The sequence below is a fragment of the Symsagittifera roscoffensis genome, chromosome 7, assembly GCF_963678635.1.
Source record: "Symsagittifera roscoffensis chromosome 7, txSymRosc1.1, whole genome shotgun sequence".
Classification (NCBI taxonomy): Eukaryota; Metazoa; Xenacoelomorpha; order Acoela; family Convolutidae; genus Symsagittifera; species Symsagittifera roscoffensis.
This window is the reverse complement of record NC_087068.1, coordinates 22,489,162-22,599,882: the sequence shown is the minus strand read 5'-3', so window position 1 is coordinate 22,599,882 and position 110,721 is coordinate 22,489,162. Positions and strand designations below refer to the sequence as shown.

At 37.1% G+C, this 110,721-nt stretch overlaps 6 protein-coding genes across 9 annotated transcripts in view; 3 read left to right on the top strand and 3 right to left on the bottom strand.

The window, feature by feature from the left end:
- The first annotated feature begins 1,900 nt into the window (after positions 1–1,900).
- On the top strand, positions 1,901–7,572 carry LOC134851740 (uncharacterized). The gene is made up of 5 exons (XM_063867957.1): positions 1,901–2,062; positions 2,561–2,778; positions 3,120–3,167; positions 6,465–6,638; positions 7,170–7,572. The coding sequence occupies exons 2-5, from the start codon at positions 2,581–2,583 to the stop codon at positions 7,356–7,358; spliced, it is 609 nt and encodes a 202-aa protein (XP_063724027.1). The 5' UTR covers positions 1,901–2,062; positions 2,561–2,580; the 3' UTR covers positions 7,359–7,572.
- Positions 7,573–30,499: 22,927 nt separating this feature from the next.
- LOC134851953 (phenoloxidase-activating factor 3-like) lies at positions 30,500–38,283 on the top strand. The gene is made up of 3 exons (XM_063868228.1): positions 30,500–30,694; positions 33,945–34,325; positions 38,239–38,283. The coding sequence occupies exons 1-3, from the start codon at positions 30,500–30,502 to the stop codon at positions 38,281–38,283; spliced, it is 621 nt and encodes a 206-aa protein (XP_063724298.1).
- A 358-nt stretch (positions 38,284–38,641) lies between these two features.
- On the bottom strand, positions 38,642–52,374 carry LOC134851952 (ankyrin and armadillo repeat-containing protein-like). The gene is made up of 11 exons (XM_063868227.1): positions 52,276–52,374; positions 51,664–51,829; positions 49,143–49,307; positions 48,293–48,744; positions 47,734–47,975; positions 43,452–43,708; positions 43,006–43,179; positions 42,040–42,206; positions 41,797–41,879; positions 39,084–39,343; positions 38,642–38,809 (listed from the first exon to the last, which is right to left on the bottom strand). The coding sequence occupies exons 1-11, from the start codon at positions 52,293–52,295 to the stop codon at positions 38,642–38,644; spliced, it is 2,154 nt and encodes a 717-aa protein (XP_063724297.1). The 5' UTR covers positions 52,296–52,374.
- Positions 52,375–57,090: 4,716 nt separating this feature from the next.
- On the bottom strand, positions 57,091–61,586 carry LOC134851461 (procathepsin L-like). The gene is made up of 6 exons (XM_063867562.1): positions 61,288–61,586; positions 60,477–60,668; positions 59,895–60,056; positions 59,245–59,377; positions 58,735–59,042; positions 57,091–57,581 (listed from the first exon to the last, which is right to left on the bottom strand). Exons 2-6 carry the CDS (start codon positions 60,666–60,668, stop codon positions 57,357–57,359), a joined length of 1,020 nt encoding a protein of 339 aa, XP_063723632.1. The 5' UTR covers positions 61,288–61,586; the 3' UTR covers positions 57,091–57,356.
- Positions 61,587–66,799: 5,213 nt separating this feature from the next.
- Positions 66,800–82,066, top strand: LOC134851951 (uncharacterized). Its single transcript, XM_063868226.1, has 8 exons — positions 66,800–66,987; positions 72,536–72,821; positions 74,636–74,835; positions 75,767–75,931; positions 76,258–76,265; positions 80,172–80,388; positions 80,975–81,203; positions 81,791–82,066. Exons 1-8 carry the CDS (start codon positions 66,890–66,892, stop codon positions 82,064–82,066), a joined length of 1,479 nt encoding a protein of 492 aa, XP_063724296.1. The 5' UTR covers positions 66,800–66,889.
- A 6,987-nt stretch (positions 82,067–89,053) lies between these two features.
- The window catches only part of LOC134850999 (zinc finger protein ZFP2-like), a 30,479-nt gene continuing 8,811 nt past the window's right edge, over positions 89,054–110,721 (bottom strand). Inside the window, exons 1-6 of one of the 4 annotated variants that reach the window (XM_063866867.1) lie at positions 101,814–102,139; positions 100,732–100,977; positions 94,672–95,133; positions 93,973–94,174; positions 93,279–93,449; positions 89,054–89,311 (exon numbers count right to left, since the gene is read on the bottom strand). In XM_063866867.1, the coding sequence (XP_063722937.1) occupies positions 89,154–89,311; positions 93,279–93,449; positions 93,973–94,174; positions 94,672–95,133; positions 100,732–100,977; positions 101,814–102,116 (1,542 nt within the window). In that variant the 5' untranslated portion in view covers positions 102,117–102,139 and the 3' untranslated portion in view covers positions 89,054–89,153. Of the gene's footprint in view, positions 89,312–93,278; positions 93,450–93,972; positions 94,175–94,671; positions 95,134–100,731; positions 100,978–101,215; positions 101,324–101,813; positions 102,140–110,721 lie in introns of those variants that run through there. The other 3 variants (XM_063866869.1, XM_063866870.1, XM_063866868.1) reach the window with 3 other exon arrangements.

Genomic DNA, 110,721 nt, shown 5'->3' with positions numbered 1-110,721 from the left:
CTTGAAATAATTCAAAATTTCATAATTTGAATAGCTTGCTCAAGATAAACATAGGTTTTTCAAGCACCGATTCGGTCTATGAGTTAAGTTGACGCGTATCAAAGCTTAGGCCAAATAGCTAGCATGCCGAAAATTCTTTTTTCTTTGCTAATCACTTTGATCTGCCAAATAACTTGAAATAGTTAAAAAATTTCATCGCGTGATTGGCTTCAGTAGAAAAACTTGAAATAGTTCCTATCCGGTTAAGTTTATGAACTAATATCAAAAAACCAAAGTTTCTTTGGTTTTTAGTGGCGTAAAAAAAATTCATATTTTCGCTATCCGATTCGCTGTAGTTGGTTTCAAAGGTGTATAAGTTGAATAGCTTGCTTGAAAAAAAAAACATTAGCTTTTCTTGAACCAATTCGTTCTAAAATGTTTCAAATCATAATATTAATAGCATTCATTCAAGAAAAACCTTAAAATAGTTCCAAATTTCAAAGCTCTAATAGTTTGATTAAAAAAACTTGAATCTTTTGCAAACCAGTTCTCTGTGTGAAGTAATATGAATTATTTCAAAGTTCGCCAACTGATTCGCTCTATCGAGCAATGTGAAATTTATTCGCTCTCTGAAACAACTTTAAATAATTTAATGTTTCATCGCTTGAAATGCTTTCATAGAAAAACCGTAAGTTTCGCCTTCCAATTCGCTTAACGAAACATTTTGAATTATTTCAAAGTTTCAGCTTGAATAGCTTGCTGAGAAAAACTTCAATTTTTTGGGAACCGATTCGTTCTACGAAACCTAAAGTTTTTCAAACCAATTTACGATATGCTCAGCTTCAACTTTTTCAAAGTTTCATCGCTTAGATAGCTTGATCAAAACAATTTTTTGCGAGCCAATAGGAGGCGGGCTTGCTAGCAATTAGTTAATACCCTCCCTGATTGAGAGTTTCATCAGATTGAAACAAGATCTATTTAAACGAATTAATTTATACTTTTTTCGAGAGGCCAAAAAATAGATCAACGGCAGAATTTCAAACTAATGTACAAGGTGAAAACTAAATGCACACGTAAGAAAAATTTGCAAACCCTGCTAGCACAATGAAATGCTTAGCTTCGATTGGTTAAAGAAGACTTATAAGATGTTTTACGGAGAAGTTAGACTACGTCTAGATTTGCCTTCTAAAAGTTGGTTCTCTAAATTTGTTTCATAAAGTATCTTAACGCTTTCACGCTCACCACATTGACTTGAAGAGCGTTGAAAACACACACGCTATACCACACTTGTATAATTGGAGTTCATTCGTTTTTTTAATATTTCAGATTAACTTTTTTCAGATCAAATTAACATCCCCCCCCCCAAATAGACCAAGTTAAGATCCTCCACCCCAGCGCTCAATATAAATTAAATTTGCTAAGCGCTGCATGTAAAATGCTCTATTCTGATTGGCTGAAAAATTCCAACTTAGAACCAAGTTAGCATCCTCCCCCCCAACGGCTTGGGGGGATGTTAGCTTGGTCCCTTTTTTCTAGTGCTCTACGCTTCTAGATGGGAGTAAATTGAAACCCCTCGTTGAGAATTTCGTCAGAATGGATTGAGTTTTTATAAAACAAAACTAAGTCGATACCAGCGGATTTAAAGAGGCCTAAAAATGGATCAAAAGCAAAACTCCGAGCTAAAATGTGCAATTTGCGAACCCTGGAAAAAATTTCAACATAATATAATAACGCTAAGCTTTGATTGGTTAAGTAGGAAATATAAGAGTTTTCAAGAGAATGTAAAACAAGATCTTCAAACAGCTTTTCGGATGATAAATCAAAGGCTAGCAAACGGAGTGGGATCTGAACCAGAGATCCGCCCTTTAGAGATACTCTCTATACTTTCGGTTCAAAAAGCATCCTTATAATTTCACCAGTTTGACTTGAAGAGCATTTAAAACACACGCTGTACCGCACTTGTTCGTCAAAAAGTCGACAACACTTAGAGTTTATTCATTTTTGTAATCATAACTCTTAAATACTACTTGTCAAAAAAAAAAATTAAGAATAGCGAAGAGACAAAGCAGGATCCATCAAAAGGGTAAATTATTATCATTTACATATTTTGGGGAAAAAACAAAAGTTAAGTGCCACAAAACATGAGATTAAGAATTAAAAAACTAATTTGAATTCAAACAACTGGTAAAAAACAATTCGTCGGACTTTTTGCGCAGCTCTTGATGAATAAAATGGTTCTCCTTAATGTTTGAAAAGATGTTTCGATGTTCTTACGAGAAAAACTAATTTTAATATCTGTTTTTTTTTGTCCACCTGTTTTTTTTGTCCGCATGGTTCCATTGCAACCACATTTAGCTCATTAAACTCTTTTCAAATACTTCAGATTTTAAACTAACTTTATCTTTTCACAACTCTGGTTTTTTGCTTTCAAGCCTTCCAATGCATAATTTCTCGATAATCAAGATCTTTTTTTACTCTAATAATTTTCCGGGTTAATTGTTTTTTGTATTTCAACAATTTTTTAAGAGTTTTAGGGCCTACGATATTATCCTACTGTAGCAAAATTTCCATACCATTTCAGTTAATTGAGAGAGCAAAATCATGTCGAAAAGTGTGAAGCCAATGCTTCTAGGAGTATTATTCGTCTGCCTCTTTTCAAATGCACTTCAATACGACTGCCCCCTTGCCTTTGAGACAGTAGAAGGGGGAGCAAAAGATACATGCTACCAGTTGCTAGATGTGGGCAGAATGGAGTACCCCAGTGCCAGCATGTATTGCCTCATGTCTATTACTACAGGGCAGTGATGTACATATTAAAATATAAGAATTTTAAATAAAAATTGTCAACAAAAGTACAAAAATAACTTCACTCCTATTCAAATAGTTTGTTGAAAATTCGAATTATCATTACATTTTTCATATTTTAAATATTTTCAAAAATTTGCAACCATTCTTAAAAAAAACTCACCAAAGTTTTAAAAAACTCATAACATGAGCGCTCGCGAACGAAACTAAGAATCCAGAAAAAATTATGTCCAATCCTGACACTTTTAATGGTTTTAAATTGTTGTATTTAAGTTAAAAATTTTCATTTGAACTTTTGTAAATTGATTAATTAAATGGATATAACTCTTACAGGGGATGCAGTCGCACAGATTGTCACTCCAAAGACACTTGGAGAGCTTGAGGTAAACAACAATACTTCCTTCATAGTTACTCAAAGCGTATTTGTAAGATTAAGAACATTTATCCACGGGGGAAAGGACCAACACAAGAGCTGTACAGCTCATCACGGCGAATCGCTGTTGTGCCCCTGTTTAAGAACTACATGCAATTTTTTTGGTTATTTTTCTGGGCTGGGTAATTTTGCTTCACCCTCAAGCAACGAGCACGGATCATGGTGGGCCTCGAAGATCCGATCTTTCGATTGAGAGGCGGAGACGTAACCACTCCACCACCGCTCCCCTTAGTTCGCATGCACTAGAGAAAGGCTACGAAAAAAGACCTTTAAGACCAGAAAAAAAATCAAGAATGCGCACAGAAAAAAGCGAACTTAAATGTTCTTTAAGCAAGCAGAATAACAGATAATGCAGACCAAATTAACATCCGCCCCAAGCAGTTTTTTAAAGGGAAATTAACTTGGTTCTAAGTTGAAGTTTCAACCAATCAGAATCGAGCCTTTTTGCATGCAACGCATATCACATTTAATCCAATTTAATTGCTTGTGGGAAGTTTTTAACTCATAATCTGACCGAGTACAATTTTTGCTAAGTCGAAACAAAAATCTATTGACGTTTCACCGCTAAAAACGAAGCGTAGATCTTACATTCATTGACTAAGGTTGATGTGGATTTTACATGCAAACTAAGGTTGTTAAAAAATCTGAAAGAGCAAATTTTTGGCAAAGTCGAAACAATAACGTAAAATCAGTTCATTGCTCAACCCAAACTTAGATTTTACATTCATTGACTAAAGTTGTGGTGGATTTTACTTGCAGACTAAGGTTTTTAAATTAATCTGATAGAGCAAAGTTTTTGCAAAGTCGAAACAATAACCTATAAACTGTTCACGCTAAAAACCGAAGCGTAGATTTTACATTCATTGACTAAGGTTGATGTGGATTTTACACGCAGGCTAAGGTTTTTAAATTAATCTGATAGAGCAAAGTTTTTGCAAAGTCGAAACAATAACCTATAAACTGTTCACGCTAAAACGGAAATTTTACATTCATTGACTAAGGTTGCTGTGGATTAATTATGCAGACTAAGGTTGTTAAATTAATCAGATAGAGCAAAGTTTTTACAAAGTCGAAACAATAACGTAAAATCATCTCACTGCTCGACCGTTTCACCGCTAGATTTTACGTAGATTTTACATTCATTGACTAAGTTTGTGGTGGATTTGACATGCAGACTAAGGTTTTTAAATTACTCTGATAGAGCAAAGTTTTTTGCAAAGTTGAATTAATAATGTAAAATCAGTTCACTGCTAGATTTTACATGCTTTTACTACACTCAATAGTCAAACCAAATTAATGCAATTTGACATTTGTTATACAAAGTGTTGCTTTGCACATTAGATTGTTACCACTATTAATTTCTCTTAGGTTATGTGGCCTAGAGGTTAATGCCTAGAGATCAAGCTAACGTGAGGAGGGAGTTCAAATACCAGCAGCAGAAATTGTCTAGATTTTGCTAATTTTTGATCAGTAATCAGTAATTAGATTAGAAATAGAAAAATAGAACTTAGATTAGAAATAAACAAAAACTTTAAGAAAAATTATGGCCAAAAATTTAGATTTGAAATTCGGTAGTTGCTTCCAGAAGTAAACAAACTATTTGGTCCGGGTTGGAATCAATTATTCTTGCCAAAATGATTTTATAAGTAAATTTCAGCAATCTCTATTTACGTGATTCGTGCCAAAATATAATCTGTTTTTTTTCTACTTTGCATACTTTGATTAATTAGTTCATACTGTTGAAACCCACGTCAATATGCTCCATACATACATACATACATACATACATACATACATACATACATACATACATACATACATACGTACGTACGTACAAACATACATACATACATACATACATACATACATACATACATACATACATACATACATACATACATACATACATACATACATACATACATACATACATACATACATACATACATACATACATACATACATACATACATACATACATACATACATACATACATACATACATACATACATACATACATACATACATACATACATACATACATACATACATACATACATACATACATACATACATACATACATACATACATACATACATACATACATACATACATACATACATACATACATACATACATACATACATACATACATACATACATACATACATACATACATACATACATACATACATACATACATACATACATACATACATACATACATACATACATACATACATACATACATACATACATACATACATACATACATACATACATACATACATACATACATACATACATACATACATACATACATACATACATACATACATACATACATACATACATACATACATACATACATACATACATACATACATACATACATACATACATACATACATACATACATACATACATACATACATACATACATACATACATACATACATACATACATACATACATACATACATACATACATACATACATACATACATACATACATACATACATACATACATACATACATACATACATACATACATACATACATACATACATACATACATACATACATACATACATACATACATACATACATACATACATACATACATACATACATACATACATACATACATACATACATACATACATACATACATACATACATACATACATACATACATACATACATACATACATACATACATACATACATACATACATACATACATACATACATACATACATACATACATACATACATACATACATACATACATACATACATACATACATACATACATACATACATACATACATACATACATACATACATACATACATACATACATACATACATACATACATACATACATACATACATGTGTGTATGTATGTATGAATGAAAAGATTGCTGTGTGTTCATCATAAAACTGTTACAACTCGAAAATAGCTATTATTGTTCTGTCTTTCAAAGAAAGTGAGGAATATATATATATACTTGGGGTGGGTTTTTTTATTCAGTAGTAGGAAAATGTAGGGAGGGTATCGGACCTAAAATCTACAGGTTACAGGAGGGTTTTCATGCTAAAACAAGCGCAAAAATTGTTTAAAAAGAACGCTACGGCCTACGATCAATATTCTCCACAAGACACTGCAAATCTAAGCCAGAGTGGTCCAATTCATCTGGAAATCAGCTAAACGAATAATACACTGTTTGTTTTTAACAGGCGCTGGTGAAATTTGCTGTGTCCAAGGGCATTTCAACTACAGGCCAGCCCGGCTTCTGGGTCAACTACCGAAGGGATGAGCCAGCTCCATTGGAGGAAGACGGAACCTTGTCTGCCAACAATTCACTCATCCGAAAAGACCGATCGCAGTTCGTTGACCGAACCGAACGCCAGGTTAACTTATTCAGAAAATGTAAACGGGTGAAGAGGGTCTCGTTTTTTTACTCACTCCCGAACACGGATTGCAAAAAGTCGACCGCCATTGGGTAAAAATATACTGACTTCGCACAGCAGAAAAGTCATAGATGTCATACGCGGCACCATATATGGTTCCATAGAAACCCTACGTTTCATAGAAGACACCATGTTTTGAGGTCATTCAAAAGGGATCCGATTCAAAAAATGTGCAATCATAAGTCGGACCAACTATGAAAAATTTGTTTATTTTAACAATTTTGTACGCCGATCATCGTTTGTCTTCTATGGAATATATGGTGTGACTTTTGGTTTCATATTATGGCCAACCCTGGATTCGACAACACAATGTTTTTAAAAAATTAGAAAAAACCATTCTGTGTCTAATTTGGTACCGTGACATCTTAATAGAAAACTAGAGAAATTACCGAAACTTAGGGAAACTGCCAAGAACCAAAGTTAAATAATTAGTCATCGAATTCTTAGAATTGAACGCTTAATCCACTCCAGGTGATGCCAGATGAGTTGTGGCGATCTGCATCGCAGCCAGGAGATCGGACTGATGAGCTTGACGAGCAGTGCGTAGCCCAGGGCTACCCTGGAGACCCAAATCATCTAGGACTGGACGACTTCGCTTGTGTAGGATCTGAACTGCACAATGCTCTTTGCGAAGCGAAGGTAGGACCAGCACAGGCATAAGGAAGAACTACGGATGTATTGATTGTCTCATGTATAAGAACAACGGATGTATTGATGGTCACATTGATGACTCATCTGTTGTCGGCGTCAACGCATCGTAACATGGAATTTGGGCGTTTTGGAATTCATGCTGTTTTGGGCTTTATCCATTTCTCGAGATGACTTACAAATTTCATTTATATGGCATTGCATCTATTTTAAATCCTATATAAAATTCACAGAAATCTATAATAGTTGTTTTGAAGACAAGTTAAACAGTTACACTTGAAAATGGGCACAGATTGAGTGATCGTTAGGTTCTCTACAAAAATCCGAAGCTGAACTACCCAAAATGAGCGAAAATGACTTAAGTAATTTTTAAAACGGCGTGAAAGGATAACTGCAAAAAGCCAGAAAACAAACTTCAAAACAAAACAAAACTGCCCGCATCGGCAAAAGTTGAATGCTTCGACTGCCCTTTCAAATGTTCCGGCTGCCTTGCCCATCAAAAAATTTTTGATTTAAAATATTAAAAATTGATCGAAAAAATTGAAAAGAATTGAATATTTCTTCGATTTTGTCGCAAATCGGATCGATTAAAACTCAAAGAGTGACTCGTCTTAACCACTAAGCAATGGGCTCTAGGCTTAAGCTTAGTTCACGTTGACCTTGATCTGGGCGGATAAAAATAGAAATTGCTGTTTTTTCTTTTCATTTTTCTAACACCCACTTTTAACTTTCATTTTAAAAAATGGTTTTTCTGGAGGGTACTTAGATAATTTTGAGCGTATAATGAACAATTTTTAGGCATGTTTGTTTTAATTGTAACGAAGGATCTCAGAAATAGGAAAACACCATAAAAACGGAATCACTTTCGCCCAAACGGGCGGCTGAGGTTGGATAAAAAATAAGACTAATTGTATAAACTGATGCTCGCAAGCTCGTTTGCATAAAGAAAGTAACATAAAATCACTGAAGAAGCTAAGCAGCTGCATACATTTATTTCTACTTAGCATTTTTAAGACAGAGATAGTTTATCTTGAAAACAGACGCTTAAACACAGACCTTCACGTCTAGTAGCGTCTTCCCAATCTATTGTCTGTCAATTAGTGTTCCGACTTTCGATACGAAAATAATGGAATATTTGGGCTCGGGGTGGGTTTTTTTTTCTTCAGACAAATTTCGACTTTTTAACTAGCCATTTTTGACGGAATTTTTTAAAATCATTCGAAAGGTATTGTTGTCCTGAGCTCAAATTTGAAAAGATATTTCACCTGTCATCATTTTTCGTAAAGTTACGGGGGTTTAAAGATTCCATTTTGGCCAATTTGTGACAATTAACGCGCGATATATTTCGCGCTATTAACGCGTAAGCGGAGAGTTAATCCGTCGTAGAAATCTTTCCAAATTGGTTGAAAATAGCCTATTTGTCATAATTGGTTTGTAACAAGGAGCAAATTAGATGCTTTTGTTTCTTTTGTACTGTATATGGCGTGTGGGGGGATGGTTTCATAAAAAATTTAGAATATTTTTTTTTTCATTTTTTTAAATTTCATTTAATTTTTTAATTTTATTACTGCTCCATAAACCTTAAAAGGCACTCGGAACATCCAGGGCTTCGCCTTGATACGAGCAGTTTTGTTTTGCTTGTTTTTGTTTCATAGAAGATTCTATTAGAGTAAACATTGAAAAATGTTTATTATATTATTATTATAACCTTGCCGAAAAGTTCTATGACCCAAAAGACTACCCTAATGAAAGTTCTCGTGGATCAACCTTACAACTCCCCCCATATTCGATTTACGGAGGATAAAATACTGATTTTTCATATCTCAACTTAGCAAACTAAATTGATCTAAGCTGTCAGAAAATTAATTTAAAAGCATCTATGAATATTTTGGTTAATTAACAGTATAAAATAGTTATTCCTTTTGAAAAGTTTTCTCAAGTTGTCTATTCTGCGCTTTTGTTTGAAATGAAAATTTTTTACGAAATCAATTTTCAAAATTATTACGTGCCGGGGTTGGAGTTACAGAGGCTATCAGTACTGTTCAAGCAAAACAACAGTTGTAAAACAAAGTTCAGTCCTATATCAGTGTAAAATCAGTGTTTTACTCTGAGTTTCACCTGACCAAGAGATTGAACAGGAAAAAAAAATTGTCAGTATTGTTCTAAAACTATTGAACTCCTGTTACAGCACTGTTTTAATTTGTTTTTATTCTGAAACATGACTGGAAACTTTTTTTACGGCATTTCGATTTGATTTCAAAGTTTTGTTACGAGTCGTTACAAAAAGAAAAAATTCATTAAAATAGCCTAAAGTATAATTATTGTGCTAGAAACAACCTAAAAACGCAGTTTTTTTCTGCAAATATATAAGTTGGTTTGCGTTATAAGTTAAGAGGTTTGATCAGCTAAATTTGCCTGGAAACACGGCAGTTTTCGGTAAAAATATGAAAGAAAAAAAAACGTTTTTTTTTTAAATTAATGCCTCCCCACACACCTAAAAATCAGTTGAAAACAACCTAAAAACACAGTTTTTTGTGAAAAAATATAAATGTGTTAGCGTTGGCTATTGAAAGGATTGAGCAACTAAATTGCCTGGAAATACGGCAATTTTCGCTAAAATATATTTTTTTGAAAACTTTAATCTTATTTTATTTTTGAAAGCTTCAATCATAAAAATTTTGAAAAGTTTGCTTTATTTTTCATACCAAAAACTGATGATTGCTAGTTATTTTCATTGTTGCATAGGATCTTTGCTTAAATTATCTAATCTATTTGCCCAAAATTGCTTCAAGATTGTGAATCATTACAAATTTTTGAAACTTTTCATTCTGATTTTTTTTCTTCGATGATTATTAGTTACGCGCTATTTCATTGATTGTTTATAATTTTATTGTGCAATTTTATTTTATAGTTTCTTTTGAGTTTGTTCTAATCATAACTAGTCTAACTTTTTTTGTTTTACAATAGAGTTTTCAATGGGAGAGTTCCTTGGAATTTTTCAATTTTTTTTTCAGAAAATCTTAGATTAACCTTCAATAGGAGAACCAAAAAGTTTTTGAAATCAGCCCAACCAATTAATTTTATTGAGCTTACGCTTGTGCCTAGGCGCGTAATTTTGTATTTTGAGATTTTTTTTCATACAAAAAATATTGCTGTTCTGATTTTTTTCTGAATCGATTTCTGATCATAGAAATAACAGAAAAACATCTCTGACTTTTTTTCTTGTCATAGAAATAACAGAGCAAATTTTATGATTTCATTATGATCAGAGAAGAATCGGAACAAAGCCTCTGATTTTATTCTGATCAGAGGATTATCAAAACATAACTTCTGATTTTATTCTGATCAGAAAGATAGCAGAACAAAAACAGTACAATGAGGGGGGTGGGGATTCTATGGCAGGTTTCTTAGTGAGAGGAGGGGGGGGGGGGTTGGTCAAAAAATTCGAGATAACAGCTTGACAAGTTTACGAAGGTTAAAATTTTTCGTATTTTTATAATTTCTTTTTAAATTTTTTCATATATATATATATATTTTGCGTTCTAATATTAGCTACGGAAACGATTGTACAAAAAATTTTGAGTTAAATTCACTGACTGTTTTTGCCTAGGGAAGAATTAAAAGTTGCGATTGAAAAGAAAAAATTACTCTCGTCGCTAAATGGCATTCAATGTTCTTTGACCTTGAATTTTGACTCTGAAACATATAACATGATTAAGTTGTATAATGTAACGGGAGCAGCTATGTAATGGGAGCAGCTATAATGTAACGGGTTGTGCAGTTCCGTTTCTTTCAACACAAAACACCCCAACCAGTCCCATCATTACCCTCATTTTTCCTGTGTTGGCAACAAAATCGGTATCTGTGTTGGCAACAAAATCGGTATACTCAGTGTAAGTCACGTGGAATTGTTCGTTATTCTCAGAATGATATAAATTAGTTTTTTTGAAGAAAACAATTAAGTGATTTTCATTGTGAAGTTTTTATTCGTCGGCTGCAAAACTGGTGACAGGAATAGATCCATTTCTCAGTTTATCCATCACTTCCTCCTCTGTTGCATCTAAAAAGAAGCAAGTTTCAGTAGAAGCTGACAAAAAAAACTTTGCTCCAGTTTAGAATCAATCTTTCGCATCAACTTCTCCCCTCCCCCACTCATGTCACTTACCGTCCGCCCTTCTCCCAATAATGACTAGGGAATTTCTTCAACTAGCCAATCGACGTTTGCACCCACCTAGATTGATGTTTGCGATACTCTTCATATACTTATTAGCCGCAATCACTATCCGGTTCCTGCCTCGACACGAACTGCGTTTCTGCTTCCCTGCCTTCGCCCCTCCTTCTCCTCCGGAGGCCACTATGTCCATATTATGACCCGGGAGTCCTATACTCAAGTAGTGATTCCACTCTTCCAGGAAGTGGCTGCCCAAATGCACGTGTTGTTCATTGTGTAACTTCATAAGTGATTGCAAAGTGTGGGGGTCTTTACGGCAACTGAAAACGAGATACAAGCGCTTGCAGGTTTCAAACAATTGCTTAGAAACTTTAACCCAGTTTCACCGATTCTCATGCTAGTTTTCTTTTTCCAGAGTAGTTTATTTATTCCATAAGATTTGTTCCAGGGTGATTAATTATTTATTTCTCTTGTTGGATTGAGGAATTTTTTTGTTCCGACTTTCGTAACGAAAGTAACGGAATATTTGTACTCGGGGTGGGTTTTTTTTCTTCAGATAAGTTTCGACTTTTTAACTAGCCATTTTTAACGGAATTTTCTTAATATCATTCAAAAGTTATTGCTGTCCTGAGCTTAAATTTGGAAAGATATTTCACCTTTGATCATTTTTCGTAAATTTATTGGGGTTTAAACATTGCCATTTTGGCCAACTTGGGACAATTCCCGCACCGAGCACCCATCTATCATTATCGATTATATTGACATAACATGGTCAGTATCTAAAAATTTACAAAATAATTGAGTATAATCCATTAAAAATGGATTATAATCCTAAAATTTTTTAGGTCAATATAATCCATTATCATCGATTAAAATCCATTAAAAATGGATTATAATCTTTATATTTTTTATGCCAATTTAATCCATTATAATCGATTGAGAGGTTATTTGTGAAATTTACAACTTTTTTCAAATTTATCTCATTTACTGTTTAGTGCAGTTGCTACGTAATACGTTTCATAAAATGTTACATTTCACATTAAAATTTATCCATTTTTTATATATTGGTTTGAACGGTGTCCTCCCCCCCCCCCCCCGTTTACTTTACCCCCTCCCTCCACAGTTTACTTTACCGCCTTTTTGACAGACTATTTGACATAATAGATTTGTCGAGGAGCAAAATCTATCCTTTTGTACTTTATATGGCGTGTGAGGTGATGATTTTACAAAAAAATCTCAAACATAAGAAAAAAAAATTTCATTTCATTTTAATATATTTAATTTTTTAAGGTGATTACTGCTCCATAAACCCTAAAAGGCAGTCGGAACATTCAGGGCTTCGCCCTGATACGAGCAGTCTTTTTTTGAATCTTTTCTTTATTGAGTTTTTTGTCGAGATCGCTACGCTTTGAGGTTCTTTTACTTCCCTTCTCAATGCATAAATAATATATTCATGTAATGTCGAAGAAGAAAAAACAGAAAAAATGGTTTGTATTTTTTGAACCAAGTAAAATAATCACATGTTGAGTATGTGCCTTTCGGCTGTGTAGTTGAGAGTGAGGTTGGCCAGAGGCACCGTTGCCATGTAGCTGACGTGGGAGTCAGGGGAGTGGACTAGATTGACCAGAAGTTGCACAGTACCAACTGACACTAGACCATCCACCACTCCAGGATGACCTGGAAAAAAATATATATAAGTCCGGAGAACCTAAGCAAAGTCCCATTCGAGTGCCCGGCAAAAAACTTGACCCAGAAAATTCACAAATTTTACAGTTGTGCTTCAATTTATAAAAACCGACATTGATTTCTGCGTTTGTAAATTTCAACTCAGGCAGGTGGTGGTTCTGTGAATAACAAAAGTTTTAAAATGTTACCAGCTGCTTTGATGTAGTCGGAGCAATTCTTTTCGTGTAAGTAAACCTTTCTGTTTATAAGTGACCGCCAAACATATTTCGAAAAAAATTTCATTTCAAACTGACCTGGATATGTTTTATGAAAAAATTTGAGTGTGGTTGTTCTCAGTACAGAAGCTAAGCAGTTGATGTCCCTGTACAGTAAATCGCTTGATGTATAAAGATCTTCAAAAACTGTTGAAATTAAATTTGAAATTTTGGATTAACTGACTCCCTTTTTTCTTGTGTTAAAGAAAACATTCAATTCCAACAGTCTCTCCGGCAATTTAAGTGACTCACAATACTTTTTTGTGAAGATTGATCGTTGGGATAACATACTCTCGACAGCAAACTTAACGATAAAACCGGAAAAAGAAGGAGTTGTTCCAAATCCGTTTTTACTTTTTCAATGTTTCCAAAACTGGATTCTTTTGAAGATTTTAATAAAATTGAATGTGTAGATGAAAAACTAAAAAGGTGAAGTTTGAAATACAATAAATAAGTGATATAGTTGGTTTGAGAATAATCTAACGGAGAGCTCCTAGGCGCAAGAATTTTAGACCCGCAGTAATTAAACTAGCATATTTTTAACTTGAAACAAATTAAATTGAGAATTAATGCATTAATCTTATTAGGTAGCATCGGATCAATGCAATTTTCCGAAAATTGATCAATCAGATTGGTGCATGAAGTTTGTTTGGTTTTGATAAAATATCGGACAGATTTATATTTGAAATAATTTTTAAAACTTGTGTTTGCTGAAACCTCTTCTTCGAAACATGAAGAAGAAACCGATTTTCCGATTAGAAATCTCAAAACGAGATCAGTAAAGTCCATGTCGTTTCCATTAACCTAGAAAAAAATCTATCTACGCATCTTATTAGGTGACTATGATATGTCTTATTTCCGTGATTACGCAAAAATGAAGAAATTAGTGCCTTGAGATAGATACATACTTCAAATTCGGCCCCTTACAGATAATTTTTTTAATGTTTGACGGCCCATACGACGCTTACTAACTCAAGCCCATTCGTTGAATATTTGTCTTTGTGAGGGTTTTAAAAACCTACACGGGAATGAAACGGATCTCTTATCATTCCCATTGAGTTGTTCGAGCAAAGCGCCTAGGCTGTTAATGGGGCATCAATTTGAACCTTTTCAGCTGAACGTCAAACTAGGTTATGTTAACAAACTCTGATTTCAATCATTTTACCTGTTAAAAATTGATTCTTTGTTTAACAAAGAGCTTAAAGGGCTTCCGAGGTACACAAAATTAGGCACAAGTATCATAGATTGGTTTGTTTTGGCCCGCAATGCTTAAATTACATTGCTTGCTCGTAAATTCTTTCAAATTCAATGGATTCTACGCAGTTTTCGAATATAAATTAGCAAACTGAACGTCTCCGAATGGTTAATGGGAACATTGAGATGCTACTTGTCTACTAGTTCGTGAAAGTTCAGCATCTGGTGTTTATTTCAAAAAAAAACTTTTCGCAATTGTATTTAAAATTTTCTCTGTTTCGTTTTTGAGTAATCCAACCTACATTGTGGAGTTATCCTGAAAAGAAGAAAGGGTTTCTGTGAAACTTCGGCTCCGATGTGAGGAAGAATGTCGTTTCCTAAGATTTTGCGTTCTTGGCGTCTGTGAGGAAATGCAGTTTTGTCGATTCAACATCTTTTGAATTTGATTGGGATTGTCACTCTTCCAACTTTTTTATCGTTTCGTCTGTAAATCCACAGTTGAGATCTTTTGTTGGCTGGTGAACTGGATCAATTTTCAAATACGGGTTCTCGCGTGTAATTTCTTTTGAGTTCCATGGTTCTTCATATTAATTGTTTAAGTAACTCGCATCCATTCTTCTTCTCCGCTGGAAGTGTCACATTTCGTAGACATCTCTGCTAACTCGTCTCAAAGCTGCTCTAGGTTTTTTTTGCATCCCGTTGTCGTTTGTTAAAGAGTTTGGGGCGTTCAAGTATAACATTGCGTTATGTGATGAATGCTTGGCTTAAGTTTTTGCAGAATTCTGCGCAGCTGATTTGCAATGTTCTGAATCTTCAAAAAAGTTAACGTTTTTTGCTTCAATTCCTAGTACCAAGTAAAAGTTAGAGCGAATATTTTTGACTGTTTTTTTTATATGCTAGCAATTGAAAGTTTTCTTCTCCACTTTGATTCTAATGATTTCATTTTTGTCCAAATGTCTTTTTTTTTCAAGGTTCCTGGGTAGCCGTCTGGATTTTGCGTGGTAGCATTACGCAATTACCCACACATTTTGTTCTCAGAAGTATTTTTGTACAAGCAATGGTTACATGATGAGTTTTTATCAAAAATGGCATGTGTTCAGGTAAAAAAAATCCATTTTAACTTTGAAATGAACATGAGTGACATGACCCTAGTAGAAACTATTAGGATAGATAAACACTAAGTAGGCAAATACACTACATCCACGTATAATTATTGGAAAAAGAAATTGTGTGTAAATTTGACTTCTCAGTTATCTCCCAAATCATAATGCATTTGAAATATATCATTTTGGAATTGTATTTTTTGTTCCAAATTTTGATGAAAGTGAATGAAAATTTGTGCTCGGAAGTGGTATTTTTCTTCAGACATATTTTGACTTCTTATCTAGCCTTTTTGACGCAGTTTTTTATATCAAGGCAAAAACTTTTTGCTTAGCATTAATGGGCAGTCGGAAAGTTTTGCCCTGATACACGAGCTGCCTTGTTATATATACTGTTTACATCGCCCAAATTGCTTGATTTATCTTGTTTTACAATTTAAAATCCGAAACCTGGAACACTTATTATTACTTAAAACATAAAATTTATGTTTTTCTAAGTCTTAGTAACTTCAAATATTGGAAGAAAAATTTTAAGAAAATTTTTTTAGAGAGAAACCAAATTGTGTTTGATATGCAGAGGGGCTTGTTTCTCAGTGGCAACGCTTGAATAAACAATTTCAGATATCTAGACACTGTTTTTAAAAAGAACCTGTTTACTTTTAGCAAATCGTCAATCAAAATGTCCATCTAAAAATCTATATGGAGAATTAAATGAAAATCGACCGTTCCTCTCGCCTAAGAATGCTTGCAGTTTCAATTTTGTTTACGTCATGCAATTGTCAGAAAACTGACATGTGTGGTAATCAATACAAATTTCAGGTATTAAAATGAGGAATATATATGCTAAGGGTGTCTTTTATGAAATAACCGATTTCTGAAATAAAGTTGTATTGTGGGGATTGATCCAAGAATTTTTTTGATTTTCAGGAGAGTTCGCACATTATCATATAAAAACTTCGAAAAACTAATATGAGAAAGAAATCGAGAAAAGCTGATTTCATTTTTAAAACAAAAAAATCATCTTTGAAGAAAGAATTGTTAAAGTCGTAAGCTTGGAAATTCAAAAAGGTTGTTAATAAGTTTTAATTGTAGGCAAACTGTTAGGCATCAAATCGAAATCTTACTGCGCTCTTTTATTTCAGATCCCATCGGACATTAGAGATCGCAAGGTCAAGACAGCAGGTCCCCAGACAGAAAGAAGAATTGATAGCACTTTCATAAACTCAAACTGGTGTCTATCTAGAAGAATTGATAGCACTTACATAAACTCAAAACTCGTCCCTATCTCATTCGGGCAACCACAAATAAATTTTAGCGTAGACAAAATTTATCAACTTTATGTTACTGTTTTGTATTGTATAAATGTACTAGTTAAGTTTTTAGTTTTCGTTGAGTTTTCTCACCCGCCAAACCTCTCTTAAGGTTTACTTTTCTCCTTTTCTTCTTCTTGTCGATTCCCTCATTTATGTTCTATGCGGTGGATTATAACCCCCCCCCCCCCCATTTTGCCAACTCCGCGTCTCTGCCGTGTTGATTTCCGCGTCGCCGTTTCGTACTGATTTTTATTGCGTTTTCCACCGACGGATCGTGGTGAGTTCACACTAACCGACGGTACATCCTGTCCTTCGTTCGCCGCACCTATGGTTGGTTCCCTTCGTCGGATTTCCCACTCACTATCGTAGTCGTCGTCGTCGTTCTCGCTCTCGTCCGCCGAGTATTCCACTATTCGCTGTTTTGTTGATTTTCTTGCATTTTCCATTGCGGTTCGGTCCTTCTCCGCTTTTCGCTTATACTTATTTGAATCGCTTGGGGCCGGTGTACTAGTTACGTTTCTACTCGGTCCAGGGGTGCACTCCTCGCTTCTATTCCTAATTAGGCTTTCTTCAGCCGCCGATCTAAAAGACACGCCACTCCGCCTTAGTAACGACCCTTTTTCCATTTGCACCGTATGTTTAGTCATTTTTTCAATTTTTAATGGCAAACGTTTATACCTCCTTGAGTCTTTTGGATCCGTCTTCCCGGTCCTCTGATACACCGTCGTTGAACTTGTTTTATGCTTTTTCAGCCATGTTGGGGTCTTGGGTGGGCCTAGTTCCTTGGGGTCCACAACTTCCGGAGCCTTGGGATCCGTTACCACGTCATCGTCCAAAATGATTGGAGCTTTCCTATTTTGAGGGGCGTACATTAAGTCACTTTTCTTCTCCCAATCTAGGGTAAGTTCAACTTCTGGGAGGTTTCCCGCCTTGTCTAAACAAGATAACTTTTGATTAACGACATTGTTCCAATTTAGGTTTTTCAATGACGGCTTTTTCGTTAAATTTCGCAGTGCCGTATTTGCTTCTCGACCATGGTATGCTTCGAACGGCGTTAGTTTAGTTTTAGAGTGTGGCACGAAACGTAATGCACTAAGCGCACGGGATATCATCTCCCCAAACTTGTAGTTTTTATTTTCCTGGAGATAAGTCAACACGTAATTTTTTATCGACCCAATAGTCCGTTCAACCATCCCTGTTGCGCGATGGTCCCTAACCGGAGATTTTATAAGTTCGATACCTTCGTAGTTACAGAAATTTTGAATTTCGTTAGAGAAAAACCCCGTGGCTTGATCCATGTGCAATTTCCTTGGGTGTCCATGAGTATTTATGTACTTCCTTAAGAACTTCAATACACTTTTTGATTTCTTGCTTGAACAAACATACGCCGACGGCCAATGCGAGAAAGTATCTACTGCTACAAGTACATATTTTTTTCGACCCCTAACATAGTTTACTGGACCCCAGAAGTCTAATTGGACCAAATCATTTGGTTCCTTAGGATCATACCTTTCCCCCATGTCATTTTTCGGAATGTCCGGCTTAAGGTTTTTACCTGCTTCTAAGCAACTTTTGCAGTATTTGGCTGTGGCCGCGATATTTCGGTGCATAAGGGGAATCCACACGTTCTTTGCGGCCGCGAACATCTTATCCCGCCCATGATGGTTATAATGGAGACGATTCAGAATTGCTGATGATAGGTCCTTCGGTATTGCTAACCGGCCGTCCATCCACAGGCAATTCTCCCGTACTGCGAAATCGTTGTAATGCTGGGCGTAATATTGTCCTAATCTTGTAATAATCTCCTTTGCTCGTGGGTTCCTGTCTCTGATGTTGTCTCGGATGGTCTTCATAATTGTGTCTTTTTCAATATTTGCTTCAATTATTTTTAAATTCAAAACTTCCGGGTGTTCAATTTTCTTCACTATTTTACTAACCGACGGCACTATGGAATAGATCCATTTTTCATTTTGCACAAGTGGGTACGATAAACCGGGGAACTGATGTGGAAAAGATATAATTGTATTTAGTGTTTTAGAATTAGTTTGTTTGGTATCAAATTTTTCAGGTGGTATCATTTCAATATCGGAATCCGAACTAACGCTAGGAGGTTGATTTAGGCGGTTTAGTACAACAATTAGATTAACATTTCCCAAATTAGTTGATGTGTTGACTATTGCCGAAGTTGGAGGATCATTCTTTTCTGGCGAATTACTCATGTTTGTATATTTTGGGTTACTCAAGTTATTTCTCTCGGATTTGCTACTGTATTTTTTCAAAGTAACTGGCTTTTCACTATAATCTTTACTACTGTAAATTTTCAAAGTAAGTGGCTTTTCACTGTAATCTTGTAAGACGGATGGTTCGCAACTGTAAATTTTCGACACAGAAGGCTTGCACTTGTATTTAGTTGAAATGGAAGGGTTTCGAGAGTATTGAATCAGTTTTTTATGTTTGCAACTGTAATTTAAGCAATAAGAACAAAGTCTGAATCTCGTTCTTCGGTATTTGCATATTTCCGCCGGTATGCAAATATCTCGACGCTGATTGGTTAACCGTCGGTTGCATGAAAACACGCCCTCTACTGAGCGTTTGTGCTCACGGTGAATATTTGCTTAATCGTCTTTTCTTTCTTTCTCATTGGATGAAACTGCTTTCGTTGTGTCGAAACATGACTGTACGCCCCCTACCGTCGGTTTTCGCTGATTGTTGTTCACTTCTTGACCCCTAGGCTTCATTTTCTCCTTGGGCCTCAACGCCGCGTTTATCATTCTTATCTTTGCTACTGTAAAATTTTCATCGTAATGACTTGTCTCGGGTGCCTCTGCGGACGGATACCGAGACAAATAGTCAGCCATCCCCATTTTTGACCCTTGTCGATGTTCAACTTTAAAATCGTATGGCACCAGTCGATCATACCATCGAGTTAAGCGACTGAAAAATGTTTCATTTCCTTTTGGTGACGAATTCAACAATGTAAGTAGCGCTTTATGATCAGATATCACTGTGAAATACCGATCATATATATAATTCTAAAAATTTTCCGTGGCCCACACTACCGCGAGTAATTCTAATTCGTTTGTGGAGAATTTTTTTTCAGCCGGATTAAGATAACGGGATTCAAACGAAATCGAATGCCACCCGGATGCGCCATACTGTTCTAAGACGGCCCCTAGGCCATCGTGACTAGCGTCACAAATGATTCTAGTTTCACGGTGAATGTCGAAATGTCGTATTTCGACAAAATTTTCCACAAGCGATTTTAATTGTTGGAACGCATTTTCGCAAACGGGTGTCCAGACAAAATCGTTATTTTGGCTCAGTAGTGGCCTTAACGGTGCGCTTAACTCGGCGAGTTTGGGTAAAAATTTGTGTAAGCTGTGTAGCGAACCCATCAATGATTTCAACTGCTTTCGAGATTTTGGGGTTTTCAAGTCTTCTATTGCTTGTGTTTTTCTTACTAAGGGCGTTATACCACTTTCCCCAATTCGAAATCCAAGCCATTCGCACTCCGTTTTCGCAAATTCGCATTTTCGCAATTTTAACGCGACATTGGAGACGTCCAGCTTTTTCAATATCTTTTCACTAACGCAATGTGTTCGATTTTAGTTCCTTTTGAAGCAATTAAGATACCATCAATAAACGCGTTAGCCTGGAGGAACTCCTTAAGTAAATCATCTATTACCTTCTGGAATTCCGCCGGCATTGACGTAAGTCCGTAAAATCCGTTTTTAAAACGATAAGTCCCCGTGGATTTTCCGCCGACTAGTGAGAAATTGCATTGCTCGCTTGTTTTTTGTTCTAGTGCGACTTGTCCGTACGCATATGTGAAATCCAATGTTGTAATGTATACATCCCCCGATTTTTTCTCCGCGATAATCTGACTTACTCCGTCCATTAATTCGTCAATATTCGGCATTTGGTACTTATTTTTGTGTACCTGTTTATTCAATTCTCTTGATTCTAGTGCTAATTTTATGCTTCCGTCCTTTTTTACTGTAATGACGATAGGAGAGACGAAATACTTATCTGAGCACTCTTGTAATTTTATGATATGTCCTTCATTTATCAGCCGATGAATTTTTTTATCCACCTTTTCTTGTAGACTGATTGGCACCCTACGCCCTTTTTGTTGTATGGGCTTCAAATTTTCAAAAAATTCAGCTCTTACTTTCGCATTCCGGATCTTCCTTATCCTAGTAAATAAATTTGGGTACAACTTACAGAAGTATGTTTGCAATTCGTCGTATTCCTCCTCCTCCTGACTGATCCCTTCCCCTGTGATTCCCATCATTTTCTTCCTTTGAACTAGCTCGAGACCTAGGGTGCCCATCAGGTCGCGCCCAAAGATTGATTGATGATTTCAAGATATTACTGACACCTGTGCTGGTGCTGCCCAGCCATTTAATGACATCATCACTGTTACCTTTCCTAGTATGTTTATTCGGTTGTTGTTGTAATCCAGAAATTCCTCTTTTGACGGTTGTAGTTGAATATTTGCTTTTCCTAAGCTTGTTTTTAGGTCGTTTGTGCTAAAGATAGTCACTGGAGATCCACTATCTATCCACAACCACATCTTCTTCCCTGACACCTCCACTTGAACGCGGGCCCCAGGGATCTTTAATTCAGTCTCATTTTTCTTCCTTTTTATCGACATTACCATGTAGTCATCCGATCCCGACGTCATGGATTCGTTTTCCCCGCACCCCTGCTGATTCACCCACGATACTGGGTCTTCATTCAATTCATTTACGTTCTGCGTACTTTGATGATGCTCATTTTCCTCCCTGACCAATCCAACTCGTCCTCGTCCTCTCCATTGGTTAGTACCCCTTCTAATTCCTCGGCATGTTCGTTCAAAATGTCCCAGTTTTCGGCATGAGTTACATGTTGCTCCTTTTGCAGGTCAGCTCGCGATGTTATCCAGGGTAAAATTTGGCGCGTCGCGATTGTAACACCTTCGGTTATTTCCGCTTCCCCCACTACTACTTGATCCTTGGGTATATCCGCCACGTCCCGCACGTCCTCGGCCTCGAAAAAATCCTTGTCCCCTTCTTATATTATTTACTGGTTCCTGTTTTATTGAAATTGCCAGAGCTGATGAAGCTGGTTTTCCCGTATATGACTTGTACGCGCGCTCACCACGTTCATATGATAAGGCGATCCGGTAAACTTCCTCCGGTAACTTAGTTGATCGTGATAAATCTCGTTGGCAATCCGATTCCCGCATATTCATAATGAAAATATCACGAACGTTTTCGGCCGCGTTTGCAAAGTCACATCTTCCTGCTAGGGCGCTTAGCTCCGCATGAAATTTTTTGAAGGTTTCGTTCTCACGTTGTTTTCGTCCGTAGAATAGTCCCCGCTCATGAGTTACATTCCTCTCACGTTGGAAAACATTTTGCATCTCATCCAGGACCCGTGGGTACCGTTCCATTTAATGTTAACCGTCGGTTTCCGTGCTTTGAATATGCGTTGCGCCTCATCTCCGATACAAAGATACAAGTTAGACTTTAACTTCTTTTCCGAATCGAGACGGTTTTTTCCATTGACTTCTTCGGCCAACGCCGTGATAGCCGCCGCATTTAGAGTACTCTCAAAATAGAAATCATCGGGATCAAAATCGTATTTTGCTATCATCCCCTATTGAAATTTAATTATCCACTCCTCCCAATATACTGGAGGTTCCAGCGTTCGTGTTTCCCAAAATGCTATTATATTTAATGGATTTTTCCCCCCTCCTTTTTTCTCTGCTGGCTGCGCCATGTTAAAGTCGTAAGCTTGGAAATTCAAAAAGGTTGTTGATAAGTTTTAATTGTAGGCAAACTGTTAGGCATCAAATCGAAATCTTATTGCACTTTTTATTTCAGATCCCATCGGACATTAGAGATCGCAAGGTCAAGACAGCAGGTCCCCAGACAGAAAGAAGAATTGATAGCACTTACAAAAACTCAAATTGGTTTCTATCTAGAAGAATTGATAGCACTTACATAAACTCAAAACTGGTCCCTATCTCAGAATCATCAGTAAATTTTTTTTAAATTTGCAGTCCAAAATTGAGTTTTCTTCTGATGATTTTTAGTTAATTCATGGTCGCAGTGCTTTAAGTTCTACCTCATAAAATTTGATTCATCGATGCTTTCAAATTATTCATTCGAACTAAAAATTATTGATAAATTCCAAAAAAATCTTAATCAAACATTGAAATTACGCTGGTGATTTTAAGTCAATTCATGGTCACAATGCACCATTTTATAGCTCATGAAATTAAAATCATCAAGTTTAAAATCTTTAACACTTGTTTTGAACGCGCTCACAACCCTCCGAATTATAAAAAAAAACCTAGAAATTTTAGTAAAATCTTTGCAATCTCTGCTTTTTGTCTTCAAGGTTCTTGGAATTTTGTAACGATCTTTACCAATCTTCAAGATCAAGGGTGGATCTAAGATTTTCGCGAGGGTGGGGTGGTTTTTCAAAATATTTTCGAAATTTTGTTGATATTTTTTTCACGTTGAAGAAATAGATTTCCCGAGCTCTCACAAAGCACTATAAAGACCCTATTTTGAATAAATTTTCTGCGCCGCAGGCAAATTTTTGGAAAAAAAAACAGGCCAAAAAGGCGTTTTTAGGCACTTTTGGAAAATTTTTACCAAAAAATTGCATTTTTGGCGCGCGCTCCCCCCTTAAATTTAGTTTATATTGGCGCCAATGGTTCTTTTAGAAAAATTGTAGGGTCCGTCAGCCAAAAATGGATATCTCAAATTGTTCAAAGGGGGGACCCTTTGGGTCGGCAGTGGGTCGAATCCCCGAGGGGGCGGGGAAGCGTACGCTCCCGGCCCCTTCCTAAATCCTGCCAAATTCAAGATTCTCAAAAATTCCAGGTTTTCACAAATCTGCCAGGTTTTCAAAAATTTTCTTCAAGATTTTTCAAAAATTCTTCAAGATTTGTCAAATTTTGCACAGATTGCTGGGCCTGAACCCCCAACCTGCGAATTTTAACAGGAATTGTTAGCGCGGCTAACTATGGGTCTGTTTTTATAACGTAGTCATTTCATATAGAACTTTTGGGGTCAGTTAATAGCAAAAATGTTACTTAAAACTAAGAAAAACCTTTACCCTTAGGAGCTAAAACATGAACTCAATTAACTCTTGTTTCGGTTTTTGCTTAAATTTGTTTTTTTTGACGCAGTTGATGAAACTTCGTTCTATTCAGCCTCATCTTATTGCAATAAGTTATAATATATTGAGTTGTTCACAAAAATGTTCAATTGGAAGATAGTTGTTCAAATGCCCATATACCGCAGTTGATAAATAATCGTGAAAGCTTATGAATGAAAAAAAATTGTTCGAATTATGGGGAAAAAATTACCAATTATTCAGCAAACTCTGAATTCAAATGTTATTTTGAGTTTTTCCCGACCGTCCTTATTGTCATAGGATTGATTTGGTGCCGAGACTCGGGAATAGTCGTGCAAAAAAGCAAATTTGATTCTGAAATCATGTTTATCTGATTTTCATAAAAACCTTTTCATCAAAGTGCACGTGTGTTACCTATTTCTTAAAAAAATCCGATTCTTTATGTTTGACGAAAGCACAAAAAACGGTGTAATTCATATTTGAGCTGATCATTTTTGCTGTTAAAACTGGAGGTACATGATTCGATTCAGTCTTCTCAATGAGTACCTCAGTGTCCATAATGAGATTCAATTCGTCTGCTTCTCTTCTGTCTAAAAGTGTGGCAACCCTGGAACTCGTTTGGGCTCTGGAGTACTCACAGGACTTTTCTTCTATGTCAACACACATCTTCAGTGAGAAGTAATTTTCGGGAAAACAGTGTGTGAATTCAGACAAAGCCCTCAACAACTAGACGCTGACTGACATCGGAGATTAAAATTTCCGAGAAAAGAAAAACAGTCAAAAAAACTGCAAGAACGTTAAATTTTTGTCCCATTTTATTGCTGTAAACTTTTGTACAAAGAATTTTCAGTACAAACCGAACCAAAACCTACCCTAATTCTTGAATGCTTGTTAACATAACCAGAACAAAAAATTAAAAAAAACCTAGAATAAAGTGCTAAACGGTTTCCATAACTAAATTTTAAGGGAAGTACAAGAAGTTTTGAAGACCTCAGAAAAATTTCGACCCAAACTTCAATTTTTGTGCCTAGAACGTAGTAAAACACCAAAGTCTTGGATATTTATGTTCCAAAACGTCAAACATTAATGCCTCCGCCCCGACTTTCTTTTTATTGAGTGAGTTGTTTAAGCCGATTTCTTACCTCAGATTTTACTCCTAGGGGTTGTCTGAAACTTATAACAGTCACTCAACTCGACCTTACTAGTACCGATTTTTTGAATCGGTTCGATAACAAATCGTCGCATATCGACCCCAAAAACGTTCTCCCAACGTCACTGCCTGTTCTTCACCGTAGTTGTTTTTGTTGTTTTGGATTGAGTTCTTACCTCGGGTTGTTCTCCGTAATCTTTGGGAGTGCAGTATCGTGCACACATAGGCATAGTCGTACAGTTCACCCAAAGACCTTGTCATAAATTTTTGTTTTCTAAGAGTCTATAATTTACCGTAAAATAACTTAATGTAGCGTTCTCCACAAACATAATGGTTTTAAACTGAGGAGCAATTTCTCTTTCTTATGCAATACAAGCTCAACCTTGAAAGCTGAGAGAGACATTCCAAAGAAATTGTTTAGCCATAAAAGGACTTTCTTTAAATTATTTTGCAAAACAAATCAAATGAAAACAGTGCAATATATTTTACTCAATAACCCACAGTTAGCTTCCCGGAATGACATTGTTTTGTCGCATGGCCTAACTAACATTTCATTAAGTGAGCATATAATCAATAACTTTCAATGCTTGTGCGCTTTGCAATTAAAACGAATATTGAACAATTATAGAAACCGAAAAACTGCAACCGTTTATTGTCACCGAGAGGGCACATACAATAATCTCCTTGTTTTACAGGAGTCTGCCCCTTTATTTATTTCAATTCTAAACTATATTGTTTCTTGAACAAAATCCAAAAGAAAAAATCATTCAAAACTAATATAAAGCCTTGCAACAAGTTTCTCGTCTCCAATTGAAAACTTAAATCATTATTTTACGACATAGCCCAAACTTGAAAACCATTGTTGAAAAATTAAACGAAAAAAGAAATATGCTGAAAATCAACGAAAAGCTTTCAAAAGGAAGCAAACTAAACTGACCGCCCAGAGGGTCCCCATAATACAAGTTGTCCGTTTTAATTCAAAGTCTTTGTATAAGGTTTAAACCTGTTTAATTTTTCGTTTACCTTGTCAATTGAATTTACTTTAATTTATTTGAAATTAAATTTATTGAGTTGCTAGCATATTTATTCTGATAACGTTAGGTTAGTAGGCCAGATAAAGTTGCTCATAACAATTCTTCCGTTAAGCCAGAATTTTTGGCGAGTTGGTTACACTGTGCTAATTTCTTACCTCAGGTTTCGCTCTCAGGGGTTGTCTGACGCTCAGTGTAGTCACTTGTTGTACAATGGCGGCCGACCCGCCTTCGCTTACCGCGAACGTTGCCCCGCCAGCAATGGCGTTCGATCTTGCCGATAAGATCAACCGTCTCACGCTAGCTAGAAACAAGCTTCAAAAAGAGTTAGATATAAACTATGAATGCACACTTGAGTCCATTGAAAGAAAAGACCGCACTGTTAAAATCAAAAAATGGCTTCAAAGTTGTAAAAAATGCTCGGAAAAAGCCGTCTCCGAAAATGAAGAAATACTCTTCTTAACCTCACGAGAATCCTTGGAACATTGGTTATAGCTTTTAACACACAAAAACGATGAAATCCATCCTAAAACCCGACACTAACTTCACACCAAACAGACCCTTATCCACTTTGAAAGTGTTCTATCAGAAAGCTCTGCATTCAAATCACTCATAAGCTTTTAAGTATTTGTCTGAGTCAGTGACTTCTAGCCAAAGAAGTCGAGAGTTGAAACTTGCAAAAGTTAGGTTAAGAAATAGAGCGAAACAACAAAGCTAAACTTCGCTTGAAACAGCAGAAAAAACTATTAGAACTAGAAGAATTGGCCGAACAAAATCGAGGCCGAAATAAATCGGCCGAAGCTACCTTCACGGAAATTGCGATTCTTGAAGACATGAAAGAGAAGTCAAGTTCGACAAACTTGCGCGAGGAAAGTCTTGCCGGAAGTAAAAGGACAGAAAACTGGGTGAACAAAACAACCGAAGCAATTCAGTCTGCACATAAAACCGAAGTTATGTAAATAGGATGAAGATACACTAAAATCAAAAACCCTTTTCAACCTTAATCTGAAAATAAATATAATATAAAATAACACTCAATACAATCCGAATCTTCCGCAAACGTCCAATAAATCTACTGTGCTACCCGTTGGTTTCATTCAAACCGCGCAAGCTAGCCAGAGTCAAACTCTGGTTCAACCGTTCTCTAAACTCAAAATTAGAAACGTGCCAAACTCGACTTTCGATTATACGAATTCGAACTTTCCATTAACCACTGGTGGAACCGTCTTCTACCAGCCGGAGTCTGAGTATCAATATACGGATCCCCAAGATGATGGGTTCATTTTTTGTACTTTTAATGACACCAATCGCGTTGATCGAAACAAACCACCCTACACGCCAATAAACGAAAAAAAAATCTCTAACTATGGAAGACCTCGCTGAGATTTTTACCATGAATCTAAAAGATCCGCTACCAGAATGGAAATTGTCTCAATACAACGGTGATCGTATACATAGACATTAATGGTTCGGCCAGTTTGCAAGCGCTGTCGACTCCGCCCGTTTGAGTGATGACGTCAAGTTGACATTCTTGAAATTTCTTGTGACTGGGAAAGCCAAAAACGCCATCGTTGAGTTTGCGTATTTCGGCGTTATGTAAAAAGATGCCTTGAAGACTCTTATGCGAAAAACTTCCCAGCCACAAACGGTACTTAAGGCTCATCTCGACAAACTGAATTGTTTCCCACCATTGAAGATGCATAATTCCGACAGCCTTATAAGTTTTGCTCCTACCATCTCAAATCTTGTTGGTGTGTTTAAATCACTCTCCTATACCCAGGATTTGGATGGTGTTGCTTTGTTGAACAAACTTTAGGTAAACCACCACCCAATATGAAGGAATCATGGGCTCTTTACATAGTGAAAAGGAGTCTTTACCAACAATTTTTGCTCCATTTCACTGACTGGCTTGCAGAAAAAGCAGAGGCGCATGAGTGAATGCGCGTTAACCCTCCCAAGAATCGAAGTCAGGAAAATCATGCCAATGCTGGCCCTTCTAAAACAGTAATAAAAAATTTGTCATCATATTTGAAACTTTCCGACAAAAAGCCCAATCAATAGTATTCACCCTGCCTTGTTTGCGACGGCAAACATGACATTTGGTCCTGTAGCGTCTACAAATAGAAAACTCTTACTCAAAGAGCAAAGTTTGCTGCAGAGCAGAAGTGTCTTTTTCCTGTCTGCAATCTGACCATACTTTTCGAAAATGCCCAAAATCTACAATGTGCAACAAGCCTGACTGCAACAGCCCTCACAATGCGCTCCTTCACTGAGTCGAAAGAATATACCCCGCAAAAGACTCAACAAAGTCACCAGTTGAAGCAAAAATCTCTTCGCATTCCGCTAGTCTGAAAGTGGAAACAGTTGAAGGTACTTGCGCCACTTCCGTTTGCCGTGTTAAAGGTCTGCTTCAAATCGTTGAATTGAAATTCTTTAGCAACATATTTAGATCTAATACTCTAATTGTTGTTTGTTTCAGCTTGCAGTCACTCACGGATTTCCGCTCAACTTGCTGAAAATCTTAAATTTACCGGTAAAAATTTGAACTCACAGTCAGTGGAAAAAAATCAAAACAAGTTTCAACGACCGAACAAGTAAAAATAGTAATTCTCTTATAGAGCAAGTCAAAAAAATGGTATGAACTTGAGTCCTACGGTACTTATAAATCAGCCGATCCGCGTTCAGTATCAGACAAGCAAGCTCTAAAAACGCTTGAATAGACTATTTCGCATGGCGGAACTCGATACTCCGTTGGTATGCGTTGGATCAATAAGGATGTCAAGTTGCCAAACAACTACTACTCCTTGTTTGCCCAGCTCAAGTGTTTGGAAAAGCGGCTCAAAAAAGATCCTGACCTGAAAAAACTTTACGGTAAAACTATTCAGAACGGTTTGAAAGTGTGGTAAATCGTTCCTATTGAAGACAATGAGTTGAACACGCGCACCGAAAGCGAGTGGTATTTACCCCACCATCTAGTGGTTAACCCGAATAAACTTGGATAGGTGAGGCGAGTTTTAAACGGCGCTTCGAAATTTCATGATGTATCCTTGAACCAGTCACTTTTGGTAGTGCCTGATTTGTTGCAGAACTTGTTGAGAGTGCTACTCCGGTTCAAACAACATAAGTTTGCAGTATCAGCAGACATTGAAGGAATATTCCTTCACATAGGGGTCATTTCAGCTGAACAGCCGTCGTTGCGTTTTTTGTGGCGGGAAGACCTCACAAGTGAGGTAAACGTTTTTCAATACACTCGTCACATCTTCGGTGCTCGTGACTCCCCCACTTGTGCAAATTTTGCGCTCCGACAAACCGCGAGAGATAATTACGCCAAATTTTCAGCTGCTTTTTCTGCTGTCCTAGATAAATTTTATATGGATGATTTCTTAGGTTCTATCGCTGACTCGAATGAGGCGCTAAACCTGAGCAAAGAATTGTTGAGGTTAGGAGGTTTTAAGTTAACTAAGTTTGTCAAAAATACCCAGATTTAGCCAAAAAATTAAATCCAGAGAACAGCAAGATTAACTCTGTGAAAGAAATCAACCTAAACGACACCGCAACGCACGTATTAGGTCTAAAATGGGATAATGATAATGATACTTTAAACGTTAGTCGTGGCGTGAACAAAGATATAACAAAACCGATTACTCAGCGCACCAACTTAAGTTACGTCTCCTTGGTTTTCAACCTAAACGGTTTGGTCGCACCGTACACAGCTCGTGTCCGGCTTTTACTGAAGGATATTTGGCGTATTTCGGACCAGCAGTGGGATGAACCATAATCAGGTGAACTTCAATAAAAGTTCATAGTTTGGCATACTGGTTTACCAATACTTGGCCGACTAAAGATTTCTCGCTGGTTCTTCGACATCCCGGTTGACCAAATAGTGCTGCATATATTTGGTGACAGTTTTCAGGTTGTACTTTGCTCGGTTGCTTTCCTGCGCGGTCGCTCCGTCGTCAAAAATGAAACCAAAATTGCTTTTGTTTTCGGATAAGCTAGAGTAGTACCGATGAAAACTTTTTCAATCCTTGAGCTTGAATCGCAAGCAGCGTTCTTGGCGAGCCGTCTGAGACTTGAAATCAAGAAATCTTTGAGAAGAAAAATCGTGAAGTCATACATGTGGACAGATAGCACGACTGCACTGCAGTGTTTGAACTCTACCAGCAAGTTGCCTGTCTTTGTGGCTAATCGGGTTTCCGAAATTCTCGAATCCACCACAATTGATGAGTGGTTCCATGTGTCCAGTGGCGACAATCCAGAAGATACCGGCACTCGTGGAATAACTGCTGAGGCTCTGAAAAAAAGCGTTTGGGTGAAAGGTCCATTTTTTCTGAAAACCAAAGACTGGCCTTTTAAACCTACGTCAGACGTTCTCACCAGCATTCAGCTCAAAGGACCTTAACATGATATGAATGAAGTTATTAAAAAAGCTGCAATTTTTACTTGCACATCAAAAACCACCGATCCAGTTTTTGTCTGGAAAAATTTTAGTTCTTTTCCGAAATTCTAAAAAATTGCCGCGTTCATGCTGAGGTTATCACCTCATCATCATCAAAATCGCAACTTCCGTTTGATTACCGAACCATTCGAATTTGAATAAGCTAAGCAAAATCTATTGGTTCTGGCTCAGTCAGAGTCGTTTCCTGTCGAAGTCAACGCACTTCACAAAAAACAGTCCCTTAAGAAGTGTAGCCGAATCGCTCCTTTTTCGCCATTCATCGGTCCCGGTGGTCTAGTCCGTTCCACTGGCCGTATTCGCTATCTCGTTGATGTTGAATTTAACGTTAAGCATCCCATCATTTGAGGTAGCCGACATCTACTCGTGATGATGCTTTTAACTTTCATTTACCAAAAGAATCATCACCAAAGTGTTGTTTTCCTGCGTGCTGTTATACAAATAGAGTACGTTGTATTGGGGCTCCGTACTGCCCTCCGTTCGATAGAACACCATTGCGTGTTATGCCGAAAACGAAAAGCTAAGGTAATTACGCCAATGATGGCTGACCTTCCGCTCGAGCGACTGGATTACCGACAACCGCCATTCGCGAACTGCGGAGTAGATTACTTCCGCCCGTTCCATGAAACGATTCGACGAAGCTCAGAGAAACTAGAGGTTGTTCCGTCAATGGATACAAGTTCCTGTGTAATGGAAATAGAACGCTTCATTGCTCGGCGGGGAACGCCTTCCGTCATCTGGTCGGACAATGTTATATTATGTAATCATTTCTTAAAGATTTTTTTGGGTCAGTTCTTAGCAAAAATGTTACATAAAACTAAGAAAAACATTTAACCTTAGGAACTAAAACTTGAACTAAATTAACTCTTGTTTCAGTTTTTGCTTAAATTTGTTTATTGGCCGTAGTTGATGAAGTTCCTTTCTGTTCAGCCTCAACTTATTGCATTAAGTTATGATATATTGAGTTGCTCACAAAAATGTTCAGTTGGAAGATAGTTGTTCAAATGCCCATATACCGCAGTTGATAAATAATCGTTAAAACTTATGAATGAAAAAGAATGGTTCGAATTGTGAGGAAAAAAGTTACCAATTATTCTGTAAACTTTGAATTCAAATGTTATTTTGAGTTTTTCCCGACCATCCTTATTGTCATAGGAATAAAAATATTTTTGTTATTTTTATCCGATAATTACAAAAAATGGCATGCGGACTAATAATGTGGTCTTCTTACTTAAACCTTGTGAAGTCCCTCGTTCGCCATTATATTCATCCTGATATGAGCTGGGGGGAGGCGGGATGAGCCGATATGTTTACTTGTTCGAATTGACATATGATTTAGTGTGATCTTGATGGCTACTTTCCTTCTCTCACTTCCAAATTTTTATAGTTGTAATAGTAACGAAATTGCTCAAAACGGCTAATTGCATTATGAGAACTAATTATAACGTGTAAGCTCTTTTTCTTTCACCCCCCCCCCCCCTCCCATGCCCCGTAATGCGACAACTCGCAATAAAAGACAACTTGCAATAAAAGACCACTCGAATTAAAAGGACAACTCGCAATGTACTCACCACCGCAGTCGGGCCAACCTGTTGCGAGCTTGCCTACAGAGGGTAGAACTTTAAACGAAATTTAGAGCCGGTTATCGCCGCGAAGCGGCGACCTTAAACCTTAAACCGATAATATAAAGTTTCCAATAGCTTCAAAAACTTGCGAGTTGTCGCTTTCCTTAAATTTTGCGAGTTGTCGTTTGTTGTGAGTTGTCTTTTCTTGCGAGTTGTCGCGGTATCCCATTGCCCACAGGCCAATTTTTGCAAGTAATTTTTGTTCACATTGTCCGAGTGGTATTTTTAAACGGGCTCTTTATCAATTTTATGGTGTAACGAGGGTTTTTACAAGGTGAAACATGAAGACAAAATATGTTTCCCATGGCCTAATTAGTTCGAATGCCAGTTTGCGTAACATTCGGATATCGCGAACAAATTTTCAAGGCTCTTTTTCCTCCCCCCCCCCCCCCCCAACTGCAAATTTTTATATTTGAAGTTACTGTTCACTTTGTCCGATTGTCGTGAATGTTAACATGCAGACTAATTAGGCCATAAAAACATATTTGGTCTTCATAATTAACCTTAAAAAAAACTACTCGTTAGGCCAATAAATTCATGTTTGAATGAGGTGGGGGGGGGGGGGGGGGGAAGGAAAAGAGCCAATTTAAGTAGTAAAATTTTGCAGTTGAGGGGAAGGAAAAAGAGCTTTTAATTGGACTTCTTAGGTCATGATAAACATATTTGGGCGGCTCTTTTTCCTTTTCCCCCCCACCTGCAAATTTTTATATTTGAAGTTTGTGTCCACTTTGTCCGATTGTCATGAAAATTGACATGCAGACTAATTAGGCCATGACAAACATATTTGATCTTCATAATTAACCTTGTAAAACCACTCGTTAGACCATAAAATTCATGTTTGAGTGAGGTGGGGGGAAAAGGAAAAAGAGCCATTTGGGCTTCTTAACTAGCCGAGTAAAGTCCCTCAATACACCTAAAATTGTTGCTTATATGGGGTAAGGGGGAGCTCTGACGTTGACTTATTACAATGTGAACTAATTAGACTATTTCAATCAAATTGTTGAGTATAACTATTTTTTACCGCTAAAAATGCTTGCTAATTTTGCCACTTTTTTTGTTTGAATTACTAGATTTCACTTCAATTTTATAAGTAAAGTTTTTCTCTGGTTTAAAAAGACAAAATGCTGAAGAAAACATTCAGCTCGATTTGTTTTGTAGTTATATTAATTCATTACTTTCTACCCAGTTTTGCGCAAGAGAAAAGCAGTTTCATGCAAAACCAACGATCTGTCATAAATGGCTACGATGCACCCCCTAGACTTTTCTATGTTCAGCTGAAAATGAGGATGATAATAAACGGCCAAAATAGAACTTCGATGTGTGGTGGAACATTGATTGATCCTAGATGGGTCTTAACCGCGTCTCATTGCCTCATTGATCCTGAAATTTTTGCCGTGTGGGTTCAAATTGGTGACTTCGCCGACTACAAGTCCACAAAAGTTAGTCTTTTGGGCCAAATTTTTCTTCATGAGGGGTTTCAGGATACTGAATACGAAGAAAATGGAACAATCATCAATGACGTTGCGCTCCTGAAACTAGAAAGGAGAGCTCCACGAAATTCGGAAGTTTTACCCCTTTGTACCAAGGACTACACTCAAAGTAGAAGTCCCCTCAAATTGGCAGGTATGGGAAGGATATACCAAGGTTCTAGAACTGCAAAGCCAAACCCAAGAGACTTGGAGCTGCAAGAGGTTGAACTCACTGAGACTACTGACTGCCCAAAACTATGGGAGAGTCATGCGCCTGTTGCCGAAATGGAAGTCTGTATGTTGGGCAATAACAAATCGGGCTGTTACGGCGACAGTGGGGGACCACTTTTCCCTGTGGATAAGGACGACAAAGCTATGTGTCTGTACGGCACAGTTAGTTATGGAAGCAAATTTTGTACAGGAGGAGTAAGTATTTTCATGAGGGTGCCATACTTCCTAGAATGGATAGAAAATACTATTCGGTTGAATAGTCTTTAAATAGTTCAATTATCATTAATGAAACAAGGAAACTAAAGCAAAAAAAAAAGATTTTTATCATTCATAATTTTCCTTATCTGCATATTTTTACAAGTAATTTTTTGTTCGCATTGTCCGATTGTTACAAAGCTGGCATGCCAACTGATTAGGCTATGAGAAACATGTTTAGTCTTCATACGCCACCTGGGAAACCCTCCGTTACACCATAAAATGTATGCTTGTGGGGTGGGGAAAAAGAAAATGAGCCCGCCCATAACCCCCATCGACCTCCCCCGCCCCCACTCAGAAGCCGCTACTGTGTGTGGTGTGAGCGTGGATGAGCGTCCATAAGAAACAGATAATCTGAAAACTTCCCTTATTGCCACCCAGGCGCGGATCTAGGAATTTCTCGAGGGGGGGGGGGCGGATTTTCAAAAAAAAAATTTGGAAATTTTGTCGACCTTTTTTTTAGGTCGACCAAATTGATTTTCTGAACTCTCCCAAACTCCTAAATTGATAAAATGTTGTGCGCCGCAGGCAAATTTTTGAAAAAAGGCAGAAAAAGCGTTTTTGGGCACTTTTTGGAAAAATTCGACCAAAAAACTGAGTTTTTTGGCGCGCGCTAAAACCTCAAAATTAGTAAAAATTGGCGCCCAAGGCGCCTTTAGAAAAATTTTAAGGTCAATCAGCCAAAAATGGACATCTCTAAAAAGTACAAAGGGGTACATTTTGGGCCGGCAGGGGGTCAAATCCCTGAGGAGGAGCGTCCACCCAACCCCCCCCCCCCCCTAGATCCGCTACTGTTGCCACCCGTAAAATTGCAAACTATATTGTACAACCAAAAATCATAAATTTTTCATAATGCTAAAAACTGAAGACATGTAAACTGCCGAATCATACAAGAGCATTTTTCCAGTTTTTTGTAGTTTTTTTCTGAAGCACAATTTAGGGGAGTTCAGAGTTACCCATTCATGTCTAATTTACCGTATGAACATTTTAAAAACATTAAGATCTACAAAAATGGTGGAGAAACGGAAAAAAACAACATGTCTAATAGTTTGATTGAATTTTGTTAAGCGAAGTTTTTATTTTGGAGAATTTTTTGTTTTGGTGTTTTTTAAAGTTTAAGTATCAGAATTTCAAAAATCATCAGTTCATTAATTTTTTGTCTGAAGTGTTAGTTGTTAACTTGTCTTAAATACTTTGCCAAATTTTTGAAGAATCTTAATTTCGGCTTTTCTAAGGTACCTAAGCGTCCAAATAATTTGAAGAGCCATCAGAAACTTGAAAATTTCTGATAACTCATCCAGTCCAACAGGCAACAGTTATATTTGCTTTTTTAAAATCTCTAGAAGCTCTTCGAGATTTTTTAAAAAATTTTCAAAATAAATATATTGAAGATTTTTCAGGGGACTCAAGAAATTATTTTGGGAAATATTCAGGCAAAAAAGTTATTTACCTGCCTGCATCTAACTTGTTTGGTTCTTTTTATGGTCTAAAGTTTTCGCTTTGATCTACTCATTTTGGTTTATACTTGAGACTTTGGTTTCCAGCTCAGCCAGTTCAAATGGTTTAATGCGATTAGAAAAAGAATCAAGAAAACAATGATTATTTTTGATTACGTTGACAGGTGACAAAAATACAAAATCGATGGACCTGTCAGTTCAATTTTTTAGATGGACCTGCCAGTTCAATTACAGAAGCTAAATTGTTTCTTGTGAAACATTATTATAGAAGAGGTAGTTCGAATCTGTCTGGAATCTGTTTTCACAGAAATCTATAACTTATTAGAGTTGAAGTTTTTTTGATGAAACTAGAAAAAGATTTTGATGAAAACTTTAGCTCAAAACTCTTTTTTGCCTAAATCAACTTTAAAATCCCGTAAATTTCTTGTACCTCAAATTGCTCAATATGTTCCTTGTCAATTTTCAAAATTGCCAAATTGTTGTTCCGACCCTTGAAAATGGGGAGGATCTTTGTATTCGGGTGTGTTTTAATTCTTTTTTTTCTTCTGTTTTCCACGCAAAATCAGGTATCACAAGTAACCATTCGACTGATTTGAGTGATATCATATTGAAGCTTTTTCATTGTGATTCGAACCGCATTTTTTCTAGATTCGAGAAAAACCGGTTTCAAATTTTTGGTTTTTTCGTCTAAATTTGAGCGAGAAAAGCCAGCGAAAACGCTTACTTATACTTATTTTAGGCCCTTTACAATAGCTTCATTACGCTTAATTTTATTTTTATTTGAGTAAAATTAGTAATGAGATTTACTGCATTTTTGTTTTTTTTTTATTTTTCTCTTCTTTTTTCTTCAAAATTTGTTGTACTATTTGCTTACATTACTATGATTGTCGAATATGCATAAATTATAATTATACATCAGGTCCATTTATTGCCCGACACATAAAAAAATACACTTATTGAAAAAAAGTATTTTGTAGTTTTTTAAAGACTATGGCCGGAACATTCTATGGTACTTCCACAGCAACCTGCTATCCTTGTTTTTTTTGCTTATATTTTGTGTTTAAAATCATTAAATCTATAAAAAATGGTGCCATTTTTAATCAGATCCGTTTTTTTGGCACAATAATTTCTTTTTGGTTCTCAAACTGGTTTCTAAGTTTTCTTAGATGAAAAAATTAAGCAGTTTTTGAGCGAAAAAGACCGCTTTAAGAAAGATCGCTTGAACAAAATTATAACTCCAGTTAAAATTCGGTTAGAGTGATCAAGTTTGACCTCAAAATCAAAATAAAAAACTGAAAGTTAGAATAAAGCTTAAAATTTTCTTAGCCTAAAAGCAATAGAGTCATTCGATTTTTTGTATAACCCTGTCGGTAATTTCCTTGCAGTATTGCGCAACTCTAAAAAATTTTCTCTTCATCAATCCTATCGAGATTATTTCGAGTTTTTAGAAGAGCATTATAATCTGAAAATTTTAGACACAGTTTCTTTTATTCAAACAAATGAAGCCCCCTAGCAAAAATCAACTTGTTGTTTTGTTCAGTCTTTGATTTTGAATTGATTGGTTTTTACCTGCCTGAAGATATTTCGGAATAACCGCTTCAGTTTTTGATTCAGAAACTCTTTTTTCATATTCTTTGTAGATGCGTTGGCCAAAATGTTATACTGTTGTGAAGGTTGCACGATGTTTTGTAGGTTTTTACAAAGTGCTTTGTCTAAAAAACTTAGCCTTAAAATTTCCGAAAAGCTATCTGATGTTCTTACCGAGAAAATTAACTTGTTCATCGAAGTTCAACTGTTTATCTGTGTGATATCTAAGATATGGAAAAAAGTTCTTTCGCTCAACTGGCTGATCATTTAAGTTGACAATGTGGGCGGTTATTTTTGATTAAAAATACTGTTTTTGTTTTATCTGAGTTCAAATGTTAAGTTTTTTTTTCAATCTGCTGTTTCTTTTAAAGCAGCCTGGTGTTCAGAAGGCATGTTTTTTATCTGTGTATTCTTTTTAAGATATTTTCGCCTGCGTATTGTTTAGACGTTGTGTTTTCCTGGTTTGAGTGATATCATTATTGAAAACTAAGAAAAGTCGTGGACCAAGAGTTAGTCCTTGAGAAACACCGAAGCGAAATTCTGATACTTTTGAATTCCCAAGTTTAGCGTCTTTATACTGCTTCAAACGACTCAAGTAAGACCTTATTAACTGACTAACTGTACCTATTGATCCATAGAACTTGATTTTTTAGACAGGAGTAAGTGATCTTCTGCATCAAATTCTTTTTTTTTCAAATCTGTGAGTGAGCATTGCGTCAGTTTCATTTGATCGTAAGTGTGTCTTATATTTTCGAATATTGAAACGGTTGCATCAGCTGTTCCTCGACATGATCCGAACCGAACTGATTCTTGTTGCGTAAGTCAGTTTTTTCGAAGTTTGATATCATGCCGTTATATTTAAGTCATTCACGAGCTTACGAATCATTGGCAGTAAGTTTATAGTTAAAAAAATGAAAGATTAGTCTAATTATCAATTTGAAATCAGTTTAGCCAGACTGGAATCAGATGGTAATCAGTTTAGCTAATTTAAGACAATCAAAAAAATGGCATGACCAATACGAAATTAAACTTTTTTGTATAATGAGATTAAGAAGAAAAAAATTCTTAAAAAATTGAATGTGTCAAAATTTTGAGCTCTTTTAAATTAAAAGCACCAAGAAGAATCAAGGTAAAGAGTGTTTCGATCTTACCTATTTGAAAAAAAAACAGACCGAGAATTTAAATCGCCCACTTGCCTTTTTTAGTGAGTGCTGCTATCATTTCGCAAGTGTGCACCTGTATCTCAGGGTCAAGCTGGGTCCTCAGACTTCTCACTAGCTGTCGAATACCCTTGGCCGCACCCTGGGCTGCCGACACGTCACAAAACAACTTTGATATTATCACCACCTGGGTAAAACACCGGGCGGATTACTAAGTGCGTTAAATTGCGTTGAAAGTTCCATACAAATTCAAAACCCAAAAAAGGCAAACAATCTGATCTATTAAAATTTTTTGGTTATTTTTTGCGACGTTTTTAAATTTTTGTAACTCTGAAATAGGCAGTCAAAATACTATTAAAAAAATCAAAAAGATTTGAAAGTTGTTTACAAAACATTGCCTAGTAAAAGATGAGACTGCTTCCTTATAACTTATTTCAGATAAGTTTTTGCGGTCATCTAACCTGGAAAGCTACTATAATTGAAGTTCGAGTGATCTTTTCGGTTATGAATGGCGCGAAGTCAGCAAAAGATAATTTCGGATCCTGTTCGGTAATCTGGTTCCATTTATGGAAGTAGAGTGCAGCTATAGCTTCTCCGACTCTGGGTAGGACTGAACTTGGATATTCGTTTGTTTCGTTTTTCTCTGACGTTAGTTTTGATCTTATTGATTCAATTATTTCAAGCCGCGATGTGTTTGTATATGTTTCCAAGTCGGGCACCCCTAAGAATACAACATACCACGCTCATAAGTTGTTTTTCTTTCCAAAAAAATCTAAAAGCTTGAAAAGGTCAGCGAATTTAAGTTTTTAAAGAAAACTGACAGAGTTAGATTAACATTTTTGCCAACGTTTACCATCAAATCAGAGCCTCGCATGTTTTGAAAACGTTTTTAGTTAAAATAAATCTGATAACTCGGGTCGAGGAGCTCGATTTAGGACTCAACTTTTTTGACCAAAAATCAGTATATCTTGACTTTCTCGACCATTTTTTAAAGTTTCGAGTTTCTCGACCAAAATTCGATATGTTTCGATTTTCTCAACCGGCATTTTTTAAAAATTGAAAGTTTGTTTGTTCGACGACGCATAGATACATTTCGACTTTCTCGACCAAAAATTGATATTTTTTGACTTTCTCGACCGACAATTTTTGAAAATTTGTTTTTTTTCGACCCCGCATAAGTGTTTCAAAACTTCCTCGACCAAATCGGGTATGTTTTGTCTGTCTCAACTTTCTCGACAAACAAAAAACGTTCTAAATTTTTATTTGATGGATGTTGCATTTCAAACGACGTGACTAGCTATGCTATGTGTAATGATTATCTGATCTCTAGATCCAAGATTGACGAACAAATATTTAAATAAATCAAAGATTGTTTTTAAAAATCCATTAAAGCTAACGCATTGTTCGTTTTACTTTGCTTGGCATTGATATGACTGTTTTAAAATGCTTGATAATGAAACGTATTAAAAATTTATAAGCTTTAAATCTCATGAAATCATGGATCCACGAATTTTATGGGTCAGTAGCATAAAAAAATTAGTTCTGTCTTAGATTAAGCAACAAAACAAACAAAATCTTTACTCTGATGAAACAGTTTTTAAGTTCATTTAAATATATTTTGCAAAAACAACTGGGGGAAACAAACGCGTAAAAACTGTTCAACCAAGCAGAGTTCTGTTTTCAAAAACTCAGGAAAAAAGAAGGCGAATTTAGTCAATTTTTAAAGTAAAAGGGCGTTGATTGATTGAGATTTTTCGCGCATTTGGTCTTTTGCCCATAAGAACACGTACCGAATTTTTTTTTATTTCTGACTCCAAATAATTTATATCTTAACTTTTAATTGCTTTTGTTTTTTGAGACCATGTGCAGGCCTTCTAGTGGCAGTCCTATATACTCCTTTATATGATCAGCAAATATGCTGTTCTAGCTAACTGCACTTCAAAAGAACATATATATTGAGTTGTTTTCCTAATTGAAACTATTTTACAGTTTTACAGTTCTTGGTGAAATTTTATTTGTGTTTGACTTTGTTTGGACCGATTTGACTTTATATTTTGACTTTGAGCTCACATGTGCTGAAATGTTGTGTTCGACTTTATGTTTCGACCTTGAGTTTGACTTTACGTTTCGCTTTTGTGTTCGCTTTTATGTTTCGACCAATTCGACTTTATGTTTTGAATATGTGTTTGACTTTGTTTCGACTTTGTTTTATTCTTTGTTTCGACTATGTGTTCGATTTTATATTTCGACGAATAGAAATAATGTTTCAAATAGGGCCTTCTGGACTTTTTTGTGTTTCTCAAAAGGTTTCTAAGTTTTGCTTATAATTCTTTAATGCAGTCAGTTTGTGGAATTGGTACTACAAATTTCACAAAATTTCTGAAAAACCATTTGAAATTTTTGCTCCAAGGTGAATCATATTGTATATCTTTTAAATATTTGTTTCAACAACATGACGAATGATATTTTAATGATGACTGAATGTTTCATTTGAAGGTTTTCTAGCTTTCAGTTTTTGTGGTGACGATTTTGTCGTTGTCCCAAAACTTCAGCTAATAACTTTTGGGACCAGGTGAAGGCATTTCTAGGTTCGTTTTTTGACTGTTCGCTATGTTTTGACTGTGCTCGACCTATGTTTTGACTGTGCTCGACCTACGTTTCGACTGTGCTCAACTATGTTTTGAATTTCTCGACCAAAATCGGGTATGTTTTGACTGTGCTCGGATTATGTTTCGACCGTGCTCGACCTATGTTTCGACTTTTTCGGCCGAAGTTGGGCATGTTTCGAGTTTCTTGACCAATGTTTCATTTTTATCGAGCAATGTTTCATTTTTCTTGACTAAAATTGGGCATGCCTCGACTTTCTCGGCCTATGTTTCGACTTTCTCGACCAAAATCGGGTATGTTTCGACTTTGTGCTTGACTTAAAATTGCTTCTCGGCCGCGGGTTTTTCAGTCGCAAAACTGCAAGCGCTCGACTTTCAAAGTCGAAACATAAGTCGAGCACCTCGACCCGGGAAATGATTAAATTCGGTCTTAAAGAAAGTTTCCTCTCCAGCGAACTATAGCCTGCATAAGCAACATTGTTACAGACAAGACTGGGATGGGGGGACTATAGGGGAAAGAGCAGAAATTGGACGTTCTTTTGAGCGACAATAACCATCAACTACTCACCAATTGACACGTAAGCTAGAGTAATTGCCGCTTCAATTGCAACTTCTTGGTCTGAGTGCTCGTTAACAATTGTCATCAAATTTCTAAAAAGCACAAAACTTTGAAATTTTCCAGATTTTCAATTCGTATCGAATTGTATAAACTGGGAGCCAAAACGTTTTTAATGAGTCTAACTTCCATCCATTTGTACCAAAACCTAATAAACGAGCGGACAAATGGATGAGAAAAACCCAAAGCACTTACCGTAACCCGTCTGAAGATCGAATCAGTTCCACATTCCGCTTCACAGGCACCAGTCCAGGTCTGATTGAGATCCTGCGCAGGAGTCGGAGGCTACCAATGGCGATGGAGGAGTTCTTGTTGTTGCAGATGGACACTAGCAGCACTATCCCGTTGCCAATCTCCTCTGGCTATGATTGAAAAAGTAAAAAGTAAAAAGCTACTTTCAAGGTTTTCAAGGACGATAATTTTTTCGATATAAGGACGATAAGGAAAAAAAGGAAGACGATTTATTTCTCAAGAGTTATAAGTAATAATAAAGATATTTAATAAAGTTGTTTAACACAGGTATACACACTAATTCATAACTCTCAGAGAACAGCCTACGAACCCATTTGGTTTTCAGATGGCTGCCCTGTAGCCCGAACATTCTCAAAAACAAAATTTAAGGTAAAAACTACAACAAATAGAAAAGAAAAAAAACTGATAAAAATCTAGAATAAGAGAAAAAAGAGAAAAAGATCTTCTTAAAAATATTGATTTGCAGATTTCAAAATTATCAGAATTAACATTCGAAGACAAACAAATACCCCTGACAATACAGGTTAGACGCATTAGACCTTGATAACTCTTACATTCCCTTGGAACACTCCTATGATTGATTACATTATAATATGATTAAATTTAGCTCAGAAAGTCAACAGAAAAATCAATTTGGCCCCGAAAATTTGATTGTCGTAGAATCCTGCAACCAGTTTATTTAAATTTCACAATCACAGTTCCTCGTATGTTCTTCATAGCCTTCGGTGTGAAAAGATTTTACTTGATTAAGAAGTTACTTCCTGGTCTTCGTGAAAAACTATTTGAAAAATCCCACCCATTTTCTTGAAAATATCACAGAAAAAAAGGCAGTTTGAACTATATGCCTCAAATTAATATGCCATTTTAGAAGATCTCTTTTCTCTCTGAATTTTGTTTTTCAAAAGCGACCTTAGCATTAGGTCCGCTGGCCAGTATCTCGAGTGCCTCGAGGGCTATGATGGAGAGAGGGGGTGTCTGGGGAAGGTAGTCCAACAGCAGCGCCACTCCTATCACATCCGCCATCAGCCTCCTTCTGTACAGGTCCCCCCGCACTAGACTCCACATTGTGTTCACACACGTCGCCTAAATAATTGGAATGCGATCAAACAAAATCACATTAAAAACAAGGTGACCTTTAAAACTATTTTTAAACGTATTTAGGATATCTAATTTGTTTTAATAGGTCTTTTAGTTCCCGAAAATTCAGTTGATCTATTCATTGCATTTCATTTTTTGAACCTAAAACAGTTTCTATGATTTTCAAAGACCGAAATGCCATTTTGGGTACTGCCTTCTTTACCATTTAGTAAAGTAGCTGGAACTTTTTCACACTCGTGCTACTTTGTTTTTTTTACCTGGGCCGGTATATTTTGTCTGTTCTTCTTCAAAATATCCCCCAGAATCGTCAGAGCTCCCAACTCTAGCGCCTTATCTTGACAAGCTCTATTATTTTCCACGATTATCCGCAATGTTTCAGTGCAGGACTCCTGAACTTGGAAGCTCTTTGATCTTCCAATTATAGTAATAAGAGCCTCTGTTATGCCGAGTCTGGTGACGTAATTCTGGTTCTGCTCGCGACCATCGCAACTTTGCAGCACTAGTTTGTTCAATACTAAAACGGAATGATCGGAATTTGGATATATTTTTGAAAATGATATATAATTCATATAGCGAATAAAATTGAAGCTGAAATATTTTCCACACTTCATGAGATTTTGTACAATGAATAAAGCTCGTTTTCATCTTCTCCGCACATATCGCCGATATCAATTTTAGTGGCACAATTCGCCCCTTTTTTGCGCCAGTTTTTACACATTTCGTTTGTCTTTAGTGGCCCTTATTTTAGTCGTTTCGCAAACGAAAGTGTGTCGCTTAGCAAAGTGAAGTTAAATAAAAGTCTTCGGCTAGTCTGGCTATGGATGTGTGCAGTCGGTGCTTCCCGCCGATAAGCGCTTGGCGTTCTCATAAACAGCTCGAGTTCGTATCTCGGAACTGTCAATCACGCAGCATGTATAGACAATTGCATTAAGTTTTTTTTTTTTTGGGGGGGGGGGGGGGGGGATTTTGTTAGTGGCTCAATATGTTAATACCGTGTATGCTGTACAATTTTACCTCCACAATTTTCAGAAATAGCACGTCTTTTTCAATATGTTTTATGCAGCCTTACATCAACGGCGTCTATTGAGCGTACATTTATTCAGTTTTTAAACATAATCAGGAAAATTTGTGAACATGAGGTCGGCGTTTTTCCAACAAACCTTCCATCGAGCTGGCGCTTAGTTCACTTTTACCGAGCCACCGCGACTGTTTGACGTTTCTGCATTTGGCGTCTATAAAACCGATGCAACAAAATTATCACCCAGTTTGCCGTGGGGTTTTCCCATTGTGATTTGCTTTTCAAAATAATGAAAAAATTAATTGAAAGTTTTGCCTGAAAACAACATACTGGGAGAAATCCGACATACTGGAAAAAGTTGGAAAGAAACGGAAAATAAATATATTTTTGATTTTTTTTATTTTTTACGTCAAATTGCGCTTATAGCTCATCACATAAATTTTGACCTCCTCAGACGCCAGATGATCAAGTTCAAATCTGATTGGAAACAATTTTTCTTCTTCATTTTTTGGGTACAACAGTTTAGCTGTCAAAAATTAAAATTTTGTGAGCCTTATTTGAATCAGTGGTCCTAGTTATATCTGTTTCATGTTCCCAGCTTTAAGAATTAGTTTCCAATATTTTTTCACTGGGAGTTTTTTGAATTGTTTTGAAATGTGGAAAGTATGCTCCTATTTCAACAAAAACATAATTTGCATTAAAAAGAGTCAAATTTTGTGTAATTGTTCCGACCATTTAAAAAATGCGGAGGAATTTTGAATTCGGTTGAGATTCAGTTTTTTCTTTTTTTTTCCACGCTTCTTTTCCACGCAAAATTAGGTACCACAAATAATCATCGGATTGGGTCAAATTGTATATCATTTTAAAGCTTTTCAGTCGTGATTCGAACGACAGTCGTGATTCTAATTTTTTTAAAGTTTAACGTCAAACTGCCCTTATGGCTCATCATATAGATTTTGACCTCAGACGCCATTAAAAAAACTACATTGAAAAAACTAATTTTTCTCAGTGTTAAGTAAGACCGGCTTAAAACTTTTTTCTTTTTGGTTCAATTTCGAACTAATAAAGTCAGCTTGCATGCTTACAATAGCTTACTTAAGCTTAATTTAAGCAGTAAAAACTTGGTTTTAATCAAGTAGCAATAGTTTTTGGAGTTTTTTAGCTCCTTTGGGAATCAAATTTTTTCAAATTCAAAAAGTTTTTACAAAAATCGAGAATTAAAAAAACATTAATACAAATTGACGCATGGTACGCAAATATATATTTTTTAACATTGTAGTTTTTAGTTTTTTTTTCTTCACAAACTATTTTATTTTCCAATTGCCTTTTTGTCTATGGCTGTCGACAATTCCCTTTTTTTGTTTTTGTTCAAATCGATTTTCTACAACAAACAGAAAAAACGACACTAAATTGATAGAAAAATTGTGTATTTTTCAAGACTATGGTCGGAACATTCTGTGCTATTTTCACGGTAACCGCTTATCCTTTGAAAAATCAACAAAAATTAATATATTTTTGTTTGTCAGAGTTTGAAATGGCATATTTTTATACTGACATGATGAAAATACATGTGGAGTTCGAGCTTTCATACCCAAGCGAGCACTACAATTTTTAAAAATATATACAGTTTTGTACCATGCGTCAATTGTAAGGTTTTTTTTATCTACAGCATTTTCAAGGAAAACCCCTACTTAGTTAGAAAAGCATGAGTTATCAGTTTCATCATCAGTTTATGATAAAAAACTGTAACAGTTTAAGTTTTCAAAAAATTCTTTTCTTGTTTAAGGTTTCGAAAAATTGTTTTCTTAAAATTTAAAACTTGTTAATGTTCGTTAGACTAATTAAATTGAGTCAGAAAAGACTGTTTTAGTTATTCAGTTTTCCTTATCTCATCTAAGAGCGATCATTCTGATTATCACTAGCGATCATTCTGATCATTACACACCCTCAGCTTAGTAACAAAAACATACTCCTCCTAATTTTTGTGGTTCTACAATATTTTGATTAGTTTTTGTAAAATGAAAACAAATCAAAATGAAATATTTTGATTTGTTTTGAAAATTGGAAATCAAAACAAATCAAAATAAATTTAACTTGTCATATCATAGGACCAGTGCAGAACATTGTTTTTCTGTTGAAGATTATCAGAAAGTATAAAAAAAATCTAGGTTTTTTTGTTCCGACTTTAGAAGAAAACGAAATATGGTTTTTTTCAGTCAGTTTACGGCAATCAAAATCATAGTTTTTAACAAAAATGATTTTTGCCCCATTGAAGATATCTACTCCTTGAAATCAAAATCAAAAAGATATTTTATCTCCGATCATTTTTGCAAAGTTTTGGGAGTTTGAAAATCGCCAAATTGGCCATGATCTGGACTACTTTATGTGCACTTTGTAGATGTTATCAATAATCCTGAAAAAGTAACGCGAATTATTTATGCGTGGTGAATTATCCTGCACAAGAAAACTGTTTCAACTTAGATAAAGGCTAGCTTATCAGTCGTATTATTTTCGTAACGCTCAAGTTTTCATACTTGATCGTTGATATTGTCCAAAATTTTTAGTTTTTAAATATTTTTTCCTAGCAAATATTTGATTTGGGTTAAAGGGCAGTGGGAACCTTCAGGGCTTCACCCTTATTTACGAGCAGTTTTGTTTGCTTTTAAGAGATTTAATGTTTTTGGAATCTGAATTGGTGATGAACATTTCTTAAGGTTCTCATAGTTGTTTAATGTTCAATTCAGATTACAATACTTTGAAGATTTACAAGACATTTTTGTATGATTCGTCAAAGATTGAAACCTTCGCTTAGACGATGAAAGAGTTTTGTGGAAGATCATTTTTTAATTCATTAGATGTGAATTGTTTGCAAAAGTTTTGAATTCTATTGAAACCCCGGAAGAGCTAGCAAGTTTTTTAATTGTTAGTAAACCAAAAAAGTTTCTTCTTTTCTTACTTTTGATGTTTATTTTTTTTGTTTTTAATGATATTTGCGAGATTAAGACTTGCAATCGGCATTGATTTGTAGTACACTTAGTATCGGATACTCTTTTATATTACTGTTTTACAACTTCAAATCTTAATTCAATTGTTAATTATTTTTAGTAGCGAAAAAAAAACAGTTCCACTACTTCAATTTGGCCAATGATGATATTCTGATGCGCAAAGAGTAATTAAAAAGCGCACGCCAACCAATGGTTTGTGAAAAAGTTTCGTATTTGAATTACGTGTAATCCTAACAAAAAATGTGTATATAAAGGTCTGGATCGAGACCTGTATACCGAAAACACTGTAAAAATTGAAATTAAAGTTGTAACGTTGATCAACTTTCCAAGATTTTTGTTTTAATTTTGCTTCGGCCAAAAGGGCTGTTTTGTTGTTCTACTGAATCGAAGGTTCTGTTTCTATCAAAAGTTTAGGCAAAGATTACAATACTTATACTTTTATCTTCATTACAACAATAAACTGATGCCACCGTGACTCATTATCACCATTTCTAAAATTATAAAGTTTCAGCTTACCCATCAGAAGGTCTTTGCCTTTAGTCCTTGAGTACATCTTCACTAGGTGTTCGTTATACTTCGACTGCAAAATCTCATCACCCACTCTCGAAATCGATTTGATCATGGCGCTCACACAGCCGAAAAGGTTGCACAAGGTCACTTCGGAATCCATTTTAACACACAGTTGCAGCACAAAAATATGCGCCTGATTTTGAACGAACTTTTCGGGTTTCTCTTTGCAAAGATGCAGTAACAATGAGCTAAAAATATATATATAGGATCTCAATAAACTAATAAAATATAAATTTTTGAAGAGAAAATATATATATATATATATATATATATATATATATATATATATATATATATATATATATTTTCATTACGAGGCCAAACTGTGCTTTTTGGGAAATGTAAGCGAATTCCGAACCAAGGACGCTCCCTTTGTTCTTTCATTTTCATTGATCGTTCCCACAAAATTTTAACATGTTTAAAGATTTGTCTCTGGAATCCAGGAACATGCAGACACAAAATTGTGCGCCTATCCGGTGCACAATTTGGCCGGTAATGTTTTTACCTGAGAGGAATCAAAATCTTTTGGTCCAAGCTATCGGCTAAATAGGATTTGGCCAGACGAATCAAAATTGTAATAGTATCTGCACCCAATAAGATAGCAGTAAATCCGTCAAACTCTATAATATTGAATATCAAATCAAATGCCAGCCTCTTCAGCTCATACGGTGCTTCTGATTGGACTGTTTTTAAAAATATTTTAACCAATCCGCAGTCGATGAATTCTTGTGCGTACGGTGAAATAGGAAAGGCTTCAGTTTTTTCTGTCAGTTTAGCTGCGAATTTAGCAGCTCGCATTACTAGGTTGTCGTCTGGGCTTTGCAGGAATTTGCAAAGCTTCGAGATGGTTTGCAGGTCGTCGTTGTAGTTGTTTTTGAAGAAATTGAACAGAACTTTGTTATGTCTGCCTATGACGACGTCAATCACGTCTAGACATACATCAGTCATGTACTCCACCTGAAAAACTTTTATTGCATTAAGCATATGTTGGCAAATCAGCATCTGACATTCAATATCTGGTCACAAAATAGTTAAACAGGAGGCTCTAACCCTTAGGAGGTTCGTTGAGACCCTAATCGTTCAAGAAGGGGTTATGTTGCAAGATCTTGCAAGAATCTCGCAACACTCTTTGCACCCCTTTTAAAAGACGATGCACCTTTTAAAGATCTTGCGAGCTTGAGACACAGCTTAAAACAGGTGCATTCATCAGAAAAAAAGTTGGAGCTCAATTTGAATCTGTTTAAAGCTATGGAAATAATATCTATACTGGAGACTGCCAAACAAAAACCGGCTTGGAAAAGACCCAATTATTTTTGCACTGTATCCGATGATGATGTGTTGTTTCCATATCTGACCTTGGCGCCTTCTCGAATGAGAAAGTGAGTGGCATCTAGTGACCCCCCGTAGACTGCACACATGAGGGGAGAGTATCCAGGGTAGAGGGGGTGTGTCTTCACTATAGGCATTTCCACCAGTTCATCCACCACGTCCATAAATCGCCGCATCTTCTTCACGTCACCCTGCAAATAGTGAGATAAACCTAATAATTTTTCGGCTTAGTGGACAATCGATGTCGGAAGCTTGATTAAATAAACCTAGCGGCGTATAGTGCCACATGGTTGTTGGGTGTGTCAGTTTCATAAAAGATAACAAGGCACCATTTCAGTGGATTTTAACGACTCAACAGATTCTTCGAAAGTATTTTGGCCAGATATTTGCCGCTAATTTAAAAAATAAAGCCTAATTTAGCGCAAATGCTCAAAAATAAGTAGCAAAGGTCAAGGAAAGCAGTTGAATAAGCAGCTTTCAATTTTCCAGGTCATGATGAGTTTTTCTCGCAACTCTTAGCAGACAGTGCGCTCTTAGGAACTTTTCCTAAGTTCAATTGTTGAGGCCTAAAAGTAGCTCCAAATATTTTTCGAAGTTATATTTGTTCCGACTATTTTCGATGAAAATAGCGGAATATTTGAGCTCAGTGTGTTTTTTTCATCTCCAGACAAATTTCGACCTTTTAACTAAATAAACAAAAAATTTTATATCATCCAAAAAATATTGTTGTTTTGAGTTCAAATTAAAAAAAAATATTTCCCCTGTCATTTTTTTTGTTAAGTTATTGAGGTTTGACGGTTGCTAGTTTGGCCAATTTGGGACAATTAGCGCTTGCTATTAACGCGTAAGCGGAGATATAGTCCGTCTAAGAAATCGTTTCAAATTCGACTGGGGCATGCTTTTTGGACTATTTGATACTTTGCTGCAGGTGAAATTTACTTTTTTGCACTTTACATAGCGTGCGGAGTGACGATTTTAAAAAAAACACAAAAATTTTTTAAAATATTTTTCCCTTTTCAGAAAAATTCAGCAATTACGAAAAATCTTGTGTAAATTGTTGGCTCAATCGTTTAAAAAACAAATGAGCTCTTTCACATTATGCGCCCCATCAAACCACATTCTGCCACACAATATACAACTTACTGTTTACTCCCACATTTGAATTTCAGATATGAAAAACAAATTTTACATTGTCATAATGCAATGAAACTTTGCGTGGCCAACAAGCTAAAAATTGTGAAGAACAAACTAATAGATCTGTTCTTCATATTTTCCATCGTAACATCACGCATTCAGCCATAAAAACATGTAAGACAACTTTGAAAATAGAAAAAAAAGAGATGTGTGTTTGGGGAAGAAGAAAACAGCCGAACTTACTTTTGTGGTGGGGATATAAGAATTGCTACTGCGTAGGGGCTATGGTTTGAAACAAAAATTCAATTTTGTATCTTTAGTATTTGTAAAAAGTAATCGAATCTTTCTCATCGTATCCTAAGATTTTTTTCGTTTCATGTTTTTTCTCGGTTCTTTTCAATTCCTCCTGACCCTTTTGTACTATTTTGAAATATCCATTTTTCGCTGACTGGCCTTAACGTTTTGGGCGCCAATATATTCTAATTTTGAGAATAGAGAGCACACAAAAAAGCGTGAAAACGCTTTAAAAGTTGGCCTGTGGCGCAGAAAATTTGGTAAAAGTTGGGTCTTTATATTGTTTTGGAAGAGCGCAGAAATTCAATTTGGTCGACTTAAAAAAATGTCGGCAAAATTTTAGAAATTTTTTGAAAATCCGCCCTTAGTATGAAAAACAAACCTCATCACGATTTTTGGTTTATTCATCGTGCCAATTTTGTTATCATGCCAACGTTAACATATGTTTATAAAACTGAAATTCAAAGGTTGGTGGCGGAGTGAAAAAGAGCCTCTATCTTAGTCAGGAGCGGTTTTAGGTAGGTGGATTATTACTCACCCTTTCAGAGATTCGACCTGTGCCCCTGTAGCCTTTGTTACTTTTTTACGACATTCATTTCGGCCGGTCGAACCTGAAGTTTTTGTAAAGGCGCCATCGGTGCCTATATGTTCTAATTTTGAGGGGGAGCGCGGGGCAAAAAAAACAAGATTTTTTGGTCAAAGTTTTCCAAAGTTTGTCTGCGGCGAGGAAAGTTTTGTCGCAAGAGTGTCCTATGGTGTTTTAAAAGGGCACGGAAAATCAATTTGGTCGACTAAAAAGAGTCAACAAAACTTTCGATTTTTTGAAACCCCCTCACCCTCGAAAAAACCTAGATCCGCGCCGGATCGTGGTCACAACTTTCTGTATTGCCAATGCAACCCACTACCCACTACTCTTGTTTATAGTTAAAGGAATTAGTCAATAGGTTTTATTTATTTTTTATTTTGATTATTCTTGAATTTGATCTGCCATAAAACTCATACAGTAGTAGTTATTACAAAACCCAACCGCCGTCTTCCATGATGCCATAAATCGGACTTCTGTCGGCTATTTTAATTGCTCATTCAAACTTGATCACAATCTTGTAGTGTAGTTGTTACCTGCAGACAGGCGTAGTGGAATGGGACACAGCCTTGTTTGTCCAGCTCCACCATCATCTTCTTCCTCTCCCACGCGAACATGGCACTCCCGAACACCTGTTTGTCGTAGTTCTCATCCACCCCCTCCCCACCCCCACCGCTGCCGCCACTCCTCTTCCTGGGGGGACTAAATAAATGACAGAAATTAGATGATGATCGCCATCAGCGAAGATATAGAAGCGGCTCAAAGACTTTTGATAAAATGTATTTTTACATAGATGCCCATGAAACTTCTAAACTATGCATTTTATGAACTTTGAATTTTTGAAACAGTGTGGGAAACCTCGAAAAGCGAGTTAGCCAAGAAATAGATAAGTTTACTAACTGCCTTCAATCCCCCCGTAAAAATGTTAATTGCATCCCTACAAAAATGTTAATTTGAACTAATTTTAAACAAGAGATCACATTTTTTCTGAAGTCTTTTTTGAAATAAATACACACAGAAGCTCTTGAAACACTAAGCAACACAAATTTACAGTTTCGAAATTTCAGGGGAAAAGTGTCTCTGCAAAAAATTGGCGATGGATGAAACATTTGCAGCATAGACGATGATGGTTTGAAGCATCAACTCACTTGTCTCTTGCGGAAAGCATTTTCGTAGATTTGACGACGACACAAAATTTAATGCTATACGCACGCACTGTTTATTTCTTACCAGATGAGATGTTTTATTGATTTATTGCCCTAAGGAAACAAAAGACATTTTAATGCTATGTCTGACATGCATGAAAGTGAATTAGGATGAAAAATTTACATTTCGGCATGAAAAATGCAGATCCTTATTGTCGTTTTCGTACATTTTAGGAAGCATCAAAAATATCCAAAAATAAACAGTGTCGATTAAAAATTGAGATCCTCGGTGCAGCAATTTAATAGTTTAAAATTTCGTAGTTTTGGCTTACGAAAAAAGCAAAAGAATTTTTATGCTGGGATGGATTTTTTTCAGAACCAATTCGGTGTTCGAAAATCATTTCGAGGTATTTTTAAACATTGCTTTTAGGAAACTGATGAATTTAAAATGATAGCATTTTTTCACATGCATTTGTTTTTTGTTCAGTTATCATTTTCAAAGATAGCGAATTGAGTTAGTTTTTGGACTAATTCGTGCTCGCCTTGTTTCCTGGTAGCAGTTAAGAGAGCGAGCTCGCGCTGTTCGCAAAAGTTTTTCAGCTCAATGTTCGCAAAGTCTTTTCAGTTTTTCAGTTCAATTTTTTTGTCAAATTGCCTTTTTTCAAGAAAACTCGTTCATTGATAAATAATATCTTTTCAAAATCTATATTGTATAATGCTCAAAACTAAAACACAATCAATATTTTGGTCAAAGCACTAGCAGTGTAACTATGATCTCAATGTCACCAGTACTCCAGAAAAATTCAGAAACATGGGTTTTCAGGTGCTTTAAAATGAAATGAAAACAAGGATAACCGTTACTGTGCAAGTAGCACAAAATGTTCCGACCATAGTTTTTAGAAAACTACGGTTTAGAAAGTTTTTTTGCAAACTTGTGAAATTTGTTTTGCATAGTATTATAAAAAGATCTGATGTAAAAAAAATAATTTAAGCATATAAGACTGCATATAAAAAATTTTGTAGAAAAATAGCTAGAAAAACTAAAAAAAAAAATTCAACTTTTTTTCAAAACTTTTTGCGGAAAAACTTTGAATTTTTTGAAGTTTTTGGTTTCCAAAGTGATGCTAAAAAAACTCCACAAATTAATTTTACTAGACTAAAATTAAATTCAAAAAACGCCAAAAATTAGTTTTACTTGCCTAAAATTAATTAACTTCTGTAAGCCTGCTCGCTCGAATTAAGACGAAAAATCAAAAATGTCAAACAAGTTTCTCTCGACACGCGGAAATTTTTTTGAAAATGTTTTAATGGGGTTCAAATCACGATTTAAAGGGCTTTAATATGATATATCGCTCAACCCAGTCCGATGAATATTTGGCCAAAACAAGGTCTTTTTAGTTCTCTGTCGTAAGTCAAAAATCAATTTGCGCGACTTAAGAAAAAATAATTTAGCCGACAAATGTGAATGGACGCCAATGGAGCCAAAAATAAAACAAATGAAATTGGAAGTTGTTGCCAAGAAAGAAAAATTTTGAGCAATTATGCTTTGAGCGATTATGCTTTGAGAGATATTTTACACAGCAACTGACATGAATTGTTTTTTTCATTTTTTTCGCTAAATGACCCAAATAGTTGACTAACACAAAAAAATGTAAAGTGACACCTTGTTCGCAGAATTAAGTTTTAAGCGAATGGTAATTTAAAAAAAGAAGTATTCAAAGTCACGGTTTTTAAATTTTTGAATTACAGAAAAAAACTAGCAAGAACTACCAGTGAAACAACTATCAAGAAAACTTCTAGCACCAAAAACACACTGGTGTCCAATTAAGCCTACAAATTAAAATCAGATAAACTTAAAGCCAAAATGAATGCTTAGGGTAAAAAAAATAATTCCATTTTTAATGAAAAAACTAGGTTCGAACGGGACTCGAACCTCAGAACTTGCGGTTCAATGGCAACCACGTTACTTTTTCAGGGCTATGAAGGAAGGAGACTGGACATTTTTTTGAAGTTCAATAGTAAAGCAATATAAGATTTAAAAACAAATTAAAAATTGAGTTGAAATATAACTTGAAAAAAAATCTAATTGAATCGTATGATGTGCAGAAACAGCCTTAAATGCATTGGAAATCATTTCCCGACGCAAAAAAAAACAGATCGACCCTTATTAATTCAAAATCAAAAGTTTTACCACAAAAATTGAGCTAAAATCATTTTTAAAAAGTTGCCAAAATAAGACATGGTGAATTTCTAAATTACACTAAAAACTTTCAATTATAGTACAAACTGTTTACAACAAAATAAAAATCTTTTCTTGGAAAATAGCTTGAGAAAAACCGTATTAGATAGTACAACTGGCAGTAGAAAAACGTAATCTAGGAGGAAAACCGCGAAACCGAAAAAAAACTGTTTGAACATGACAACCATAGACAAAAAAAGTTGAGCATGTCAACCATAAAGCGTAAAGTTTACCCTTCCTACTAAATTGGCTATTCTGTGAACAAAGTTTTTTACCGGAAAAAGTCTTGTAGCCGGTTGCAACAACCTGTCTAAACGCAAGAACGCAAGGGTTAATATTCAATTGCAAAAAAAATAATATGCTTATAAAGCCTCACTACGTTCAAAAACAATTTCAATTTGCTTAAGACAAAGTTCACGTTCAAATCAAGCGTACATTTTTTTCAGGACGAAAACTACATAATCTCGTAACATTTCCTTTCCGACAGCCACACTATCAATATTGATCTAATCAAGCAATTTAGTTGTGATTTCAACTCAACTGTACAAAGGTTTCAGGATAAAAAACACAGACCGTTTTTTTTACAATTTCCGTTCCGATGACCATATTATCTCTTCTAAACTAATCGGAAGTTTTTTTACATACACAGCGGCAAAGCACAACTTTGCGCCAATGGCAAATTTAGTAGAAAATGCGATCTCGGAACATGCAAAGCGTAACTTTTCGATTTCAACGAGCACAACGATTTTTTTCTTTTTGTTATAGTTGTTTTCTCTGCAACTGTTTAAGAAACAGATTTCAAATTTTGATAAATGTGAGATAAACATTTTGATCGGAATTAGCTGCACAATATTTACTTTTGGAGGTGTTCTTGATGTGGAAACATCAACGCAAGCAAAATGAATAGCTTAAACTTATGGGCTCAAAATAGTTCTTTGAAAAGCAGATCAGCTTTGCTTACTCTTTATGCTGCCGAAAACTGGCAGATAGCAGAATTTAAAGCGTTACTTGGTCTAGCGACACAAATTGCCTAAAATTTGTGATGTTTTCGCGCTGATTATTTCGCGCGATCGAAATAAGTCACCGAAAGAACTGCTTTAGCAAATATTTTGGAAAAACAATTACTCCCATCTATGCGCAGGAATTTCATTAGCAGTTTTTGTGTGCGTATCGTTTGTCCAACTTTCTGATATAAGCTCCCAAGATTTTCTATAGTCTGTACGGTCAAAACATTTATAAAAGCTGGATCAAATACATTTTCAATTTTGTTATCTATCTTTTTGGAGGCTCAAAAATAACGTTAAAAAAATCGTTCATTTGCTCAATGAAATCAAAAATTTCTTTTTCTTCTGCCCCGTGACAGCAGTAGTGCAAGCTAGACGATAATAAAAACTAATGAAAGCCAATAAATTGAAAACTGAAACATTAAAAAATATATATATATTTTTTAAAAGTTTGTCTCAAATCGTTATCAGGAGTTAAGAAAACCCGGCCAGCAACAGAACCGTCAGCGTTGAATACGAAATCAAAAACTTAATTTTGCGGCTGTCAATTGACAACACATAGAGCGTGAAGCCCCAAAAAAAACAGTTAAAAAAATTTGTATTCATGAAAAACTATGAGCTAAAAAGTTTTTAATTTCTAAAGTGTTACTTCCTTCCTCCTCCAGAAACACACAATAAGGTAAAAAAAATTGTCATCAGATGCAATTTTAGTTCCCATAGCCAATAAAGCATAAGCTAAAACCATTTAGGCCGAAGAAGGATTTGAAGCAAAACAAGGAAAAAGTCAAATTGGTAAAGTAACTTGTTAGGGATTTGATTTCAAAACGCGTCCAATTAAAAGAAAATTGCTTACAGAATAACCCATTTCAATGATGTGGCAACTTAGTCGACAAATAATCAACAAAACTGAAATGCCGACAATTTTTTTGAAAATCCTTTTTTTCAATAAGAAACAAAACAGGACCTGGCCGGTTTTGAACATAGACACATAGTCCCAGGTGAAGTCGTTGCCTCCAATCAAATTGTGCCAGGAAAAATTATTTATGTGAATTATTATCACTCAAGCTTTTAGGCTATTCAAGCAATTTGTTGAACAAGTTGTTAGCCCCTTTAAAACTATATTCCGATTTAATAACGTTTGCTAATCGCAAGCGTAGAAGTATTTTCGTTAATTTTGTTTTAGAGTCTACATGTACTGACAAATAGGTTGTTTGCGACCCATATGACTAAAGTAAAGTGTAGATGTCTCAATAAAATTTGATATAATTTAATTTAAAATGGGCCGTGATCACTTTCAATTCACATTTTTTTTAGTAAAATTTTGTTAATCAAAAATGGAATCAACTTCGATTTTTTGAAATTTAGCACTTAATTTTGAGGAAAACGTGCCAAAAAAAAATATTGCCAATGTGAAACTAGCATTGTAACCAAATTTCTATAGCAGTTACTATGCTGAGAATATTTGGTCAGACATCCGTTGGGCCAAAACAAATTTGTTGCAAAAAAGTTCAAATTCCAGAAATTTTGACTCTCCAAGTTTCATTCCCCCAAAAGAAAAAATAACCAATTTCAAGTAATTGGTTATGCAGGTTGAACTAGATTTTTTTCAGCATTTATTCATTTCGTAGTGTTCGTACAGTCATTATCATTCACAGCCATAATAATTAAACGAGCATTAAATCAATAAAAAAATTTTGAGTCTTTATTTGAAACTTAATTGAGTCTTTAAGTCAGTCGGTGCTTATTTACTGTTCGACAAGTTGAGATTTACTTCAAACTAAAGATCTTCCGGTCGTGTTTCCTTTATAGACTCCGGGGCGTCTCAGAAGTGGTGTACATGTTTAAAGGTAAGCGTATGAAGCCTCAGTGGCGACTCCGCAGTTGTTTCCGTAGTTTCTGATCATCATGATGTACCCGTTCATTCCCCAACTGGTTCCCCAGCTGTTCTTCACCAGCCAGTAGGCCTCGTTGCTGGCTGAGTCTGTTCCATAGCCGACCAGAAGAACGGCATGGTCCAGAGATCGAGTGCTGCAGTAGGGCTCATAATACACACCACCGGAATATCGCTGAAAGAAAAAATATTAAGCACGATATATACTTTTGTTTCGACCTCGTCACTAAAAGCGACCAGAAGAAACTATGATTTCGTAAGCTTTTTTTTGTTCAAAGAAACCTCTTATGTAGCCAAGCGTAGTATCATGCTAAAGCCCTTTCAGCCGTGATTCGGATTCCAAAAATTTTTGAAAGACTGTCCTCGTTTTTCAGACCCAATCAGGGGCGGATTTAGGGGGGGCTTTCCCTGCCTCTGTGCATTCCATAAAAATTCCAATTGGTTTGAATTTTTTGTTCAGATTTGAGTTTCTTAACTTCAATTGCTGCGGCGAGAATATTCTGAGCTATTTGCTCAGCAACCGACTATCCTTGTTTTTTGGCCTGTTTTTTCAGCAATTTCCCGCGGCGCAGAAGTTTTTAGCAAAATAGGGTATTTATAGGGTCTAAACTGAGCTCGGAAAAATCAAGTTCATGCGCACGCCACTGATTACAGTTCATTTAAGAAAATTATTTAAAATTTGTTTTACATGAGCTATATTGACGCAAAAATTGTCAATGTGATCATGTGCTTTGTCATTATTGATTAATTAGGGGCGGATTTAGGGGGGCGAGGGGGGGGGGGGGGGGGGGTACGTCCTCTTTCTCAGGGATTCGATCGACTCCCTGCCGACCCAAAGGGTCTCCCCTTTGGTACTTTTTAAGAAATCAATTTTTGGCCGACCGACCCTAAAATTTTTCTTAAGCCGCCTTCGGCGCTTCGGCGCTTCGGCGCCAATATATACGAACTTTGAGGGGGAGCGCGCGCCAAAAAAAAACGCGATTTTTTTGTCCAAATTTTCCAAAAAGTGCCTAAAAACGGCTTTTTTGACCTGTTTTTTAAAAATTTGCCTTGGCGCAGAAAATTTGGCCAAAACAGCGTCTTTTTAGTGCTTTAGGAGAGCTCGGAAAATGAATTTGGTTGACCTAAAAAAAAAAGGTCGTCAAAATTTTCGAAAATTTTTTGAAAACGCCCCCTCGAGAAAAACCTAGATCCACCCCTGTGATTAATATCGAATCAATCGTGGCACTGGATACCTAACTAATGTCTGAACTCCTAACATAAAAATTTGGAGCCTTGAAACCCACCATAAGTTGGAAAAAGTATGATCCTGTGCCTTGATTATCTACCTGGAAACTAGTCTGGCTGGCATCGATGGCAATTGAGATGGGTCCAATTGTAGCCGAGGCATCCTTGAGGGAGTTCTCATCTCCACTGGGCAGAGACTTGTACCCGCTAACCACTCCAGTCAGTGGGGTTCCGGGGGATTGGCAAGGGGCTACGTATCCGTTTCCAGATGTGTAGGGGTACACCGACTCAGGGTAAACTCCGTTTTTGGCAAAATAGGTAATTCCAGCCTCGGCCCAGCCTCCGCCGCATCCGCCACAATAGGAATCACAAGACACCAGCTGTTGTTCACTGAAGGACTGGAGGTTCTCTAAAATATACATTTTTTTCAAAATAGGTATTCGGTTTTCCATACAGTTTTCCACAAAATAGAGTACACAATTTTGCTAGAATGGATTATCCTGAGACGCTTTATTACAGCTTTTGATTAGATGACCGTTTTGATGAGTTAAATGTAGGTTTCATTCAAGGGGTGGGGTCAACAGTAATTGATCGAAGAAGTAATCAATTACTGGTGGTGTTGTAGAAGAGTCCCTCGACGCTGCCGGTGGCAGAGAAAGCCCAGCAGCTACCACAAGAGGCCTGGTTCTTCACTCCAGTCACATATCCAGCAGACACCCAGTCTACAGTGTCGGGAACGGATCCCTGAGTTAAAGTAAAAATCATAAATTATGACAAGTAATAGACAACTTAAAATGTAGCTTTAACTTTTTTTTAACGTAGGCGTCTAACAATAGCCTGCTTTTAAAAAGAAAAAAAAGGAATTTGTAAATTAAGCGACGTGAGTGATTTTTTTTTCAGATAGAGAACAACAAAAATTGCTCTGCCACATTAATATCGTAGCTTGTCAAAATTGTTGGTGACAAGTAATAGACAACTTAAAATGTAGCTTTAACTTTTTTTTAACGTAGGCGTCTAACAATAGCCTGCTTTTAAAAAGAAAAAAGGAATTTGTAAATTAAGCGACGTGAGTGATTTTTTTTCAGATAGAGAACAACAAAAATTGCTCTGCCACATTAATATCGTAGCTTGTCAAAATTGTTGGTAAACTAAAATCAATTCCTAAAAGGGGTTATGCAAAATGTAGTTGAATAAGATATCATAAAGAATGGCCTGGTATTATACTATGGTATTCTATCATTGAAATTGCTGGTTGTCGTACCTGGGCGGGGAATGGCTCGGCAGCGTAGTGTTCACTTCTGAGCATTCGTTTGTGTCCCAGATAGATTGATCTGAACTCCTCCGCGGACATATCGGAGAACTCGTTCAGGGCTTGAGTGTAGGTTGACAGCCCTAATTCATGTTTGATGTTGTGCTCCGAGACCTAAAAAGAGTTGTGTAAGAATGTCAAGGATTCATTAGATGAAGATCTGTTGCAACTAGTTTTTCGCCAGTAGTTAAAATTTGGTTGACTGTTACTCAATGCGTGTGGCTCTAGACGAGTAGAATCTTTACATCATTACTTGCATCGCTGGTGGTCAATCAACAAGCTTAAGATATATCTGTGGACAAATTTCACAGCTGTGTGCTGCCCTTGATGATCGAATATATATCTCCCCTTAAATCAGTCTAGGAAATTGATCTCTCAGAAAATAGTTTCATTTCAGTAAATCGGAGCACTTAATGCAAAGCCGCCAGTTCAACTTGAGGAGGGTATGTTTTACAAGCTACAATAGTAGATGCGGTGGGGGGGGGGGTTGTCAAGAGATTACATGGGGTGGGGCAATTGTTTTTGTTTGTGTACCTCTTTCTTGGCCTGGACCCAGATGTCGAATCGCTTGGCCTCCTCGGCGATGGTATCGTACTCCTTGTTGTATTTGCTCTTCCATGCCTTCCACAAGTCGGCATAATCTGAGTCCAGGATCTTCTTAGGCACAGCAGCGAATGTGATCATAGGCACAACGGCCACAGCCAACACAGCGAGCAGCAGATTCATCTAAACAACACATTCTTTTCATAAACAGGCGGGCTCTTCCAGTTTCCCTCATATGTAAAACTTAGTCATAAAAAACATTGCTCACTTTCACCTCTGTTAAAGTTTACTCACCATGCTTAACTTTTTTTGGTCACTGGTTGCAACACTGGTTTTGTTGCGAGTTGTCGCATTACGACAAAATTGCACCACCGATTGCTTTCATGCCTAGCCTACTTCGATTGGACTGAAGATTCCAATTGAATGAGGTTCTATTTTTCAAGGGCGTTTTATATTTTGTGGGTTCTCAATGTGAAGGAGGCATTATAAAAGAAGAATTCTTAAGATACACCATTAAGTTGGCTATTTTAAATGAAAGCAAAATTAATCACTTCGGATTTAAGTTCCTATGAGTCATGTTTTTTGTACTATTTTATGATTGCATTTTAGCTGAATCGCCACAAGAACTTTTCCATTTATGCCAAAATATCCTTACTTATTCACAAGAATAATATGCTTTGAATTTTTTTCCTGTTTTTCAAGTTTTTCGAGTATTGAGTTTATTTTGCACTCGATAGTTTATCCCTTAGTTATAAAAACTTTGACCTTAAAATTAGAACCCAGCCGATAGAAAGATACTCACTTTGTCGGATAGTTTCAAAACAGAAGATGAATGATTGGATCTTGTGGCGCTTTATATTTATAGACAGAGGTGTTGACTACCAAAATATTTTCAGCCCAGTCTTACTACGCAATTTGTTTGTATCTGCCCCCACTAATCGAAGAAAACATCTAGAATTCGAAGTTATTCTTTGACCATTTATTGTAGATAAGCAAACAATAATAATCACATTTTTGGATTTTCGAATCAAAATTTTGAGTTATTTGCAAAATTCATATTGACAGGACCATATTTGAGTATCTTTCAGAAGGTATTGTGCTCGGTAATTATAAATTAGTGCCATATCCCATTTATGACATTGAACTTGCTGGATACTTTGATGGCGAAAGGATGCTCATTCTATAATCATCTAAAGCAATCAGTTATCAGACTTAAGCATGCAACAAACAACAAACAATCCAAAACATGTGAACATTGCAAACATTTAAACTTTTGAAATGAACTTGAAAGTTAAGAGCAATTAGAAGAATTTTTAAATTAAATTAGCTCGACTGGTTCATCTGACGAGTTTGGAAACAAAAAATATAGATGTTCCAGTTGCTTTGTTCTTCGAAGCAAAGTAAAAAAAAAATTACTTATCCTCTTAGCTTGTTTTTCTTTTCTACAAGATATCCAAAGCCGGTTCTCAACTCGGGTTTTAGCTCCGATTTCACAAAAGATGACAGAATATTTCTGGTTTTTTCTCAAGACAAAACTCGACTCTTTAACTAGCAACTTATGGCGAAATTTTTTATCAAAAGAAAAACATTGTTGTCCTGAGCTCAAAATACCAGAGACATTTTACTTGTCGATCATTTTTCATAATGTAACGGAGGTTTAAAGATCGCCAAATTGCCCGAATTTGATCGCCAATTTGCCCGAGTGCTATTATCGCGTATCAGAGATTTATTCCGTCTTAGTAATCGTTCCAAACTGAATTGAAGCAAGTTAATTGTTCCGATTTCGTAACAAAAGTAACGGAATATTTGTGCTCTGGGTGGTTTTTTTTTCCAAACAAACTTCGACTCTGAACCTAGCCATTTTTGACGGAATTTTTTTATGTCATTCAAAAAGTATTGTTGTCCTGAGCTTGAATTTGAAAAGATATTTTACCTGTGATCATTATTCATAAAGTAATGGGGTTTAAAGATTGCCATTTTAGCCAAATTGAGACAATTAACGCGCGATATATTTTGCGCTATTAAAGTGTAAGCGGAGATTTAATCCGCCTTAGAAAGCATTCCAAATTGGTTGAAGGAAGCTTTTGATTTGTTACTATGAGCGAAATTTATCACTTTGTACTTAGTATGGTGTGTGGGGGTATGGTTTTCACAAAAAATCACAAATTAAAAAAAAATCGTTTTATTTTTTATTAAATTAGTTTTTAATCATGTTATTTTTGCTTCATAGACCTTAAAAGGCAGTTGAAACATTCAAAACTTCGCCCCGATACAAGCAGTTTTGTTGGTATATGTAATACTTTGCTAAATGTAAATTTTGTCATTTTGAACTTTACATAACGTGTGAGGGAATGGTTTTCGAAAACAAATCTTGTTTTTTAAAATTTTGTCAACCTTCATCAACTTTTTTGAAGCAAAAGTTTTTTCATATAGTTCAAATAGGAGTCGGGACATTTGGGGCTCTGCCTGGTACTAGTTGTGTTACTTGAACTAAACGGTCCAGAAAGAAGAAAATTGACAAAATTTTTTTTTTTAGAAAAATCCAGCTGAAAATTTATTTCAGAAAAGTCGAAAAAAAACTTGATGTCTCGGATGAGGTTCATAAAGAGCTTTAGCAAGCCTTGCGAATCAATTACCGAACGGCAACTTTGGCAAACACTTTTACTCTCGTTAAGCCAAAAATGAAACTGAAGTCATAAAAAATTACAAACTACAAGCTACAAGTTCCTGATTAAAGTCACTTGTTCTCGCAAATGAAAAAACCCTACCACAATTAAATGACCTTTCAGAGTAAAATATAAAACAGTACTTTGCTTATCGGAAGGATGAATTTTTTAAATTTGTGGCAGATTAAAAAAAAGTCAAATCGAATATAAACAGCAAGAAAATGAACCTGTTGATTTTTTGAAGTTAATAATGATTTTATCATCCTGAATGTTCAGAATGAAATTAACATCCTGAACGTCTTTGTTTCATGTATGTGATTAGCTAATTATCAAGTTCATTTACATTCAAGATGTTATTCTCAATTCAAGATGTTAAAATTTTTTGGTCTTTTTTTAAAAGGCTCCCCAAATCTGATTCATGTGTGCCTTATAAGTGTTGTTCGTTTTGATTTTTTGAATTTCATTGGTTTTATATTATCTGCATTAAAAAAAGTTTGATTTTTTCAGCCAAGTTTCAGTTTTATTCAATGCGTTTTCATGTGCTTTCTCATGTTCCAATGCAAGTTCATTTTTATACTGTCGTTGGTGAAATTGCAGTGTCAATCGCCTGCAGAAAGTCGTCTGTAGTTTTCTATTAGCGTAAAATTAGTTTAATAAAATCAAGGAAAGGCAGCGTAGAAAGATCAAGCCCTGTGGTACTCCAAAAAAAGTTGTAATGACGAGCCCGCACTAGAATTTCATGGATAATAATCGATTCATTAAGGTTTTGAGTGTCATTCTGTACAAAGTTCAAACACATTCAATTAGAATCGATATAAAATAAATTACATAGTGCTACTTTCTCTTGTAACACGTTGAATTAAATGAAAAGAGGTACATGGGGTGGGTTGTCTGTGATTAAATACAATCAAATAAAAGTGTTTCAAATGGATTACATTTGGTTTCAATGGAATTAAATGGATTCCTTTTTGAAAAAAAAAATCGAGGAAGAAAAAATCCCCACATCACACAAGCATCATTTTTATGGTGTAACGAGTCATTTGACAAGGTTAAGTATCAAGACCAAATATGTTTAATACGGCCTAATCAGTCTGCCTAATGACAATCGAACAACGTGATCAGTAATTTTAGCAATAAAAACTTTAAGTTGGGGAAAGCAAAAAGAGCCAAAATCAAGGCTCCTTTTCCTTTTCTCTCACCTTTAAACTTTTACAAGTAAAAGCTTTGTTCACATTTCCTGATTGTTACGAAAACTGACATACGGGAGGAAAAAAGGCCTGTCTCAATATATTAAAACAGGCTACTTTTGGCTGCTTGCGTATGGTGCTCACAACGTTTAAGCGCACAATGGGTCTAGGGATTTTAGTAGACCGGTTTTTTAGCAGACCGGTTTTTTAGCGGACTGGTTTTTTAGCAAACTCAGAACAACTATAAAGTGTGATAGCTAACTTCAAACGCAGCATTGGCGATTAGCGATTGCTTGCTTTGCTGCGCTTCAATTCAACACGAGTGTTATTGTGCGCGTAACTCCTTGTTTTGCCGCAAATTTAGACTGCTGTGTTTTTGAAGTTGATAGTTTTGTTGACAAATTGTGAGATAATTGACTTGATTGGGGAATATTGGCCTCAGACTTAGCGTCTTTTTGAGTCTTACAATCGACCATCTTTCAATTAATTATTTTGGTCTGCTAAAAGACTCATTTTTCATTTTTTATGCTAAAAGATTGGTCTGCTAAATGATCGGCCCCCACGCACAATGAATTTCTCAAAAGAATTGTTTTCTATCAAACTGAAATGCTTTCAATTATTTCGGAAACTTAATTTTATGATTCTTTTTCAGTCCAGTTTTAAGACCGGTATATGATGAAGTCGGCTCTTTACAATACCTTTTTTTGATCCAAATTTTCAAAAATCTAATCAAAACATACTTTTTTGTGAATTCATTGTTAGATCATTTAAACCATAAAAATGTATCTTTTACACCATACAAATGATGCTTGTGTGAGGTGCTAGGAACAGAAAAAAAAGAACCAAAATTGTTTATAATGACAATATAATCGATTTCATGGTCTTAATTTGCAACAAAAAAAAACACGTGTTTAGTATGTTTCTGTGCCATATTTGAAAACTGGTGCATTATTTGAAAACTTAGCGCAAAATTAAAAATTGCATTGGTGTTTCAAATATTGCAATAGTTTATTTTTCAAATGAGAAATTGAAACTCTGATGCAAAATCGTTCCTAGATTAATCAACCAAAACAATTAGCAAATTAAAAAAAAAGTTGAGCGCGTGAAAATTTTTCCAATTGTGCGTGTTTTATTCAATTTTTGTTCGAAAAGTTTTTGTTTGAAAAAAGTTGTCAAATATTTAGTCACTATAATCCATTATATAGTAAAAAAAAACAACAGCTTAAATTGCATCGCGAAAATTACTCTCATCTTGACATTGTTTCGATTTAGTCACAAAATTGTTCATTGCAATATGTAGCAGTAGCTTGTCTACATCATAATGGACTATACAGTGCTGATTCAAGTTATCCGGACAAAACGATTAAAACTTGAATTTTCAAACGCGTTTTTTTTTTTCAATTTGGGTTAAGATTAGGCAAAGAGTTAAGAGAACAAAGTTGCTAAGAATTTCATCAGAATTATTATAGTGCAAACTTTTCTCCGAAATTCTCAACCAAAAGTTCATTTTGGCTTTTTTCAATTAATCAAGAATTAAGCTGGAGCAACTTTGTTAATTAATGAGAGAATTATCTCACAAGAAGCCTTTTACACAGCCCAACAAAGATTAAGAAGTGTCAAATCTAAGAAAATGTGCGCAAATTTTCAAAAACTTGTTTTTAAACAAAGATTCTGAGTTTTATATAGTAAAAATCACATTTTTTGACTATCAAGTAAAATTTTTATATTTTTCTCTCATACTGGTTAGAAAAAAAAAGAAAAAAATTGACACATTTTTAGGGTAAAATTTGGGTTGTGAATTTCGGAAAAAAAATTGCCCATATCAATTCTGATGAAATTTTAAGCAACTTTTGTCCTCTCCACTTTTTGTCTAATCTGAACCCAATTTGAGAAAAAGGCGTTCGAAAATTCAAGTTTTGTTCGTTTTGTCCGGATAATTTAAATCAGTACTGTAGTAATTAAAGTTTTGGCAACTTTTTCCCTTATACTCGATTCAACAACATTTAAATCAAGTCAGTGTTGAATCCGCTTAAAAACTATCGATGCAACCGAAACTGCGTTAAAGCAGCTTGGAGGCAGTCAAAATGAAAGCATTTAATGGTTCCTTGATTCCTTCGTAGCAAAACGCTTCTACAAAAATTAAGAATTAATAGCTGTTAGCTTGAAGCCCTGAAGCTAGAAGAGCCAGTTTAAACTCCTCACTCTCGTAAATCTTTTTGTTTCAATTGCCTTTTTACTTCTGAGAAAAAATTTCTGAAAATTCTGCTTCTCAGATGAAAGGTGTTTAGATATCATTGAATCTTGCTTAACACTTGTTAAATTTTTCAAGTAATGCAAACTCACTTCTGCTATCTGAGAACAAAGCCTATTAAAGAAGTCCATTTATAATTTATTTGATTTGATACATTCAATTGTCCGAGGTTATCCACGCTTTTGAAAGGCAGAACAATGACCAGTTTTCTCAAATAAGTTGGCTCATTTCTCTAATTTTTTATCATTTAGAATTTGAATTTTGATATCATCTGAAATTCACCAAGGTAAAATCCGAAAAATGAACACTTTCCGCAGTTATAAACGCGTTTTGTTATTGATTACGTTTTTTTGTGTTCTGAGAAAATCACGCCAGATTGGAGTACCGCGCGCAAGCAGGCAAGTTCACAAAGAAACTGGTTTCGGGATGTTTCACCAAGTGTCCATCTAAAATGATAAAAAACATTTAAAATTTTTTTGTGAATCAAAGAGGATCTGTAAAAATATCCACCCCAAATCAATTTAACGGAGAAAAAATTTAACGGAGTTTTGTAGGAAATTACGGGTGTTTTCGAATAATACGAGGCTTAAATCAATACGAGGCGAAATTGTGCATATTGTGAATTGTAGGCGGATTCCGCTACAGGCCCAAATTAAATTTGTTGCAAAATCCGCAGCATTGCTAATTTTCTTTGATCTTGTTTTCCACAAACAAATAGCTAAAACAATGTACCGCAGAAAATTGCTGCAAAAATGGGCGAATTTGCAGAATTTGGAACAATTTGTGGAATCCACAAACAAATATTGAAATATAGGTTTATTAAAACTGAGCTATTGCGGAATCCGTAAATTGTAAGCGGAATTTGCAAATTGTTAGCGGAATCCGCTTTTTGTTTGCGGATTCCAATATTAAACATAGTAGCGTTTTAAATTAAATCGTTTATTTAATACTTGGTCACCAGCAACATCAATCTCAATTAATGCTTACAATTGAGCTACCAGTTGAAGAATTAAACGTTCGATCTCATTTCCTACCAAGCTACCAGCAATTTTGATCTGAATTACTGCCCCCAACTTCGATCTCAATTCCTGCCGACTTACAACCAACTTCGAATCAGGTTCGATATCAACTCTGCTAAGTTCAATCTCAACTCCAGCCTTTCACCCAACTTTGATCTCAATGCGCGTCAAATCTAATTTTGCGTATGCAACAACTGACAATTGGTTTAAATCAGCAAAGAACCAAATTGCTGAACCCACTTGAATTTAGCGGAAAAAAGCTTAAATTTGAAGATTCCGCTTGCCCAGATCGAGGATTCCACTTACGTATGCGGAATTGACCTACATATTGCGGAATCTGCTTACATTTGCAAAATCAAGAACAGCTAGCTATTTTTGCTGGTTGCGGAATCTGCGACAAAGCAAATGTGCCCAAAAAACGTACGTTGTAATTGTAAGCCGAATTATGACTGTTTAAGAGTGAATTTTCTTAATTTTCCGAACATGTTTGAAGACAGAAAACATACATAGACTAAATGGAGCGCCTATCCAGTGTGCAATTGGATTCGTAAGGAAGATAATAATGAAAATGTCTCTTGAAAATGGCGAAAGTGCGAACTTAACGTTAACTAAAAAAGCATTGGGAGCTTTTATCGAAAATTATATTCAAAAAATTGACAAAAATTGGAGAAAAAAGTCAGCCTGAGGCTCAATCAAGTTAGATTATTTAACACAGTTTTTATTGTGTTGTTGCATAGCGATTGGATACTCTAAAATCTATTAATTCAAAATTAATTCAACGCACTTCCTTGTAGTGCATTGGTCCGGCTAAGTCATTACCAAGGTAGTAAATGGCGGTGATGGGTTGACTCTCTCACTAGGGTAGTCTTTCAACAGCTGGTTTATTGCGCTGCTATGAAACCTGAAGCAAGTATTGCAACCGTCTATCATTGCTTGCGCCATCATTTTGTTCCGGATTATTCAGTTTTGCTGCTCAGTTTGAGCAAAAGTGGCATTCAATCCACAAAGTAGTTGCACATGGTGACCATGGCAAAGCACAGTTCTCGAGAAACGAGTGTTCGGAGGCAAGAAAATCTGAAATTTTTCTTTTCGGTTTCGGCAATCAGCTGCTGCGAGTCGTACATCAACTTTTAGCAAACCATCATTGTTTATGAAACATTTAGCTGAAGGAGGCTTGATGTCCGGCTAGTGTCTTTTCCGTCTCTGTTTGTTTTCATTTCTTCGTCGAAATGCTGCTCTGGCACGTCTCATAGAAAAAGGTTGACTCCTAACTTGCGAAGCTGTTTGCGATCGTCGGTGTTCTTCCTCAAAAGTTTCAGGGCAAAATTGAAACTGAAGCTCCGGTGCGGAGAATTTACCAAACGATCCCTATTGCTCGAACCCGAAAAACTTCGCGCTTTTTTGTCTATCCGGCTTTTAGTCTTGGTTGCTTTGAATGCTTCTGTGATTTCCTTCCCACCAGCTGTCTCTGTGACCAGGTTGCTTTCGTCGAAGGACCACTTGAGCTCGTTCTTCTCTTCATTTGCTTCGATAATTTTTGTTTAGGCTGTCTGCAACCAAGAGGTCTGGATCATCAAAGTTGCAATTTTTGTAGTTCAGCTGCTGCTACTGATCGAGTTGTTTGATCGGCAGGTTTTTGATGAGTCGGAACGTATTCCCACTTGTCGGCTGCTAGCATTTGTTGAATTTTGGCAATGCAGTCGGCTACAAAAGTAAACTACTTGCTTGGTGTTGAACTGATCTAAGCCAGTGATTTTGTTGCATTCATCACTTCAGGCGCTGATATCGTCTACCAATTAATTGCGAAACTTTGGCTGACTTGAAGATACATTTCAGGCGTTTACAGCCCAGAACCATTGTGCAAAGCTCAATTCATAGAACTCAACCTCTTTTCCTTGGTGCAAGTCATGACTTTGCAGCTAGTAAGCTAGGTTCCTGCGTCTAAAAAGATATAAGTCGAACTGCTAAAAATTGTCCTTGGCCAAGTACCGAGGTACAGCCGGAGAAAACAAGAGACCTCAGCTAAACATCCAAAGTTGGAATTGGTGCGCAAGAATTGCCCCAACATCGTCATCTCGTCATTCCACCTTAAATTTACATCCCATGTTTTTGGAATAGTATTTTCGGCATTATGGTCACTGCTCCAAGGGGATCCAATTTTGTACCAAGTTGCTTACTATCATCCGGTGAGTAATTATAGGTGCTCGAATGCTTTCAGGCAAACCTGATGAATTGCCTTCCATCATTTTAGGAGGATTTCTGTATGTCTTTCTCCTGTTTCCAGTTTGTTTTAGCTGACCAGAGGATGCTGGGTGGCAATTTGATTGTGTTTTTCGCCATTTGAACAACTGTGGGTAAAACTCTAGATCTCTGACTTCAGGAAAAAATTTTGGGCATGCTTGAAAGAAGTTCTGGTTTTTAATGGGTTTGATTTCTCATTTTTCCGGTTTGAAATTTTCTGAAGATAACCAAATTGATATCCAATTGAACCCTAGAGTTTTGAAGCTGAGAATAAATCTTTTTTTTTGCGTTTTGTATAGAGTAAATCGTCCATGACGACCTTGGTGTTGTTTGCCCACTTTCGAATTCGCAAACTGACTTATCCCAGAGTTTCGGTGATACTCTGACGGGTTCTGATGGATACTTCTTCAGTATCTGCACCACCGATGTAGTCGTCCACGTAGAAGGTCACGCGAATTGCTAGCTTTGTCTGTTCATCATCTGTTTTTTCGGAGCTGCTTGACAAAACTCGCATTAGGTGATAACTACTTGAAGCTATGCCGTAGATAGCACGAGTCATTTGGTACTTCTGAAATTGATCATCTTCTTCTCTTCTCCAGTAGAGCCGGTGTAAATTTCTTTCTTTGAGGTGTTTTTTTGTTTACCTGTACATCTTGCTAATGTCGCCAGCTAGTACAATTTTGTAGAATCGGAACCTGACAAGGTTGTTGAAGAAGTCTGGCTGAAGCGTGGGACCAACCAGCAGACAATCGTTCAGGGTATTTTCTAGTTGAAGTCGGAGCTGAATTGTTGCAAACAGCCCTGCATTTTTTTGTTGAATCCGACTTCCTAAGTGCAAACTGCATGACGAGGCATGATGAAATTGTTCCCAACTGGCAGAAAATGATCTGTCACAGGTACCTTCTTTTTTTAAATTAAAGTAGTTTCGTGCGTAATTGATTGAAGGATCTGAACGAAAGAAAGAACTTGGGTGTAGTCCATGGTCATAGTATTATAGGCATGTTGAATAGCAGTTGTTCTTGTGCTTTTTTATTGTCGTTTGAATCAGCCTGCAAAGGATTTAATACAGGTGCGGCTTAGTGGGAGAGGGCTGGAGGCGGAGGCCTTCCTTACTTCAAGGATCTGACCTCCTCACCAATCAAACGGTCCCCGCATCCGGTTTCAAGCGTTAGAAATCGATTATAAATTGATTTTAGTACCAGTCTTACAAAAATTGAAAAAATTGATTTTAATGAATTATTAATCGATTATAATCTCTTTTTTTAAAACCAATTATAATCAATTATATTACATTATAATCGATTATTTATATCGAATTTTCTAAATCGTTTTTGCAGAAAAAATCTATTATTGTCGATTATAGTTTACAATCCTTTTGGTTTGCCCATTTTGTCTTCGACATTGCACCTGAATTGCCTAGATTTTATGCTTTTTGTAGACAAAGGCTCATGTGAAAAATGGGAAAATTGTTTTAACAGATTTCAAATCAATTAAATTTTATTTCGTTTTTATTATTTAATTTTTTCTTGATTATAGTCGTTTCATGATGAACATTTAAAGTTTTTTTCACTACCAAAATATCAGAGCAAAGTTTTAGTTTCATGATTTATATAGAAGAATTAGATTTCGTCTACCGCGGGATTGTTTCAACTAAAATGAAGTGATCTCCTTGAAATTTTTGTTTCGTGGTAGATTTTTGTGTTCCGATGAACCAAAGAGTGACAAGTCATCTCACTTTTAGAGATTTTTGGCCGAAAAAAAACATTATAGTATATTATAATAGATTATAATAAATTATAAGAGATTATAAGAAATAATTATACATTTTCTGTTGACCAATCCTAAAAAAAATCAAATAATAACGAGGATAACTGTTTGGTGTATAAGTAGGACAGAATGTTCCGACCTAGTTTTCATTAAAAAAAACTACAACCTTTTTCGTTCAAAAAGCGTCGTTTTGTGTTTTTGGTGTGATCTGTGAATCTACAAAAACTTTGAGCTTCGATACAAAAAATAAATTGAGTACCTTTGACAACAGTTTTCCACGTGAACTAAATATATATATATTTAAAATTTCTACAACATTTGCGAAAATTTTTTCAAATTTTTCGCAGAACTTTTTTGCTTGTTCTTAAAATTCTTATTTTTAAGAAAGCGCTACAAGCGTTTTTACAAGCCTGTTACAAACCTTTTTTGGTCAAAAAAAGGACAAAAAATCAAAACTATACAACCGGTTTTTCTCGGCATAGGTAAAATTTTTTGAAAGTTTTACAGTGTCATTCGAATTACGTCTAAAATGGTTTCAAAATGATGATCAATCGAGCCAGTCCGATAACTGTTTTTGGTACCTGTTTTTGCGTGGAAAACACAAAAAAAACACCCCTTTTAAAAAGATCCTCCCCATTTTCAAGGGTCGGAACAAACAGCATACATGGCATTTATAAACTTCAAGCCCCCTCTTTCAATACTTCATTTCCTCTAATTCTCTTCACAAACTTCTGTGATCGGAAAATTGTGTGCTAATGCACAGTAACTAATTAATCATGTTGTTCCGAGCGCCAACTTTGTGAAGACTTGTGAATATGGATGTTTTTTATAGAAGCAGCAAAAACATCCGAAAAAAATCAATGAAGATGTTAAATTTGTCAGAACGATCTGAGCAACTTGTCAATCTTGTTTTTTTTAGATTCATATCATTCAATGACATGAGAACCGGTTACGAGTTACACGTTCCAGATTTGAAGTTTCTCGAGAAGCCGACACGCGCCAGTTGTGCTTCTTCGTGCAATCTTACACCTGCCTGTAAATCCTTCAATTTCTGCCACAAGAGATTCTGCTACTTGAACGAAATTGATGCATTTGATCTCGCAGTTCGAAACTCACTGAAAGAATCCGAGCACTGCTTGTACGGAGGAATGCTGCTGGAAACAAAGCCGACGTGCAATGAAAGCGGCATCGCGAAGAGCATACGGGTATATATTACTTAACCAAGCAGTTTTTCAATTTTAAACTAATGTTAAAAAAAACTTTGCACTAAATTCAAAAATGATCATTTTCCCCGAACTGAGTCTTTCAAATAAGTGGCCCTATTTTTAGCTCGTTTCAAGAACGTTAAAGGTTGTCTTCGCGTAAAGCTGTTTTTCCTACAAAAATTGACGAAATTAAAAAAAAACTTGCTTAAAAAAGGTTATTTCGCAACGCGAATAATTTGCAGCATCTTGCAAGAATCCAGCAATAAAATCATAAAAAAGCTGCATCATCTTTTAAATAATCTTGCAAATTTTTTGCATGATAACCCTCTGTGGTGGGCTTTATTTTGCGAGTTGTCTTTCTCTGCAAGTTTTCGCGGTACCGCAACATCTTGCAACAAAAGACAACTCGCAAAATTTAAGAAAAGCGGCAACCCGCAAATCTTTCAATTTGGATTAAAATGCGGCGATAGCAAGTAGCGACCACTTGCTCGGCTTCCCTAGCTCTTACATCCTGCAGCATAGAAACGGCGCCCATAGAAAAAAATTTGGATCGAAAAAATACAAAAAGAGAATCTTTAGGACGACAGGGGGTCAAATCCTTGAAGGGCAGGATGCGTCACCCTCAAATCCGCTACAGGTTTATCTTCAATTTTTTTTTCAGATCAGTTAGAACTTAAAAGTAACTGAAAAGCATACATTAAAATTTTCAATTATAACTTGTACACAGAGGCAAAGCGGAGCTTCGCACCATTTGCGATGCAACACTAACATAAAATAAAAACATAAAAAGCCGAAAATGAAAACTTTTTAAACAAAAACTAGGTCATATAAATTTTCATATGTCTCGATAGAAGTTCATTCCACTCAAACATTTCAGACATTTGATTTTTAAATCAGCAACAACGGAACAAAATTTACGAAAAGAAACAAAGCCGACAATTTTTGAGCAGACACAATTTGAGCCGAAGCAAAACTTGAGTTCATCAAAAAAGTCCCACCTCAACAACAATGGACAACAATTGCACTTGCAACTACAATGAAAGTTTCTGCAAAAAAAAATCAATGATGTGGCAACAAAGCCAACCATCTTTGAGCAAACACCAACTGAACCGAAAAAAAAATTATGAAAATTTGATACTGAACAAAACAAGATCGGGCCACGACTCGAACCCCAGACCTTAGGGTACAAAGGCTACTGCTTTGCTTCCAGGCCATGGAAGAAGATACCTGGATCACGATAAGAGAAGGTAACAAGAGAAGTGGAGAAAAGAAGAAAATTGAAAATAATTGATTCAACTGATTTTGTTAAACTAGTTGTTAACCAGTATATAAAAAATTAATTGTTAAAAATTGTTAAAAAAAAGTATTTATTCAGTTTGATAAAGCTTGCTTATTGCAAGCGTAATAAAAATAAGTATAAAAATTGGCGGAAAAAAATATCAAAATGATTTAAATCAATTTATATTGTCTTGAAAACAAAGCCATATAGAGAAAAGGATGGATTTCAATCGATTTAGAATCAATACAAAATGATTTTTCACATTTTGAAATGAGATCAATTTAAGTTGATTCAGAATCGATTCAAATGGGGTTTTCACCGGTTTGAAATGCGATCAACTTCAATCGATTTGAAATTGATCCAAATTCATATTTTTTCTGAATACCTTTTTGATACTAAAATCGGTTTAACCCTTTTTTCTCATTGCGGGACATTACTACTAACTATAGTGGTGTTTTAATTTTTCGTTACTAGCTTGAGGAACTATCACGCTAAATAGCCACGAGATTTCTTACAACGTTGATATAAAATTTAGGACGATGAAATGCCAGGCGACTGTGCAATGAACCAGAAGCGAATGGACAGCATTGGAGAGTGGGTGTACATGGAGGAGAAGGATTTAGATGAGTTTTTGAGTGTGTGGATATCCTTCAGAGAGAGGCAGTGCAGCATCTCTGCTCACGGTGGACAGGACAAGTGTCTGCTGGACGAACCTGAGACTGAGATTCTAAAGGGGTATGCATGTGGTTATGTCCTACGAATATGTGGTTCATAGAAACAGAATTGGTCGGGAGATTTTATAAAAACTTTTTAAAAAATAGTTAAATAGAGGACTGGGGTGTTGGGGGGGGGGGCTGTTTATTCTTTTCAACAAAATTTGAAAATTCGTCATCCAAGCACTTTTTGACAGTAACCGTTTTCACCCACCAGCGGTAAAAAAAACTACTACGGCCAGGGGTTGCTTTAGGTAGGGCGGGGCGCACGCCCCCCCCCCTCAGGGATTCGACCCCCTGCCGACCCAAAGGGTCCCCACTTTGTACTTTTTTGAGATATCCATTTTTCTATCCTTCTAAAGGCGCCAAAATATACTAACTTTAAGGGGAGAGCGCGCGCCGAAAAAACACGATTTTTTGGACATTTTCCAAAAAGTGCCTAAGTGAGGTCTTAATGGTAATTTGGAAGAACTCGGAAAATCAATTCGGCCGACCCAAAAAAAAGTCAACCCCCCTCGCGAAAATCCTAGATAAGCCCCTGACTACGGTAACTTTAGTTTTGCGCTGTTTAATTTTTAAGCTACTTTTTAGTTAACCAGCCAAAGGCCTAACCCGGAGGTTAACTACTCAAGGTTAACTAAGCTGTGACAATCTTACAAGATTTTTTAATATTTAAAAAGGCCACAAAATTAAGCGTTCGCTTGCTTCTAGAGTTAAGAAAAACAAATTCAGAATCAGCCCGATGACGGAATCAGACATATCTTCATTGACCATTATTCAATTATTTATCTCCAATTAATTATGATGAACTATGATACAAATTAGTTAGAAGTATGATGTTCTAGCTGACATTTTGACGGGCTAGTAGATAACCGTAGGAACTGGGCTGTCTCAACCATAAGTATTGATATGAAAAAATTTCATTTAAATTATGATTGAGTTTGAACTTAAAGGTATTTCTGGCGTGAAACTCCGATGGCCTTCCTTGGAGCCCAGGAATATTGCGCGTACGGTAACGGCTTTTTGTGGGATGGATCACACACTTCTGGGGTGGAGGAATGGAATTTTGTGGCGTCATTACTGGATTACCGCAACTTCTGGTTGGGATATAACTTCAGGTACGCAATGTAAGAGGGCAGAGAAGGATAAGATCGTAAAAAAGCAATGATCGCTTATTCGATTTCTTCTAACTTCGAAAAAATCGAGTGTAAGCAAACCAGCCTCTAAGTACAGTCTCTAAGTTTTCTTTACAACTACTAGACATTAATGGCTGAAATTGTTTAACAGATTACAGCCGGATAAAAACCGTAAACAGTTGTTTTGAAGGCGTTATTTGGCCATTTAATCAGTGAGATTCAGAATGGTGTTCTTAGAGCCAATAAACCCGTAAACAGCAAAAGATGTTTAAAACATTGGATTTAAATTTATTCGTTGTGAAGCTTAGGGTCCAAGGTACGCCCTCATAGGTTTCTTTTCACATAAATCAGAAATAGAAAACGTGTTCAGGTCTTAGACAGAAGTTAAGCCCTTAAACTCTGAGTTAACTTCAGTTTCGTAGCAGAAAAATTTTTTGTGTTCCTTTTTAACCAAGGGAAAACCTATATGAGGCCCTAGTCAAAACCCGTAGCTTTCCAACTAATAATTTTGTGTCAAAAGTTTCAAACGTCTTCTGCTGTTTACGGGTTATCTGGCTCTAAGAACACCTTTTTGGCACTCTCTAATAAAATTGTCAAACAGCGCACTGAAAACAACTTTTTACGGTTTTTTTATCCGGCCATAACTTAATTAACAATTTCATCCATCTTGGGGCAAAATTTCAGCCATAAATCTCTAGTGGTTGGAGAAATCAACGTGAAAAAATTTTCGTTCATCTTATCGCTTGAAAACTAAAAGTTGCAACTTTTATATCCCGTGAATGCAGTAAAGCAGCTTAAAATGCGCAGAGTATATAACCAGCCAAGTTTTCTTAACTGTTATAGAAATGTTACATAACTATTATGTAACAATTACGCAATTTTGGTCGGTTTATATACCACCTAAAAACATTCTGAAACCTTGCCAGTTGGGACTTTTTCGACAACAACGAGCTTCAAATGTTTCCTAAGAGTGAAGATAATACAAACAGAAAATGTAGTGACTACGTTCCATTTTATTTCCAGAGTTTTTTCAAAATAGTTTTTCTGTCCATCAAAAAATTTAATTTTTGATTTTGCTGTTACAACAAAAAAGCTATTTATAAAGATAGCATGCTAATACTTATACATCTATAACTTAGGTGATTAACAAAAAATGTTCAACAGATGAAATTGCGGTAACGACTAAAAACTAACAAGGTTTTTTTTTAAGATTTGGAATGACATTTCCCCTTAAGCTTAAATTTTACAAAACAGCTCAGTTTTTACAAAGATCGAAGTTTTTTGAAGTTTTCTGAACAAAAACATTGAACTTGAATCAGTGAAAAATGTTTTGTTCAATAAAACCTAATTTCTGAAAACCAGATGCGACTCGAATCTCGTGATTGAGAATCACTCGTCTGCAATATTTCGGAATTGACATTTTCCTTGCCATAAAACAAATAGAATGAATACAAGTTAAATTCAGCCACCAAATAATCGAAATTGAGTCAATGAGCAAGGAAAACAAAAAATTACATATCAAGTCAAATTTAAATCCCCATAAAACTAAGCAAAAAAAAGTAATGAGATAAACCTCAATAGGTTATTTTTAGTTAAGTTTGAAAATAATCGATTCAGGCATTTTCATGCTACAAAATTTTGCATTTTTTTTGAACAAAGCAAATGAATTTGAATTTAACTTAACAAAATCGAAACTTAAACTGCGAAAAATCAAACTTGGGCATAAAGAAATTTTAAGACATTTTTCCTGAAAAAAGCACGCCTCGATAAGTGACAAATCACTTCATTCATTAACACATAAAAACCGCAAATAACACACGCCATTCAAAACCACCATTTACAAACCCAACTGTTGACACAAACTGAACACAAGAATCAATTGGGAAAAGATAACGTTAATATTAATCATACGATAAACGATTCAGCAAAAGTGGCACCAAATACAAACAGACTCAATTTTGCAAGTAATAATTTTGAATATAACAAACAGAAGGCATCCACAATAACGTTGCATGTAACAAATCGCAAATCATAAAGCCACATTATGAATTAAATATGCATTTCACAAAACTGCGAGCTATAACGAGTTAGAAAGCTTCTGAAATCGAGGTTTCTTTATTGTTACATTGTGATGTGAATTACTTTGCTTTAAACTAAAATTTTGAACTCTGCTCTGAATCAAAACGATGTCACGTCATTTCCATTTTCGTTTTTGGAGATTTAGGTTGGAAAAAGCAGGTTCGTACTATTACACCCGTTTCGCGAGAGTAAAAAAACTGGATCGAAAGACAAACTTTTTATTCCGCCGGGAAAACTGAAAACTAATTTCACTTTTCAAAACTGGAACTCGAAAACGTTTTTCACAATTTTTCTAATTTCGCTAGGCGATAATGAAGTTAGTCTTCCTTTCAACCAAAGAAATGAAGTGAATTTAAAATTAAATCAAAAGTGGAAGAAACTGTGTAAAAGTGTGAATTTGGAAATGTGTGAAAAACATGCATATCGAAAAAGTTTTTTTTCATCAACTTAGTCCATTTTTTAAAGTTGGACATTTTGCTGTTCAATAGTGGAGCTTGATTCACAAAATTTAGTTTTTTTTCTATCCTATTTAGAGAAAACTGGACCAATAGGTAATTTTGTTTACGTTTGCAATTCATTGAATTATATCTCATTTTTGAGATAAGAATTCATTCACGTTTTTCTTGACTTTTACACCTTTTCTGTTCAATCGTAGAGTTGGTCCTCCTTATAAAAACGTAATTCGAGTAGACTTGAAAAAAAAACAGAAGTCTAATGGCCAGAAATCACACCTGAGCAAGAACGAAATCTGAAGTTTCCTAAAAAAAACACCTTAGCTTATGTAATTGAAAAAACGCCGTTCTTTTCCACTTAACGAAAAAATTAAAATTATCTGCTATGTAAAGCCAGCGAACAGCTGTAAATTTTTTTCATGAACTGGAGTTTTATAGACAAAAAGTATCAATTTGAAGGTTTTTGAGTTTTCAGAATATTTAATGCTTAACACTTTTTGACACCAATTACGATCTATTGCAAACATACCATGGTAATCAAACCGATAAAAAACTGAAAGAAAATCCCATCGCGGAATTATTCGAAAAAATTATCCTAAGCTAGCAGAAGGAAATTATTTAGTAATCAGCAGTAGAATAATATTGAAACAAAACATTACGACGGAAACAAAACTTATGAATCGGTTACTAAGCCGACAAAAATGTTTGAACCATTTCACTGAAAAAAAATTTTGGCCTCAGTGCTTTTCGAATTGCAAGAATCTTTGATCATTGATTTTTCTGATAAACTAATCCATATGAGAAAACTCGGTCAACAGACAAATTTTTTTATTCTGCTAAAAAATGAAAAGAAAAACCAAGCCAGGCGATGACTATCAATTTACCCCGCCAGAACTAAATGACTACTTTTCCTACAAACTTCAAAATTGAAATTATCAAATGTGATGTGAATTACTTTGCTTTAAACTAAAAATTTCAACTCTGCTCTGAATCGAAGTCGATATCACTTCATTTCCACTTTCGCTTGTGGCAAACAAAAAAAAATTAAATTCCGCTATTAAAAAATTAAATACGAAGCGCATAAAATCAAATTTGAGAGGAAACAATTAGTCAGATAATTTCCTGAAAACAAAAAAACCCTATTTAAAGAGCTACTTTCACCCTTTTCATAAAAACTCAATAAACTCGTATTTATATCTGGTAATGTAAAAAAACGCCCAGTCAAAAGTGATATTACTGTTAGCGACCTTTTAAACTTTATTTTGCATATTCGCTTATGTCAATTAGTTAACACCTGCCAAAAGCGCAACGACTTCTGGCATATCTGAAGTTGGAGTCATTAATCGTTTCTTTTGCAAACAATCTCGTTATCTCAACCAATCTTAATTAAACCTTTTAACTCCGTTTTATTCTCTTAGCGTAGTCCTAATAAACCGTCTTTTAATCTAGCCTTAGATAAAAGTCTATTATCCGTTAGTAGAGATCTCCAACATATCACGTCTTAAACTAGTCTTAGTTCAAGTTAACCTAATTATTCTTAGTTACCTAACTTAATCCAACTTTTTAACATGGCGCAGTCAAAAGAGTCGAACCAACAAGGCCTAGAACTTTTCTGGAATAACGCATCAAACGAGAACCAATATGATTGGGAAAAATGGTCAGAGAGTTTCAATTAACAATCATTGCTTAAGATTCGGTGGATGTCGAAGACGTGATTAACACTCCGGCGAGACCCGAACTAATATATCCCATCGCAGAAATAGCGGAACCTTCTGATGATCAATCCAGTCGGGCCGAAAAGGAAGATAGACACAAACAAGCCCTACAAGTCTACCACGAAGAGGTGAGGAGAAAAGCAGAAGACAACGCGAAGTTTAATGGACTTCAGATCGGCGATATCGACAAGAAGTAAAGGTCACAATTGTATTTGGCACTCGGGAGAGAAGGACAAAATGCTTTTCACATAAAAGAAAACTGGACATAAATTTCGCAGAATTTTGGGATCTACTAAAAACAACGTTCACTGTAACTACAAACCTGACCTACGAGAGATACAAATTTCTTGGCCGAATGCAGAAAGATGACGAGACATTCGAAAAATTCCAGGAAACTCTCGGAACTGGCAAAAAATTGTTAACTGGGCGAGCTTGAGGCAGAATCAGTTAGAGATATTTTTATCACAAATATGCGAAAAGTCGAGATTCAAAAAAAAACAACTATGCATCGAATAGTTGACCCTAGAAAACGTGCTGGCATATGTACTTGCTCATGAGAAAGGTACAAAGATACATCAAGAGTACTTGAAATTTCCTGTATATAATCCTGTACAAAAACCTCAACGTGTAAAAAACGAACCAACTGTAAATATTGTAGAAAGTAATATATGTCGAAATTGTGGTCAACAGTTCAAAAAGGGACACCTTACATCATGTCCTGCTAGAGATAGGAGCTGTAACACGCGTGGGCGCAAAGGTCATTTCGCCAAACATTGTAGAAGTGCAGCCAGAACACGAATTAATATAGTTGCTCAAAATTCACTACCCGAACCAGAAAATTACAGGGCCAACCCACAGGATAATCCCGAGTTTGAAATTGACCTGGAAGACTTCCTAGTCTTAGCGGTAGACATTGACAATCAAGTAAAAGCGGTGAACGACAAAATCGAAGGAGGAGTGAGAACTGTATTCAATCATGAAGGTCTGGAACTGAAAAAGTCACTTATGGTATCATTGGGAAAAATTAAGCCCTCCTTTACTGAAACACGAATCGATTCAGCAAGTCGGGTTTCGGTTATGAAGAAAGACCTACTTCATGAATTGAAAAAAAAGAGACAGATTTCTAAAGATAGAAGCAGTCGACGAGTTCACGAAAAAAGCAAATCAGGGCTTCGGGAGTACGATAAATATCATTGGAAAAGTTATAATGAAGATTCAATCAAAAGGATGGGATGCCAAGGATCAACAACTGTTTATCACTGAAGGGAAGAAAGATATCTATACATTCCAAAATTTCAGTGTATTCAAATTTTAATTCGCGAACAGGAGACTGCATTCCATCTTGTAAAACTATCGATTTTTCTACTAACTACAAAACTTTTAAAGACATCTCTGATCAATTTGAACTAACCGAACAACCTGAAAACTCAACTGTATACAATGCCCAAAACTTAAAACCCAGTACTAGCAACCCGTCATGTACATCTGAGCAAACTTTCATTCAAGAAAAAAGTTCCAAGCCGGTCAAACATAAATTATTCCCGTTCTCATCGCCCGAAATCTTTGATTCTAAATTCATGACATTATTGACAAAGCAAGACCTTGTATCAAAGAAAATTAAACACGCAATCGAAGAAGACAGAAAACATGACATCGCACTACTGGGAAACTATTACAAACCTTACATCAACAACTTGCACGTTAACGGAGGATGCCTTTACTTTGACGGTAGATTAGTTATACCTGCATGTTTGAGGACGACGATGCTTCACAGGTTACACGAAGCTCACCCAAGCCAGTTTGCGATGAAAAGTCCGGCAACCCTCTACATCTGGTGGCCTAAAATCTACAGAGAAATACAAGCACACTGAGAGAATTGCATCTGACAAAACATGATTAACTTGGAAAACTTCCAACGGTCGTTGAACCAAATCAAGAAATGGAATTGGACTTTGCCGGCCCGTTAACTTGGGGAACAAAAAAAATACATACCCGTATGCGTTGATCGATTTTCAAAACTCCCATCGGCACAAATAACATCAAGCACATCTGCCAAATCGGTCATAAATTTTCTTAGAAAATACATATCTTTGCATGGAATACCCAGAACTATTAGAGCGGACCAAGGGTCGGGATTTATTTCCAAGAAAGTCAAAACATCAACGTCATATTCATTCCAGTGGGTGACCATAGAGCTACGGGTCTGGTCGAGCGACTAATTAGAACAATTAAAAAACGACTAATGGTTATGGCACAAAAAAATCAGAAACCTTCCTTAGAAATTGCATTACTAAAGATCATAAAATGCTTAAGAACAGTAACACAACAATCACTTAACTGCTCCCCCTTTGAAGCACACTTCGGTAGATCACCAAACACGATTTGGCATAATTTAGTTAAACTACCATCGTCAAGAAACCTGGATTGTAACAAAACACTTATGTATAAAAAAAGGACAAAAACTAATGTGCCGGGACAGACGACATGACTAGGATGCCCCTGATGACATTGAAGACGGACACCTGGACGAAGAATCATCATCATCAGACGATATATCTACTGCATTAGATATGTACCCACAAGCTCCGGTTCCCCTGTCAAAGTTCTCTCTCGCGCAGAGAAAAGAAAAGCTCTAGGTGTGGAAAATCTCGTCTTGAGTAACCCGTCGGGTAAGACCCTTATCTATAGAAAAGTACAAGATAGAAGGAAGGACGGACCATACTATAAAGAACTAAAGAAGAAATAGTAAGGGAATCGGATCATACAATTGCGCTTAAAAACGGGAAAACAATTCGTAAATCTGATTTAGATGTGAAAAGACCCTCTGCACCGAAAAAAAATAATCCTCGCAAGAAAAATCAACTCGTCAAGTTTTATGCCACCAAAGGACCCAGGAAAGTCACGAAACCATCGAGAAATGTTGGATTTAAGAGCTCCAAGTTTACACGAAAGAAGAGAAACTTACAGGCAAATTTTGAAAAACTGGATATCGCACGATGAAACGCGGCAATGAACAGCTCGAGGGAAACACTGCTTCGAGAGGAAGAGGAGGAGACAAAACGTTTAAGGTACCCTATTGGCCTAGAATGTATCCAGGAAGCAAGCCCGCCGGGCCAACCAATCCGTCTGCAAAAATGAACACACTCGAAATATCTTTGACAAACCCACCTGAAAAGATATCTGATGACGATACCAGCGACCTTATCTTACTTAAAGATCTGAAACCATTAGTTACAGAAATATTAGAAAACCGACAAGACAAGTCAGCGCAAGAATTAACTAATTTCAAGCAGGAAATGCCCCGAAAAAACGAAGGAGCAAAAGGTTTGTCATACGCCGATTGACCTAGATACAGGGGCCAATAATTCCGACCAACGCGCGACCTCACCACTTATTCAGTTAGACAGCCACGATGAATCTGACAAAAATCTACCAGAACGAACCACCACAAGCCAAGAACCAGAGTCAACCAACTCAACAACTTATCAGCCCATAGAGCCGCATACAAAGATGTACACAGAGAACCTTTCAAAGAACCTTAACCCTACCCAGAGCTCATCAAAACCTAAACTAACGGGTATGGCTTAGCGGAAAGCCTCTTCGCCTCTGAATATCGCCGCCTCCAAGTAAATTGTCCGATATTCATATTCGCCACAATACCAGACAGATTCGGACCAGACAACCACCGTCGTTATTCGGAGAGAGAGTATTCACTAGCCTTGTAGAAACCTCGGACGATAGACCAGGAGAACACATGTCAACCTACGTTACAACCCACCATCTACTACAACTTTAGAAGCTATCACAATAGAGTCAGCAAGCCACCAGATAGATGTCGTCGACCTTACTTCGCCCTCAATTTCTTCCTCACAACAACCGACCGTAGTTAACTTCACGGAAGCGGAACCGACCCGATAGACAAAATAAAGCCATTTCTTACCCTCTCACCACTCCGTTCTCCTAAGAAAGTCCAATTCAAACCGGAAGTGCGGAAGACTGAATTTAACCCATCGGGTCTACCCTCCGAACCTGCAGATGCTGTAGAGACGCCTATACTGTACAATCCTGACTGTCTTAATACTACTTCAATCATTGCAGCAATAGAGCTACTGGGACGACCTATGACTTTCGATGAACTTGTGTATAAACTCCGCGTAATCATAAACTTTCTTTTCAGTCAAAAACTTTAACTCTTTCTGATGTCATTTTCTTTTCTTTTCTCTCTCACTCCGCTAACTTTAGATTATTACCTTGAAGTAAATTTCAAAAAACTAGCTCATTTGCAAAGGTAGAGCTTTATGTCGATTAACCATTTACCTACATTAACATCACTCTAGTTGTTGTTCAACTTATTTTCGGGTTCTGGTAGTCAAATGATATTATACCGAATTACTCTAGTGCTAGATACTTCTCCGATTGGTCGACATCCTTGGGCCCTTTTGTTGTTCCGTTAATTCACCCCCTTGCCTTAGCATACTACTTGTGGCACCCCCTTGCCTTAGCATACTATTTGTGGGTGAAAAGTATATGTTAACTTAATTTAAATTTTCGCGGGGAATGTCAAAAGGATATAACTGTTAGCGACCTTTTAATCTTTATGTTGCTTATTCGCTTATGTCAATTAGTTAACATCTGCCAAAAGCGCAAAGACTTTTGGCATATCTGAAGTTGGAGTTATTATTCGTTTCTATTGCAACCAATCTCGTTATCTAAACCAATCTTAATTCAACGTTTTAACTCCCTTTTATTCTCTTAGCGTAGTCTTAATAAACCCCGTCTTTTAATCTAGTCTTAGATAAAAGTCTACTATCCGGTCCAAAAGTCTACTAAAAGTCTTAAAGTCTACTATCTTAATCCAACTTTTTAACACGCCCATAATAACTTTTCTAAACTGGCTGTTATTTCTTCGTGTGCCAACTGAAGTGGCTGCTCTGGTTGAATGTGAAACTACACACTTTGCACTCGAATGCAAGCACAGTAGTGCAAGCTAACGAACAGAACATAGGACAGAATTAACGAAATCGAAAAAAAAAACATTTTGGGAAAATTATGAAAATAGCTTCAGACAAACAATAGAAAACCAGAACCAAGATTATTAGATAAGCTTTTAGTATTTAACGAGCAAATACTACGCCGACAAAAAGTAGGTAGACACATAGCTAGTTGGAACAGACAGTTGGAAAGAGTCATGTACGCAAGGAAGCAAAAAAAACACTGACTTGTTTTTTTTTAACTTCAATTTTCGAATTTCACAAAAAATATATGGCTGTAAGGCCCTTTGAATTTGAAAAAAACAACTGTTTTTGACGCTTTTTTGATGAAAAATAACCCAAATTGAGAAAACTGGATCAATTGGTAAACTTTTTATTCCGCTGGGAAATCTGAAAACTAAATTCCACATTTGAAACTAGAAGTCGATCACGTTTTTTGCAGGGCTGTCATATTGTTAACTAAAACGTTTTTAACATGTTAACATGTTAATTATATGAAAAAAACACGTTAAAAACAAAATTGAGTTTTAAAATCACTCATTGAGTTGTTTAAAGAGAAAAGCCAGCTTTCCAGCCTTCTCGACGCCCAAAGAACTTCGGAGTTTTCCATAAGTGAGTCCGAGAGTTGAGAAACACCGCTCCAATCCTGCACTGGAGGAGATAGCATTGGCCAGTGTCGATGCATAGTCGACCAATTCTTTCGAGAATCCCAGTCGAAGTCCACTTCTCCACCAAGCTTCACTCTCGACCTTTTTGTAACCCTCAGCAAAAAGGTATTCGTTATAGGGAGGAACTTTTGCCATGTAATTTGTGAGCTCCGGCATGATATTTTCACCAGCCGTTTCACGGATGTAGTCGATGGCTTGTCTTGTTTCATCCGGATTCTGGTCCTCTCCGGCATACTTGTGACTTGAACAAGATATTCTGTTGTGTGACTTTCTCCAATAGTACTCATCGTGTTCACTAGATAACATTTGCCACAATGATAAAAGCTGACACCGAGAACAGGTTCATTGGTCAATGTCGACCAACCATCGATAGCAAGTGTGACGTTGGAGCCCGACACCATTCGCTTCACTTTCGTTTGTTCACTTGCATAAATTTCGTCCAGTAACTCTCCACCAATCCTTCGGCGATCTGGAACAGTTGTTCCTGGTCGCAGAAATTGGACAAGCTTCGCGAGATGCTTGTTTGACGCGGCATTAAACGGAGTGTTGGTTGCGATGAAATATCGAGTCACAAGGATATCGCTCTCATGCTGCCTCGTGGGATTAGTGGAGATGACATTGAGAGCTGTCTGTCTCTTCTTTGGAGCCGGCGGAGCAGATGATGTTGTAGTGGCAGAAGATGTGGATTGCTCCTGGATGTCATCGTCATCGTCCACATTCCGGCAATCCCTCATGTGCTTCTCCATGCGTGCCGCATTGTTCACAACCTCAAAACCGCAGGTCTTGCATTTGGCCCGTTCAACGCCGCCAACGATAATCTCTTTGAAGCTGTACCACACGTCTTTCTTCTGCCGCGGCATGACACAATCTGAAATAAATATTTGTTAGTGTATGACGCATGCTGTTAGTACATCATGTGTTAAAAACAATGGTACCAATAGGTGTTATTAACATGTTAAATATAGGTCTGTTAATAACACCTTGTTAATAACATGACAGCCCTGGTTTTTTGTGAATTTTATACATCCGCTGATTGACAAAGGAGTTTGCCTTCCGTTCAAGTGTGCTTATAAACAAGTAAAATGAAGTAAACTTATAACAATCTAAATGTCAAACCACGAAAAATAAAATTTGTTCATGAACAAAATTTAACTTTTTCCCAAAAAAAAATCACCAAGACCTATATAAGAGTATTCACAACGTTCATGACTCTTAAACATATACAACGTCAAAGCTATTTACTAAATTACAGGAGTGAAACAAATACACTTGCATCTACAATAAAAAGTGCTGTCAGAACAAAAAACTTACCAATATGGCAATTGAACCGTTAAAACAAGCAGAGAAACGCAAGTCTGACAATTTCCATTTCCCAAAAATTCAATTTCAAGCACAATGAAAAAAGGAAGGTTCAGCCGGGGGTCGAACCGCATACCTTAGGGCACAAAAGCAAACGCGTTGCCTCTAGGCCATGTGGGAAGGGGTCTCGAATTTGCTATGGTTCATAAACAAAGCAAAGTCACAATTTCTTAAACTTGCAAAAAAAATTATTTACGGGAAAAAAATCAAATTCCCGGTTACAAACAAGACAAAGACACTGGCTCTCGCAATTGCAATTCTTTAAATTTTATTTTTAGGAATGATGCTTGGAGGAACAAAGACGACGATATGGTGAGTCACGAGATCAACTGGTGGCAGTTTGGAAGTACGAGCGCAGGCTGTGTCCTTTTCAACGCCAAAGCATTCAATGCAGATGGTCACATGTCTAGCGCATACGCCACGTCCTCTGACTGTTTTGAGGAAATCAATGTTATTTGCGAGATCGATCCAACCAGGCCATTTTTAAACGAAGACAATTTTTGAACGCTTATTCTTAGCATTATAAAAAATACTGTGGTCACGGAAAACGGAACTTTCAAAATGGCATGTTTTTTAAAAAAAAAAACCTCTTACTTAATGTAGTACCATTGTGTTGTATGTTGTGCTAATGTTACTAACCTTGGTTTTTTTCTAACCTAACTCGCAAATTGAATTGTTCAAAGTGTTCACTTATTTAGAAATTGCATAGCATGTTCTTTGTTTTATTTGTCACCAGAGTTTGAATAGTACCTATAAAGCTTCCGTGGCTGAGTGATTAGGGTGTGAAACTCTTAATCTCAAGGTCGCAGGCTTGCATCTCAGACGTAGCCGAGTTTTTTTGCTAATTCGAGGCTTATTTAAACTTTTTCGTATTGCACTTTTTAGAGTTACTTTTTTGTCGTGTTATCGCTAGTGTTTGCGAAGCAAGGCTTCACCTCTGTGTAAAAAACTAATTTTACAAACGTCAAGCATAGCCTTTAAAAACCTCGTCATTCGATATTGATAAATTGAAACGTTTGAGCAGATAAAATGAAACGTTTGAGCAGCCACTAAGACGACAACGAACAATGGTAAGACCCCATTGAGCAGCCGAAAATTTTTTAAAAATGCCATCAGAAAATGATGTCAAAAATTTCCAAGAATTAAATTTTAAAATATTGAAATTTGCAACACAAACTGACCTTTATTTCTCGAAAAACAACCACGACGCAAATTTGGAAAGAACACAAATAAGCCGAAACCACTTAGGCCGAATAAAGCTTTTGAGCGAAAAACGAACGAAAAGGAAAACTAAGAAAAGCATACGTCAGGGCCTTTAATTTTACAAATTCTAGGGGTAAATCAAAAACACTCGCATCTACGATTAAAAGCGGCGACAGCACGATAAAATTCACCGATGTGGCAACCAAGCCGACAAAACATAAGCAGACAAACGAAAGTCCGAAAGTTCAATTTTTCCCTAAAAAATTCAATTTTATACATATTGAAAAAGGGACTCGAACCCCAGACTTTATGGTACAAAGGCAACTGCGTTACCTCTAGGCTAAGTGGGAAGCAGTCTCGAAGTTGTTGAGCTTACCAAAAAATACAAATTGCATTTTAAACAAAAAACGGGAAACCAGCCGATACAAATAGGGACGAAAAACGAACTTTAACTTGAAAAACTCAATTACTACCCAAACAGAGAAATCGGTTTAATTGAACTTTTAAAAACTTGAGCCTGTCAGCCTGCAAGCATATCACAATGACGTCAAAAAGTGTAAGAAAAATTGTTTACGGGGAAAAAAGCCTACTTCCCGATTACAAGACACTTGCTCTCGCCAGTGTAATAAGAAAATCGCAACATTTAAAAGTATATTCTAATTATGATTGACTGTTTTATTTGGCCTCTATTGACTTCAGTTTTGCGGAAAGATTGAATTTTCTCTCAGTTTTCACTATCATAGGAATTTGTCGGTCCCCATTGGCGATGGTGAGGGTGAGTCCAGTCCTAATGATATTCTAGGCATGTAGATGTCCCACTTCGGTATCTCATCCTGCATGGACAAAGCATTCGATAGTGGGTCTTCATGGAGTTCTTTGTAACTTTCTAGTTGAGCTGAAACAATTCAAACTTAAACATAGCCACCATAAAGTTGTCAATGAACTCCCTTAAACCCCAAAAAAAACGGAGTAACTCTTTTCGAACATTTTTCAGAGTTCGAGGAAAACAGAAATCACGCTTAAACTATGACTTTCAAGAACTCTAATAGACAAAACTGGTCTGATACATTGTCTATCTATTCCGCAGCGAAACCTTAAAAACAAAATGCAAAACCGATATTTAAAGTTATTGAAGTCTTGTTTCTAGTTTACTTGTTTGGTCCCGTGACAAAACTAGTTTAGATGATTGGTCCCGCCTATTTTCTGCAAAGAAGAGCCAGCACGGGATTTGAACCAACGCCATGGGGTTAGTAATTGCATTCGTACCCGCTATACTAACTAGGCCTGTTTCGATAACATTATAGAAATAAAAATGCTTACTGATACAATTAGCCACATACTGTACCTCGATTTTTATTAGGTACCAAACAAGTAAACTAGTACCAAAATCGTTTAGCGCCATTTGCACTTTGATACGCGAGAGCCTCATTTGTCTTCCTCTATGTAAATGAAACTGAAGCGAATTTACGATGAAAACAATAACCAAATAGTGCAAAATCAAATTCGATTGTTATAAAAAAATTTTACGATAAAATTTTCCGAAAAAATTTATTGCACTCAAGGAAAGGAAAACACTAAATATTTCAAATTGGATCTTTTAATTAAAAAAAAATAGCATCAAAATGAAATTCTTTGAATAAAAAAGGTAATTGAAACAGTTTTGATACATCTAGAGCAATTTGAGAAAACTAATTCAGAAGGTAACTTTTTATTTTTTACTCAGCTTCTTGGGTACTATCAACAGGTATATTTCTTTTCCGCTGCAAATTCAGTGAATTAGTCTTTTTTAAACTAAAAAACATTCAAGTTTTTCGTGACTACTACATTTTTGCTGTTCGACAGTGGAGCTTGAATTAATAAAAAAAAAATCATTTTTTCTTTTTTAACATATTTAGACAAAACTGGATCAATAGGTATTTTTTTACACGCAGGCGAAGCTGAGCATCGCGCATATTGCGATACACCTAGATATACCAACACGATTGAATATAGTGGTGAAAGATCAGCATCGGAAGAAAATTAACCAAGCGGTGACAAAGCGGAAAATATTAAAGCAGAAACACTTCAAGCCAAAACTTTTTTCAATTCAAAAGTAATCATCAATTTTTATAACCCCCATAACCTCATAATGCACACAGGCAATAAGCTGATATAAAGCAAGCCGAAACCTATAAAGCCACAAAAAAAGAAACTTCAACAAACCGAGTGGTAAAAGTACAACCAAATGTAAATTGCGGAGGGAAGCGTTAAAAATGATATCCCTTGAAACGACCCAAAAGTAGGTCACCAAGTCGAGAGAAAAACAGACCGAAATAATTAGGGCCAAATAAAATTTACCGACAATTTTTTTTTGAAACAGAATAATTCCCGTTTGAAAAAAAACAGGTCCTTTTTTTTTTTTTTTTATTTGCCCCCGGCCTGCTCAGTGCAGGACCAACCGTGGGGGAGGGGGAGATGTCATCCATTTTGCCGCAGCCGGTCCCACCTTGAGGAGGCGGATGACACTGGGACCCCTCCAGCCGTGACCGAAGCGGGATTCGAACGCATGACCCTCGTGTTAAGAGAGATGTGCCTAACCCACTTGACCACGACTGCTCAAAACAGGTCCTGGTCACATCTGAACCCAGTACCCTATGCTGTCCCAGGCGCATTCGTTACCCACAGGCTAAGTCGACCGAGAAAGAAATTCGAATTAATTATGAAACAAGGTACCATTAGAGATGAGCCCAAAAGTACAGATGAGCTCTGTGATCAAAGTTATTTACGGGATAAAAAGTCTAGTGCACAGGTAAAAAAAAACAATTACAACAAAATTACCTACACCATTAAAGGAATACATCAAACACATTTTCAAAAATATTGAAAAACAATTACATCTCAAACAACAGTGGATTTAAGGCGAGAGCGAGAGAAGATCGGTCGTCATCCCCTCCGGTATCCCACCGCCTGACCACTACAAGGATCCCCTATAGTACTATTTTAAGGCATCCATTTAACGGATCGACTCTAAATTTTTGCTTAAGGCGCTATTGGTGCCAATATACACCACAGAAAAGAAGCGGAGCGTGGCACCACTTGCGAATCAATTAAAACATTGCATTATAACAATTTGAAAATAATAAAAAAGGGAAGTCTTTTATCAAAAAAAATTAAGCTGAAAAAATAACTTAAGAACAAAAAAATTAAGCTGAAAGAATAAAAAAGTCGAAAAAACTATCTTCTAAAAATTCAGACCTTTGTCTCCGACAATGATAAAAAAACAGCCCATTAAAATCAATGACCGAGCGGCAACTAAGGCAAAAAAAACTAGGTTTTACCCTCGTTAAGCCAAAAGCGAAACTGTACACAAAAAAAAATCAGTTATGTATACATTATGTATACATAAAAAATATATGAAACAGGCAAAAGCATTAACAACAAATCGCCCATGAAGTTGTGCAACATAAGATGACTAGTGATATAATTAAAACATTGTATTACAAGATTTTGAATTTAAAAAAAAACAAGCTGAAGAAATATCTTGAAAAAATTCCAAAAAACCCTTTCTACAAAAATTTAAAGACTTTTGTCTCGATTATCCGAAACAGTTTTAAAAAGCAAGCAAGGATAAACAATGGCCGAGTGGCCACTGGGGCGAAAAAACTTAGGTCGCCAATAGTTTAGCCGAAAACGAAACTGACGCAAAAAATTTTCAAGCTATAAAAATTTTATAGTATATTTTTACGACCCATGTCTCCTGAAAAACACAAAAGCAATTAAAACATTTCGCACTTGAAACTGTCGCAAATAAAATAACCAAGACGATACAACACATGCAGAAATCGTTTAACTTGAAGAAAACCAAAAAAAAAATCTTATGGTTTTAAATCAGAATTGGTACAGAGCAACTTTCAATTTTAGTAACAAGTGTGAATCAAAATTTTTGAAAAACGGCTTAAAAAAGAACCGCTTGAATAGCTTACCAGAAAACAAACATAATTTGTATTTGAAAAAAAAACGGAAACAGCCGATAGGTCCAGCGAATTATTCAATTGCCAGCAGTAGATTAGCATTAACTTAATAAGTTACGACTGAAACAAATATTATGAGATTTGAATACTAAGCCCACTAAACTACGGATTAATTTTGAACCGTTTTCAAAACAAAATATATGGCGTTAGAGCTTCAAAATGATTTCTTTGATGATTGATAAAACTAACCCAATTTAAGAAAACAGGGTCAATAGATATAAATTTCTATTCAGCTGAGAATTTTGCTACGGTTGATGATCATCAACTTCTCTCGCCGGAATTAATGGACTTTTAAAGTTTAAATTTTTTATACGGGATTGTATTTGTATGCTGTTAATTACACAAATTAATGTTTTAAGTCAATTTTCTGTAGCAATACGGCCAATTTTGAACGAATCTAGGCTATGCTCAAAGTTAGTTTATCAAAAATCCATATTTTCTTGTATTGTTGGGGTGGGTGGGGGTGGGTGGGGGGGGGGGGGGGGTTGATTCAAATTGACTTTAATTCTTGTGATGTGAATTACTTTGATTTAAACGGAGGATTTAAACTCTGCTAATCTCTTGACATCACTTTTCAATATCAAAGTCGATATCGCTTCATTTCGACTTTCGTTTTTGCAGAGAGTAATTTGCCTTACTTTTAGCAAAATGAAATAAATAACTTAAAATCAAAAGCGGAAACGCGGAAACGCAAAAATTGAATCTGAGCGGAAAGAACTAGTCAGCCTGCTTCCTGAAAACAAAAAAAAAACACGTCTGAAACAGCACTTTTCACCCTTTCCATTAAAACTTAACAAGCTAGTATTTTTTATGGTACTGTAAAAAACGCTCATAATAGTAAAATTTTGAAACCTGGGTGTAATTTCTTCGTGTGCCGATTGAGCTGGCTGCTCTGGTTGAATGTGACACGACACACTTTGCACTCGAATGGTTTCTCCCCACTGTGTATTCGCTCGTGGATTGTCAGCTGATTCGGTCTGGCAAACGCCTTCCCACACACTCCACATTCGTGGACACGTTGACCTACCAACAATGATAATAGATGTCACCACTTTAGGAAACTTAAGTAACAGGCCTATACAATTCAATTGAGCCCTGCTTATATTTGGACTTTTTCAAAAGCTAACCGTACACCCAATACAAAAGAAAAAAATCGAGTATGCCTTTAGATATAGATTTTCGACAACTGAGAACTTCGTCAATCCCATCCAAATATTCAGCTTTTTCATAATCATAATAGCCACAGAATGGTTTTACTATCAATATCGCATCGCAGTTAGGGACAGGAATAATGTCGCATTAAAGAGAAAAATAGCCAAATGGAGAAAGGAAATGCAGGAAAAACTGAAAGATCTCCCTCCCCCCCCCCCCCCCCCTAAATCAGGGAGATTGTTCACTTGATTAAAAGTAAGCAACCACTCAAATTTGAGCATAATACATGCAGGGATTGCGACTTGAATTTGCTATTTAATTTTAGGGAGGGGGGAGGGAGATTGTTCACTTGGTCAATACATGGGTCAAATTGTTCAGATGGGGGGATGCATACCAGTATGTATGACAAGATGGCGTCTGAGTGTGCTGTTCTGAGTGAAGGTGAGGTTGCAGTAGTCACACCTGTATGGTCTCTCTCCAGTGTGAATTCTCACATGTTCATCCAGATTACTCTTCAGTCTGAACTGCTTGCCACAGTAGTGACAGTTGAACTCCCTAGATCTCGCATGCATCAGCATGTGGCGCTTCAGATAGTTCTAAACACCCACCCCATTACCCTTTTTAAACCGGTACAACGTAAGGCTTCGTTCTCATTTTGCCTTAAAGCGATACATTTACGTTTGCCATGTGTCGAGTATCTTATTTTGAGTATCTTAGTTTTTATTAATAACTTATTTACCCGCTATTTAAAATTAGTCATTATACAAGAAGTCAAAACTCTAGGATCACCTGAAAAGGAAATTCGTAACCTGCTAATTAACATAGTGAAAAAACAAAGCAAAAAGCGATTTGTTTCACTGGTAATCAACAGAAAGCTGGAAAAATTTCATGAACACAGAACAGAATACATTTTCACTTTTTGTTTTCAAATTAATAAACGATTTCGTGAAACAATGATCAAGCTGAATGACAATGATAATTTCGTGAAAAATGATAAACTGTTCTTTCTAACTTTTAAGCTTTTTGAAGCAATCAAGTAGACTATTATGGAACAACTATTGTTAAACAATACATATATATAATCAAAACTTACTTCCAGTTTGAATTGGCGAAGACACACTGGACATGTGAAAGAAGTCTCATTTTCGTGCAACTTGACATGCACTTGAAAACTGGCTGCTGTTGTGAAGGTTCGATTGCACAAATTACACGTGCGATTCGACCATTTCTTCCCTCGTTGCTGCTTCGAGTTCGGGTTTGAGAAGAACACGTCATCTACAGACAGACCCATCATGTGAACTCTATTCACGTGGTCTGTACATTGAGCACTTGATGGGAACATCATGTTGCAGATCTTGCACTGATACTGTTCATGTTTGGCTGCGTGAACTGTTAGTTCAGATGTGGTGGCGAAACTCTCGTTACAGATTCGACAAGCGAAGGGCTTCTCACATTCGTGTACTTTTTCGTGTTCTTTCAGGTGCGTTTCAGTTGCGAAGTGCACAAGACATGTTTTACAATGTATGGAGCTGTTTGAAGGAAGACGATGAATATTCTAAAATTAAACCAAATTCTCAATAAGAGGTTCATATGTTCATGGACAGACCGACCCATCATGTGAACTTTATGTTCAAGAGGCACAAGCGGGAGCGCGCGCTCCGGCTGTGCGGAAAAACATGGACAGGGTTTATCAGAAAAGGTATTTATTTAAGATGGAAACATCAAAAAGCACAATCTCCTGATGAACGACAGAGCGGCGAGGGTGCAGCCAACCCAAGCATCTCTCCAAAAAAAATTCAGAAGGCGAGAACCTTCCAAAGTTCGACACAATCGACAGTGGCAATACGGGTTTTTAACCGTCAGGTCAACAAAGCCAGTCTTCCTGATCTGCGTGCTAATGAGAGCTGGAGATGTTGAACGGAACCCGGGTCCGATCAGCTTTTGCGGGGCATGCAAAAAAAATCTCTCTGCACTTGGTGCAGTAAGTGGTCGGTCGTCTGTGAGGGAAAGGGCTCTTTTCCAGTTCCTCCTTTCAAAATACCGAGTTTTATGTTTGATTTGTGTGTTATTACGGCTAAATGCGCGATGTTACGCTGTAAAGTATGAAGAACAAATCTGTTTAGAATTGACGATTTGTTCACCACGCCAAATTTCATTGCATTACGACAACGTTAAATAGACTTTTCAAAATTGAATTTGAAAGGGGGCTGGAAAAGAGCCAGGGAAAGTTGTTCTTCCGCTTGGCAAATCGTAGATGTGGTATTGGCTCGGCGAAGACGAGGGAAGATTTGCCAACCGACCACGCCTGCCACGAGCTACAAACAAATAATGAAGAAAGACGAACGATCCAAAAATCACCGAGTAACCACCTGAAAACCGCTTAAACAACCCTTGACATAACAGAAGAAGAAATCACCAGAGAGAACCTACACAAAGTCTACGTTATTAATACCCTCGAAAATCTACAACCGAATAGAGTTCTCAACACCCAACTCCTAATAAATCAAGACAAGATCGACGCAATAGAGAAAACATTAACGAGACAACAAGTCCGGCTCGCCCAGATGAGGAGCGGTTTCTGTTCTCAACTGAATGACTATCTTCACCGAATCAACGCATCCGAAACAGACATATGTCGATTCTGTAAGAAAAGAGAGAATGTGGTACACGTGCTAGCCTGCCTCGCCAACCTAGCTCCAGAAACTCTGTGGACTGACCTAAGAAAAGTCGCAACCGAAACTGACGGGCTGTGAGGGCCTACACAACAATAAAAAGTCGGTCGGTTCACCAAAAATGTATCAGGCTGACAACCAAGGAAATCAGGGACCTCAGCAAACAAATCAGATACGCAAAATGAGTGCAAGAACTGTTGAAACACTACCGCCTGTCTCAATCTCGAACAGGAGTCTGATGTGGATATGTCGAATTGGGAACGCGCGAGGTACGCCCGCCTCGGACCCTCCCAAGACAACGGAATCACCTAAAGGATTTCATCTCATGGTAAAAAGACAAAATAAGGGAAACAAGAGGATTGAAAAGGTTCATAGAGAAAACCGCAGGCAAAAACGCATGGATCGCAAAGTCAAAGCTCCGAAGTCTACAATGGACGAGCAAATCATAATAACTTGGAACTACAAGGAGTTTCAGTGCAAGAGAAAAACATAGCGAGATTAAAAAAAACCGCAGCGCAAAGACTGACTAACATGTCCTGGGATGTTGAACTGGTGTCGGAATTTCGATCCGAGCCATATGGCGTTATTTTGATTAGAGAAGGCAATAAAGAAATTGTCCTTGTTCACTCAGAAAAAGCGATATCATGTTGACGGGAACCGTAATAAAGAAAAATACCGCCATGACTGGAAAAGAAAATTGCCAAAAGTAATTCAGAAGAACTACTCTTAATAGAGGGCAATCACAAGGTGCATATTGGTAGTGGCCTGGCAGACACCGGGTTCACGCGTATCTTTGGGATGAGAACCCCGACCAGTAAAAATGTAGAAGATTTGGTGTTTGCGGCACACTCACGAAATGCAGCGGGTACACTCGCTCTTTAACATGACGAATAGAGGAACATGGTTCAACAATAGTCTCAGATCTTGGCATCAAATTGACGGGTTCATAATAAAAGCAAAACAACGCCGTAAGTCTGTACGAGATATGGCAGTAAATCAAGATATGACTGTATCGGACTATAAACCAGTAGCCCTGAAACTAACCTGCAGACCCTGCCCCAAAAAGCGGCGAACACGAAAGCTGCCACGTATAAACTGGGAAGTGTTAAATAAACCAGTTTGGAAGTAGGAAAAAATCGCAGAAACTCTGGTTAGTTGCTAAGGAAGTTTGCGTGACCACCCAAAACCGAAGTAGCCAATCCCTGGACAAAAGGGCAGGAGGATACACTCGAAGCACTACATAACACAATATCTAGCCAAGTCATCGAACGAAACAATACAGGAAAAAAAAACGAGGGACGTTGAAACAATTAGATGAACCTCAAAATTTCCAGAAAAACCATGAGGAAGGATTTTAAATTACTTGAAAAAAGTGGTGAAAATCTCATAAAGCAGTGCAGAGTTGCCGCAAACAATTACCGGAGATGAACTACCAGGACAACAATTACTGGTTAAACGAGTTAAAAAGCTTTCAAAAGACCGGTTTCAATGAAATCCTGCGGATCTTTTGGCTGCTGTGGCAGAAATGAAAGATCTAAGAGGATCGAGTATTGATGCATCAGCAAACCGCCATTTGAACATATCTCCAACCCCAAACAAAATCAACAATTGCTTTGAATCTGCTCAAGATTCCGACCTAGCTTAAGACGGAGACGGAGTCTGCTTCACAACAGCCTGTCACGGTGTAACGAGAAAAGTTGTCTCTCTTATACGAAGCTTGAATGAACACAGAGCAGATAAATAGAAACCTGTAACAAAAACTGGACACATAGTACCTACCGCTCATTAAAAAGGATGACAAGAACGAAGTAAACAACTATCGAGGTGTGTGTCTTCTTTCAATGGCAAGTCGCATACTAGCACGCCTCCTCACAGACCGTCTCAAGGTTTGGGCGGAAAACTTCGGCCTCCTGTTCAAAAATCGAAATTGATTTAGAGCTAACAGATCCACAGCGGACGCCACGCAAATCATAACACTTATTCAAGAGGAGACCCATGAATTGAGAACATGTAGAAAAGCAAACTGATCCGAACGACCCTAAGTGGCGGTTTCTGGATCTCGGAAAAGCCTACTCAAGGATAAACAAAATGGCATTATGGAAAAAACTTCGCCGATGTGGTATGGAGAGAAGTTTTCCTATCAAACCGTATGGATCTTCATGATTCAACATCATGCTGTGTTGAGCCCACAGACGGAGACAGCAACGAAAGGCAACCGGCAAGATGAGAAAGCGATGGATACTCAACTTCACCCAGTCTTTTCAATACTTCCATCAAGTTGTGAGACGGCAAGCGGAAAAGCACCGCTTGAAAACAACTGAAAGATCTATCATGCCAGTATGAGTAAAATGGATTTAGCTCCCTGGATGACATTACGGACATGAACAAAGGAGCAAAATAAGAAGGCAAAATAATGACGATACAGATGTTATGGTATTTTTAAAAAATCATCGTACAATTTAAGTTTTCTGGCAGTTGGATCCAAAGCGGACATTCAAACCGCAGAAAACGTGCTGGAAGAAACAGCAAGCGACAGCAATTGCTGCTTGTGTCGAAAGTGCGTTTCTTTTTGATGCGGCGGCTCGCATTTGGTACGATAAAGGAATCAGAAATTTTCAAACATGAATTGACCGTTGCTATCGACTCATCTGTGCAATAAAAAGCAGCCCCTTTAAAAGAGATGCAACCGAAACAAATTAACATGTACGACATAACACACGAGATGGGAATCAAATCCTTACGATGGAAAACTGGAAAAAATATTAGAAATATTTTGGCTAGTCCTCCGAAGGCCTGATGATATACCTACCAAAATAGCCGTTCTTAGGTGGTTGGAGCAGCTGAAGTCACTTCCAAAACCGATAGGAAAAAAGGAGTAAGAGGTTGAATACTGGAAAAAAACTACATTCAGAGGCGGGCTTGGATTGCAGACATGTGCAGAGAAGAAGCGGTGAACAGAAAAGAATGGAAAAGGATAATGAAGGAACGGACAGAGCATTTAATAACGCTTGCAAATCGCAAGCGTAACACAGTGTCAGGATCAAAAAAGGAAGAACTTTTTGACTGTAAAGACGAAAACTTAGATATTATTTCAACTACACAAACCAAGCCGGAAATAAAAATGACCTGTCTGTGGTAAGGAGTGCAAGTCCATGAAATGACTGAAAATCCATACAAAACGAAAACACGTGAAATCATTGAAAACCTTCCCATGTCTTACGTGCGAAAAAGTATGCACTACGGAGCGCGCACTCAGAAACCACGATAAATTACACGACAGCAAAACAAAATCACCGAAGGTTTATAAAGCCAAAACCGCCAATTGCCCGTATTGCAACGAAAAGAAGTCGACAACAAATATAATCCGCCACAAGAGAGCGTGTCGAACAAGAGAAGAGTGCGTACCACACGAGTAGAAGAAAGCAAACTCAGAAGAAACCAGACTCTAAAGTCAGATCTAATCTACTCGGCAAGCTTCGTGAAATCTGCCATATTTTAGTTTAATTGGGAAAAGTTCTTCCTCTAAACAGCCTTCTTCCTTTTTAATTTCAATTCAGTTTCAAAGAAAAAATATATCAGCTTAAAGTTCTTTGAATTTCAAAAACCTTTTAAGATTGGTACTTTTTAGATGAAACTAACCCGATTGGACAAAGGGCTCGAAAGATAGTTTTTTTTTTCAGACCGCTGAGAATTCTGAAAATATAGCCAGCAGACAGTTGGAGCAAAGTCAATGAACCCAAGAAAGCCGAAAACGACTATTTTTTTGAACATTTTCATATTTCGAATTTCCAAGAAAGTATACCAAAATAAGATCTTTAATTTTTCAAGCTTATGATAAAGACTTTTTGTTTAAAAAAAAACAAAATTGAGATTAATGGATCATTATGTATTCCGTTGAGAAATCTTCAAATTACAATTTACTTTCAAAATTGAAAGGCATTCACGTTTCTATGCGCCTTTTCCTTTTCCGTAATCGAAGAGCTTCATTTGCCTACTTTTAAGCATATGAATTTAATTAAAGTCAAAACACGAAAACTTATTTGAACATCAACAACTTTTAGGACTTTTCCTGAAAAAAAAAGGAAAAACATCAACACGACTTAAACAAATGTCTTCACTCCGTTCTTTTACGGTTAATTAATCACTAGTTTGATTAATTAAATTTTTTTCATTGTGAGCATGCCATAAATTACCGATAACAAAATCAGTTTAGTAAGAATATCACAATTTTAATTACAAAATACCCTTTTGTTCTTTTCACTGAGAATAAAAATTCTAGCAGGCTTGCACAAACACCATTAAGCTTCTCTTACAACCAAACAAAAGCATTTAAATAATCTGGTACATTTGTTAAACTATAATTCAAATGTACCCCTTCATAGTCCTTCTGAACCTGCTTATCGTACATTGCTATGAGTTTTTAACTTTCCATTCATCGTAGGTTATTAACTTTTACGAAGGTAAGTATATTAAAGACTAACTTTATGATTTACCAGAGACTGTTGATTAAGAAAGACCTCGCCACAAATATCACATCTGTGCTCTTCTTCTTGACTTAGCTCCCATTTTTCACTGTTCGTATTGTAATCAGATGAGTAAATGGATGACCCAAACGCATCTTTGGCGCACGGTTCGCAGATCACGCCTGATGGCTTATGCTGACCATTCGAGGAATATTCCGGCGGAATGGAATCTAATGTTTTACCACAAATCTCACACACCGCCTTCTGAAAAACATAGCCAACAGAAAGTTGAAAAATAGTCAATAGGCGCAAGGAAATAAAAAAACTGACATGCCATATGGGTACAATTGGTCCCTAAAACATTCAGTTCCCTAATCGAAAACAAATCTAGATCTCAAAAATTGTAAATAAGTAGGAAGGTGACAATTCAGGAGCACGTCCCAGTATATTTTCAAAAAAGTTTGTTTCTGTAGCAAATCATTTGTGAAAACTCTCCCGTTACCATGTGAAGGTTGAAAGATTTAAAAGTTTAAGCAAATTTGAGCTTTGAGTATTAATAATTCACCCAATTGATGATTCCGAAATCATTAAGTTATTTGAAACGAGTAAACTGCTTCATATACACATTATAATGAAAAACCACAGCATAAATTTCTAACTCGTTTTTGTAAAGCGTAAATAATACATTCTTTTGATTTCAAGTTAATACATCTCCTATCATTTCAACATCTCCCACTCTTGTTGTTTCTATATCTGTAAATTTTGTCGCTCATAAGTCTTTTTTCTTATTGTTTCAATTGTCAAGTAGTATTTTCATTTAATGTGACTCCACGCATATGGAATTAAGTATTTTATTACTACTACTACTACTACTAATACATACAAAATTATTGCGACCTGTTTATCATAGTAGCCTTTTCTACTGACCTGTCTATTAAAATAGTACCATTTTGTGTTCCAAACCGACCTCGTATAGATTCACAACAATTCAATTTTTGTATTAAAACATTGCAGCTTCATTTTTTTTGTCAGAGAGAGGTTCGGAAAAAACCTATGCGGTTACATGTTACAAACCAGAAAGAATTGAGCGCTTAACTTACAGATTCAGTGAAGTGGTGCGGAAACAGTTGAACGTCATCCGAAGAGCATATTACTTCTTCGATGACGTCGCAAATTTCCTCTCGCGTACAGCTAACAGATGTCGACAAAGGATTATGCAAAACACCATCTGCTTGGGCGAACTGATTTTCAAGAACTGTATAAGTGCTGTCATTTTCAAAGGTCAATGAAGCAAAAGTAGGCGCGATTATATCCAAGTCGACAATTTCTGAGTCCACGTGAAACGCTAGTTGTTTGCATTGTCTTTCGTCAGCTGACCCTTGTGATAGCTCAATGTTAGACATTTCTGTAAAAGAGCAGAAAAAAGTCTCATTCAATAACACGAGCTCCCTAAGGGAAAGGTCAAGTCAAAAGGGCCCCTCGGTCAAACGACGTTCCGTGCACAGGTTGCATAGGGCCATACAAACGCTAAATGAATGCATCAGTGACCAATTTGACAATATTCGGTCAAAATTTTGTAACATTCGCCCGGAAGATACATATCGACGGAAAATAAAACTATGTCCTAAGACGACTGGCTAACGTCTAAACAGAGCTTTACATGCTTTTCACCGTCTCTACCAAGCCAGTACTTTCGGTGGTCTTTCTATTATCGGGTCGACAAAAAACGTTACTGCTTTCGGCTTCGGTCAAAACACTCAAATAAACTTAATTACATGCAGAAATAGTGAGCTCATGGCTGGGTCTCAGTATCCCCAGACCACGAGGTCACTCCTAAAAACAGGGCTACTACTACTTATTAAATTATTATTGTTTTTGTTCAGTAGATAAAAATCATCATCTCCATCGAAGATGGATCAACCCTTTCCCCCAACTCCTAGCTTCTCATCTTAGTAGAATGAATTCGGATGTTAATTAAATTCAATTCAGGACATGACAGGGAAGCTAAAAATTCATATAAAATGATAAAAGTTTCAGTCCCGAAACCCCTCCGGATTCTCGAATCCACTGAATCAAGCACGTTAAGCTTGATTTCTCTGTAATCCGGAAGGCTGGTTTCCACCCTTCACTGTTGTTAGCAACTGCTTTGCAACTATTGTAGCGACACAATAGTTGCAACTTGGAGCGGTCTCTGCTACTTCTGCTTTTCTCTGATTCTGGTTCTCAATTTTCTCGCTGTTGTCGTCGTCGCAACTATCGTTGTTGTGGTAGTTTTCAGCTTTTTTGCCAAAATGGCCGTTTTTGACGTTTCTGAGAATTGTTACGTCATCACTTCGAAAATTTAAAATTTAGGAATTTCCGAATCCTTCAGCCTTCATGATTTGTCCAATCGCTCGAATAACGTCCTTATTCCTTCCAAATCGCCAATTCGGAAGGTTCGCTGCTAAAAACTCCGAGACTGCAGAGATTGTTTTCTGTCCATTCTGGTCGAATGTCACATACTCCCCGGACAGTCCGGTCAATGTCCTCATTGAATCTCGCAATGTTCGTAAAATAGGTACAGTGTCATCGAACAGAATTTACAAAATGCACGAAATTACTTTTATCCACGTCACATCGACTCACTGCAGAATATAAATGGCATCATACCACATCGCTATAGCCTTCAAATTCTTTCATTAATCTGCACATTGAGGATATGACCTAAGATAAAACATGTTTTCCGACTTCCAATGTCAATATCCTGATTTAAAACTTTTTCTCCTAGATTTAAAAGGTGTTGGTTTGCAGGACAGTCCTGCCAACCAACAAGCTAAAATTATCCTACTACACTTCTTCCCTTCGGAAATCTTGCTTGTTATTGTCCTGAATATTAAAACTAAGAAACTCTGTGGTTAGAAAGAACAATGAAACAATCTCCCTCTTCGAGAGATTACCCAAGCCTTTCATGTCACCACAAAGTGATCAGTTCTCCTAGCTGATTAAAAACAGTCATGTAGGCTGGAATATTTAAATATACTCCTTCACTCAAGCCTTTCTAAATATATAGTAAGTAAGTGTCTCTAAAGCCACTCAACTAAAATCAAAATCCAAATTTATAAATGCAACAATTTCAAAACTCAACTAAATGTTTCAAGTTTCAATTACAACTTGGTTGCTTGGTTTCTCACTTGAGTTTTTTCACACACATAAAACAATTCTGAGTTTTAACTTTTTCTTCATCACTCCTTTGTTTTCTTCTTTTTTCGTCGTTTAGAAGTTCTAAAAATTCTAAATTCTTCTAATTTCGTCTCTTTTTGCATCTCGTTTTTCGGCCATTCGTCAATGTTCCATTTCTTCCTCCCGTGATATTGACTCTGCACTCTCAGTTTCCGTATCCTGCAACACGTCGTTAGCTATCCTGACGCTGTTGGAAGCCGTCCTCCAACACTTCTGCTCTTCTACCCTCTGTTTGCAACAAGGTAGGTGATCCACGTTAGATTCTCTGTTCCTGCAGAAGCTGTTGTGGAGACACAACGTCACATTTCTCTCCAAATCTTCCTTTAACATCTCTGCCTTCTCCTTTCCACTACGTTCACTTGTCCTGGAAATTCTTTTCACAGCGGTGGTCACTGCATTCCGATGAGTCACGAGAGCTCGCTTGAAAGCTCCTGCTCCAATGTCCAGCTGATATTCACTGTACACTCTGCCGTGCTTCGACATATGCTTTTTAGCATACTCGTACAACCATGCAGTCATGTTAGCTCTGAACCATGGCATCAATCGTTTTCTTGCCCATATCTTCTTCACTTCTATCGGAATGTTTAGAATTTTGCACATTGTCTCAAAAAGATCTAAATCTTTTAGACAATCTAATTTTTGCAACTGTTCTCTCGTCGGTGCCTCCTGTCTATTATTTTCTCTCACATGAGCTTCCAGCCATCGTATCGCCATCATAACTCCCACTATCACTATTGTTATGGGCTGTGATGAGTCTGGTAAACCCATGGAGAGCAGCTCTCCAGAGTCCCAGATCAACATCAGATTACTACGCTTGGGATACCACCAGGTCTGCAGCAAGCAGTGGCAAGGAAACTCGTCATGTGTCAACATGATGCTCCTCCAATTACGTTTTCCCGAAGCTTCCAGTAATGGTTCCACTTCCATCATCACTCGGTGGACTTTATCATTCTCGTCTACTGTATTGTAATCTGTGACAGTTGATCCTCTCTGTTTCTGTCTCTCGAAGTCACTGAAGTTCCCGCTAACGTATCCCATGAACTTCTTTCCTAGTATTGATTCCAACTCGTCCTTGGTTCTCTCTGGAACTGCTGAGAACATCTTACATAGCAACTCGTAAGACCTCTCGGACATTCTCGCCAGTCTCACACACTTCGGCACTGAGAAGGCTTGATCCGCGATCGTTCTCGTACTCTTTACATCCACGGCTACGAAATGTACCGGGTATCTGCTCTTGCACATTGGAGGCAATATCGAACCCACCAAATATCGTGGTCCTGATGGTCTACAATAAATCTCACTGTGTCTGATGTTCATTTCCGTCTCGATTGCTTCCCTCCATTTTCCTATGTACTTCTGCTCAGTCTGCAGAACTCCTGGGAATACCTCTACACTAATGGCTGTGACCATCTGATGTTGCTGTTCTAGATTCAAGAGTGACTCTAAAGAACCAAACATTGTAGAATCCTAGTGCAGTCACTAGATTCACCTCGGTTCCTCCATGGCAATCTGCTAGCAGTTCCGTTTCTGTTCTTGCTTTCATCACTACGTTTCCAAACAATACCGTCAATTGCTTGTGTTGTTTCTCTAGGGTCTTCACACAGTCCAGACCTCCACAAACGTGACCTTCCAGTCCACAGACTTCCACCAGGCAGCTACCAGGTTTGACCCAGTCTTCTGGTCCCCAGCCAGGCAACTCCACTTTCTCTTCTCCGTTGCTCCTAGAGGCCGTTATCATCACATTATATATGATGTTAAGGTCACGCAGGTTACAGTCTGCATTCAGTTCCCTCTGCACGTCTTGTGTCGCCCGTAATATTGAGTCAGCGTTGGGACTAGGACACCATGATGGCCTCATCAATTCCCACACTGCCATCAAGCTCGTTCTCAGTAATTCATCTGAGAATCCCAACCCAAACTCCACTCTTTTGTCGGATTTTGGTACGGAAGGTGCAGTCACCTTTTCTTCCAAGACCAGTCCCATTTTGTCCTGTGGATTGTTAACGCTCTTAATCTTTACAATTCTGGACGTCCAGAACCTTAGTAACACCGCCTGCTTGTAGTCGAAGAAGCAATCGCGTATGTCTTCACTCAGGAAAGGGTTGTACGATATCCCTATGATTCCGAATACGTAGCTATACGATTTCTTCTTGATCGGTCCACAGTATTCACTGGACTTCGGCAGTGCCCCCATAGATTCTTTAGCGAGTCTCAGCTCCTTGTTTGAGGATCTCCTGATTTCGTCTATCTTCCTCATGGGTTCTAATTCCTCGGGTTCTTTCATGTTCACCCTCATCGGTTTGCTTTGCTGCATATCCAGCAGTGCTAGCAAGAGTAAGGCTTTCGCTCGCTCATCGCCTTCCCTCAGCATCTTAACACAAGTGTTCAATGCAGGTACTGAAATCTGCTCTATCATGAATCGAATGAAACAGAGAGCGTCTCTCCGTTTCGCACACGCTACTGCTGCTCTCTCTTGGACTATCAGATCCCTCAGGTTCGTCATAAGGAAAACCTTCTCTTCTTTTGACCTCTTCCTTTCTTCTGAATCATATTCTTCGCGAGTTAGTCCCATCATGCACCAGGCGAACCTGAGTTGTAACTCTGTTCTTACGTAAGGTACTGCCACGAGAGCATGTATTCTTGGCGTAGTACTCATCTCTTCTACGAAAGTACCTTAATACCACTGCTTTCCATGGAAGGCTCACCAATTGCTCCAACGTTTCTGTCTGTATCTCAGACGACGCTAAAGTCCCGTACGCCTTCTGCTTGAGGGTGGTGCCTTGCAACATTCTTTCCAGATAACCATCCATGGCCTTTTCGTCTTCCAGGGCCATCACATACCCTCTAGCCGAGTTTCCGTACTCTAACATCTCCATGTATTCACCGGTGGGTTCATCTATTGACACAGTCTCCGACACTGTTAGTCGGTTATATTCCACTGTTACTAGTTGTCCTGCGACACTTCCCTTTCCGTGATTCATGGGAGATGGCTTAAAGTCTTTCATTATGCTCTCTCCACATTGGCTGAGTATTTCCATTTCTAAGGTTGCTCCAGTCAGAGTGCGGTCACTCCTTTTGGATTTATAACCTGTTGAATTTATCCCCGCCATGAGAATGGGTGGCACCATCGCTGTATCAGTTAACATTTTATCTGTGCCAGGCAATTGATAATCACCTTGCCCCAAATCCATGACCTCCTCGACTCGTTTCCTTTTCGCTGAGTTGACAGCTTTCTTCGATATCTCCGAATCCACCTTCGTCTTTCCGGTTCTCCTCGGTATCACTCTGCTGCCCAACTTCATTTTCATCGCATTAATTTTATCAATCACCAATTTTGATCGCATTGTCCCTCTCCTGGTTCTTGACATATACACCACCTCTCCTTTATCGTCCTGCGGTGTCATCTTGATGGGAGAATTCGCTTCAATTTCATCAGTGGCCGAGTCGATCAACAACTCACTCAGTCTCCCTTCACACTCATCAAGCTTGTCAAGGACTTCCCTCATCAAGGGTTGGTTGAGACCCGTTTTCAGAATGGACTGGGTCCCATAGCTCTGAACCACTGTCCAGACTTCTTCCATGAACGCCACTCTGTCCAATTTGCATCCCGTCCTACTCTCGTGGTCTCGGTGATGTACTTTCCATTCTTCTTCGGGCAGCGTTCCCAAGAAAGGTACTCTGGTTGAGGCCTCTATTCTTCTCCTTCTAGGTGATCCCATGAGGATTCTTTGGTCGTTATCTCTTGAATTGCCAGGAGAGCTGCTCTCCGGCAAATTCCGTTTCATTTCCATAAAGGCTGACGGAGGCTCCAGTGTTGATATGCCTTCATCCGCTGGCTCAGTCGTCTCCAACGTATCTGCATTGTTCTCAAGATCACTGAAGATGTTGAAATCCAGGCTGGATGCTCCTCCTGTCGATGCCCTGTTGTCTTCCGCACCAGCTTGACTTGCATTTTGTTGCATGGGTTCTTCGGTTTGACGGCTTCCTCCCTGTCCGTCATCTCCTTCTGACATATCCTTGTTTGAGCTCGAGGTTCCTTGTTCATCATTGTCGGCTCCTTCCGGAAATCTCGGTATGATCAATGTACCGACCGATCTATCTTCCTCTTCTCCATGGACCACTTTGATTTCCTCGCAGCCGAAGGGTGCTAGGAAGGTTCTCGCCTCCAGTGTTCCTCCCACTTTCAACTCCGCTTTCACACTAGTCAGGATCAAGGAGGCTTCAGGCAGTTCGGTATTGCCTCTCATCCTCATCGGAGCTAAGCCTAATCCCGTCCATTCCTCGTCGAATCTTCCAGGCTTGGGAGTCGCGGCTTTGCTTATTCGCCTTCTCGCCGCTTGATCCGTATATGCAAATCGTGTGTATTGTAACACGGCGGCATTTCTCCCTACAAAGTATGGATCCACCGTTCCCACAAAATTCCCTACTCTCCTTTCATTGGTTTCGAATGCTCTCAATCTAGGAGTTTGTACCACGGAGACTGCTCCGAGCAACATCCTTCTTATCAGAGGGAATTCAGGGATTGCCTCCGGCAGCTTCTCGTAATCACCCCAGTCCTTCGTCTCTTCTCTCACTTTATGATATGCTGCGATGAGACGAGGCATTCTGGTTATTTCACCATTCGTTTTATCATAGGGTCTCAGATTCAAAAGCTTTGGAAACACTTCGATGTTTCCTCTTTCTGTTTCTCGCATGCGATCACGGAAGTGATCGTCAAAATTGATGACTGTCATCTCTGGCTCCAATATTTTCGTAAATAACAGATCTTCACTCATGAGCTCCCGCAACGTGTGCTGCTCACATCAGTTCAGTGTACTACCGTCCACTGCTGATATGAGGTTCAGGTGCAGCACCGACCTCCTATATGCCTCCACTTTCACGTCAGGGAACGCAAACGTGACTGCTGGTCCATAGATCACCGTCACAAACTCCGTGACTCCTCTGATCAGCGCTAAGGGATCGGTTCTCATAGCCAAGCTCAGATCAGTTAACAGAGGCATGCCTCCAACATGTCGTCTGACATCTTCCTCTCTTTCAATCGTCTCGTCTTCTCCCGTTCCAAAGCGATTTTGCTGTAAGAGATACTGGATAAGAGTGTGTCTCAGGTCTCTTATTTTATTCCACGAGTCCGTGGACTTCTTCATATCTAAGTTCCTCACTCTCTCTCTCATCTGCTCCGGACAACGTGTCAGTTTCATCAGTCCTCCCAAGTTTCCGTGGGTAATCGCAATCAATGTCAGAAGTCCATCTAACCGCAGGTTCTGAATTCTTTCGGTGAGCAGCATCGCCGGTCCTTTCACGAAACTCTCTGCTCCAAATGTCACGAACAAGGCTATTAGTTCCACTATTGACACTTCCACTACTGCTTGGAGGAATTCTTTTATCAAGTAATGCGAGACTTTCGGGTAGATTTTGCCAAGAAGGACGCGGTACATCCGGCTCCCAACCCTTTCAGCATGCTGTCTGTCCGTTCAAAGCCCTCCTGTTACTTCACTTCCTGGGTCCAGAAGGTTTCCAGAGTAATCTGACACATCCTTTTCACAAATTCAGCGGTCTTTTCTCCGACATTTCCCGCCAGGTTCACTTCCTTCAACAAGTAGGCATGTATCTTTGTGATCATCACGGGGCCTTGCTCAAAAGCATCTGCACCCAATGCCGCTACTCTAGGATTCAGGTGTAGCCACTGGTTGGCTTCCGGCTTGGTTCTCAAAACCATCGCCTCCAAATGAGCTCTCGTCTCTAGTGAATTTTTCCTTCTCGTGTTTTCACCTGTCACTTCCATTGTGTTGTTAGAGGGCAGTCCCTCTAGGTCAGCAAATCTCAAGGCCGTCGTGGAGCTGAAATTTATGCTAGCGGCTATCAACCAGTCTACGCCGGTTATCGAGTACAATCTGCTGACGGATAGCGTCGCTCCATTCAGCATCCTCCTTGCATCTTCGATGAAGCTTACCCTCTGGGGATCCAGCTTCATTAGCTCGTCTTTGTATACATGCCAGGGAGACGGTATGGGTCTTGACCACATCAACGAGCCTCTGCTCGGGCGTCTCTCCTCTCGACTGGTACTTGTCTTCTCCGATCTAGTGTCTGATCTAGACGTGCCGGCTGTCCCTTCGATTGGGTTGACAGGTCCTATTCTTCTCCTAGGATGGATGGTCCTCCTCATCGGCGCTTCTCCCAATCGATCCTGTACGTCTGTCCTTTGACCTGGTTCGCTGGTGCTCTGTTGCCTGTAGTTCGTGACGGCCGGGACCGTACCCAAGCGTGTTTCCAGGCTAGGAGGCACAAAGGTGGTAATCACCGCGTCACTCGCTGTTCCTCCTTCCTTCAGCATTCCTGTGTCAAAGAGTTCCGCTTCTAGTTCGTCCAACCGCTCTTGGAATGCTCGATTCAACCAAGCTTCCTTCGATACTGTCGAAGTGGATGCCGTCCGTGGTCAGTCTGGCCTGATCCATAGCTCTCAACTCATGTTCGATGTCCATGAGGATCATTCTTCCGGCGTTCCGACTTGCGAGGTTCCTCAAGATGTTATTCCACCTGACGACTCCCTCGTTGTGCCTTCTTCCTGCTGCTGTCAGGCTTCTCGTGTTCATTGGCACAGTGCAAACGGTCAGTACCGCGCAATTGAATTTCTGCCAGAGGGTAGTAAACAAACAAACCATCATTGACTCCCATAGTGCTTCCTGCTCATCTGAACCTCGGGAGATGTCATTCGTCCCAACCAAGATCATCACATTGGGGATCCTCCCTGGATTCATCAGTTCCACCATTCGATATAACTGGGCTATCGTC

Bases quoted from the DNA above. Each gene is read 5' to 3' on its own strand.
- LOC134851740 (XM_063867957.1), top strand. From the start codon at position 2,581: ATGTCGAAAAGTGTGAAGCCAATGCTTCTAGGAGTATTATTCGTCTGC. The intron at 2,779-3,119 runs CAGTGATGTACA...ACTCTTACAGGG, and splicing joins TCATGTCTATTACTACAGGG to GATGCAGTCGCACAGATTGT. The intron at 6,639-7,169 runs GTTAACTTATTC...AATCCACTCCAG, and splicing joins TTGACCGAACCGAACGCCAG to GTGATGCCAGATGAGTTGTG.
- LOC134851953 (XM_063868228.1), top strand. From the start codon at position 30,500: ATGTGGACAGATAGCACGACTGCACTGCAGTGTTTGAACTCTACCAGC. The intron at 30,695-33,944 runs GTGAAAGGTCCA...GAGGGGTTTCAG, and splicing joins CTCTGAAAAAAAGCGTTTGG to GATACTGAATACGAAGAAAA. The intron at 34,326-38,238 runs GTTAGTTATGGA...CGGTTGCATCAG, and splicing joins CTATGTGTCTGTACGGCACA to CTGTTCCTCGACATGATCCG.
- LOC134851952 (XM_063868227.1), bottom strand. From the start codon at position 52,295: ATGCTTTCCGCAAGAGACAA. The intron at 42,207-43,005 runs GTCGCTTTTGAA...TTTCAATCATAG, and splicing joins CCAGCGGACCTAATGCTAAG to CCAGAGGAGATTGGCAACGG. The intron at 41,880-42,039 runs GTAAGTGCTTTG...TGTGCTTTTTAG, and splicing joins CGATCTTCAGACGGGTTACG to AAATTTGATGACAATTGTTA.
- LOC134851461 (XM_063867562.1), bottom strand. From the start codon at position 60,668: ATGAATCTGCTGCTCGCTGTGTTGGCTGTGGCCGTTGTGCCTATGATC. The intron at 60,057-60,476 runs GTACACAAACAA...AACTCTTTTTAG, and splicing joins GGGTCCAGGCCAAGAAAGAG to GTCTCGGAGCACAACATCAA. The intron at 59,378-59,894 runs GTACGACAACCA...ACTTTAACTCAG, and splicing joins CCGAGCCATTCCCCGCCCAG to GGATCCGTTCCCGACACTGT.
- LOC134851951 (XM_063868226.1), top strand. From the start codon at position 66,890: ATGAACACTTTCCGCAGTTATAAACGCGTTTTGTTATTGATTACGTTT. The intron at 72,822-74,635 runs GTATATATTACT...TATAAAATTTAG, and splicing joins GCATCGCGAAGAGCATACGG to GACGATGAAATGCCAGGCGA. The intron at 80,389-80,974 runs GTAAAGGTCACA...CAAACATTGTAG, and splicing joins ATCGGCGATATCGACAAGAA to AAGTGCAGCCAGAACACGAA.